Raw genomic sequence first — 121,896 nt, forward strand, 5'->3', positions numbered from 1 at the left:
AAAGATAGTAAGGGAACTAAACTCCCTGTGAAATTATTCTTTCTGGGAAGCTGTCATTTTGAAGTAATCAACGAAAGAAGGCATTTCCAACGGTGATTCTTAAGAAGCACCGTAGGAAAATTTAAATTAGTAGTTCGTTTTGTTATTCAGCGCAGCGCGCACAAGTATTGGAACGACACACACGCGCGCGCGGTTGTTGTAATTCGTCGGACCAGTGCGCGACGTCGCGTATAGCTGCAATTCAAAACAATTCGAAACGTGATTCAGTAACTTTTGATTTGAAATTGAGATCTTAGAATGCTGTTTTTCTCGGAATGTACAGCTGAAGCTTAGCTGAAACTTCATCAGGTTAGTTGCTCAGTATCCTTCATTGGATTTTGAACACTTTTGTTGCTTCAAACGAACAAAATGCACTAATTACAAATGATGGACTATAGCTTTAATAAACAGACCGATCCATTACGCCCCGCCCACAACGCACACGAACCTCTTCAATGCCTTTTACTGCATGATCAAGACGTATACGTGCGCGTCTTACGCACGCGCACGCGCACGAGCACGCATGTCGAGCGTTAATCGTGGTTGTCATTGGTCAGAATATCGCAGGGCGGGGCTTACTGGATCTGATTATTGGTTCCAGGTAATAGCTACTAGTCATTTCATTCTCACCGATAACACGATCCACCTGTTCGTATACGACGTTGTTTAAATCTTCTGAACCTCTGCTCCCTGCGATGTCATCGTCCTGAAACGTCGGCGTCATCGTCTCCTTTGGAATTGTCGTTACCAAGTACGGAACGACTGCAAGCTCCATGTCTGGTGGTTGATTTCCCGCGACTGGTGTGACTGTTTCCCTCTTTGGATCGTTCCCTCGCCTCTTGACTGTCTGTTGACGCTTCCTTATGCACGCCAGGGAAACCAGAAAGCCGACAACAAACGATGCAGGGATTCCCACTGCAGCCACAAAATATCCCGTCTGGGTTTCATCGGTGCCTGCGCGAGTAGGAGGGAAGTCTGATGAGTGACAAATTCCACCGATGAAAATGCCTGATGTCGGGTGCGCTGCATCGGAGGAGGCTCTCGTGGTGATATCCGAAGCAGAGGAAGTCACAGCTGTTGCAGAAATCGAACAGGTCTGGCTCCGGCCCGGAAATGCAGGACTCTTGACCGTACAAACCAGGACCTGCTTCTGCAGCTCTCGGCTGACTTGGTACGAACTCCGGACCCATTTCCGTCCGCTGGTATCCGTGCTCATTTCAGCGATGGTGACCGAGACTACTTGGCCAGTCTGCTCATCCGTCCAGGTGATGTTCACGCCGGGGAAAGCATGCTCAGTCTTGTACAACACCAAAGTCTGATTAGTGCAATTGCCCGTTGACCAGCAATTAGGGATATCATTTTGGAAACCTTTCACAGACACTTTCAACGCACCGTCAACGTATGGCATTGCGTTGTTAAATGGACTTAGCTTCCATATAGCCCGGCAAAAGTAATGTCTGGCGTCCGTCACTGCTACTGGACTTATTCGAATAGTTTAATTACGGTAATAAATGTTATTCCTGGTGAAGTTTGCGCTCCTTGATACAGAAACACGAGAATCATCCGTCAGTGTACCTTTGTTTTCGGTCAGATACACATAACCGCTCTCACTTTCTATTCCCCACCAGACTTCCCGCAACATGTTCGTTGGAACAGAGCAACGTAGAAGTAATGTTCCACCTTCTACGGTCGTAACAGATCCAGTTGGTGGTTCCTGCGAGCCTCGTGTCAGTATCATAACGCCGTCTCCCAAGCCTTCATTGAAACCAAACAATGTCGCAAAAAGAAAGCATCCTAAAACAACTTGCACGTGAGACGGAATGATCACAGATGATTGATTCCGTGCCATATTCACCGCTAGGTTCCCCGATTAAGATGTTGCAAATCTCAACCAAAATAATGTCTCGGTCCGAGCTGAAAACTGCTGGAAAGAAGCGGACTGTCCAGGAAGAAATTGGCTCCCTGCTCTCTTAGTATTTATTTTTGTGATGTACTGTCGTACGTTCGTATGTACAGGTTTTGGACTGTGTTCACGTCTTGCCTTTGCTTTTTCTCTATGGACAGAATGGTACAATACCTGAGGTATGAACATGGAGTGAACTGAAGCCTATATATAACGTGGGCGGGATACTTACTCATTTGAAATGATATAATCGACGTCTGTTTTTTTAATAAACATTTCCTGTGTTTGCTATGTATAGGTTTTTGTATTTCCTTATTTGCCCATCTGTTCATGTTCGTTTCCTTGTTTGCGCCAATTCGCACCAGTGTAACAGGAAATCCCGTCATGTATTTGGAATAAACACTAAACTGGGTCATTCAACCTCCACATCGTGCGTACTATGGACAAAGGCACTTTTTTTCTCAAGGAATAGTTCTTTCACATGATGTTTCCGTAAACTTTTACTCTTGTAATCACCACCTTCTCCCAATAAAAGAGACCCGAATCAAACCGAACCGACTTGAGCCATGCAGAGCCGGGCAGAAGCCGAACCAAGCCAAGCAGAGCCAAGCCCCAGCCCAACCCAACCCAGCCCAGCCCAGCCAAGCAACATCCAACCGACCCCATTCCAAGCCGAGCCCAGTCCAGCCCACTCCCAAAACCGAGTCCAGTCCATCCCACCCCAACCAAACCCAGCCATCTCAACCTTACACAGCCCAGCCCAGCCAAGCCCAACCCAGCCAAGCAAATCCAAGCCCAGTCCAGTCCAGGCCAATCCACCCCAATGTAGCCCATCTAATATCATTTTAAAACTTAGCGTTTTCTGAAAAGTCTTAATAACTATTTTCGATTTTCTCGTTTTAGGTGAAATCTATATTTTTTTGCTGGAATAGGTATTTTCTCATAATTTTGCAAATTACATGCCTCGGACAGGAAAGGAAATTGAAAAAAATTATGATTTAACGGATAAGGCCTTGCAAAGGCCACCGTTCGTAAGTGAATTGTACACGACCAGCCATGTAGTGTTTGGACATTATTACTAAGTAAAGGGTTCACGCGATGATTATTTTTCTTAGGAACACATTTGTGCGACTATCTACTCCTCTTAAATGTGCAAAAACTATTTGAAATTCGTTTTTCCAAATTTTATTGAACAATGCACTTCTTTTTTAAAACATTAACAATTTGTCGTGCTTTTCCGGACAATCGAGGGTGCTGCTGTGGTGTCATTTCTGGAAAACACTTTAGTTTAGTGGGATTTTCATTACGGACACACTCTCGCAAAATGTGGTTCTGCAGCTTTCTATACAAAAACCTCGTTGGCTCGGGGTTTTGTGCGTAAACCTTATCAGTCAGCCGATCACGCTCAATTGACTTCGGCCAAACCGCAAGTCCCATCATAAGGAATAAGTTAACCATGTTAACCGGACCATTTTTTCCAAGAGTGTGTATCTAATGTTGTTGGGGAATGGATAGGTCGATACACAATTTGGTCGAGGACTGTGTTTACCGTGACTGTTTATTCCACAACAATATTTTAATACACATTGATTGATTGATTGAACTGGTTACAAAGAGAACTGGGTGAACCGAAATAGACGAAGAATGGAAATGGAACAGAATTGGAATTGAAACAGAATTGAAATTGAAACAGAATGAGATACTGCTAGTGGAGCAGCACTTATATACTGGTGGAAACAGGAAGTCTTGAGAATAAGAAATACTTACGAATGGGGAAACTTAGTCATATCGGGGTTTCCTTGAGTCTCAGAAAAATGACTAGGAATGAGTAATATAGTTCCTCAAAACAATGATCTTGAAAATAACTTGGTTGTACTAAGAAACTGACCAAAGACTTGTGTGTGGGCAGTGAAGGTCATTTGCTTTGTATAAAAGTATAGGGACTACACATTGTATAGGTACTGTGTGGGTGTATGTGTATACAAGGAAAACAATGAGTGATGCATTCAAGAGAATTAATCATTAAAAAGTTCCAAAGGAACATTGATAATTAAAGTGTGATAATTAACTAAAAATTAATACGAATTGATAATTGAGGATTGATAATCTGAAAACGCTACAACTTCATGTAAATATCTGCTCGGTCACCATTGCGTCTGCAAAATACATCCCTATCCCCTGATGAGATTATGCATGCAGTATATTCCACCAGATACAGAACCAGAATAAAATGGCCGGTTTCGAAGAGCGCTCCAATGTTTGTAAACTTGGTACCAGCCCAGCCCCTCCCCCCCCCCCCCCCCATTTGATTTTACGGAGGCCAAGTGTCCGGTGAAAAAAACCATGTCGACATCAAGTTCAGAGCGGATGTGCCCCCCTCCCCTCCCCCCCCCCCCCAAAAAAAAAGCTTGATACGCTGCTACACCAACGGAAGATGCCTTTTATTGAGCAAGTGCCCCGGTGATGCGACTGTAACCGGTCAGTCCAAAAATTCAACCCCCAAAAGTGGGTGCAGTACATTTTGTTTCGTCCTTCACAAATTTATTTAAACAGGCAATTGTTTTCAATTCAAGTTGATCAGTATGAAACTGTGCCACCCCTCTAAGTAAGTCTCGTGACCAAAATGTAATCGCCCATCGGGATTACGTCATTAGCATTCTATCCGTTTCTCATTTCTAACCCAGGCTTGTGCTGAATGCACATTATGCAAATAACGTGTTTAGAAGATTTCCACTCAGACTCCAGCCCTATTGTTACATTCATGCCTCGCTGATCACCATGGTACAGCGACCTAGCGTGCACGGGCTTTATCTTAAGCTGTTGTTTCGGTGCTGGGCTAGGCCTTCATTACTGTCGTTGTGCTCCTCACGCTCACTGCATGCAACTCATTACACTGTTCAAAATTATCATTTTGGCTCTGTATGAAATTGTTTATTCTAATTGAACGTGCACATTGTGTCCAATTTATATTGTATTAACAAAGACATCGTTACCATTTACTCCAAGATCAACACCAAGAGGGGCAATGTCTTCAAGAGTAGAAAGAGGTACGTTACATGTCTCTGATTAATGTACATGTGTAGAGTTTTGTCACCTGAAACAGAGAACTCCTTAAATTTCATTGGATGTTAAAAAAAAGTTTACATGGAAGATAAATTACAGCAGAATTAAGGTTAACGAAAACGATTATTTTATTCAATAATAATGCAATGCCAATAGGAATTTGACACGTGCAGTGACATTGTGTTCGCACGTGTGTTAATTTGCAGTTGAAGGGTAGCATTCCAGTGGAAGATTTTTTTTTTTTCAAATTGGTGTCCCTGAATAATTAAACTCGCTAATTTACAACAGTATTTTCAATGATAAACCTGTGACAGTGTCTCCTTCATTGTCATATTGTCTTGCAGGTCTTATGTAACTCCCTTTATGGAGAAAGTTAAAAGACGTTCTCCACCTCAGTCTCAGAAACTAAACAATAAATTGAAACAATATAAAAACTAGTCAACATTCTGGGCAAAACGTTGGTACAAGTGATGCAAACAATTAATTAGGTTTTTGTAGGTCAAGTTGGGAGGAGTGCAGACGCTGCAGGCGTGCATTATGCAGCATACGCAAAGCAAAGCAGCTGCTTGATCTGTAGGAGTGTTAGGATAATGTTATAGGCATTTAGATTCGTCGAAATATTCTCATACGCGTTTAGAAACCTCCGCACCGCGTTCTATTGCTTTTCCGTTCGACAGTAAGGCATATTCATACGTAATGTTCGGCAAACACGTGTGGTTTTTTGTGGCTAGACCGGAGACGGTAGGGTACGAAGACCATGAAGGGACATGGGAGTTATTTAGGGTTTTTTTTTCATAATACTATTACGTATGTGTTATTGTCACTTGAATATTATCACGTACGTAGGTAATATTATCACGTAGGGCCCACGTGATAATTATTACGTACGTAGGGCCCACGTGATAATGATTAAGTACGTATACACAACGTATACTCGTTTAAGGATACACGTATTATCACTTACATATGCAATACATGTACGTACGTAATATGTACTTATTTATCAGGTATGTACGCAACAATAATTTATTGCGTTAGTACGTAATATTATATTATCACGTACGTATGTGATAAATTAAATGAATCACGTACGTACGTTATGATTGTCATATGTATAGAAGTAGGTCCTAAATAATAACAATATGTTCATCTCCTCTTGGTCTTCGTACCCACGTATCCGCATATCTGCATAACCGCATATCCGCGTACCTGCGTAATCGCGCGATTTCGTGTACCATACTTCGAAGTGATAAAATCTAGGGAACTGTTTTAGCAAAGTGCAATGAACAGTGTTAGGGAAAATGAAGCAAACGAAAATTAGGGAGCAAGCATAGCCCGCTGCGAGCATGCGCACATTGAGCCTGCAGGCACTGCGATGGGGAGTTTAGAAGTTTTCTTTAAAAAAAAAATTAAAAAGGATAAAAATAACACTAACTTAATGCAAACGAAAATCAGTCTAATGATTAACACTGTCCCCCTAAACTTGAAAGTACTGTTGTATTTTATTTTATATTCGCTATTAAGAAACTTCACTCGCAAATTTATAGTCGATTTTGTAATTGATTGAGAGTCATTTTGTGATGTTTTATCGAACAACTGGAATGCTGCCCTCTATACGGACATTGGCTGGTACTTTGCCCAACTCAAAACAATAATTAAACAAAGTTAGTAAAACAACTACAGAAAGTGGCAATGCCTGGTGTGTTGTCCACCAACGACGATATAATTTCTTTATAATTGTATAAAATGTTTAAGAACAAACAAGATTCATAAAATCTAGGCCATCGGCAATTGACAGTCACCATGCCTGGTGCAGTGTCACTTGTAAGGGATACCCTCTTCGGTGTATATTAGTAGCGCCGATTTTCAAGAGGCCCCTTCCTTCAGAAGAACTTGAACATTAAAACTTAAACCATTTAAAAAAAAACACGGAAGGACGTTACCACAGAGAAAATGTTGGTTAATAATTAACACTAATTCCTAAATGAGCTCTCTGTTTAGGTGACATATACGCTCTTATAGTAACACTAAAAGGTCAAAAAATGTGGGATTAACAGCGTCTGTAAAAGCGCCGCGTTGTCTATACTTTGCTAGTCTGTGAGCAGTGAGGGCATAGTTGACAGTTGACCATATTTTAATGATCGTAGTAAAATCAAAAGTCATAACTTTGGTTAATTATACTTTGCATAAATTTATATAAAAGACATTTTTATTATGTGAAGAGCTTTTAAGCTCGGTTCATTATTAAGTATTTAAAGATAAAATTATCTGTGAGTAAAAGAATGCTTACAGAGAGAATGACTTTTGGCGGAAAAAACTCAAAAGTAGATTGTATTTTGTTTCATTGTAAATGTTGCATGTTTGATTTGTTGCCTCTGTGTGCATTGCTCTCTGTGTGGTGTGATTTTTTTAATGGTATCCGTCTGTTGTCTCTGACAATAGACACAATTAAAAAATTTTAAATCAAATTAATCGTTGCGGCTACAAAAATGTCAAATCGTTAAGCAACTTTAAAATGTTAGGCAGTATTGGAATAAATAATACCCACCCGGATATTTACTTGACTACGCGTATGACGAAAACTGAAAACAAACTTCAAATCGGTCCAAAATAAATTGTAGCGAAAATCACATCGTAAGCGAATTATTTTTCCGAAAAAAAAAAATCACTCCGCTTTCTACGTGTAGGCCTACACGCTAGGAAAATGATGAAAATAACGCGAGGAAAACATCACAGCGTTAGTGAGAGTAAAATTACCCGAAATCAGTATTATTTTTCTTGCCACAAAGTAAACAAAATGGGTTATGGAAATAACAATCAAAATGACGAAAATAACGGCATAAAAATTAATCATCCGCAACGAGAGAAGTAAATACATGTACATGTACTTGCCTCAAAAAGTCGGAAAGCGAATTTTGGCAAACGGTGGGAAAATGACGGCAGCAAAAGAAAATGAAATTGACGAAATTACGAGAAAAACAATCACACCATAATGAACAAAATATCTGTTTAGAAAATGACTGAATTTCAGTTATATACAGCGGCATTTCAAAAACATCAAAATTGTTGGCATTGTCGAGAAGTGCCTTCAAAAAGACTTAATTCACCCCCCCTCTCCCCCCCCCCCACCAAAAAAAGAGTACATTGTGAAAGGGTACAACTTCTTGGCAACCTGCCGTTATCGGTGTCGGCACATGTTCGTGTGCATTATGACAAAAAAAGATCATGTCTGTTTTTAAAAATAAATAGTGGAAACATGGGTAGAATCGTTTAGTTTCTATTTGGTAACAAGTGGCCTTATTACGAGTAGGCTTAGACATACTGCTTTGGAATGTTTCACTTCAGTAACAAATTGGGCTAGGCCCAGCGTTTTCGTAACCCTGTTCACTTAGGAAAGAGTTGCAGCTTTCTTCAAAGAAACTGATGATCTAAAAGTTGAGACTGCATGGATGAGCTAGGCTGCTTTGTCTGGACGAAAATCAACCCTCCAAGGCTCCAACAGCCTCATCACACAGAAACTCGAGGAACCGGAAGCAGGGAGGAGGACCGACAGATGAACGGATGACCTGCTTGCTGGGCTACCCATTACTATTTCTTGAGGTTAGTTTACATGTTGGCCTCCTCTTCGCGGAATCAATCAAGTCACAGAACTCATCAAAATGGGCGATCTGACTCTGTTATAATGTTCTTCCACAAACAACGAGTTCTGGTAGCAGGCTTTGCTTTGTGGGGTTAATTCAATGTTTCCTTTCCCCTTTCTAGCCCTGGCACGAATACAGCTCAATAATTCAAATGTTTTCTTTTGTATCCTTTCAGAAAAATGAGGACCACTTACTGATGAGGGAATTGCTTTACTGAGATTGATGAGCCTGCCTGAAGACATCGTCAGGGCTCCAACAGCCTTATGACACAAACTCGAGGAACCGGAAGCGGGGAGGAGGACCGACAGATGAACGGATGACCTGCTTGCTGGGCTTCCCATTACTGACTATCAGGTTTGTGTACATGTAGCCTACTTAAACAGAAACAATCAAGAACTAATCAAAATGGGCGATCTGGCGCTCTTCTATGTTCGTCCACAAACAACGAGTCTTGGTAGCGGGGCTTTGCTTTGTGGGGTTATTCAATGCTGTCTTTCCCCTTTCTAGCCCAGGCACAATTACAGCTCAATAAATCAAATGTTTTTTTTTGTTATTTGAATCCTTTCAGAAAAATGAGGACCACTGACTGATGAGGGAATTGCTCTACTGGGATTGATGAGCCTGCCTCAAGACATCGTCAGGGCTCCAACAGCCTTATTAAACAGAAACATGAGGAACCGGAAGCAGGGAGGAGGACCGACAGATGAACGGATGACCTGCTTGCTGGGCTTCCCATTCCTGATTATTAGGTTAGTTTACATGTATGCCTCCCCTTAACAGGAACAATCAAGTCACAGAACTAATTTAAATGGGCGATCTGACTCTGTTATTATGTTCGTCCACAAACGAGTTCTGGTAGCAGGGTTTTGCTTTGTGGGGTTAATTCAATGTTTTCTTTCCCCTTTCGAGCCCTGGCACGAATACAGCTCAATAATTCAAATGTTTCCTTTTGTTATTTGAATCCTTTCAGCAAAGTGAGGACCACTGACTGATGAGGGAATTGTTTTACTGAGATGAGGATGAGCCTGCCTCAAGACATTGTCGGGGCTCCGACAGCCTCATTAAACAGAATCCCGAGGAACCGGAAGCAGGGAGAAGGACCGACAGATGAACGAATGACCTGCTTGCTGGGCTTCCCATTACTGATTCTTGAAGTTAGTTTACATGTAGGCTTCCTCTTAGTCACAGAACTCAAAATTGGTGATTGGCGCTTTTCTGTGTTCCTTTCACAACGAGTGCTGGTATAGCGTTGTGTTGCTTTGTGGGGTAAAAATCGAAGTTTTCTTTCTCCTTGCACATATTTCTTAATAATATTTCAGATATATTTTTTTGCGTCATTTGAATCCTTGTAGAGAAATGAGGACCACTGACTGATGAGAGAATTGTCTTACTGAGATCGTAATCTGGGAGGACCGACGATGGACTGAAACCGCCTGCTGGCCTGGCTATTACTGATTCTTGAGGTGAGTTTACTTTGACAACGAAGAAAGACCAGGGTATGAGGATTATAATTTGTTATTCCTCTGATTGTAGTTTGTCCCTCCTACAAAATCCACAGTGCTTGATTTCCTAATATATGTATTTTTCTTTTAAATTTCCTTGGTTATTTTGTCATGTTTAGGACATGACCACCAAGCTTGGACGAGACTGGACAATGACGAAGCTGCTCTACTGAGCAAGGATGCCCTCATCGGAAACTTGAGTTAAAAAAACTAGCTTGCACAATATGAAATGATAAATCAGACTGCATAATGCAACGTCATTAATGTTATACATTAAGGCAACAACACTAAAATAAAATGAAAAGTAATTTTGATTTCATTAAATTATTTATGCCTCTAAAATAATCTTAAACCGGATACTGCAACAGACAGTTAACAATGGACAATAATGGAAACTTGCTGAAGAATTATTGTAAGGTTAATAATTTGTCACTGGCTTTTGAGCAGTGACATGTCTGGGAGAAGGGATGTTCCTTTGATCTGTCCTGGGTCATCCAAAATTATTGCATCTTTAAGTTAATAATTTCATACTCCTTACCTTTAATGCATCCAATTGGATCTTCTCGATAAATTATAAACGAGGTCTCGCCTAGGGCTTTCTATTAGCTTTTTGTTCAGTTGACAATGGAGAATTTTGCTCTATAAATTTAATTTGATATTGAAAGTGCATTTTTAAGAAAACCAATTTAAGTCATAAGTGTTTTGAAAGATTTCAAAAAAGATTAATTTATTGTTTAAAAACTGAAGAAATGTAACAAACTTTATTTAAATTTAACGTTTTTAACAAGACGTCGGTTTAACTAAAACGTGACTTTCTTTCCATTGCATATTTATTAGAAAACACAAGAACGTTTAATTTTTAGGAAAATTTAAAGATAAACTGTTCAGGAACTTCTATCCATCAAAATGCATTGCAACAGGTATAAGTGACACTCAAATTACATTTGTGTTTGTCCTTTTGTGATTTATTTCATTGCACTTTGTTTTACTTGTTGTAGTTTTTACTTCGTATGCACAATTGTTTTTCTTGGTGGTTTTGCATGTCTTTTCATTTTCTTATTAATAATTAACTAACCTCACAAAAGGATAAACGCAATTATATCGAGTGTTGAACTTGCCTCGCATGAACTATTTTTTACACATAATAGCTAAATTAAACGAAATATAGTCCTGAAATGTTTCAAAATAATCTTCTTCTTTTTTTTGGAGGGGGGCATTCCCCAGTTTTATCTTCCCTTTTTTAAAATCTTATTCACAAAATGGCGAAATACAAAAACCTGGCTTTTACCGTGTACAGTCATGTAGTCGTTGCTTATGTAATAATCATCTATGATATTATAAAGTGATTATTAATTTCTCAAATTTATTGGCCTTCTGCCAAACTTTTTTCCTCATTTGGAATCTTTTGTATTTGTTTGTATGAATTGGTTAAAACATTTGTATGTCAATAAGACTAAGGAATTAAACAAAATAAATAAAACTTGAAAGATGTGAGACACTTGATATCCTTGGAAGGTTGTCAGTATTTTGCCTATTTTTGTTTTAGTTGTTGGCGGGGGAGGTCAAGCTACTACAAAAGTAAGGGGTGATTGGGGGCGGGGTGCGCACATAAAGGCACGTCAGGGAATATAAAATAATTAGGTGTTTTTGTAAGGGAAATCTTTACTCTTAAACGGAAATAAAAAAAAATATCCTAGGCTCCTATGTTCTACCTTTTAAGATTGTCCAACAAAAATACCCAAATTTGCATACGCCGGACAAATCACAATTTGCATGCCCCCATGGGCTTTTAAAAAGAACTTTTGCAAATGGGAAAGACACTTTGGAAACATCCAATCAGTTTGAATATGCTTCATGAATGTCTGAATAAACGAGCACATTTTTAAACGAGGAACTAATAAACAAGACTACAGGCAAGCCTGTCGCAAACCAACTTGGTATTAGTGGTCAAGTCATCGGACTTACTTTGGGGGGCCAAGGAGAGGCTTAAACAAGTCTATTGAAGGATGAACATCTTGACCGTAACAATACAGTGTTTTAAGTGCGACAAATGCAATTCAAATGAAAATCAATGTGTATTTTTCGCGTGTGAAACACTACATTGTTACGATCACATTATTTTTTATTATGGGACTGTTTCTCATGATATTCAATACCCCTCTGTTACACATAGTGGGAAATAATTGCACGAAATTTCAGTTGAATACATCTTGTATTTCTTGAGTTATTGATCGGAAACCGAGTTGTTAATTTTCGTCTAGTGATTTGTCATTATGTTTTACATTACGAAATTTAATTTCATCAGAAACCGTCAAACAATGAAGCAATATTGACCGTAACAATACAGTGTTTTAAGCGCGACAAATGCAATCCGAAGGAAATCAATGTGTATTGTTACGATCATATTATTTTTATTATGGGACTGTTTCTCATGATATTCAATACTCGGTTGAATAAATACCCAACAATTCCTTGAAGCTACTGCGCGAGCCCGTCTGCAATACGAATATAACGGCGGTACACGCCCGACTGCCAACGGCCCATGCGTTGGATGTCAGGTTCTGAAATTCCTGCCATAGCAGCAGCAGTAGCCGCCCCAATGCGGAAGGAATGGGATGTATAACGGGCATCATTTAAACCCACAAAGTGCAGGGCGCGTTTCAAAACCGCAGTGAATTGAAAACGGGTTACTGGATTCCCGTCAAAATGTAACAGGAAATGGGCTGTCTGTGAAGGACAAACACCCAAATATTGCTGTGTTGCTGTAACGGGACATAGCAAAGAATTACCTCTAGAAATGGCAGGTATTGCAATAGTACAACCATGACCATACTGGTCAGTTTTGGAAAAGCGAATGTGAAGTTCAACCACGGCACCGCCAGCATCAATCCTAAGGGTGACATCGGAACGACGCAAAGGGGAACTCCCGACCCACCCACCCGCAAGAAACCAAAAAAGGTCAAGAAATGCAACACGGAAAAGATTGGCTTCGAACTGACTTGAACATATTGAATTAAGGGCTGGGAGAATGCGCCGTAAAATGTCGATAGTATTGGGAAGACGTTGGTCTTGACCTGCATTACGGCGACGGCAGCCATCTAACAAACGCCTAACTATGAAATGATTCGTCACGTCAGGCAAGCTATGCAGGCGCAATGTATGTTACAACTGATAATGTAGTAACCAACGGATAACGTATCACCAACCGATAATGTATCACAAATTGACCGATATTGTATCACTAACCGATAATGTAGCAAAAATTGACTGATAGTGTAGTAAAATTTGTATCCGATAATGTATCACGTGTCGACGGATAATGTAACTACAAAATAACTGTGTCCGATAATGTATCACCACGGAACGGATACTGTATCAACCGATAAAGTATCAAAAATCAACCGATAATGTATCAGTATATTTGGAAAAGGTGGAAATATTGCAAATTAATTAAAGTCTAATAAGTGTCTTTGCTATGATAAGTCCCCACTCTGACACTAAACCGATTGGAGAACAACGAAAATTGGAAAAGGGGGGAGTTGAAAACGGGCCAGCAATCCGACCCAGTTGCCTAGTTGTCTAGTTTATCTTGCAAGACAATCTGGTGTTCGCGCGCAGACGCAAGATTACGGGCAGAAGCACTAATTCTGGGTCCCTCGTACCCAAGTCAAAAACCACGCGAAAAACCATCTAAAATTATGCTAATTATGGGCAGTTGCTGAGAGAGGGTTCGTGTTACGGGCTGCGGCGCGGTTGGAGGCACGATAGAAGCTGGCTGAATGGGCAGTGGACATGCAAGACGAGCATTTGTGGGCAAAACAAGAACCGGCTCTGAAACAGTTACCGCGGCTAAAGTCGAAGCAGATTCCGGCATTTCGATCGCGCTGGAGCATTTGACTGGTGCCGAAGTTCGGATTTGCCAAGCTGGCGACTCGTGCGATCCTATCATAAACACGCAGTCGCTGGCCGAGGAAACGCTACTACGGGAAGGCCGCAAAAGCGAGCCGAACTCAACAAATTCCCCATTCCAGATCTTTTCTTGTACGTTTTTGGGAACCCCCGACCCTAGATCGTCACAAATACTGGTAAGGGGCGAACCGCTTGTTTCGCTCGGTGGCAAAGCAGAAATAGACAAAACTGATGGACATGATTGAGTAGCAGGGGTTGTGGTCTGAGACACATTTTGGGCCAAATCTACACAAGTAGTCACTACTGGTGCGGGGCTAAACTAAGGGTGTTAGGATTGTTACCCGGCTCACCAGCCATTGCAAAACTAGCGGACTTACCAAGCCCAGAATCCCCAGCACCAGGCGCAGGCATAGGCATAACCACCGGAGCGGCAGGTCCGGCCATCCTCCATGGTCCGGCGGACGTCGGCAGGTTTGACGGCGGTGTCTCCTCCATCGTGGGCACAGGCCGCGATGGTGCAGCATTGGCGGCCCCTCGGCCCCGGCGCGGCCGAGCCGAACGAGGCCTCCCTCGTGGCCTCCGTCCCTCCGATTCCTGGTTAGGTGTTGCAGCCTGCTTTTTTGACTTAGGCATTATCGAAGTAGGAAATTGCGATTAAACTTAATGTACAAGCAAAGAACCCAATAATAATCCGATCGGCTCAACTGCTCTGACGAAAGTGAAATATCTCAAGCCCGTAAGTCTCCTTTCTTCAATACCTGTGGCCAGGCCCACATTACCAAATCTACTTGGGAGATGCCAGGATGGAATGCAAGTTTCCGGCCACTCCAGCCATACTGTCTAGCGGCAATAAATCATTTGAAGCCGTAAGGGCCTACAATGTATTAAGTGCGACAAATGCAATTCAAATGAAAATCAATCTGTATTTTTCGCGTGTGAAACACTACATTGTTACCATCATATTATTTTCATTATGGGACTGTTTCTCATGATATTCAATACCCCTCTGTTACACATCGTGGGAAATAATTGCACGAAATTTCAGTTTAATACATCTTGTATTTCTTGAGTTATTGATCGGAAACTGAGTTGTTATTCTTGCTCAATAGTGCAGCATCCGCACTTATAATCTTTTATTTAATAGAGGGCGCGCCACATAAATAGTGGTCTCTAATAATCCACCACCAAACTCGTTTGGGGACAACAACTCCAGAAATACAAGATGTTTTACATTGAATTCTCGTCTAGTGATTTTTCATTATGTTTAACAGTACAACATTTAATTTCATAAGAAACCGTAAAACAATGAAGCAATATTGACTGTAACAATACAGTGTTTTAAGTGTGACAAATGCAATCCGAAGGAAATCAATGTGTATTTTTTTCGCGTGTAAAACACTACATTGTTACGATCATATTATTTTTAATATGGGACTGTTTCTCATGATATTCAATACCGCTATGTTACACATCGTGGGAAATAAATGCACAAAATTTCAGTTTAATACATCTTGTATTTCTTGAGATATTGATCGGAAACTGAGTTGTTATTTTTGTTCAATAGTGCAGCATCCGCACCGATATTCTTTTATTTAATAGAGGGCGCGCCACGTAAATAGTGGGCTCGATAATAATCCACCACCAAACTCGTTTCGGGGGCAACAACTCCAGAAATACAAAATGTTTTAAATTGAATTTTCGTCTGGTGATTTGTCATTATGTTTTACATTACGAAATTTAATTTCATAAGAAACCGTCAAACATTGAAGCAATATTGACCATAACAATACAGTGTTTTAAGTGTGACAAATGCAATCCGAATGAAAATCAATGTGTATTTTTCGCGTGTTAAACACTACATTGTTACGATCATATTATTTTTATCGTTGGACTGCTTCTCATGATATTCAATACCCCTCTGTTACACATCGTGGAAATTAATTGCACGAAATTTCAGTTTAATACATCTCGTTTTCCTTGATTTATCGATCGGATAGGCTGAGTGGTTATTTCTGTTCAATAGTGCAGCATCCGCACCAATATTCTTTTGTTTCAAAGACGGCGCGCCACATAACATAAAAAAGCGCCACTTTCGAGCTCCATTGCATCCAAAATGCTCAAAATTGGAAGTCCCAAGTCTAGGCCAGAGGTTCATTGCCATATTTTTTCGAATTCCCCAATTTTATGGCTCTCAGAACTCTCTGATATAAAATATTTTGAGGGTATAACTTTAATTCATGAGCTCGGCGGATCGGTTTAGGCCTATTTACAGGTGTGCACCCTTACACGTCAATTTCCTTCAATATATTATATTTATTTATGGCGGTTCCCGTCAATTTTCAATAACTGTGTTTACATCTCGAACGGCCAGACGTAGGTAGGCTCAGCGCGGTGAGCAATGTTTGTGTAGCGCGCCCTCTTTGTAAGAAATTGTTGCATGACGGGAAAATACGGAGTGTCCTTCATACTGCGATTTCCTTAAATTATATTTTATTCATTTTCGGCGGTTCCTGTCAAATTTCTAGAGTTTCGTGTCAAATACCAAGACAAAATATTACAGGAATTTTCAATGCAATACAATGTGTTTATCTTGAGTTCCAAATCTCACAATAACTGTGTTGACATGACGAGAAAATAAGGAGTGTCCTTCATACTGCAATTTCCTTAAATTATATTACATACATTCTTCGACGGTTCCTGTCAAGTTTCTAGATTTTCTTGTCAAATACCATGACAAAATATTACAGGAAATCTCATTGCAATACAATGTGTTTATCTTGAGTTCCCAATTTCACAATAACTGTGTTGACATGACGAGAAAATACGGAGTGTCCTTCACACTGCAATTTCCTGAAATTATGTTACATACATTCTTCGACGGTTCCTGTCAAGTTTCTAGATTTTCTTGTCAAATATCATGACAAAATATTACAGCAAATCTCATTGCAATACAATGTGTTTATCTTGAGTTCCCAATTTCAAAATAACTGGGGCAAAAATCGTCAATTTTTAATGTAAAAAAAAATTATTTGAGCGATTTTACCTTAATTCTTCGACAGAATTTCCCCTTCAATAGCACATCTGTCCAGCAATCGATTTGAAATGCGTTTTAGGGCCCTTAAGGCATCTTTTTAGCAACTTTCAAGAGATTTCATTTTTTTTTGCCAAAATGAAAAGAAAATGCAAGGGGTTAGCCTTACATTTTTAGTCAAAATCGGCCCAAATTTGACTTTTTTCAAACAAGGCAGATATTCATCTGGATGCAAGAGGAACATCAATCAATACTCTAACACACATAATTTTGGAGATTTTGGCAAAAATCGTCAATTTTTATAGAAAAAAAAAATTCTTTGAGCGATTTTACCTTCATTTTTCGACAGAATTTCCCCTTCAATGGCACATCTGTCCAGCAACCGATTTGAAATGCGTTCTGGGGCCCTGAGAGCATCTTTCTAGCAAATTTCAAGAAATTTCATTTTTTGGCCAAAATTGAAAAAAATGCAAGGGGTTAGCCTTACATTTTAAGTCAAAATCGGCCAAAAATTGACTTTTCTAACAACTAGGCAGAAATTCATCTGGATGCAAAAGGAACATCAATCAATACTCTAACACACATAATTTTGAAGATTTGGGCAAAAATCGTAAATTTTTGGAGAAAAAAAGTTATATTTGATCGATTTTATCTTAATTTTTCGACAGAACTTCCCCTAAAATAGCACATCTGTCCAGCAATCGATTTGAAATGCGGGCCTTACATTTTTAGTCAAAGTCGGCAAAAAATTGACTTTGCTCAGAACAAGGCAGCAGTCCAAACCGACCATTTGCCTCACTTTTGCACACAAACGATAGCCCTGGAGGACAAAATATCTAAAAACTTAAGTAACGTACCAAATTGAATTCTTGCCAGATGATTTATCATGATAAATAGACAAAAAATACAGAAGATTGCGAAAACAATATTGTTTTTCTCTACCTCAACAGTGTCTTGTGCGAAAACCGGAGAAACACTTGGCAATAGGCTGCAGTTGCAGTCCAAACCGACCATTTGCCTCACTTTTGCACAGAAACGATAGCCCTGAACGACAAAATATCTAAAAACTAACGTAACGTACCAAGTTGAATTCTTGCCAGATGATTTATCATGATAAATAGCCAAAAAATACAGAAGATTGCGAAAAAATATTGTTTTTCTCTGCCTCAACAGTGTCTTGTGCGAAAAACGGAGAAACACTTCGCGATAGGCTGCAGTTGCAGTCCAAACCGACCATTTGCCTCACTTTTGCACAGAAACGATAGCCCTAGAGGACTTAAGTTACGCACCAAATTGAATTCTTGCCATATGATTTATTATGATCAATAGACAAAAAAATACAGAAGATTTAGACGAAATATTGTTTTTCTCTCCCTCATCAGTATCTTGTGCAAAACTGGAGAAACACTTGGCGATAGGCTGCAGTTGCAGTCCAAACCGACCATTTGCCTCACTTTTGCACAGAAACGATAGCCATGGAGGACAAAATATCTAAAAACTTAAAGGAAACATGCAGTCCAAAATTTTCATAACGTATTTTATTTTATATATACATTCATTTATGTGTATTAAATGTGAAATAAAAGCAGAACTGGTTCTGGTGTACGTTTAGTGTGGTAATTTGCCGTCCAAAATTGAACCCCCCCCCCCCCTTTTTGATTTTCGCGGCAACTCCAAATGAGGGCGCTGTTCATGACATAAACAAAGGCAGAGAAATCCAGGGCCCGTAAATGACGTCTGGGTACGAGACGGATTAGCGAAGCTACTGTGCTGTGTGTATGTGCAGCCGCCGCGTACCCGTACGTGGCATTATATGCACACGTACGAATGTGTCTACATGGGATATGTACAGTACACGTGGACGTGCCACGGTGCCACCGTTGTCGAATGAACACGACGACCGTCATGACCGTAAAAGTTCCGAAGACCGTCCTCTTCTTTCCTTAGCGAATCCGATGAAAATGGTACAGATTCGTCCGATTCGAATCTGAGTTCTAATGATTCAGACACTGACTCGATGTTTTTTTAGGGGCATGCCCAAGTTGCTGTACAGACCAGCATCAAAGCACGACGGCTCAAAGTGCAGCGCAGAGGGCAGCGAACTCACTGGGCCCGGACCACTTTGCTCTGGTATTTACCTTCACTTTGGCTCTCCAAATACTCCGATATTTCGGATTTACTGGAAATGAAGGCTTACTCCATCCTTGGTAGTTTTGCTACACCCAGCAGCCACACACCTTGTCGGCATGGCCGAAAATCGGGTGTTATTTCTCCTCGATTCCGAACGAAACACCAGAAAAAACTGTCAGTGCCGCAATGTATATGTACATGTATTATGATGCACGCCGCAATGCCGGTGCCCCCGCAGCGCGGCAAGTCTCTGCCTTCGATTGCGTCATACCCCTCGCGAAGTTTTATGTTAATGAAGCTTCCCTTTGTGGGGCGGAGTAGTTTGACCAAACATGTTCACAAATTATTTTCCCCCATTTATCTTAGAAAATAAACACCGCCATACACAAAATATTGTTAAGAACATCATCCTTTATTGATTTAAGCAAAAAAAATGCAATCAAAATTTTATTTCATGTTCCCTTTAAGTAACGCACCAAATTGAATTCTTGCCAGATGATTTATTATGATAAATAGACAAAAAATACAGAAGATTGAGAAAAAATATTGTTTTTCTCTCCCTCAACAGTGTCTTCTGTGAAAACCGGAGAAATACTTGGCGATAGGCTGCAGTTGCAGTCCAAACCGACCATTTGCCTCACTTTTGCACAGAAACGATAGCCCTAGAGGACAAAATATCTAAAAAGTTAAGTTACGCACCAAATTGAATTCTTGCAATATGATTTATTATGATAAATAGACAAAAAATACAGAAGATTTAGACGAAATATTGTTTTTCTCTCCCTCATCAGTATCTTGTGCAAAACTGGAGAAACACTTGGCGATAGGCTGCACTTGCAGTCCAAACCGACCATTTGCCTCACTTTTGCACAGAAACGATAGCCCTGGACGACAAAATATCTAAAAACTTAAGTAACGTACCAAATTGAATTCTTGCTAGATGATTTATCATGATAAATAGACAAAAAATACAGAAGATTGAGAAAAAATATTGTTTTTCTTTCCCTCAACAGTGTCTTGTGCGAAAACCGGAGAAACACTTGGCGATAGGCTGCAGTTGCAGTCCAAACCGACCATTTGCCTCACTTTTGCACAGAAACGATAGCCCTGGACGACAAAATATCTAAAAATTTATGTAACGCACCAAATTGAATTCTTGCCAGATGATTAATCATGATAAATAGACAAAAAATACAGAAGATTTGGACGAAATATTGTTTTTCTCTCCCTCAACAGTGTCTTGTGTGAAAAACGGAGAAACACTTGGCGATGGGCTGCAGTTGCAGTCCAAACCGACCATTTGCCTCACTTTTGCACAGAAACGATAGCCCTAGAGGACAAAATATCTAAAAACTTAAGTTACGCACCAAATTGAATTCTTGCAATATGATTTATTATGATAAATAGACAAAAAATACAGAAGATTTAGACGAAATATTGTTTTTCTCTCCCTCATCAGTATCTTGTGCAAAACTGGAGAAACACTTGGCGATAGGCTGCACTTGCAGTCCAAACCGACCATTTGCCTCACTTTTGCACAGAAACGATAGCTCTGGAGGACAAAATATCTAAAAACTTAAGTAACGCACCAAATTGAATTCTTGCCATATGATTTATCATGATAAATAGACAAAAAATACAGAAGATTGAGAAAAAATATTGTCTTTCTCTCCCTCAACAGTGTATTCTGTGAAAACCGGGGAAAAACACTTGGCGATAGGCTGCAGTTGCAGTCCAAACCGACCATTTGCCTCACTTTTGCACAGAAACGATAGCCCTGGACGACAAAATATCTAAAAACTTAAGTAACGCACCAAATTGAATTCTCGCCATATAATTTAATATGATAAAGAAACAAAAAATACAGAAGATTTAGACGAAATATTGTTTTTCTCTCCCTCATCAGTATCTTGTGCAAAACTGGAGAAACACTTGGCGATAGCTGCACTTGCAGTCCAAACCGACCATTTGCCTCACTTTTGCACAGAAACGATAGCCCTGGAGGACAAAATATCTAAAAACTTAAGTAACGTACCAAATTGAATTCTTGCTAGATGATTTATCATGATAAATAGACAAAAAATACAGAAGATTGAGAAAAAATATTGTTTTTCTTTCCCTCAACAGTGTCTTGTGCGAAAACCGGAGAAACACTTGGCGATAGGCTGCAGTTGCAGTCCAAACCGACCATTTGCCTCACTTTTGCACAGAAACGATAGCCCTGGACGACAAAATATCTAAAAACTTAAGTAACGCACCAAATTGAATTCTTGCCAGATGATTAATCATGATAAATAGACAAAAAATACAGAAGATTTGGACGAAATATTGTTTTTCTCTCCCTCAACAGTGTCTTGTGTGAAAAACGGAGAAACACTTGGCGATGGGCTGCAGTTGCAGTCCAAACCGACCATTTGCCTCACTTTTGCACGGAAACGATAGCCCTAGAGGACAAAATATCTAAAAACTTAAGTTACGCACCAAATTGAATTCTTGCAATATGATTTATTATGATAAATAGACAAAAAATACAGAAGATTTAGACGAAATATTGTTTTTCTCTCCCTCATCAGTATCTTGTGCAAAACTGGAGAAACACTTGGCGATAGGCTGCACTTGCAGTCCAAACCGACCATTTGCCTCACTTTTGCACAGAAACGATAGCTCTGGAGGACAAAATATCTAAAAACTTAAGTAACGCACCAAATTGAATTCTTGCCATATGATTTATCATGATAAATAGACAAAAAATACAGAAGATTGAGAAAAAATATTGTCTTTCTCTCCCTCAACAGTGTATTCTGTGAAAACCGGAGAAACACTTGGCGATAGGCTGCAGTTGCAGTCCAAACCGACCATTTGCCTCACTTTTGCACAGAAACGATAGCCCTGGACGACAAAATATCTAAAAACTTAAGTAACGCACCAAATTGAATTCTCGCCATATAATTTAATATGATAAAGAGACAAAAAATACAGAAGATTTGGACGAAATATTGTTTTTCTCTCCCTCATCAGTATCTTGTGCAAAACTGGAGAAACACTTGGCGATAGGCTGCACTTGCAGTCCAAACCGACCATTTGCCTCACTTTTGCACAGAAACGATAGCCCTGGAGGACAAAATATCTAAAAACTTAAGTAACGTACCAAATTGAATTCTTGCTAGATGATTTATCATGATAAATAGACAAAAAATACAGAAGATTGAGAAAAAATATTGTTTTTCTTTCCCTCAACAGTGTCTTGTGCGAAAACCGGAGAAACACTTGGCGATAGGCTGCAGTTGCAGTCCAAACCGACCATTTGCCTCACTTTTGCACAGAAACGATAGCCCTGGACGACAAAATATCTAAAAACTTAAGTAACGCACCAAATTGAATTTTTGCCAGATGATTAATCATGATAAATAGACAAAAAATACAGAAGATTTGGACGAAATATTGTTTTTCTCTCCCTCAACAGTGTCTTGTGTGAAAAACGGAGAAACACTTGGCGATGGGCTGCAGTTGCAGTCCAAACCGACCATTTGCCTCACTTTTGCACAGAAACGATAGCCCTAGAGGACAAAATATCTAAAAACTTAAGTAACGCACCAAATTGAATTCTTGCCATATGATTTATCATGATAAATAGACAAAAAATACAGAAGATTGAGAAAAAATATTGTCTTTCTCTCCCTCAACAGTGTATTCTGTGAAAACCGGAGAAACACTTGGCGATAGGCTGCAGTTGCAGTCCAAACCGACCATTTGCCTCACTTTTGCACAGAAACGATAGCCCTGGACGACAAAATATCTAAAAACTTAAGTAACGCACCAAATTGAATTCTCGCCATATAATTTAATATGATAAAGAAACAAAAAATACAGAAGATTTAGACGAAATATTGTTTTTCTCTCCCTCATCAGTATCTTGTGCAAAACTGGAGAAACACTTGGCGATAGGCTGCACTTGCAGTCCAAACCGACCATTTGCCTCACTTTTGCACAGAAACGATAGCTCTGGAGGACAAAATATCTAAAAACTTAAGTAACGCACCAAATTGAATTCTTGCCATATGATTTATCATGATAAATAGACAAAAAATACAGAAGATTGAGAAAAAATATTGTCTTTCTCTCCCTCAACAGTGTATTCTGTGAAAACCGGAGAAACACTTGGCGATAGGCTGCAGTTGCAGTCCAAACCGACCATTTGCCTCACTTTTGCACAGAAACGATAGCCCTGGACGACAAAATATCTAAAAACTTAAGTAACGCACCAAATTGAATTCTCGCCATATAATTTAATATGATAAAGAAACAAAAAATACAGAAGATTTAGACGAAATATTGTTTTTCTCTCCCTCATCAGTATCTTGTGCAAAACTGGAGAAACACTTGGCGATAGCTGCACTTGCAGTCCAAACCGACCATTTGCCTCACTTTTGCACAGAAACGATAGCCCTGGAGGACAAAATATCTAAAAACTTAAGTAACGTACCAAATTGAATTCTTGCTAGATGATTTATCATGATAAATAGACAAAAAATACAGAAGATTGAGAAAAAATATTGTTTTTCTTTCCCTCAACAGTGTCTTGTGCGAAAACCGGAGAAACACTTGGCGATAGGCTGCAGTTGCAGTCCAAACCGACCATTTGCCTCACTTTTGCACAGAAACGATAGCCCTGGACGACAAAATATCTAAAAACTTAAGTAACGCACCAAATTGAATTCTTGCCAGATGATTAATCATGATAAATAGACAAAAAATACAGAAGATTTGGACGAAATATTGTTTTTCTCTCCCTCAACAGTGTCTTGTGTGAAAAACGGAGAAACACTTGGCGATGGGCTGCAGTTGCAGTCCAAACCGACCATTTGCCTCACTTTTGCACGGAAACGATAGCCCTAGAGGACAAAATATCTAAAAACTTAAGTTACGCACCAAATTGAATTCTTGCAATATGATTTATTATGATAAATAGACAAAAAATACAGAAGATTTAGACGAAATATTGTTTTTCTCTCCCTCATCAGTATCTTGTGCAAAACTGGAGAAACACTTGGCGATAGGCTGCACTTGCAGTCCAAACCGACCATTTGCCTCACTTTTGCACAGAAACGATAGCTCTGGAGGACAAAATATCTAAAAACTTAAGTAACGCACCAAATTGAATTCTTGCCATATGATTTATCATGATAAATAGACAAAAAATACAGAAGATTGAGAAAAAATATTGTCTTTCTCTCCCTCAACAGTGTATTCTGTGAAAACCGGAGAAACACTTGGCGATAGGCTGCAGTTGCAGTCCAAACCGACCATTTGCCTCACTTTTGCACAGAAACGATAGCCCTGGACGACAAAATATCTAAAAACTTAAGTAACGCACCAAATTGAATTCTCGCCATATAATTTAATATGATAAAGAGACAAAAAATACAGAAGATTTGGACGAAATATTGTTTTTCTCTCCCTCATCAGTATCTTGTGCAAAACTGGAGAAACACTTGGCGATAGGCTGCACTTGCAGTCCAAACCGACCATTTGCCTCACTTTTGCACAGAAACGATAGCCCTGGAGGACAAAATATCTAAAAACTTAAGTAACGTACCAAATTGAATTCTTGCTAGATGATTTATCATGATAAATAGACAAAAAATACAGAAGATTGAGAAAAAATATTGTTTTTCTTTCCCTCAACAGTGTCTTGTGCGAAAACCGCAGAAACACTTGGCGATAGGCTGCAGTTGCAGTCCAAACCGACCATTTGCCTCACTTTTGCACAGAAACGATAGCCCTGGACGACAAAATATCTAAAAACTTAAGTAACGCACCAAATTGAATTTTTGCCAGATGATTAATCATGATAAATAGACAAAAAATACAGAAGATTTGGACGAAATATTGTTTTTCTCTCCCTCAACAGTGTCTTGTGTGAAAAACGGAGAAACACTTGGCGATGGGCTGCAGTTGCAGTCCAAACCGACCATTTGCCTCACTTTTGCACAGAAACGATAGCCCTAGAGGACAAAATATCTAAAAACTTAAGTTACGCACCAAATTGAATTCTTGCAATATGATTTATTATGATAAATAGACAAAAAATACAGAAGATTTAGACGAAATATTGTTTTTCTCTCCCTCATCAGTATCTTGTGCAAAACTGGAGAAACACTTGGCGATAGGCTGCACTTGCAGTCCAAACCGACCATTTGCCTCACTTTTGCACAGAAACGATAGCTCTGGAGGACAAAATATCTAAAAACTTAAGTAACGCACCAAATTGAATTCTTGCCATATGATTTATCATGATAAATAGACAAAAAATACAGAAGATTGAGAAAAAATATTGTCTTTCTCTCCCTCAACAGTGTCTTCTGTGAAAACCGGAGAAACACTTGGCGATAGGCTGCAGTTGCAGTCCAAACCGACCATTTGCCTCACTTTTGCACAGAAACGATAGCCCTGGACGACAAAATATCTAAAAACTTAAGTTACGCACCAAATTGAATTCTCGCCATATAATTTAATATGATAAAGAGACAAAAAATACAGAAGATTTAGACGAAATATTGTTTTTCTCTCCCTCATCAGTATCTTGTGCAAAACTGGAGAAACACTTGGCGATAGGCTGCACTTGCAGTCCAAACCGACCATTTGCCTCACTTTTGCACAGAAACGATAGCCCTGGAGGACAAAATATCTAAAAACTTAAGTAACGTACCAAATTGAATTCTTGCTAGATGATTTATCATGATAAATAGACAAAAAATACAGAAGATTGAGAAAAAATATTGTTTTTCTTTCCCTCAACAGTGTCTTGTGCGAAAACCGGAGAAACACTTGGCGATAGGCTGCAGTTGCAGTCCAAACCGACCATTTGCCTCACTTTTGCACAGAAACGATAGCCCTGGACGACAAAATATCTAAAAACTTAAGTAACGCACCAAATTGAATTCTTGCCAGATGATTAATCATGATAAATAGACAAAAAATACAGAAGATTTGGACGAAATATTGTTTTTCTCTCCCTCAACAGTGTCTTGTGTGAAAAACGGAGAAACACTTGGCGATGGGCTGCAGTTGCAGTCCAAACCGACCATTTGCCTCACTTTTGCACGGAAACGATAGCCCTAGAGGACAAAATATCTAAAAACTTAAGTTACGCACCAAATTGAATTCTTGCAATATGATTTATTATGATAAATAGACAAAAAATACAGAAGATTTAGACGAAATATTGTTTTTCTCTCCCTCATCAGTATCTTGTGCAAAACTGGAGAAACACTTGGCGATAGGCTGCACTTGCAGTCCAAACCGACCATTTGCCTCACTTTTGCACAGAAACGATAGCTCTGGAGGACAAAATATCTAAAAACTTAAGTAACGCACCAAATTGAATTCTTGCCATATGATTTATCATGATAAATAGACAAAAAATACAGAAGATTGAGAAAAAATATTGTCTTTCTCTCCCTCAACAGTGTATTCTGTGAAAACCGGAGAAACACTTGGCGATAGGCTGCAGTTGCAGTCCAAACCGACCATTTGCCTCACTTTTGCACAGAAACGATAGCCCTGGACGACAAAATATCTAAAAACTTAAGTAACGCACCAAATTGAATTCTCGCCATATAATTTAATATGATAAAGAGACAAAAAATACAGAAGATTTAGACGAAATATTGTTTTTCTCTCCCTCATCAGTATCTTGTGCAAAACTGGAGAAACACTTGGCGATAGGCTGCACTTGCAGTCCAAACCGACCATTTGCCTCACTTTTGCACAGAAACGATAGCCCTGGAGGACAAAATATCTAAAAACTTAAGTAACGTACCAAATTGAATTCTTGCTAGATGATTTATCATGATAAATAGACAAAAAATACAGAAGATTGAGAAAAAATATTGTTTTTCTTTCCCTCAACAGTGTCTTGTGCGAAAACCGGAGAAACACTTGGCGATAGGCTGCAGTTGCAGTCCAAACCGACCATTTGCCTCACTTTTGCACAGAAACGATAGCCCTGGACGACAAAATATCTAAAAACTTAAGTAACGCACCAAATTGAATTCTCGCCATATGATTTAATATGATAAAGAGACAAAAAATACAGAAGATTTAAAAGAAATATCGTTTTTCTCTCCCTCATCAGTATCTTGTGCAAAACTGGAGAAACACTTGGCGATAGCTGCACTTGCAGTCCAAACCGACCATTTGCCTCACTTTTGCACAGAAACGATAGCCCTGGAGGACAAAATATCTAAAAACTTAAGTAACGTACCCAATTGAATTCTTGCTAGATGATTTATCATGATAAATAGACAAAAAATACAGAAGATTGAGAAAAAATATTGTTTTTCTTTCCCTCAACAGTGTCTTGTGCGAAAACCGGAGAAACACTTGGCGATAGGCTGCAGTTGCAGTCCAAACCGACCATTTGCCTCACTTTTGCACAGAAACGATAGCCCTGGACGACAAAATATCTAAAAACTTAAGTAACGCACCAAATTGAATTCTTGCCAGATGATTAATCATGATAAATAGACAAAAAATACAGAAGATTTGGACGAAATATTGTTTTTCTCTCCCTCAACAGTGTCTTGTGTGAAAAACGGAGAAACACTTGGCGATGGGCTGCAGTTGCAGTCCAAACCGACCATTTGCCTCACTTTTGCACAGAAACGATAGCCCTAGAGGACAAAATATCTAAAAACTTAAGTTACGCACCAAATTGAATTCTTGCAATATGATTTATTATGATAAATAGACAAAAAATACAGAAGATTTAGACGAAATATTGTTTTTCTCTCCCTCATCAGTATCTTGTGCAAAACTGGAGAAACACTTGGCGATAGGCTGCACTTGCAGTCCAAACCGACCATTTGCCTCACTTTTGCACAGAAACGATAGCTCTGGAGGACAAAATATCTAAAAACTTAAGTAACGCACCAAATTGAATTCTTGCCATATGATTTATCATGATAAATAGACAAAAAATACAGAAGATTGAGAAAAAATATTGTCTTTCTCTCCCTCAACAGTGTCTTCTGTGAAAACCGGAGAAACACTTGGCGATAGGCTGCAGTTGCAGTCCAAACCGACCATTTGCCTCACTTTTGCACAGAAACGATAGCCCTGGACGACAAAATATCTAAAAACTTAAGTAACGCACCAAATTGAATTCTCGCCATATAATTTAATATGATAAAGAGACAAAAAATACAGAAGATTTAGACGAAATATTGTTTTTCTCTCCCTCATCAGTATCTTGTGCAAAACTGGAGAAACACTTGGCGATAGGCTGCACTTGCAGTCCAAACCGACCATTTGCCTCACTTTTGCACAGAAACGATAGCCCTGGAGGACAAAATATCTAAAAACTTAAGTAACGTACCAAATTGAATTCTTGCTAGATGATTTATCATGATAAATAGACAAAAAATACAGAAGATTGAGAAAAAATATTGTTTTTCTTTCCCTCAACAGTGTCTTGTGCGAAAACCGGAGAAACACTTGGCGATAGGCTGCAGTTGCAGTCCAAACCGACCATTTGCCTCACTTTTGCACAGAAACGATAGCCCTGGACGACAAAATATCTAAAAACTTAAGTAACGCACCAAATTGAATTCTTGCCAGATGATTAATCATGATAAATAGACAAAAAATACAGAAGATTTGGACGAAATATTGTTTTTCTCTCCCTCAACAGTGTCTTGTGTGAAAAACGGAGAAACACTTGGCGATGGGCTGCAGTTGCAGTCCAAACCGACCATTTGCCTCACTTTTGCACGGAAACGATAGCCCTAGAGGACAAAATATCTAAAAACTTAAGTTACGCACCAAATTGAATTCTTGCAATATGATTTATTATGATAAATAGACAAAAAATACAGAAGATTTAGACGAAATATTGTTTTTCTCTCCCTCATCAGTATCTTGTGCAAAACTGGAGAAACACTTGGCGATAGGCTGCACTTGCAGTCCAAACCGACCATTTGCCTCACTTTTGCACAGAAACGATAGCCCTGGAGGACAAAATATCTAAAAACTTAAGTAACGTACCAAATTGAATTCTTGCTAGATGATTTATCATGATAAATAGACAAAAAATACAGAAGATTGAGAAAAAATATTGTTTTTCTTTCCCTCAACAGTGTCTTGTGCGAAAACCGGAGAAACACTTGGCGATAGGCTGCAGTTGCAGTCCAAACCGACCATTTGCCTCACTTTTGCACAGAAACGATAGCCCTGGACGACAAAATATCTAAAAACTTAAGTAACGCACCAAATTGAATTCTCGCCATATGATTTAATATGATAAAGAGACAAAAAATACAGAAGATTTAAAAGAAATATTGTTTTTCTCTCCCTCATCAGTATCTTGTGCAAAACTGGAGAAACACTTGGCGATAGGCTGCACTTGCAGTCCAAACCGACCATTTGCCTCACTTTTGCACAGAAACGATAGCCCTGGAGGACGAAATATCTAAAAACTTAAGTAACGCACCAAATTGAATTCTTGCCATATGATTTATCATGATAAATAGACAAAAAATACAGTAGATTGAGAAAAAATATTGTCTTTCTCTCCCTCAACAGTGTCTTCTGTGAAAACCGGAGAAATACTTGGCGATAGGCTGCAGTTGCAGTCCAAACCGACCATTTGTCTCACTTTTGCACAGAAACGATAGCCCTGGACGACAAAATATCTAAAAACTTAAGTAACGCACCAAATTGAATTCTCGCCATATAATTTAATATGATAAAGAGACAAAAAATACAGAAGATTTAGACGAAATATTGTTTTTCTCTCCCTCATCAGTATCTTGTGCAAAACTGGAGAAACACTTGGCGATAGGCTGCACTTGCAGTCCAAACCGACCATTTGCCTCACTTTTGCACAGAAACGATAGCCCTGGAGGACAAAATATCTAAAAACTTAAGTAACGTACCAAATTGAATTCTTGCTACATGATTTATCATGATAAATAGACAAAAAATACAGAAGATTGAGAAAAAATATTGTTTTTCTTTCCCTCAACAGTGTCTTGTGCGAAAACCGGAGAAACACTTGGCGATAGGCTGCAGTTGCAGTCCAAACCGACCATTTGCCTCACTTTTGCACAGAAACGATAGCCCTGGACGACAAAATATCTAAAAACTTAAGTAACGCACCAAATTGAATTCTTGCCAGATGATTAATCATGATAAATAGACAAAAAATACAGAAGATTTGGACGAAATATTGTTTTTCTCTCCCTCAACAGTGTCTTGTGTGAAAAACGGAGAAACACTTGGCGATGGGCTGCAGTTGCAGTCCAAACCGACCATTTGCCTCACTTTTGCACGGAAACGATAGCCCTAGAGGACAAAATATCTAAAAACTTAAGTTACGCACCAAATTGAATTCTTGCAATATGATTTATTATGATAAATAGACAAAAAATACAGAAGATTTAGACGAAATATTGTTTTTCTCTCCCTCATCAGTATCTTGTGCAAAACTGGAGAAACACTTGGCGATAGGCTGCACTTGCAGTCCAAACCGACCATTTGCCTCACTTTTGCACAGAAACGATAGCCCTGGAGGACAAAATATCTAAAAACTTAAGTAACGTACCAAATTGAATTCTTGCTAGATGATTTATCATGATAAATAGACAAAAAATACAGAAGATTGAGAAAAAATATTGTTTTTCTTTCCCTCAACAGTGTCTTGTGCGAAAACCGGAGAAACACTTGGCGATAGGCTGCAGTTGCAGTCCAAACCGACCATTTGCCTCACTTTTGCACAGAAACGATAGCCCTGGACGACAAAATATCTAAAAACTTAAGTAACGCACCAAATTGAATTCTCGCCATATGATTTAATATGATAAAGAGACAAAAAATACAGAAGATTTAAAAGAAATATTGTTTTTCTCTCCCTCATCAGTATCTTGTGCAAAACTGGAGAAACACTTGGCGATAGGCTGCACTTGCAGTCCAAACCGACCATTTGCCTCACTTTTGCACAGAAACGATAGCCCTGGAGGACGAAATATCTAAAAACTTAAGTAACGCACCAAATTGAATTCTTGCCATATGATTTATCATGATAAATAGACAAAAAATACAGTAGATTGAGAAAAAATATTGTCTTTCTCTCCCTCAACAGTGTCTTCTGTGAAAACCGGAGAAATACTTGGCGATAGGCTGCAGTTGCAGTCCAAACCGACCATTTGTCTCACTTTTGCACAGAAACGATAGCCCTGGACGACAAAATATCTAAAAACTTAAGTAACGCACCAAATTGAATTCTCGCCATATAATTTAATATGATAAAGAGACAAAAAATACAGAAGATTTAGACGAAATATTGTTTTTCTCTCCCTCATCAGTATCTTGTGCAAAACTGGAGAAACACTTGGCGATAGGCTGCACTTGCAGTCCAAACCGACCATTTGCCTCACTTTTGCACAGAAACGATAGCCCTGGAGGACAAAATATCTAAAAACTTAAGTAACGTACCAAATTGAATTCTTGCTACATGATTTATCATGATAAATAGACAAAAAATACAGAAGATTGAGAAAAAATATTGTTTTTCTTTCCCTCAACAGTGTCTTGTGCGAAAACCGGAGAAACACTTGGCGATAGGCTGCAGTTGCAGTCCAAACCGACCATTTGCCTCACTTTTGCACAGAAACGATAGCCCTGGACGACAAAATATCTAAAAACTTATGTAACGCACCAAATTGAATTCTCGCCAGTTGATTAATCATGATAAATAGACAAAAAATACAGAAGATTTGGACGAAATATTGTTTTTCTCTCCATCAACAGTGTATTGTGTGAAAACCGGAGAAACACTTGGCGATAGGCTGCAGTTGCAGTCCAAACCGACCATTTGCCTCACTTTTGAACAGAAACGATAGCCATGGAGGACAAAATATCTAAAAAACTTAAGTAACGTACCAAATTAAATTCTTGCCAGATGATTTATCGTGATAAATAGACAAAAAATACAGAAGTTTTAGACGAAAAATATTGTTTTTCTCTCCCTCAACAGTGTCTTGTGTGAAAACCCGAGAAATACTTGGCGATAGGCTGCAGTTGCAGTCCAAACAGACCATTTGCCTCACTTTTGCACACAAACGATAGCCCTGGACGACAAAATATCTAAAAACTTAAGTAACGCACCAAATTGAATTCTTGCCAGATGATTTATCGTGATAAATAAACAAAAAATACAGAAGATTTAGACAAAATATTGTTTTTTTCTTGCTCAACAGGGTCTTGTTTGAAAACTGGAGAAATAATTGGCGATAGGGTGCAGTTGCAGTCCGAACAAACCATTTGTCTCACTTTTGCACAGAAACGATAGCCCTCGACAACAAAATATTAATTTCATAAGAAACCGTAAAACGAACAAGCAATATTGACCGTAACAATACAGTGTTATAAGTGCGACAAATGCAATTCGAATGAAAATCAATGAGTATTTTTCGCGTGTAAAACACTACATTGTTACGATCATATTATTTTCATTATGGGACTGTTTCTCATGATATTCAATACCCCTCTAGTACACATCGTTGGAAAATAATTGCACGAAATTTCAGTTGAATACATCTTGTATTTCTTGAGTTATTGATTGGAAACTGAGTTGTTATTCTTGTTCAATAGTGCAGCATCCGTACTAATATTCTTTCAACAGAGGGCGCGCCACATAATAATTATCCACCACCAAACTCGTTTGGGGGGCAACAACTCCAGCAATACAAGATGTTTTAAATTGAATTTTCGTCTGGTGGTTTGTCATCATGTTTAACATTAAGATATTTTATTTCATAAGAACCGTCAAACAATGAAGCAATATTGACCATAACAATACAGTGTTTTAAGCGAAACAATTGCAATCTGAATGAAAATCAATATGTATTTTCGCGTGTAAAACACAACATTGTTACGATCATATTATTTTTATTATCAGACTGTTTCTAATGATATTCAATACCCCTCTCTTACACATCGTGGGATATAATTGCACGAAATTTCACCTGAAAACATCTTGTATTTCTGAAGTTATTGATCGGAAAACGAGTTGTTATTTTTGTTCAATAGTGCAGCATCCGCACCAATATCTTTTATTTAATAGAGGGCGCGCCACATAAATAGTGGTCCGTCGATAATTATCCTCCACCAAACTTGTTTGAGGGGCAACAACTCCAGACATACAAGATGTTTAAATTGAGTTTTGTCTAGTGATTTGTCATCTTGTTTAAACATTACGAGATTTAATTTCATAAGAAACCGTCAAAAAATAAAGCAATATTAATCATAACAATACAGTGTTTTGAGCACAACAAATCATTACTAACACATTGTCGTAAAAATTGTAATCTGAAAATTTCTATGCAAAACCCCCTGCACCGGGGGTTTGTGTAGAAAATATCTGACGGTTATTGATTAATCCCCATCACGTTCAATTAACTTCAGCAGCGACTGCAAGCCCCATTTGAAAGAAAAAGTTAAGACCGGATCAAGGCACCAATTTTTACGACAACGTGTTGGTAATGATAGTTAGGTGTTCATCTATGATTACGCCAAGATTCCGTGCACCTTGAATTGGTTGAAGAGAAGAATTGTTGATGGTGATGGATGGAATTGTTTTTGCCTCTGTAAAGGGAGGACATGTGGAGTACCTCCGTCTTTTCCTCGTTCAGTTTCATACCATTTATGGAAGAACAAGCTTTGATGTCATTCAAGCAGGCTTCAAGATTTGGAATGGCCTCAGTCTGATCAGTATGTTCTATAATCGTATATAACTGGGTGTCATCTGCGTACATCATGTGTAGTTAATACCATGTGACTTGATCACGTCTTCCAGCGTTGAAGAGTATAAGTTGAACACAGTGGGCCCAATTACTGAACCCTTGGGGACACCTCGTTGCACGGGATACTTGCTAGATGCATATTTATAAATGTAATGTGTAAATTATCTCGTATTGTTATGTCTTATTACCTGCATGCCCACTCATTTGCTGTTGTAGTCCTTTGTCCTGTCTGTCCCATTGTCTGTCCCTAGGTTAGGGTACAAAGGCATTTTCGCTTCACCAAAACCTAAATGTTGTTCTTTGTGTAATAATGTGATATTAAACTTAACCTGTAATATTGTATTTCAACTCATTGTAAACACTGTACATCCAAGGACAGCATTGAAATAAATGTCTTATTGATAATTCACAGGTGCCTGCAGGCTTGCACTCACAATATGAATAATAGATTACTTTTTTTTTTACATGCCCCGCTTGATATTAAAGGCAAATTCTGGGCGTACATGTATATATTTGTTTATCTCAGAAATGGGTAAATAATAGCCTCTTTTACAGGGTGACCAAAATGCAACTCTGAAACAATTGCCTTTTTTCAAAAATGCGATCTGTAATGTTAAATATTTTGATATCGTATTAAAGCTGAGGGTTTTTCCTTTCCATTAGTGAAAAAAAATCATAAAAGCAGCACATTGGTTTGCTGAGAAAATGCCAATTATGTAAGACAAGTGATTTAAAATCCTTTTCCATGGTGCTTCAAACAGTGAAACACGATACTGTAAGCCAATTGTGCAATTGTCTTTCATTTGTGTTATTTCTTTAATATTTTGACATATTTATGATGCTGAAAAGGTGGAAAATTGAGCTAAAAAGATAAGTTACTCTTCAGGTGGAAAATACGAAGTAATTCCATGAAATTCATTTGTACTCTTGTTTTATATAGGGGTTTTCCATTCAAATGGTCAGCGCAAAAATATACTCACTAAAAACATCTTTAAGAAAAATGTGTTCACTGTCTTACTACCATGCACGGACACAACATGCGACGAATCACCAAAGAAAAGAAGTTTACGACAGCAAATATCCGAAATTCTTGACAGTTTGGTGTTGAAATAACTGTAACACTGAGGTTTCTGCCTTAAGTGACATCACACTTTTGCTCATGAATATGGAAATTGGCATTTGCGTAAAAACCAAAGAGGCAGCCAAATACCCTTCAGATTGTCAAAACAAATTGCAAATAAAGTCAAATACGATACAACGCTACATTTCAAGGATTGCATGCATCAAACAAATTACATTGCATGGACTCTTATCAAGTAATATCTGCTGTGTATTGGTTCAATATCAAATCGTTAACTTAGCTTTGGTGAGATGTGTACTCATCATCATAAGATTGATAGATCGCATTGTCGACCATCCTTCCATCAGATTCGTCACTCGCCTCTGGAGATGCTTCGCACTTGTCACTGTCACCGCCAGTCACGACATTGTCATTGTAGCTGTTGACGCGCTCTTGATGCAGGCTGTCACTTTCCCAGCTGGACGTGTCGCAGTCGCTGTCGTCTGCTGGGTGGACTGTCTGGTAAATCACAAACAGGTGTTCTGACCCAAACCGTCTTTACCCGGTTCTTCCGCACTTGCGGCAGATCGAGCAACGGGATGGTCTAATTCGACTTCTTCATACGGGGAGTCAAAGGCGTCTCCCCCGGCTTCCATGGTTCTTCCGCTACCGTGTTGAGGCATTCGCGTGACCAGGGTTGCGATGACCCCACAAGGCCTCCCTCCTTCACAGTTGCTCCTGATTCCCTCTGTCGTTGTTCCACTGATCTTCCCTCTTCCGTTAGCTCCTGGTCGACGCCTCCTCCGTCTCAGAATACACAGCAGCAAAGCAACGAGGAGAAGGGTGAACGAAGGAATCGCCACAGCGGCGGAAACGATGACAACATCGGACGGAGACTCGGGAAGGGCCCTAGCTGTCGTGGAGGTTAACGGTCCGGTTGTGGGTGCATAGTCATTTGGTGGAGTTAGACTTGACCCTAAAATTGCCGCTGAGGAAACCTTTGTGCTATCAGGTCTTCCCAGGTGCATCGTGGTGGCATCTGTGGCTGTTACAGGTATTGTTTCTGAAGACTCGCTCGTCGATTCCGTTTGGGCAATCGTCGCGTCGGGTTTTAACGTGGTAGAGGCAGCTTTCGGGGGTAGAGTGACGGAACAGGTCTGGTTCCGGCCCAAAAATGCAGAACTTTCGATCGTACAAACCAGGACCTGATTCTGCAGCCCCCGGCTGGCTTGGTACGAACTCCGGACCCAACTTCGTCCGCTGACATCTGTGCTCACGTCAGCTATGGTGACCGAGACTATTTGGCCAGTCGCTTGAACCGTCCATGTGATGTTCACGCTGGAGTAAGCATGCTCAGTCTTGCACACCAAAGTCTGATTAGTGCAATTGCCCGTTGACCAGCAGTTAGGGATATCATTTTGGAAACTTTTCACAGACACTGTCAACGCACCGTTAGCGTTCGTTAATGCGTTGTTATATGTACTTAGCCTCCATCTAGCCAGGCAAAAGTAATTTGTAGCATCCGTCACTGCTACTGGACTTATTCGAATAGTGTGTGTACGATAGTCAATTTTATCTCGTGTGAAGTTGGCGATCCTTGATACAGAAACACGAGAATCGTTAGTACGTGTGAGCTCTTTATCCGTCAGGTAAACATCACCGCTCACGCTCGTTTTTCCCCACCAGACTTCCTGCAACATGTACGTTGAGGCAGAGCAATGCAGAAGTAATGTTCCGCCTTCCACAACCGTTACCGATTCAGTTGGTGGTTCCTGCGAGCCTCGTGTCAGTATCACAACGCCGTCGCCCAAGCCTTTACCTTGGCTGACAATACTCATCAACAGAAAACACATCAAAACCAGTTCGACAAAAGATACAATAACCATACATCGCTGTTTTGGCTGCATATTGTCAGCTGATTTTGCACCAACGCAGATACGGAGAAGTTTGCGCGGTTTCTTATCACCGTTAACTGTTTGTGCATAGCCGACTGTTCAGGTTGAAAAGGCTGTCTGCTCTCTTGGTTTTTCTCTCTTTTATGTAATATCTTTTGTGCAGATGTACAGGTATCGGACTAAGTTCACGTCTGGCTTTTGCCTTCCTTTGTATAGGCAGAGTGTTACAATGCTTGAGGTGCGAGAATAAAGTGAACTGAAGCTAGAGCTTTCTTATTTTTCCTCCCATAGCGTGGCCACATAAAAAGATTTCATGTTGTTGAGGCTCGTATACTGGTATGTCACTATACAGACCTCCGAAAACCAGAAGGCTATACCTAAATCTCTCCGCCAATGGTTTGGTGTATTCTTCCACCGTCTCCAGGTGTTAAAATCCCTCCTTGTCGGCGTGTTGGTTGAAACGAGCGTCCGATAAGCTTCCAGTTCTCGCCAACATAACGGTAAAATGAAAGCAATATTCACATTTGCTTTCCCTTAGGCCTACACAAGTTCTGTATTGGGAATACCATTAGCGTGCTATACTTCTGCAATACATTCATCCATTGTTTGTTTCTTTCTTTATTTATTTCCTGCTTGCAGTAGGATATGGCAACAAATGCCAACAAAGTCGTATCCTGTTTTGACGAGTGCAATGTTTTGTAATTGTACTGGTGTTCTTCCCGATAGATTTAAATGCGATGACACGTAAACATTGTGCAACCATAGAGGCAGTGACGTACCAAGGTCATTTTCATTAGTCTGAAGATCACCCGTTATCCACGGAGCCAATTAGTCTCCTGTATAACGTGTGATACATGTATGTGAAGACATGCAGATATATGCAAGCCGCGAGACAGCCAATCGGAGTCGACTTTACTAAATCGTGACGTCATTTCAATCCCAATTCAGGACTAGATGGTTTGATTGGTCAATTCGAATGCAGTGTTTTGTAACACAACAACAGCCGGGTGCATTATACAGTAACATGATACAGAGCGCGTGACACATTTTTTTTTTATCCATTGTCTACGGGTGAGTGACCGAAGACCCGATATAGGAAGCGCTCGCTGATTGGTCAAAATCTAGGAGGTCAAGAGGCGGGGTCTTGCCTCAATTAATAAGCGAATCTGCTCACAAAATTGGGGGTGGGGCCGGGGGGTTAAACATTTCTTGATTAGGGCACTTGCACATCCGTTCTCAAATGTAGAAACTTTTTTCTCCGGACACATGGCCTCCGTAAAATCATATAATGGGGGGGGGGGGGGGGGGAGGAGCTGGTACCATCTGTTGATGGGGGCGCTGTTCAAAACCGACGATTTCATTTGTCGATGGGGGCGCTGTTCAAACCCGACGGTTATGCACGACTATAACGGACAATAATATGGTGCTTTTAAGGACGTTACATGCGCGAAACAAAAGACGCCCATAACGGCCGATGGCACCCAAAAGGGCAATATTACTGTTCAGAATAAAAGCAATTGGGGAACTCTTTACAAATGCGGGGGGGGGGGGTAAGCGGTGGTGAAAAAAAGGTCATTTGAATGGAAAAGGGCAGGCTATACCTAAATCTCTCCGCCAATGGTTTGGTGTATTCTTCCACCGTCTCCAGGTGTTAAAATCCCTCCTTGTCGGCGTGTTGGTTGAAACGAGCGTCCGATAAGCTTCCAGTTCTCGCCAACATAACGGTAAAATGAAAGCAATATTCACATTTGCTTTCCCTTAGGCCTACACAAGTTCTGTATTGGGAATACCATTAGCGTGCTATACTTCTGCAATACATTCATCCATTGTTTGTTTCTTTCTTTATTTATTTCCTGCTTGCAGTAGGATATGGCAACAAATGCCAACAAAGTCGTATCCTGTTTTGACGAGTGCAATGTTTTGTAATTGTACTGGTGTTCTTCCCGATAGATTTAAATGCGATGACACGTAAACATTGTGCAACCAAAGAGGCAGTGGCGTACCAAGGTCATTTTCATTAGTCTGAAGATCACCCGTTATCCACGGAGCCAATTAGTCTCCTGTATAACGTGTGATACATGTATGTGAAGACATGCAGATATATGCAAGCCGCGAGACAGCCAATCGGAGTCGACTTTACTAAATCGTGACGTCATTTCAATCCCAATTCAGGACTAGATGGTTTGATTGGTCAATTCGAATGCAGTGTTTTGTAACACAACAACAGCCGGGTGCATTATACAGTAACATGATACAGAGCGCGTGACACATTTTTTTTTTATCCATTGTCTACGGGTGAGTGACCGAAGACCCGATATAGGAAGCGCTCGCTGATTGGTCAAAATCTAGGAGGTCAAGAGGCGGGGTCTTGCCTCAATTAATAAGCGAATCTGCTCACAAAATTGGGGGTGGGGCCGGGGGGTTAAACATTTCTTGATTAGGGCACTTGCACATCCGTTCTCAAATGTAGAAACTTTTTTCTCCGGACACATGGCCTCCGTAAAATCATATAATGGGGGGGGGGGAGGAGCTGGTACCATCTGTTGATGGGGGCGCTGTTCAAAACCGACGATTTCATTTGTCGATGGGGGCGCTGTTCAAACCCGACGGTTATGCACGACTATAACGGACAATAATATGGTGCTTTTAAGGGCGTTACATGCGCGAAACAAAAGACGCCCATAACGGCCGATGGCACCCAAAAGGGCAATATTACTGTTCAGAATAAAAGCAATTGGGGAACTCTTTACAAATGCGGGGGGGGGGGGTAAGCGGTGGTGAAAAAAAGGTCATTTGAATGGAAAAGGGCAGTCTTTACAAAAAATTGGGGGGGGGGGAGTAAATACCCCTATAACTCCCCCCCCCCCCAACCCCGCTGGTTACGCCTATGAAAGGGGTTCCGACGCATGCATGTTACCTTATACAGCAAAAGGTGTATTAAGAGTTTGTGCATATTCTCTAAATCACCATTTTTTCCACGCATTTAATAACACGACTTGTTTAGGTTTATGGATGTGGCATGTTTAGGTACACGAGAAAAACCTATAAAGAACCACCAAGCATGAATAACAAAAGCAAAAGAAATAACCCTTATACCACTTTTGCACTTTTTTTTCTTTTTTCATAAGTTATTAATGATGTTACTGTGGCGATCCGTCTCGAAACAAGACAACACTCGGCCTTGAGACCAGTCTATTGTTTACTGTTTACAGTGTCTTAGGTAAAATAAGCCCATAAATGTAATTGATCTATCTCCATACACATTATTAGACATAATCAATATTTGTAATGAATCACGATCATTGCATGATTTGAATATTCCTGTCATAATAATAGCGAAACAATGTTGGTAAATTGTTATATTATGCCGGATATGTAGGCCCAGTACTGCAATCTTACGCGACGTGCTTCGGCACACTGCACGAAACCGTCCTTCCTATTGCTGGAGTTCCCTTCGTAAAGAAGTAAGCTCCACTTTATCTGCAAATCTCACTTATTTTGCACATTTCATTCATCGAAATACCTTATTTTGAGCTAACCATGTTATGAATGCAGGTTCATAGAACATGTGGACCGAGTGTGGACTCAAACCAAAATCAGAATCTGTCATTTTGGACAAGCACTTTTGGGAAACTGTGTGTGAAGTTTTGTGTGAAGTTTTGTGTGACTTTCACGTGAAGCATACGGCTGTTTCATGTGTGGTCTCGACGACTTTTTATGTATTTGCTCTGTGTGTTTACACAGGTTGACTTTTATAAGTGGAGAGAGCGGGTCTGCACAGTGCTCATAACTCGGATTACTATTTGCTCATAACTCGAATTATTATTTGCTCATAACTCAGATTACTATTTGCTCATAATTCTGATTACTATTTGCTCATAACTCAGATTACTATTTGCTCATAATTCTGAATACTATTTGCTCATAACTCAGATTACTATTTACACATGATTAACTCAGACTACATTTTGCTCATGAGTGCACCTTACTCAGAGTATATTTTACTCCTGTCATAATTAAGCCCATAACTCATAATTGAGATTTAACTCATAAATAGCTCATATCCTAAACTGTATTACACCATAATTATTTTGGATACATACATCTGGGCTATATATGGACGTGCTGGATAGTTGGACGTGTTGATACTTGTTCAAAGCAAGACAGTGAGATAACCATATTTCAATATTTGACAATATTCTTGTAAGCTGATGTGAAATACATTTACTATAGTTCATCATCGCAGATTTAGTTGAATATTTGTACTGATATAGCGATACAGTGCTTACACGTAGAACATTTACACTGTGATAGCTGAGCATATCTTTGGCATACTACACATATTGCCAAACATTCTTGATATTTTTGTCGCTGGCACGTAGCCCACCACTGGTATTCGTTGGCATAAGCTGTGGTATAGGCTTTTCTATTATAGCTTTTGTGTCTTAGCATAATACTTGTTAACATCCTTTAACTGATTTGACGTGACAGATATTTTACTCAAACTTAGAATATTTTAACCGGCTGATTTCCGGATAGTATTAATTTCTTTTACTAATTATCTACAATTTACTCAAATAAGATTAAGTTTTATTAAATCATTGGGAAACATCTTGACAGTAAATAGTGCCTTCAATTCGTGCTCATTTGATTGTTTTCCCCTTTAATTGCCAAGGAGATCTGTTTCTTGATTAATCATTAAGCGGACTTACCACGTTAGGCAGCAATTACCCTACGCGTAACCGTGACATTACTAACAGGCTTTCATACTGTGCAAAAACAAATTACACATGCCTTGTACATGTGAAGTAAAAAAGTAAGTACCCCAAAAATGTTTAAAGTCACCATTTTTACCGTGTACATATGTGGCCGGGGTTACTGTTTTCAAACTTGTGTTAAAATCGAAGTATGCCTCAAAAATGGCTGAGTGGTTATGTCTCCCAACTGCTGTCACCATTAAGATAAGTCAAGACAATCACTCATTTAAAATGTGGATGAAAGATTTATTTGAAATGAAATTCTCGGTATTTTTCATTTAATTTCCTGGTTTGCTTGTTGGTATCGATTATTTGTATTCGATTATGAATTCGGTTTTATGATCAGTCTTACTGGGCCATCTTTGAGTGACTAATCGTGCAGACTGTAATTTTGGGTCTGCATGATTTTTTTCACGGGAAACAATCAGCCCTGCACCTTTTGCTCTAATTCAGGGCTGAATGATGATAGATAGGATTATCCACCATCAATTCATCAAATCCTCCAGTCGTCGATGGAGTGCCTCCAGGCTTTGAAGTGACATTGTCACTTACCGGTACGACATCGGAGTCACCTCCCTTAGTCCCCATGACACCGCTGCTGCTGCTGCTATAGTTGACATGTTCGTACACGTTGACATGTTCGTCATCGTCCTGTGTCCCCTGAGTGACGAAGTGGAAGACAGTGTCGTCCGGGACGACACTAAGACCGTGTTCCACATTCCCATCCATTTGTGGTACGTCTGCGTAAGTGACCAATCCGCAAGAAGTGTCCAACTGAACTTTGACCCGGGAGTTTTGCGATTTCCGCCCTTGCTTCAAACTCACTGCGGTAGTTTCCCCCTTGGCCCCATGCACCAATTCCGTAACTGTGTTAGGGATTAAAGAAGCGGCAACGGTCGTCGCATCGTCGCTCCTATCTCCGAAGATTCCTACATTCGTGTTCTCACTCTCGAGTTCTCGATGCCTCTTCCGTTTCAGGATGCACATCACCAGAACACAGCCGACAATCATAAAGAAAGGGGTGAGTAGTGCCGCTGCAATTAGGCCTATGCAAGCGTTGCAATTAACAGCTGTTGGAACTCGACCAGGGGCGGTTGGGGTATTTAGAAAGATGGGACCGATAGAGCAACTCCGATTCTGTCCTGGAAATGCAGAACTTGTCATCGTGCATACCAACACTTGATTCTGCAGGTGCTGCCCGAGCTTAACAACACTCCTTACTCGTTCGTTCTGCGGTAGTTCTGTGCTGTAGACGCTACCTGTGACTTCCTTGTCAGAATGGTCCACTCTCCAAGTGATGGTTACCTCAGGGTTGCCGATCGCAGTGTCGCACCACACGGCGATGCTTTCGGTCGAAATCCGATCGCTTTCATTCGTGGCACAGATCGGGTTTTCTGCCGGAAAGTACTGCACCGATACGAAGATGTATCCAAACAAAAGAGCGCCTCCCCACGCAGCGTGACAAGTGTACCTTCCAGCATCCGATTCGGTGATGTCGGTTATTTGCAAAGAATATGCATTGTGCTCGCCAAACGAGCGAGTTCCAATGGAAACTCGGGGATCATTTGTCTTAACGATGGAATTCTGGGTGAGCCAATTAGCGTCTTCGGATCCAATTGACTTACCCCACCAAACTCTATATAAATTTTTGCTCGAGGCAGAGCAGTTCATAGAGAGTGTCTTGCCTTCTGTGATATTAATAAACTCGCTGGCTGGACTATCTGAACCTTTAGTCAGAAACAGTGGAGTCACTTCTCGAGGAATGCAACTCAGCAAAACCACACTCATCAGAAGGAAGTACACGTACCTCCAAGACGCTGGTTGAGATTGTACCTGTTGTTGCTTGAGTAGCATCATGATGTGTCGCGTGGTTCGCTGCACGCTCGTGACTAATATTATCTGCTGTGGCGCGAATAAGTAACACTATACACATGTATACCTATTCGAATTTGATATTGAGTCTCCCAGTTATTCATCGTTTCCTCTTTATAACTTGTAACTTGCGGCTGACATGTTGTGATAATGTCACAGGTTTCCTTTTGCCTCTCAGTCATATAAATAAATGTAGAAAAGAAATGTGTGCACGCGAATGAAAAACAAAATTTGTCATAACAGAACAATGCATTTCGGCATTTCTTTCGTTTTGTTTCCTTATTTTATTTATTCAACTGTAGGCTTCTTTGTAAACACACACTTTCAGTGTTGAATTTCATATTCGATTCATGTCGACGTTTTTAAGGCAAATTGAGGGCGTACATGAATATATTGTTTACTCAGTCGGTCCTTTACTGTCTCCCCTCCCAGTCAAAAACAAATAGCCTCCTATAGTGGGCAACCCCAAAAATGCAACCCTGATACATTGCGGGTTTTTTTTTTTTTAAATCGGGATCTGTGTGTTTTAAGTTTTACATATCAGATTTAGCTGAGAGTTTTTTCTTTCAAATACATGTTCAACAAAAAACATAAATACAGCACATTGGGTTGCTGAGAAAATGCCAATAACATGTACGTAAAAGAAGTGATTTTGACTCCTTTCCAATGGTGCTTCAAAACAGTTAAACATGATACTGTTCGCCCATTGTGCAATTGTCTTTTATTTTGCGCAATTTCTTTAATATTTTGAGATATTTATGATGCCTGAAAGGTTGATAAATAAGCTAAAATATAAGGTATTTCCATCAAATTTGTTTGCACTCTTGTCATATTATGAGCCGTGTTTTAGTATTTTGGGGTGAGAATTAGGACACAATGCGCTACATACATTTCATGCACAAATAGGTATAGTGTTAGTCCCTTAACTGTGGTAATGTCATTAGAATGGAGGTGTGTTAAATAATTGGCATATTCTCAACAACAGAATGAGTAGTAGGTGAGGGGAAAATTGGGCATTGTTTTGAGGATTTTGTGAGGAGGAGGAGAAGGAGTGAGTTAAGAAGCGAGTTGTGAGGAGGGAGTTTGTGATGAGGAGGAGCGAGTTGTGGATCTGTGAGGAGGAGGAGGATTAAGTTGAGGAGGGAGTTTGTGAATCAAGTTGTGGATCTGTGTGGATCAAGTTGTGGATCAAGTTCTATTTATAGATAGAATAAACGCTGAAAAGATGGGAAAAAAGACGGCGGCGGCGGTGGCGGTGTCTGCGCATGTCAGAGGAGTTCCATGTTGCGCGCGAGCGTGTTCTCCTACTCCTCGCCGTCGAGGAACATCTGCGTTCTTGTTAGCAATTTATTTGTAATGATCTCATCATTGTCCATTTAATAATGTTGATTTCCTGGTTCTGCTCTGTATATCTGTCGATCGTATACGTATCCGGTTTTCTTTCTCAATAGACATGACTGAGCAAATAAAATGTGCATGGTTCAAAAACTTTCCATTGAGACAGGCTTACTTTTCATGTTTAATTCCTTGTTTTCCATTGTTGATATCGATCCCACGTGTTCGAGGTTTGTATAGTCTTTATTATCTATGTGCTTCATAAACTGCCTTGGTTGTTGCAGCGCAGCGTTGTGATGACGAGGCTCAGGCTTGATTCTGTGCCAGTTCGCACCCGTGTAGCAGGAATCCCAGCATTACATTACATTGCTCTGGTTATCAATGTCAGATTATTCCTGTTGACACCTGCAGGTCTTACGACGCGATCAGTACGGGAATTGAGTGGCCCACGCTTTGCACCTTTGCACCCACTTTTACGTTTGGGCAATCGAAGGGCTTTTAAATTATCATAACAAGGCTTGTCGATGAAGCATTTAGTGCGAAGTGACAATAATTGTGCAACAAAAGCATGAACTTTAATGAAGATTTTTTTCCAAATCGCAAAAGGCGCCATTTTGTTATTATTTAGAATCCCACCCTCCCCTCCCCTACTTAAAAGTAATAAAGCGAAAACTGAAGTTGAGAAACGGATGCACGACGGTGTACGCATACGTTTTTCCTGTCGAACGCCAATGTGGTTTCTCATACGTCCGCAAAAGGCGAACACTTTACTTAACTATATAGCTTGGGTTGTTGTCTTTTGGGGGTGGGGTCGCAAATTCGTTCTTGCACGAAATAACACAAAACGCCCAGATTTAAACGATAGTTGTGTTATACAATGCTCTTTCCGATAAACATCATTCGAGAAGCATTGCTCAATCGGGCACTGTCCATGCCGTAGTGTCCCTTTAAAAACCAACGTTTTTGTTATGGCTATAATGACGCTTTTTAAACCACTGAATCCATTCCTTATTGTACGCGCATCTGTAGACTTAAAGATATAGAGCCTAACCGATAAATTAGCCTTCATGGATAAAGCGCCATCTGATCGGACGAGTGTAATGTATACAGAAGAATGTCACAGGTGCAAGTGTACTAGCATTCGCTCTGGCTGACGCCAAAACCTTCCATTTCTACGATCACCGCGCACAGATATATATTTTACTTGGATGATTCTGGTGGCAGTGTAGAATAGTGCCATTGGTATTGTATCGAATAACAAAAGGAATATAGGTGCACGGAGATAATTAATTGCGTATCATCATGGAACGACGACCAATTTCCGTACATACTTATGGATTATTAGCTATCTTGGACCTTCGATTTATCAAACACTATGCCTCACACCACGGCCTACGGTGGCCCCTTTCGAGAAATATCGATCGTTTTATAGAACCGCACGGAGTGATCAATAATTACTTCCGGTCGCTTAAAGTCCTATTGTCCGACAGATTACACACTCGCCACACGAGAGCGCACGTGCGTCAACAGTCCATTGTCCGAAAAGATTATCTGGGATTGCTGCTCACTTCCGGCCACCTACGTGTACGTCAACAGTCTATTGATCCGAGAGGATTAACTACTGCGGCCACAGGTGGCCGTGTTAGGGTTGCGTAACCGCATGTAATGTACGTGTAGATACATAACTACATGTATACTGTATTGTTAGGGCTAAGGTCAAATTGTACTATAACTTTTTATATTTTCCCCCATACATATATGCAATCTTTAACATAGAACAGGTCAAACTTTACCCAATTCCTTACCCTCATCAATTCCTTATTTATCCCATCCATACAAAAGGTCAAACTGTGCCAGAATTTCCTAACCCCATTAATTCATATTTATATCTGTATCTACATATTTACATATTTATGTGACCTTTACATATTTCTATGCCAAAGGTCAAAGTGTTCCAGGGAGTCTACCTCCACTACTTGCTGCTGCTGCTATAGTTGACATATTCGTACACGGCGTCATCGTCCTGTGTCCCCTGAGGGACGAAGTCGTAGACAGTGTCGTCCGGGACGACACTAAGACCGTGTTCCACTCTCCCATCCATTTGTGGTACGTCTGCGTAAGTGACCAATCCGCAAGAAGTGTCCAACTGAACTGTGACCCGGGAGTTTTGCGATTTCCGCCCTTGCTTCAAACTCACTGCGGTAGTTTCCCCCTTGGCCCCATGCACCAATTCCGTGACTGTGTTAGGGATTAAAGAAGCAGCACCGGTCGTCGGATCGTCGCTCCTATCTTCAGAGATTCCTGCATTTGTGTTCTCACTCTCGAGTTCTCGGTGCCTCTTCCGTTTCAGGATGCACATCACCAGAACACAGCTGACAATCATAAAGAAAGGGGTGAGTAGTGCCGCTGCAATTATGCCAGCGTTGGAATGTGGGACGTTTGAAGTCTCTGCATCTACAGTAACAGCTGTTGGAACTCGACCAGGGGCGGTTGGGGTATTTAGAAAGATGGGACCGATAGAGCAACTCCTATTCTGTCCTGGAAATGCAGAACTAGTCACCGTGCATACCAAGACTTGATTCTGCAGGTGCTGCCCGAGCTTAACGACACTCCTCACGCGTTCGTTCTGCGGTAGTTCTGTGCTGTTGACGCTACCTGTGCCTTCCTTGTCAGAATGGTCCACTCTCCAAGTGATGGTCACCTCAGGTTTGCCGATCGCAGTGTCGCACCACACGGCGATGCTTTCGGTCGAAATCCGATCGCTTTCATTCGTGGCACAGATTGGGTTTTCTGCCGGAAAGTACTGCACCGATACGAAGATGTATCCAAACAAAATAGCACCTCCCCACTCAGCCCGACAAGTGTACCTTCCAGCATCCGATTCGGTGATGTCGGTTATTTGCAAAGAATATGCATTGTGCTCGCCAAACGAGCGAGTTCCAATGGAAACTCGGGGATCATTTGTCTGAAGGATGGAATTCTGGGTGAGCCAATTAGTGTCTTCGGATCCATTTGACTTACCCCACCAAACTCGATATAAAGCTTTGCCTGAGGCAGAGCAGTTAATAGACAGTGTCTTGCCTTCTGTGATATTAATGAACTCGCTGGCTGGACTAGCTGAGCCTTTAGTCAGAAACAGAGGAGTCACTCCTCGAGGAATGCAACTCAGCAAAACCACACTCATCAGAAGGAAGTACACGTACCTCCAAGACGCTGGCTGAAATTGCACCTGTTGTTGCTTGAGTAGCATCATGATGTGTCGTATAGTTCGCTGCACGCTCGTGACTAAGATTATCTGCTGTGGCGGGAATGATTAACACTATACACTGTAATACACATGTATACCTATTCGAAGTTGATATCAAATCACCCAATTATTTATAATTGCCTCTTTATAACTTGTGACTTGCAGCTGGCAAGTTGCGATAGTGTCACAGGTTTTCCTTTTGCCACTTAGTCATGTAATGTAAAAAAGAAACTTGTGCACGCGAATGAAAAACAAAAAGTGTCATAACAGAACGATGCATGTCAGCATTTCTTTCGTTTTGTTTCCTTATTTAATTGATTATATTTATTTAACTACAGGCTTCTTTGTAAACACTTTTTCAGTGTTGGATTTCATATTCGATTGATGGCGACGTTTTTAATAATAAATGCAAATTCAGGGCGTATATGTATATATTGTGTTAATCTCAGTCTGTCCTTTACGGTCTTACTTCCCCCCCCCCCTGCCCCGGTCAAAGAAATGGGTAAATAGCCTCTTATACAGGGTGACCAAAAATGCAACTCTGAAACAATTGCCATTTTTTTTCAAAAATGCAATCTTTAATGTTCTTATGTTTTACATATCGGCTTAAAACTGAGAGGTTTTTAGTTCAAATACTGAAAACACAAGATGTGTGATAACAGAACAATGCATTTCTTTCGTTTTGTATCCTGATTTTTTTTATTCTATTTATTTAATTATAGGCTGCTTTGTGAACACACACTTTCAGTGTTGAATTTCATATTTGATTGATGGCGACGTTTTTAAAGTAAATTTAGCGCGTACATGAATATTTTATGTTAAACTCAGTCGGTCCTTTACGGTCCCCGGTCAAAAAATGGGTAAATAGCTTCCTATACAGGGTGAACCCCCCCCCCCCCCCCGGAACTCTGATACATTTGTGGGTTTTTTTTCTTCAAAAACGCTAACTGCGTGTTTTAAGTTTTGATTATCATATAAAGCTAAGGTTTTTTCTCTCAAATACATGTTCTGAAAAAAAATTATGAAAACAGCACATTGGGTTGCTGAGAAAATGCCAATTATGTAAAAGAAGTGATTTCGACTCCTTTCCAATGGTGCTTCAAACAGTTAAACATGATACTGTTCGCCCATTATGCAATTTTCTTTAATTTGTGCAATTTCTTTAATGAATTGAGATATTTATGATGGCTGAAAGGTTGACAATTGAGCTACAATATGAGGTATTTCCATGAAATTCGTTATTATGCACAAATAGGTACAGTGTAAATCCCTTAACTGTGGTTATGCCATTGGAATGGACCAACAAAGAGGTGTGTTTAAAAAAAATGGCATACTCTCAACAACAGGATGTGTTGTTTTCAAGATATTTTTGAGTATTTGAAACACAAATTTATCTTTAATTTGATATCCAAAACATAACAATTCAGATATCACGTTTTTGAGGAAGACACTGTTCAGTTTATTTAGCGTTTTTCCGTTTTAATTTAATGTGAATGCAGAATGTTCCTCATTGAAAATATCTTTTCAGATTCTGTGCCAATTCGCGCCCGTGTAGCAGGAAATCCCACCATTATATTTAGAATACCAAACTGGTTTGTTAGACCTTCTCATTCAATTTTCCCTACGAAACTCCCTGTGGCATGTATGTTGAGACAGAGCAATGCAGAATTAATCTCTACGTAAACCTTACCACTAAAAAACCTAGTATCGGATTGAACCAAGCCGATCCTGCACAAGCCAAGCTGAACGGAGCCCAAGCCCAGCCCAGCCACGACGAGAATTGCCAAGCCTAGCCATACTAGATCAGCCCAGCCCAACCCCACCAAGCCCAGCCAAACCAAGCCAAGCCCAGCCCAACCCAGCCCAGCCCAACCCAACCAAACCAAGCCCAACCCACTGCCCATCCCAATCCAACCCAACCAAACCCAGCCAATCGAAGTCCAGGCAGCCCAGCCCATCCCATCCCATCAAGCCACACCCAACCCACATCCAACCAAGCCAACGACCAGCACAGCCCAGCAACAAGTCCAGCCCAACCCAACCCAAGACTCAATCATTAAACCCTGCTCTGACCCATCAAGCTGAAACTACAGGCTTTCATAAAACCAAAGAAGCCGGGTTAGGAAATTAAAAGGGATGGCCATACTTAAAACAATATTGTCTTTTCAATGTACTACTACATCTAATTATGTCCATGTACAAATCAACAAAACACAAAAACCAATGAGATCCAAATAATTACACTTTTTTCAAGAAAAAAATATTTTTAGTCGGCAATCAGCGAATCTGCGAAACCACATGATTATTGGCTAAACATGAAGAAATGTTATTTTTTGATTAAACTCTTTTAAGTAAGGTAATAAGTTGACGAAATCGGTGCAACAAAAGCATGAACATTAATGAAGATTTTTTTTCCAAATCGCAAAAGACGCCATTTTGTCATTAATTAGAATCCCACCCTCCCCCTCCCCTATTTAAAAGTAATAAAGCGAAAACTCTAGTTGAGAAACAGAATGTAATACTAGTTTTATTCTGTACAGTTTCATAATCGTGAAGTTTCTCACATTGTTCAAATAGCGTGCTTTGGAAAAAACTCTTCAAATCATTAAAATACTTAGGGCTTTATGAAAGGTCTGCAAATAGACAAGAATAAGTATTTTAAGGCCCAAAAAAAAGTCTCCGGTTTCTGGTATGGAGCTTGCCCAAAAAGTGGTGCGGCGACGCGGCTTTTTTTTTTTTTTACCTGATTTTTTTTGCTTCAAATGTGTGCTGATGACTGCAAAATGGTGCCCGACTAAACTTAGTGCAAATATATGGGAGTCCAGAGAGGCCACATAAAGCTTATTCTCGACCATAACCCAATCTAAAAACACGTTAAAATTGTGCAGCAGCAGGATTTCAGTCAAATCAGTGAGTTTGGCGGTTTTGAGACATCATCTTTTATTGAAAACTTCTTTTTTTTTCATTTTGCCGACGCGCATGGCTACGGCGACGCGCACGCATACAGAAACCAGAGACTTTTTTTGTTGGCCTAAACTTTTGCTTTTTTTGATGAGACGTATACGATACATGTTTTGCTTGAATAGATAGTTTCATAATTTTATAAACTACATGCCAAACAGGGAAGAAATTTGAAAAAGAAACATGATTTTTTCGTGTATGTCCTTGCAAAGTCCACCGTTCATGCGTACATTGTACACGAACAGCTGCTACATGCTTCGACACTAATACTTTTATCTCATTCTATTGAATTGTATTGTATTGTATTCGTAATGTATTTTATTTGTATATATACATGTTTGTAGTCATTTTTTATTGTATGCAGGGCCCGAATGGAAACCAGTTTTAAACGTTTGGACAAACCGTGGGTAAAGAAATGTAATAAATAAATAAATACCTATTAAGTACATAAAACTGAACATGAATTCAGTTCGTCCTTGCCCAATCTGGCAGAATTATTCTACAACTGTTTCGAAATCCTCTTATCCCACTGGTTAAGAAAGTTACTTACCACACAGTTATATTTACAGCTCTTTTTTACTATAATATTAAATGTTAAGACGAGGAAATAATAAACAAGACAACTGGCAAGCCCCCTTTAGCTCGTCTCTTAAAACTTGGTAGAAGTATTCAAAGTAGTCATCTGAGTGATATTTGGGGGCCAAGGTGAGGCTTTAACAAATCGTATTCACAGGTGCCAGTCCGTCAGTGAGTCAGTGAGGTTTGTACCAAGAAGACTGTAGGTTGGCCCTCTGGGACCAGCACAAAGGTAATCTCATTGGTTTGATTACAAACAGAACCAATCTGACAGTCTGCAGTGCATAGTGGTTACTTTTTGACACGTCCTGTTTTATTTTATTATGACTGTGTATGAATTCAGGGTTTTTACTTTATTTTTTACATTTTCCGACATATCTCATGGAAAACTTTTTTTTAACAAAGAACCGATAGTGGCGCGGCATAGCCCCGATATGCTAAAGGATTGTGCAAATTGTGATAAAAGCATGAAACTTCGCACGTTGGTTCTTCATGCCATGAAGAAAAATTTCAGATATACAGGCATTTCATATTTGACCTCTGGTGATCTTTGAGAGGTCAATGAACTTTACACTCTATTCATAACGTTTGTTCTTCAAAACTTCACTTTCCTATGACCTAAGTCTATGTCATAAGCCTGCAACATATACATCACATAACGGGAGATAGCTTGCAGTATTGATCCAGGTCCAGAAGTCTTCATACAATGAAAATAATGATCAGATGTGGGAACATTTCATATCTGACCTCTGGTGACCTTTGAGAGGTAAATGACCTTTGTAAACCTGTTTATAGATATTTGTAAGATTTATTCTTAAAACCCCAACTTTTTCACGATTCAAGTCTAAATGAAAGACATTCATGTTATAAAGGGAATTTTCATATATAGGACATTTTATATTTAACCACAGGTGACCTTACGAGAGGTAATGACCTTTGTAAAACCAAAGCCTACCTATGGATATTAACACGATTTACACAATTGTATGACCCAAGTCCAACATTTGTGCCATGAAAAGAATGTTCAGATGCGGGGACATCATATTTGAGGTAGTGATACCCTCGAAGAGGTCAATGAACTTTGTATTTCCTTGTTGCCGTGATTTATCATATTTATTCGTCAAAACGCCATTTCTCGGTGACCCGAGCCTCAATTGTGCCAAAGAACGGTATTGCACCTATAAGTTTAATGTCATGTTATGAATTTAGACCACACAAACAATTTTGAGGTGACCTCTGACCTCGTTTCTCCTTGTTTTATTGGCAGACGCAACATGATGAGATTGCAATAGACATTTTGTGGGTCCGCCTGTAATGGAAAATGTACATGCTTCAAGCAATATTCCATCTTGTGTATTTATTACACCCTGCTTTATCAAGATGGACTGTGATAACTACGTGTTTAACCTTTTTACAAAGCCAAATGGTCACTATTAGAGAGTGATGCTTGTCCGTTGTGCCGCTTATATGCTTTCGCGTCTGCGTCTGCCCTTATTAAAGGAAAATTTAGATCACAGGTCATAGGTTGTATGATAATTCTTCAAATACACGCCTTTTGCTCTAATTAGACTTGGGTCATGAAAAAGTGTCATTTTGGAAGATTAAACATGATAAATAACGGCAATCAGAGTGTACATGCATGCAAAGTTTGTTGGCCTCGCAAAGGGCATCAGAGTTCAAATATGAAATGTGTGGATATCTGAAAATTCATATCGCGGCAAGAATACCTACAATTTAGATATGGGTAATAAAAAGTGGTGTTTTGAATAGTTACTCCTCTTAATATTATCCTTAAATAGGATACGCAATTAAAGTTCATTGACCCCTTGAAGGTCATCAGAGGTCAGATAGGAGATTCCCTACATATTAAAATATGGATTTTACTCAAGGAGTGCTTATATGTCACAAATTGAAGAATTTTATGTAAGGGATATTTGGTCCGAATTTCAGCCCAGGAAATTAATTCTGGTTCATATAGGAGCAGTTTGAAAGTAGATTTTCACACTCTAAAATGTTAGTACACGAGAACAAAGAAATGACTTCACAAGGATACAAATTCCAGTATTCAAGGGCTTGCATAAAAAGTCTATTGGTTTTTCCCCCCTCTTTCACATTAATCATCGTTTTACCATGTTTCATAAATCACAGTGACCTTGGTCAATTTTTATGTTACGCCAAACATCAATCTAACTCCATTTTGATCACATATTTAACTGTGACCTTTCGGTCAGCTTGACTTGGGTCTTATGACGGAGAAAACCATATTTCACAAGGCATATGTGGGTCATTCAATAAATTTGGGGTCCATTTTTTCCTATCTCTAATTACATCCAACACCCATGATAATAACATTCTAAAGTATTCCTTAGTGCAGTCGTTCTTCAAGAGTGATTACAAACTTACCTACCCAACAAAATTACCTACCAAATAAAAAAATCATTGAAGTCAATCTAAATGATGCTTGATGTTAAATTACAAAGTACCATGGTAACGGGGACAGGAAAACTGTCACACTTTTGACCCCAAATTTACAGCATGATCCCTGTACCAAAACTTCACATCCTATAAACTGTTACTGACCTACTTGAACACTGAAGTACACAAGTGATCTTGGAACAAAAATCGTATAAGGTACAGTCCATCATTTGCAGCTATCTAAAAAGTAACTGACGTAATTATTGTTGAAAAGGATACTTGGTTTAGAGATAGAAGTGGGACTAAACTCCCTGTGAAATTATTCTTTCCGTGTCTCAGATGCTGAATTCAGGCCAAATTCAAAACATGACTCAGCAACTTTTGATTTGAAATCGAGATCCTAGAATATTGTATTCTTGGAATATACAGCATTCACTGAGCTGAAAATTCATCAGGTTAGTTGTTCAGCACCCTTCTTTAGATTTTGAGAACTTTTGTTGCTTCAAACAAACATAATGCACAAATGACAAATGATGGACGCTACCCTTCAGTTATCTGGACTGCTAAAAATGTATGCCAGATTTTCAAATAAAACACAAACGGAAATGTGTGAAATATTCAGGGACACGTGAGTTTCTAAACATGAAAGCCAAAATGTCTGGGTATATTTTAATGCTATCTGAGTATTAAGGCACTCTTTAAAAATACATTATTTCAGTCTCAAACCTGTTATGCTGTAAATTATCTACACACTGATGATCTTAGTGACTGTCTGTGACAAGCCGGCTGCGTTGATGGCCGTCAACGTCAAGTGGTAGTCAGTGATGGGAGCCAGCGGTGAGACACGCATACCAGTCTCCATGGTCTCCACCCACTGCATGATATCACTACCTCCTGGGATGGTACCCAGAGATACCTCATAGACCAAGGAGGAGGAAGGAGAGGCAGAGAACAAGCCTTCCCAGGTAAGATTAACCCTTCCATCTCCAAGCCAGGAATGACTGAGCAGGCTTAGCGCTATAAAGACACAATCATATACGAAACCTGTGAGATGGAGGAAACTCTCAAAACGTGGATTGCTGGATTAGTGTTCAGGTGATTTGTAGTGATTAAGTATGGAACTCTCGAGGGACACAACAGAAACAATGACCATTACATATCTGGTGATTATTTGAGAATATGCAATTAAAACTTTTTTGAAAAGAAGTTAACTAGCCATTGCAAGTCCCTAGTTAATCCCAAATTTGAGTTTTAGTGGGTGGATGGCATGCATAGTTTGTTTGGTTCCCCTCTTTTATGTGTATACAGGCTGGTTCTGAAAAAAGTGTAAAGCAGCATTTTCAAAATTTGGGAGACATGTTGAAATTGTTTTACGATATTTCAAAAGTAATAAGAATAATAATAATTACACATTTATACCGCGCAACATATCTGTTCAGAAACAGGACACCCAAGGCGCACATCAGGAAAAAAAAAATTGGAGGAAAAAAGGTTCGAATCAATGAATGAAGTATTAATCAAATCACGAGAAAGTTTTGGTGTATAAGAAAGTCTTCAAATTTGACTTAAAACACTGTAGGGATGAAGATTCGTGGATGTCTCTTGGTAGAGTGTTCCAGACTCATGGTGCAGCTATTACGAGTGACCTGTCTCCCCACGACCGTCTTGATCTGATCTCCGACAACCTGTGGATGTTGCTGGAGCAAAGACCTGAACGGTGGGGAACATTAGTTTGAAAAAGCTCCGAGATGTACAGTGGCGATTGACCGGTAATTGCCTTAAAGGTTGTCATGGCAAGTTTGTATTGAAGTCGCTGTTTGATGGGGAGCCAGTGTAGTTGCTTGAGGATTGGTGTGATATGTGATGAAGACCAGGAACCGGAGATAAGACGTGCAGCTGTATTCTGCACCTTTTGCAGTCTCTTGATCTGTCGTTGAGGTAACCCAAATAATGTGGAATTGTACAAGTCTAGACGTGAGGATACTAGTGCATGAATGAGCAGCTTTGTTGCTTGTGGATTCAGGTACTCTCTGATTCTGCGAATGTTTCGCAGGTGGTAGACCGAAGACCTAACACAAGATGCAATTTGAGGTTCCATAGTCATGTTGGCGTCGAGTATCAGACCAAGATCACGAACTTTGACGGCAGGGCGTATTTGGGAATCCCCGACTTTGATGTATGGGATGGTGACTTTCTTTCGGTACAAGATTTTGATGGTATATAGTGAAACGGCGTTAAAATAAAGCTTAACTAAGAAATTGCAGCCATTTACAAAAACCAGTTTGTCCAAACGTGTGTATGGAGCTTTTGTTTTGACTATGTCTCATAGACTTGCTTGTAGACCATTTTTCTGTGAATGGCTGCCACTTCTTAATTTAGACATTATTCTCAACGCCGTTTTCACCATCTACATTTACCACCAAGATCTTGTATTTTAGAAATACCTTAAAACAATTTCAACATGTCTCCAAAAGTTTGAGTAATCTGCATCCGGAAAATTGTATTTTTTTTTAAGCACACTCTAGAATACATTTGACCATGATTATGGCAACTTCCATAAAAATGCAAACAATACAAACAGACCTTTATGAGCTCTGGTTGAAATTGGAATACATCTTTCGGACATGATTGAGATATGTATACGAACCTCCACCAGCAGGCTTGGTAGACTCTATGGTGATGTTGCCAGTGATAGCTTGGCTGATCAGACCAGCATGATTGATGGCTCTGACTGACAGGCTATAGGTCGCATCATCAACCAGGCTAAGACCTGACCAATCTAGGTGGGTCTCTGATGTGGATCCACAAGGTGACCAGAAGGTGAAGGCGTTGGGTCCACTCAGATGACACTGAGAGGAGGAAAAGGATTCAATAAGGGATAACACTACAAACAAGGTGTCCAGGAGGTGAAGGCGTTGGGTCCACTCAGATGACACTGAGAGGAGGAAAAGGATTCAATTAGGGATTAAACTACAAATTAGGTGTCCAGGAGGTGAAGGCGTTGGGTCCACTCAGGTGGCACTGAGAGGAGGAAAAGGGTTCAATAAGGGATAACACTACAAACAAGGTGTCCAGGAGGTGTATGCGTTGGGTCCACTCAGGTGGCACTGAGAGGAGGAAAAGGGTTCAATTAGGGATTAAACTACAAATTAGGTGTCCAGGAGGTAAAGGCGTTGGGTCCACTCAGATGACACTGAGAGGAGGAAAAGGATTCAATAAGGGATAACACTACAAACAAGGTGTCCAGGAGGTGTATGCGTTGGGTCCACTCAGACGGCACTGAGAGGAGGAAAAGGATTCAATTAGGGATTATACTACAAATAAGGTGTCCAGGAGATGAAGGCGTTGGGTCCACTCAGACGGCACTGAGAGGAGGAAAAGGGTTCAATTAGGGATAACACTACAAACAAGGTGTCAAGGTGGTGAAGGTGTTGGGTCCACTCAGATGGCACTGAGAGGAGGAAAAGGGTTCAATCAGGGATAACGCTACAAACTGCAGCTAATCAACTACTGGGGCCAGCATCATCCTGCTTCTGTACTCATCCTGCTTCTGTACTCAAATGTCTACAGTATATCAGATCACCAGATCTCTAGCACAATCACAATTCAAGGAGGACAAACAGAAATGGTCAGAATTTGATTTGAGACAACATTTTGAACCTTAATTACTATTGTATGTATTTCTATATACAGCTGGTCTGAAAAACAAGTTAAATGTGTGCGAAATGCACTGTCCAGATTAATTTACTCAAATGCGAAGTATAGCTGCAAATATAGTGGAACAGGCGACCAGAATTAGAAGCTTTTACTGCATTGGTGTGACGCTACAGAAGAGGCACACATGCATTTTGGTTTTCCTATTGGTCGAAGGAGCCCGGAGTGCGTATACAATACTTGAGCGCAACTCGCACAAGCCTGGTGCCACCACAGAAAAAAGTTGCCGCCAGATTTGTCTATAAAATGAGGCAGTTGTTCAAGTAGCATAAGCCTACTGTGTTTACTTTGACTTGATATACTATGTATACTCTGGCAGCATCAGGTAAGATGGGTTTTATGAGCAGTGGTATACCTAATATTGTTATACCTCTGTCTTGAATATTGCATTTCTATTGGCCCAGAACGATCACTCATTTTCGTGGGATATCACGTACATGTATGTACGTGCGGTGTGAAATGCTTGTATCGTTGGTACCCACTTTATTTGCACCATGTTTTCACACGAGTGGGAGCAGCGAACTAGCAGACGATGTAAGTTGCCGTTCGATTGTCATGATTGTTGTGTTTACTTCTGTTTGTTTTGGGGGATTTTTAAATCTAAATCCAAAAAAATTCCAACACAGAGGTATAACAAACAATTGTTGACTGCTATGATGTGGGATATGACGTTTTGAACACCCTCTGGCTGAGATGTGCTGTGAACAAACTTAGTCTTGATATTTGACATATTGGACACTGCCCATCACAGTACGACACTGACCTCATAGGACTGAATTCCAAATGGGTCCATGAATCCATCCCAGGATGCTTTGACAGAGTCTCTCTGTGACTGGTACCTATCGCGTGTGTCATATTGAGTCTCTGACATGGTCTTCAGATTGACGACTGCTGCTGATGAGCTAGGAGGCACTGTAACTATGGTAACACCATCTGATGATTTCCATGAGGACTTTTCAGCAACATTGTAGCATGTGATGGTTACGTATAGGCGCTGACCCTCAACCATAGCCTGGGACAGACTGGTGGTGATGCTGGACTCGGCATCAGGCGATGGTGAGCTTGGTAGGATGTCATCAAGGCCAGGCTCTGATCCTGGGAAGAAAGGGAAGAAACACACTGATGGTCTAGTTTTCAGGGTTTCATGCACGGTTTCTCTGAGCGAGGTGGCCAGTATTTTACTCAGACTCAGATTCAAAACAAGTCATGTTAAGGTGGTCATACAAATCCAATAATAGTCAGAAAGTATACAAATATAAAATGATTTGAGGGTGGACAGTCGATATTAGCTCCCTGAGGTATTGGAAGTAGACAGACTAGTTTCCAAATTGACAAACTAGTTCCCGAGGCAAATCCGAGGGAACTAGTTTGTCAACTTCCAATACCGAGGGGAGCTAAAATGGGCTGTCCATGCGAAATAAGCCATGTTATATTTGTTTTACTATACCTCATACATATTCAGTTGCTGAAGTTTCCCATTGCAGTATGCACCTTGTGGCCAAAAAAACTTGTCCAGCTCACCAGAAGAATATTATTGCTCAACCTCTGAAAAGTTCAGTTCGTTTGCAATAGAGAAACTACGGTTGTAAATACAGTTGTTTGTGGACAACTTTTTTTAGTATAAAAGGAGGCATCTTTATTGCGCGCGCTCGGTAAACAGCAAAAATAACATCTGGCACGTGATGTTAAATGGACAAGTGAGAATTCGGCTCATGAATATATATGAGCTATAGTAACAGGAGATATCAAACTTACCAACTGCCCATTCACAGTGGTCGATTCCACTCTCAGGATCAGATGCTGACCAAGTAAATGTGAGAGATGAATCATCTGCACTGAAGTCAATATCTGTTGAGAAGAAACGAATTCTCGATGAGATGTTCTTGCTAAGCTGTGCTTGAATAGTAAATTTCGCTTTGTGACCAGTCGCAAGACGTCCTACTGCAAGGAACACTACATGCAAGGACTAATTCTCATGCGTTTGTCATGCCCATGTTATGGAGAACATGCCTGTGTTACGCACAACAATGCTAGTCTTATCTGAAAGTTTACGATCCCATACTGCGTGTGCATGCAATACAAAGGAAGGTCTAACTCTCCATCTATAACACTTCAAAGGGTATTTCTGCACAGGCTAAAGTCCATGACTATTTTCCTCATACTGTTTTGGACTAATAGTGGTCTAGAACGGCTACATCTCCAGTCTATAAATATAGCTGTTAACTTCATATAAACTGTGTTACATATAAAGTACTTCATATTGTACCTAAATTACCTTGTACATGAGCACCTGTAAGATGCATGTAACGCATTGCAGTGACTTAAGCTACACTCCACCATTTGCAGCTATCAAATTGACTGACATAATCATTGTTGAAAAACATACTTGGTTTTGAAGATAGTAAGGGGACTGAACTCCCTGTGAAATTATTCATTCTGGCATGCTTCATTTTGAAGAAATAAACAGTGCGTCTTAAGACGCACCGTTGGACATTTCCGTTAGTAGTTCCTTTTTTTTTATACGGCGAAGCGCGCGCAAGCGTTGACACGACGTACACGTGCACGCGCCCTCTATAATTTGTCGGATCAGTGCGCGACATCGCGTAACTGCATTCGGCTCAGTAAGAACGTGTCTCGGACGCTGAATTCAGGCCCAATTCAAAACATGATATAGCAACTCTTGATTTAAAATCGAGATCCTAGAATGTTGTTTTTCTCGAAAAATACTGCTGAAGCTGAGCTGAAACTATATCAGGTTAGTTGTTCAGTACCCTTCTTTAGATTTTGAGAACGTTTGATGCTTCAAACGAACAAAATGCACAAATTACAAATGATGGATTATACCTTTAATGCATTTCTAGGATGCATATAGCATTCTCAGATTTGCCTCGGGTGCCATGTTTGCTTGCTTACTTGGGCATAACAAGTCAACTTTGTTAAATGTCAGGTTAGAAAAGAAAAGTTGGAATTTCACATACCGTGGCCATCGCCACCATCTTTGACAAAATGAATCATGGGTGGCGTAAGGTCAACCAGAATGGGGTCAGAGGTTGCTATGGTGATGAGATCAGCTGCATTTCTTGCCATCACGGTGACGTAGACGTAGAAGCCATGTGCCATCATGACGTCAGTATTGATAGCGTCTGTCTGCGTACCCACTGATGTGAAGCTTTGTAGCTGGGTGCCACCTTTGGTTGTACCTAATAAATGATTAAAAATAAGAGGTGATTCAGCAATACTCAAAACAACAAACCATGTTGTAAGTAGTATACAAATATAACATGGTATGAGGGTGGATAGTCGATATTCGCTCCCCGAGGTATTGGAAGTTGACAAACTAGTTCCCGAGGCGAAGCTTCAACTTCCAATACCGAGGGGAGCTAATATCGACGGTCCACCCAAAAAAAAAACATGATATATCTGTTTTTTATATATGTATCTAAAATAAAAGTTTCGGAAAAAATTGTACAGCACACCAAAAGAACATTGTTGCTCAATTTTACTAGTTCGGTTCGTTTGCAATGCAGTTGTAAATACAGTAGTTTGTGTACAACTTTCTTTTGTACAGGAGGCATCTTAATTGTCCATGAATTTGCTCCAGTACGACATCATTGAGCTCGGGAAAATTAACATTTACGTGAACCGTGCAACCATGCATCCCTCTTTTGGGCGTTGTTCAGGCCTGCGTACTACACCAGTGCGACAGTTCCTCGATTGGTTTGCAAAGTGCATGCGTAATAGACTGTGGCAAGGGCAACCCGTGCGACAGTCTACTACGCATGCGTATTTACCCTGTGCATGAGTCCTCTCGCGCGCGTTTGGTAAACAGCAAGAATAATGAGGTAAAGTAATAAAGTCTGTCACAGGCCAATGTGCCCCATCAGGCCAGCGTTTATCTCTGGTTTAAGTAGCATGGAACGACTGAGATATATTATATTCCCCTAAGATGGTATGCTAGTTCATCGCAGGTTACTTCCCAGCTAATGCTGGTACCCATTTATACTTCTCGTGGGTGAGAGGCAAGTGGGGGTGAAGTGACTTGCCCAAGGACACAACATACGCCCAGCAGCTGGCTTTGCACCCCTTACCCTCTGATCATGAGTCACAAACCCTAACCACTAGGCCACACTCCCAATGTCCTTGGTCATAAATAGAAGGCCCTTGATAGTGGATTCACGAGATTACTAAGAAACCCTGGTTTCCCGGGCATCAGAAATGTCAACACCACAGCCATTTCATGGCACAATGACTTTCTCCTTAAGAAAAAAGAAGTCTAAGACTCAACCTACCTATGGCCCAGGTGTAGTCGACTATAGGACTCTCAGGGTCAATGAAATGCCACTTGGCCTGGATGGACGACCAGCTGTGAATGAACTGGGTATGTACCTCTACTGACCCTTCACCGGTACTGGGCCAAGTGGTAATCTGCCTGACCTGTGTTAAACAAGAAATGGGATGGGCAGATGAAATGGTGAAATCAAATAGAATGTATGAGCAGGTTATAAGGAAAATGGATTGAGATCCCACACCTATATTAGGACAAGTTGATGATAGTAAACAGTAGTAGAATGTACGATCAGTGGGTACTTGGTTTATCTTGATCTATGCGGTTATTAAACTAATAGTTTATTTTATGAGTCAGCAACATTTATGTTCAGAAATTTTGATACTGATCTGTCCATTCAAGGTGTAAGTGATAAATTTGGAAATTTAGCTATGACTTTATGGTTTAATCATGAAGTTTCAAAGATTTTTTTTAAACAGCTTAAAACAATGTAGGGGATGTGTTTACACCTACAAAATTAACTATACTGGGCCTATAGGAGATTCTTTTCACCTGAACACTATCCAATAAGATTCCATTTGATCTTCCTACAGATGAGATTTTCAGTGTTGCTACGTCTCCACTGGCTGTGAAGTAAAATCTGTGCTGATGCCATTGGATGGACCTGAGACTCTGGTCTGAGTGACTGTGTGCCGGCCGGTCATACAACCTGAAGATGCGATCCAATCCTGGGGCCTCGATACGACCCTCCTGATTCAGCAAAGGGTTGTGGGATGGCACCGGGTGACTCGCAAAGACCACAACTTGGTAGTGGCTTCCCTGGTTGTGTTGAAGGTTTGGGAGATGGAGCCATGAAGAGACAAGAAGGAATGACCATCTTGAGCAATCTTCTTCCCTGATGTGACCACAGCAAATTGGCTGTCAGATCCTACATCCCACTGAACTAGTACCTCACCTTGTTTGCCATCGGTAACGTGCACACTGGTTGTGGATGACATTTCTTCAGTTGACAAATTGGTGGCAGAAGTGGGATAAGTATCAGAGACATTGCCGTGATTTGGGTCAGATGTACCCGAGGCTTCATTTAATGTCTCATTCTCAGCAATCACTGTTGTATATTCATATTCCATATCTAAAGAGATCAACAAGATGGTTTCAAACATTTGCTTAATTGGATCAGAAGAACCTTTTATGGAAGTTAGGTTTGAAATAGCAAAACTTCTTTTCTCTCAATTTTGTTCTAATGAAAACTGTTTAAACAAGTAATATGAAGATATGAATGAACCTAATGATGTTATACTCTCAATGGCTTTTTGATTCACCTGTTATGTCTGGTTCCTGAATCCTTTCAAATGATGGATTCTTGATCAAGTTATCCCCTAGATTTATCTGTACTAGTGGCTCAGGGGGTGTAGTGTCCGACACAAACCCGTCTGAAGAGACAGATGCAGACTGCAAGCCAGCTGCGTCGATGGCTGAAATCTTGGAGTAATATCGGATGCCTGATAAAAATAGGAATCAAATTCATAGTTATTGGTCACCCGTAGACAAGTATTTGGTCCATATCTTTAGGCTTAGGGATTCAGATGGTTTGCACACACCATCTCCCCTAATTTTTCACAAGAGTATTAGGCCTGTTTTTGTATAATTTGCATACAAATATTTTCCCTAAATCCTTGAGGATTTTTGAAGAATTTAGGAAAGTCGGTCTGAGCATCTTCTAAATTCCTTTACCATGCCGGCACATTATGTGTACTCTAAATGAAGGAGCATCATGCCCAATGTTATAATAGCAGCTGGGATCTACAATAACAAATGTTGTAATGATGAATCCTTCAAAGCTTTCTTGTAGATTAAGAATGATTTCTTTTAGATTAAATCTGCTAAGGGGGAAAGCTCCATCTTTCCACAGAAAGCCAATGAGTTTGCCTGGTATAAGCAATTAAAATTTTCACACAGACTTGCTGATATTCAGAGTCAAAGAATTTATATCTTTCAGTCAGGTCAATATATGAACATCTTCATCCCTTAAAAATTCGATTAAGAGCCATTTTCCCTTAAAAATTACAGATAACTAAATTTTCATGGATTTTTCAACATATTAAGCCAGAGAAAGAGTCCGTGAAAACACCCTTAAGAAAGTCCTTTGTTTACCCATGGAGATAGACATAGTGTACCGTTATGTATAACCAATGATAATCCTCAGTGGCCAGGATCATTAAAAAAAACGTGAAAATACCCTTACAGGATTAGTCCTATATAAGCCCCATGTAAATGTCCGTGAAACATCTCTTAAAGATTGTTTTCACGGAGAAATGGACTTTTAATGAAAATTTAAGGGATCAGATGTTCATAATCATTCAGGACATCGAGTATCCAAGATGCTTGACAGACAAAACCTTACCATCTGTGAGAGGCACAGCTAGAGTCTTGGAGGCAGACAGGTGGATTCCAACATTGGTGCAGGGCAGAATGCCATCATCTGCTGGGCTAGAGGTCTGTCCAACGCACCACTCATAATGGTCTATGTAGGATTCCAGATCCACAAAGCCATGCCAGGAGGCTGAGATCAATGTGCTAGAGTTCTGGTATTCCACGTCGTGAAGATCTGCAACAAAGAAGTAAAGTTCAGAAAACCTCAGTTCAGGTTTGTTCTGCTTTTAGCTATGGAAAAATTACTCTTTGGATATCGGCATCAGATTCTATAGACCTTTATCATGCTGCCACCATTTCAGTCATGTTCCCTGTATCCAATTATAGTCCTGAATGATAATGTTTTTGTGCAAAAAGGAACCAGACTAATGTTCCTTCCAACCTTGCTTCGGTTACGTTCATTTGAATGGGGAAAAATGAAGATGGCCGCAACAATTCAATGGTCTATATTCAAATTTATACATTAAAGCCTTCCTACGCAAACATTCATTCTGTGCCAAGACGTAAATTCAATCAAAATTAGTCAAGTGAGCTAAGAGCTCCCAGCCTACATAAAGCAGGATTGACTGGCTGTGACTGTCTATGGAACTTGGTACACTATGCTTAAGTGGATGGACCTTTTGACTGTCTGTGCCTGTTCAAACAGGAGGAGGGTTTACATTGTCAGTGTTACATATTTTGCTTGAGTGTAGAAATGTATAGTAGAGATGATGTATACAGATATTTTAAAATGTGTGGACCATCAGGGTAGAGGTCTTTCAATCTTACCACAACTGCAATCCTATGTGTGTTGCTTTTTACCAAGAGTCATGATGCTTATGTCCAAGAGCAAGACACTTTACTGCAATTACATACTGGGGATATGATTGTTTCCTGATGAGTGAAGGGACTATTGTGTCAGTGTGGTTACAGAAGTGATTATGGAAGTGATGCATAAGGCACTGACAAGGAATTGTGCAAAGAAATACAAAGCACAAGAGCTGTTCAGAGATGCTTTTGAGTCACCATTATCCATGAAGCATTGACTGTACATTATGAAGGAGAAACAAGGTGACTATTCACCTATGCCATCAAACACAAGGCCTGCATCTGGCCTCCTTGTGTCCACTACAAAGCCATCACTGCTTTTCAGCGTGTGCAGACCAGCTTTGTTGAATGCTCGTACGTTGCTGTAGTATCGCAGTCCACTCTTCAGATTCAGATTGGTGAACTGTGTGGAGGACACACTGGCCGGGAAGGTGTGGTCAGCAAACTGACGAATATCTTCACCTGAGAAACAAGATAGTTTACATCTTTTACATTCTGAAGTCGGGCAAAACATGACAAGTTTTAAAGAGCAAGGGTGACTCATATAGGAAACAAGATGGTTCTCGAACCATGCGTCGCCTGCTTTCGCGAATATCTTTAAAGAGTGACTAATCAGTATGAAGGTTGCCATGTTGCAGGTATATGACCCAAGTTTGGTTCCAATTGGACTTCAACTTTTGAAATGAGACCAATACATTCTGCCTATTTTACAACTTGACCTCAGATGACCTTTAACCTTGGTACGTGACCTTTGACTTCATTATCACATATCACAGAAGGTTGCCATGTTGCACCTATGACCCAAGTTTGGTTCCAATTGGACTTCAACTGTTGAAATGAAAGCAATTTAACATGTTCAGCCTAATTTACAACTTGACCCCAGATGACCTTTGACCTTGGTATGTGACCTTTGACATCAATGTCAGAAGAAGATTCCTATGTTGTATTTATGATTCAAGTTTGGTTCCAATTGGACTTCAACTTTTGAAATGAGACCAATTTGATGAAACTTTAACCAAAATACCACATACATGTACACACCATACACGACTTGTGCAGACTTAGTCATTGCATAGTCTCTTTCCTGAACTTCATTCAGGCGAGACAAAAAGTGAGTTTATGAGTTGATTGGGTGATATTTGAGTGTACTTACCTCCTGGGCAGGTACTCAGAGACACCTGGTAGTGGGACATTGCGTCGTCTAAAAACACTCTCTCCCAGGAGATAAAGAGGACGTTGGGATCCGTCAAGTAATCAGTGTCTTTCCTGGCCTCAGATCTGGCAAGATCTTTTATCTGGAACAAAAACGTATTTCATTCAGGTACTTTGACAATATTGAAGGAATGATTGGCTGAAGAGGTTTGATAAATCTGCAATTATGGCTTGTGTATTTTCAATGATCTCACATTATTAGAAGAAAGAGCACTGTTCAAGAACCAAAGAAAGGATATATTGCCAGGTTTTGTCAGATTCCATTTGTACATCTGACTCTCTAATTCTCATACCTTTGCACCTCTGACTGTTGATATTTTTGGTGGTGTGATATCCGGGGTGATGCCATCTGATCTGAACACTGCGTATGTAGTAGGATTATACCAGACCCTGATGAACACATGATACGTGACTCCCTTCTCCATCTTGTGATCTATAACAGACATTAACATTAGTTTCTTTGCTTCTTGTACACAACAAAAAAAAGGGGGAAAAAGCAAGGTCAGGGTGACATTCTGCTCATTTTATAAGAAACTTTAATAACCAATCAGTCCCTGTTGTGCCCTAAACCGCCCGAGCAATCTATGGATTATGGATCGATTCATCAGGGAACAGATACAATGCAATACAGGGTGAGTAAAAAAAAAAAAACCAAATAGCAGGACACATTTTTGAATGAAGTTTTGCCTGTAACACTTTCAAAATCTAGGATATCAAAGCCATGTAATTAAGCTTTCTTTTAGTACAAGAATAGTTCAAATCACTCATGTACTTTTCAAGTCACGGGATGTTTAACACAAACACAGTTTTAAAGTTCTGTCCAAGGATCGCAAACACGTATATTCCTACAGCAAGACGAAAACGATTCTCATAGGGTTGTACATGAATTGTTTTCGTTTTACTAAAAGAACACTTTTTTGTGATCTGTGGATCAATTTAAAATGGTGTTTGTGTTCAAAATTCCGTAACTTGATAAGTACATGAGTGATTTGAATGATTTTTTTGTACTAAAAGAAAGTTCAGAGATTCGGATTTCATATCCTAGATTTTGAAAGTGCTACAGGCAAAACTTCATTCAAAAAATGGTCCTGCTATTTGGGTTTCGTTTTTTTACTCACCCTGTACAATTTAGTACATTATGTACAACATTTATTAAAAAACTTTTTTTTCTTCATTATTTATAACGTTGACTTATAAATTGGACGGATTTCATTACCTTCATCCAGTGTGATGATAGTTTGGTTGTTTTGTCCGATATCATACCATAACCTATCCTGAACTGGATCAAAGATTCCCACAGGATCTGACGAAGAGTCATCACCAATGCTCCATTCGAACCTGCAAATATTATAAATTCATAAATTTCTACGACAGTCTACCCAATCCTGTTGGTAGAGAGCAAGTCATGTGGCCGGCTTTAAACGGTTGATAAAGACCGGCTGAAATTTCACATGAAATTTGGACTCCTCTAAAATCTGGTGCCAGTACAGTTTTATTGGTTGAACGTTCACAATCCTCATGCAGGCATGCGCAATACCACAAGTGAGTCAGTATTTCATAGTCCTAAATTCACACTACACAAGCACAGCTGCATTCTGCGTCACATCACGCAGTACACGCGCGCCACATCACGCAGTACACGCGCGCCAATCTCCATATAAGGAGGTTTTTTTTTACTTCTCGCGAGAGGGCCATACCATAGCATAGCTAGAGGGGTGTTTCGAAAAACATGAAGTAAAGTTGTTGGAAAGATCTTACAGACCTGAGTAAATTAGTTTCAAAATTCAATCCTGCAATTATATCATAAACGTCAATCATAGAACGACATATCAAAAACCCCTTTAAGGAGCAGTGGCCACCACTATTAAACTGGGTAAAAGTTTACCAAGTATCAATTTCTAAAGATGTATAGTCACTCAAGAATTATATAGTAAATGGTTCACAGATATCAATTCCATAATCGATATAAATCACATGTCTCACCACTTAATATCCAGTCCTTTCTGCTCAGTGACTCGCCATACTGCAGCAGCCATAGACTGAGTGGCGGTATCATCAATATCAATCACATTATTGATATCATCATTCATCAGATCCAATACATCCAAAACTTCTATCTCAGTGTTGGGGTTACCTTCAAGTCATCGTAAAAGAATGGGTCAAGACCATCAAAATAACATAACAGTTTAACAGCACTGGTTTGAATCCTGCTTAAATAGTTATCAAGCTGCATGTCATCATTTCCTTACTATCACAACTGATGTTTATCACTTTTCTGCTTAAAGATGTTTGCTCACATCTCTAAAACCCACGCCTTTATCATCATCATCTCACAAAATTGTCATACTTTGTCATCAGTTGGCATGTTACTTTTCAGCTTTGGTTCATGGAAATACATGTACACTGCGAAAAAAAGCGTCTCTGCGAACTATAAAGCTTGACTATGGGCTCCGTGCACGAACAAAAGAGGGCGCGTTTTTGCCACTTTTCAGAGCACCGTGGACAGGACATACAGCGTGTGCATACTGTACTGTACTCTACTGGTTAGCGCACAAAGTACGCACGACTTCCTGAACGTGCCAAAGCTATTACTCACAGTGTCTTCACGTTAGCGTCAGGCGTAGTCAGCGCGCAAATACATTCAAATTTAATTTGCGATGGTCTTCCAGACTAATCCCGTCCCCAATATCTTTGGATCATTCGAAATACGCAGTGGATGGACTGGGAACCAGTCTAGGTCTCCCGAACTCTCCTTTCTGTCTGTTGAAAGGGTACTTGTGCAGGGAGCCCATATGACAGACTGAGGGTAACTGAGAACCTTGTTCTTGGATCTCCCTCTAGTTCTAAGGATTAACCCATTTGTCTCTGTACCGCCCAAAAGTGCCCGGCTTGTCAATTCTTATACATGTTATACACCCCTCAACCACCCAGTGGCGTAGCCAGGAATTTTTCAGTGGGGGGGGGGGGGGGGGGGGGGCGCTGGAACATTTCATGGGGGGCGTCATGTAGATCAATGAAAATTTTTTTAGAAACTCAAAATCTCAGTGGGGGCGGGGGGGGGGGGTGACTGGGGGGGCGACAAGGTTTCATGGGGGGGCTGTCGCCACTGCAACCACCCCAACAATCTATGGTGTCACAGATTCATCAATGAGTAAATACGGCGTATAAGTTAAACAAATGATTTAAGATTTTAAACTCATATGATGATTTGTGCTGATAATTGCTACCCTTGGTAGCAATTTTCAGCACAAATCCTCGATTCATTTCCGAGATAATGGCCTCCAAAAAAACCAACAAATTTACGAATGTGCGAAAGTGGGCGTGGCACATCATTATGTCATCATGTCGCCCGCAGGCGGGATCCCCCTCGGCATCTCCAATCTTCCCTATCCTTTATGCAGGCAGCCAACAAAGATGGGGTTTGGAAGGCCATATCTCAGAAACCCTAAGGAGTTGAGGCCTAAATTGTGCTTGTGTTAGGTTCTTCTAGATTTTTTAAAGCAAAATCTGAGTCGATCGCCATAGGACCTCTGGTTGGAGTGAATATGGAATGGCCTATACACCTAAACTTACTGTGAGTGACATCAGTGCAATACTGGTATGGATTACATGTTCTATCAATGGGTGCACACGCACAATGGCCCTTGCATGTTGTAGGGAAGCAGCGTCGCAGCAGGACAAGGGAGCCCTCGTCTGGTAGAGTAGGAGAGGCTTCAAAAGTGGAATGATGACGGCTGCTTGGTATCCCAACCTACAGAGATATTAAAAACAATATGAATTCAAAAAGTAGTTTATCTTTTTATACTTTCATTGATCACGTTACAACCAAACCTCTTTCTAGAATGAGACAAAGTTTTTGTGACCAGTAACATCTTTTCACGAGATGAATCTGCGTCAGGGTGATGTAAATGAATATTAGGTTTTGCCCATTTAACATCTTAAAGGTATAGTAGATCATTTGTCATGTGTGCATATTTTTCGTTTGAAGCAACAAAAGTGCTCAAAATCTAAAGACAGGTGCTTAACAACTAACCTGATGGAAGTTTTAGCTCTATGAATGCTGTGCACTCAGAGAAAACAATATTCTAGAATCTCGGTTTCAATTCTAAAGTTGCTGAGTCATGTTTTCAATTGCGCCCGTAATCAGCATCTGGGACACGTTTTCATTCAGCTGGTTGCAGTTACACGATGTCGCGCACTGAACCGACGAATGATAGTAACCATTTGCGTGTGTGCGTCGTGTCAACACTTACTAAATGTGACATTTGGCTCATCCTTGGAAAGGACCTTCTTTTATTATTTTCTTCATATTGACAGCATGCCAGAAGGAATCATTTCACAGGGAGTTTATTGCCATTACTATCTTTCAACCAAGTCAGCTTTTCAACAATAATTAGGTCAGTTACTTTTTGGATAGCTGCAAATGATCTACTGTACCATTAAATGAAGGTCATAAACCTCAGCTTTCACCATTTGGTAAATATTGTTTCATGTTGAATGGAAATCAATGTTAATCATAAGTGTGCTTTGTTTCACTTTTTTAAAATATGAACAAAATATTGAAATCCACAAGTTTCTCCTCAGCTCATACATGAATTTCTTTACTAGAGACCTTAAAGAAATGTATCCTTTCATTATATCAGATATTTTGCCGAGAATAGCTGATCTCCAATTGGAACAGAATAAAAAAAAATTGACGGTGGCTCCAGATGAAGAGATTAATTAGGAGTAAAATTTCAAATAAATGTTGCACTTGTAAATCAGAGGTTTTACACTTTTCCCAACCAAATGTGATCTACATTTGTACAGATTCATAACAACAATTACAACTCATTACCCCGTTAACAGCCCAGATGGAGATGTAGAGATACGGATGAGATGGGTCTGTTATACTGCCCTCTAGTGGTATGATGGCTGTCTGTGCGATGCCTTCGTCCAATGACATGCCGTCATTGCGGTGGTTTACACGGACCGGTCCATTCTTAGGAAAAACAAAATTGTCATATACTTCACTTGTGACACACAAGAGTTCTGAATATAACATTCTCGAAAACCACACAAAACCAGAATTGTATTGTTCAAAAGAGTCATCTAAAGCAAAGTGCGCTTCAGATTCTTGCAATTAGTACAACAGAAAACTTGACATAGAAAACTGAATCAAAGGGCAAGTTCGTGCAAGAACTATTGTTAACCATAGTTCGAATAAGTTAAGCCAAACTCTGACTAGTCGACGATGGTTGGACTACGTTAGTCGACTATTTGGAACCACCCTACTGGGGCTGGTCGCATCACTGGTTATCAGTAGCCTCGTTTCATTACTTAAGTGCAGAGGGAACCATTGACAAAAGGTTAAACGTAGCGAGTTGTACTACCCGCTGGTGGGCCTCGGAGATATCTACCAGTTCATTCAACAGGTCAAAGAACGTAAACAATCCATACATACTCGTGACCGCCATATGTTGACGATGGTTCGACTACAGTCGTTGGCACTTTAATGTCACAGCGCATGTGTCCTTTTTGATACCAACCAACCATTGGTTGACCGATGGTTAATGTGCGAACTTGCCCAGAGATGCAACAAACAGAACACATCAATGAAAGATCAAATACAATGGAATAAAATGGTCAACAAATGAATGACACTTTTTTAGGGGCAGATGTTGAACTATTTATGCAATTATCTGAAAATTGTCTTTGTTAATAACAGCTATATGCTGGACTTGAATAACCAAAGAAAGCACACATGTACCGGAGTGAGTTCAGAGCCGCTGTACGTGCGTCCGGCAGAGACCAAGTAGTGACTGATACCAGAGTGTACATCAGCAAATCCCAGCCAGGCAAGGGCTAAGGAACCCAGGGATGTACGGGGGTCTTCAAGCCACGTCATCCAGCCAGAGTAGTCTGTTCCATCAGGCTGTTTTGGAGGTTAACATATGAATCATACCAGAATAACTCAAAAATGTTCACATTCACAAACATTTTAGCAGGATTTAAGAGACAGTTGCGTTTGTTTTGTGATTTTGGTAGTCCCTGAAGGGTAAAAGACAGCATCAAGAGGAACTTGAGTTTCCAATTGAAAATTGAAGATAACAGCAAACTGAAACTGGTACTTTATACACATTAAGATGGTACAACAAAAGGTGTCCTTTCAAATGTTCTCCTTTATACAAACTTCCTTATTAGTTTTTTAGTTTCAAATTCCTCTCTATCTTCTCTTTTACACATAACAGATGAACTTTCTGAAGTAAGATTTTTCTTGAGAAACAATCAATAAACACTGGCAACAAAAACAATGCTTCAAAAGGGGAATTTTTGGTATAAAAATTGCACAAAACAATGAACACATTAAATGTTCATACAACAAAAGCTGGAATAATTTCATAAACTCACAGTTGTACTAGGTTCAGTTGGATCAATCCAGATGATGTGATGACGCTCCAAGTTTGCAGCACTCTCTGTGCTCACAGCAAACGTCCCAACAGAAGGTGGGCTGCCATCAACCTGAGGAAGAGAAATGATTCAAGAAATGATGGTACAGTGCCATCTTACTAATGAGAGAACTAGTTAAAAAGGATTATGGGTGGGGATACATTAAGACAATAACACTGATGGCAATTATGATGACAGATGACAACAGAGACACACACTATGGCATGTGTGTATGACAACTCAAAGAACTGAATCGATGACTTTGATTCGACCGCCAAAGATAATGTCAAAGTAACAAAAACTTTCATGAGAGGCCAGAATTGTGGAGGTACATGTGTGGTTACCATAAGAGATTGTGAAGTGGATGCCACATACTAAGACTGTCCTGAATATACCGAACATTCGAGTATTCAATCACCAACTGAATGATGGAATAGATTTTTGCCGGCTTGAATATTCGTTACCCCCCCCCCAAAAAAACCCACCAAAACAGAAAGAAAAGAAACCACTTGCACATAACTGTGGTGTTATTTTTTAATTGTAGAGTTACGGCGCTAATTCCACGGTCTACCGTGTCACAAATACCGCAGTATCAGCTACTACTGGGTTCTTTTGTAGGCAAGCTCTTATTGTCAATAAAATAACAAGAACATTATATGGTAAGAAGCCTGCGGTAGCCTACGGCTGAGCAGATTTTTTTTTTATTGGCCACTTGCAAAACGAATTGTTTTCCTCCGCTTTTTTGAATCAACATCATTATATTCGCAAGAATGCCAAATGTAAAAGAAAAAGCTGACTTTGATTTCCTCCATCATTACAACTGATGATCGATCATGATCAGAGCACGTGTTTATCAAGCATATCGACGATTTTTTCGATTTTGAGTTTTGCCGGCCAATTTATTGCATTTGACAAAAGGAAGAATTTGGCCGAGTTTCAAAGCAAAATATAGTTTACTTTTGTAATTATCGTAAACAAACATTTGACAAAATGTCTAAAATCCGTGTGTTTCCGTTTTCACGAAGTGACACAAACTTACCTCGTTAGCAGGGCCAGAGGAATAAAGCATTTCTCTACACACACTTTAGGATGGGATTGGACGGGATTGGATGCAGACGCCGTGAACGATGTCGATAAAGAACAGACGTGCGCGCGCTGCAGTGACGTCAGACGCGCGAATGTAACAATTTCTTAGAACGTTTTATGTTTGCACAAAGTGACAAAGAGTGTGTACAACTTAATGGGACAAAATAGTGAGGCCTCTGTGTTTTGCTGTTTTCACGAAGTGAACAAAATTTGTATTGATCTTTATTAATGAATTACAGCTTAATTAAGAGAGACTTCTAATAAACAACTTTGAATTAGCAAAGAACAAAGCATACGTTACTTGACAATGCAAGAATTTCTCAAATCCATAACTAAAAACTAGTCGAAAAGGTGTTTTGAAATAATGATTAACTTCAAAAGCGATTATCTCGGAATGACCTTTGTGCATGATATTGAGGTTTTTGTCACTTCGTGAAAACACCGTCGACATGTTCGCCGTCCGTCTTCTCTATGCCCGATGGGTACACCCAATACTTGCATGAATCTAAATATGCATTTATAAGCACTTATAAAACATAATTTTAGTATTTATCCCAATAAACGTCGTAGGAATTTTTTCCTGAAATTTTGGTTGTTGATAAAAGTTATTTGAAATGATATAAAACTACTTGTTAAAATCATGTTTTTAAACAATTATTGTTTTAATTTGAACACTGTGAGTAAAAAGTGCACTATTATTAATATAGATGTCACGAAGCGTTAAAATCATGTTTTTAACCAATTATTGTTTTAATTAGAATACTGTGGGTAAAAACTGCACTATTATTATAGATGTCACAAAGAGTCGTATGGAACTTATCCTTGATTCCTTTTGCGAGTTCAGGGTCAGAGAGTCACATTGGTTGATGCCACCTGCCATGTTTATGGCTTTATACGTCCTCTGTGCAAACAAGGAATCCACCTCTCTTTCCCATGATTCCACTTTTTCAAATAAATAACCCAAACCTCCCCTACAACTAACCCAAGTGAATTCCATACCGTTTCGTCGGTATTTCGGTATTGTGGCATGATCACTTGATATGTTTGTTTGTTTTTTAAATAAAATTCCCTGACTAAACCGTAATACTGAAATACTGCACTATCAGATGCCACTTTTTGTCAATGGCAACTTTTTTTTCTGTCATCAGCGGTTCATTGTTCCCATCCTTCTAGCGGGTAAGAGCCTTTTACAATTATAAAATAATTACTGCAAAACACGCCAGTGATCCATAGTATCGATCCCTGCATACAAACTGTAACTGGCATGCGTTGCGTTCAATGTTAGATCGAAGTGGCGTGTAGCTGCAGCTGGCTTGTGCAGAACTTGACCTGGGAGTTTTGAAGGTTCAGTCAAATGCAGTTTCGAATTATAATCAAATACTAAATTATTCGAAAATGAACAGCCCTAATACATACCAATAAGGGTTCCGTCTTGGCCTGTGTGCAGAGACCAGCCATGTTACAAGCCACTACGGTAACGATGTAACGACTGCCTTCATGTAATGTCAGATTGGTGAAGGTGTAGTCCAACTCACTCCCCGCAATCTTCAAATGATACCAGAATCAGATCCATTAATTTGCTAAATTTACCAACAACAAGTGCAAGTGCACAATAAGCTCTGGCCGTCTTGCACGGAAGTCTTGCATGAAGAAAAAGAACTTGTCTGCTATAAAATTAGTATCCAACTGAAAAATTAACAGTTCTAGGTAAAAAATCGAAATCCTGTTGGGAAAAAAAGTGGACATCTTGATGGGAATCGATCCACGAACCTTCGAACTGCAAGCCCTATGCTTTACCACTGCACTATTGGGTGTTGTATGGTTAACCCGGTGAATTTGTGTACTATATAGAGTAAACATACACAGAGGGTATACGTACGTGAGTAAAAGGATCGTTTGAAGTTGCTTCAACAGTGATTACCCCCAGACAGTTGTGAAGGATAATAACATAAGCTGTGGCCGTCTTGCATGGAATGATTGTGCGTACGTACAAGCCGGGGCCGCGGCCGCAGAACACCATACTTTTGGCCAATTTTCATTTCCTTCTTCTGGATACTGCATGTCCAACCACTACATAAAATACCACGTGACTATAACATACTGCACATATCTTGCCTCCGTTTACGACATTTTCATAAACAACTTTACGAATTGTTACAAATAATTTTTATAGTGTATTTACTGACGACGGCATGGCATCTACTCAATTTTGGTTAAAACATTTTGGTAAATGTTTGGAGACCGACCGACCAACCAGCCACGAAGTGATTATGAAGAAGCTCCTGCAAGAGCTTAAAAACACACTGCAATCCAATCCTGACAATGAAATGCATTTGTGACTGATGGTTTACTTTCGACTGTCAAAAAGGTGGAACAGCTGTACGCACATTTGTTGCTGATGGCATATGTTGATTTATTTGGTTAACTACTTTCATTTTCACCCTTCCCATCTCAACCCATAAACATTTTTGTACCGATAAGAACTTTACCTTTATTGATGGAATATTCACATCTCCATTGTGATGTGTGCTGACTGATACAAACTGGTCTTTGATACCGCTTTCGGGGTCACTGAATTTCCAGGAAAAGTGAATCAGATCCCGCAGAACCTGAACAAGAAGAAATGCAGATTACCTTTTAAACAGAGATTGAAATTGAATAAAAAGACAAGAGCCCAGAATTAACCATCACTGAAAATGTGCAACAATAAACCTAGTTAGTTTTCCTTTTGTGGTTTATTGAAAATTGTATTAAATCTTCTCTGATTGATTCCCAGTTGCCATTTCCTGCGTTGCCAGCATTGCTAATGTTGCTAGCATTGTGACATTGGCAATGAGACTCCGCTACATGGAATACATGGGTTTACGGCTTCTGAGCAACGCCCCTTGGACAAAGGCATGGACAAAATGGGGAACTGCCAACAGAGGGTACAAGATATCTCAATATTGGTAGAGCATCAGAATAGCAATCAGGCAGGTGCAGAATCAAGGCCTGCTGCAGTTTATTTCTTTGTTCAAATTGTGAAAAAAATGGAAAAAAATTCAAAAGGAAGGATAATTTATGTACATTCTTGTGTGCTGGGGAATGGTATTCAGTTTCTATTGCTAAATGTTGTCATAGGGATAAGAATTGTCAAGAATGGAGAGCAAATGCCTCTTCCCCTGATACATATGCTCCTTCTGCTTATTTTCTACTTAATAGTATATTCAGTGTGATGCAAGCACAGGGTTGTCCAAGATGAAGAATAAAACAAAATGGCCGTTTTTAATTGTGAATCATTTTGGTTTCTTACTTGAGTGTTTCTGACAGCCATCCCCCGAGTCACATCCACAGCCGGTGCATGCACTACATCAGGAGGGCTAGAGTCCACACGGAACCCATTAGATGTAGCCTGACTCCACGTACCAAGCCGGTTATAGGCACGGACTGTGATGTAGATATCAGTGCCAACTGGCATCTGGTCAGCTGCTGACAGGAATATCAGAGCATCTTCTGACAGCTCAATGCGTGTAGAGGGGAGAATGTCTGCAGCTCCTGGTGTCGTGCCAGCGTGCCATTCGTAGTGGGAGAGGCCCGAGTGAGGATCATGGAAGCCCCACCAATGGGCTTGCAACTGACGCCTAATGAATCATGCAATACAAGAACACGGAAGACATCATAACAACGCCTCAAGTAATGAAATGTTGACAATTAATGCAAAATTATCTTAATTTGCTCCTTTAGATCCCAAACAGCACACTTCAATTTCAAAAGCTATCACAAAGGGTAGCAAACAACCAGTACAGAATTCTGTTGGTCATAGGTTCAAATCCAACACTTGTCAAAATTCTTTTAAAAAATTCAAATGAACCACTAACCACCTATCCCTGTCCAGAACTGATGGACTTGCAAGGAGACTGCTAACATGGGACTTGATCAATTTCAGTTTAATGAGCCTAAATTAAAGTGGAGCTATCTGGATTAACACGTTTCAATCGTGAATCTTCATTCAACCAAACAACCAGCTGCCGCCCGTCTTGTGGCCTGCATCAGTATCATATCTTGCTTTAAGCACTGTGACTTTCAATGATTTGGGCGGTTTAGAAAGATTTTTGTATTGGTGACTCACCTTGACGATTGGTAGCTGATATCGCCACCCCCAGGACCACCATCATAGACACGCCCTGGCACTGGGGGAGAGTCATCCACCGTGACCCCATCAGAGGTCACTGAGGTACAAAGGTCAGCAGCATTACAGGCCGTCACTGTCACGTAGTAGGTCAGACCTGGCACTAGGTTCAGGTTTTCAGCAAGGACATCTGCGAAGGAATATATGAACATCAATGTTTGGATGGGTTATCATTATTTTCTAGACTACAAAATTCCAAGTCCACTGGAAATTGATATATTGTATAGATGAAATATAATTGAATAGGATGACATTCAAAGGTAGCATAGTGTATGTTTTTATAAGTGCCCTTATTGGGTACTTGCACTAAAGGGTCGAACGGTGCTCTACAAGGTAAAGTCTAAAGAGGGATAAACAATGCAAGTGTCCCATAAACCCTTTCCGTATGTGTGGGTGTACATGTAGACACATTTAAATCGTGGACCTTGAACAATAGAGGACAATAGGGTCCATGATTGACTAAAGGTTCACTTTTGATGTGCAAGTACAAAACATATGGGAGATCTTTCTAAAAATTTAAAGTACAAACAAAAGAGGGGAAGCAGGGGGTCCATGATTGAAGACAAAGAATGTGTGTTTGTGTGCGCAGGTTGTTTACAGTCACGGTTGATCCCCTGCAACATTGCTGACAAGTGGCAAAGCCGAGACAAAGCCTCATCAATCTTAATTTAACAAATATTCTTTGAAACTTACCAGTGTCCAATCCCACATGCTGCTCAGTCACAACATCGCTACACCCTGGACACATCCCAGTTCTCCAGGAATAACCAACAATAGCGCTGTGCGGGTCATGAAACCCTTCCCAGAATGCCCTGATCACTCTGCGATCCTCCTGGAAGTCTCGGTCTCTGTGATTGGCCGGGGCATCCGTTGGATTCCCATCAAAGACGTGGCCAGCCAGTGGGGGCTTGCATCAACTGTGAATGCTCCGTAACTCTTCAGTGTGATCAGGCCTACAGTATTGATGGCCTAAAAAAGGAACAATCATGTAAACCACGGTCTTCGAAAAACCACATTAGTTGTGATCATGAATATACGTTGTAAATCTGTTATCACCCTGGTATTATATCAACACAAACAACACAATTTGTGACAGCTTACCTTCATAGAAATAAAGTATGAGTGACCTTCATGAAGGTGCAAAGGTCGTGAAGGGTCACTGACTCCTATCTCTGTATTCTCTCTGGTAAATGGCATGATGTCTGCATGACCTGGATGTGAACCCACAGCCCACTCATAATATGCTACACCACTCTCCTTGTCTGAGAAGACATTCTTCCAACTAAAAGAGATGACAGTGAAATGGTGTGAAATAATTTCACTGACATCCAAAGTTAGCAGATTAATTTTGGAGTTTTAGAATACCCTGTGAGGGCATTGTTTTCTGTTGATAAGATGGATGAGAGTCTAAAAGCTAAGATTCACTCTACAAATCGTCATCATTTTCAAAAGGGGATGTCATATCAATGTTCAATGTTGAACTTGTTCAATATGTTCAAACACTGTGGCCCACAGCCTCAAGCAAAACCTACATAATTTCTGAATGTTACTATAATGATGCAAGGGGCAGACATCTCAGAAACTGTCTTTTGCATTGCCACAAATAGACGTTAAGAATGTATTGCACACACAGAAAGTCATAAAAGTAGGTTATCTGAGATTGATCAATACCTTTACAAAGGGATAGACATCTTTGATTGTTGCTTCCAGTTGCGTGCACACTTTAATGAACCACATAAAATAAGGAGACAAACAGTCAAGCTGTTTTGGGTACATTAATGGATAACCATTTATTCTAAGGCTACTAGGCCAGACCAAATTGAATTAAGAAATTCTACAAGGCCAAACCACATACACTATAGAGTCTATATTGTAACTACATCTAAGAAATAAAAGAGAAATCCTCATCAATTTAATGCAAAATTATACAGTAAAAGGAAAAAGGCAAACTATTACAGAATTTAATTAAAGGGGAGGGAGGGTGGGAAGAGAATTGTTGAAGTCAGTGCTGCTGCGGCTTGAATCAGAATGAAGCTGATCGCACTTGCCTTTACAATATAAACCCATTTCATGACACATAGGGACAATACTAATTATTTAACTGGTTGCTATGCAAAACCATCTGTTTCCATTACTGATGAGGGAGAGTACTTGGAAACAGGATGTGGGGGACCTCCCATGTGGGGGCCATTGACCAACACTGACCATGAGTTGTGGTATGTGTTGTTTGTGCATCAAATGTATACTGTCTCCTGTAGTTCAATAAAACAAAAATCATTCTTGATTTTTTTCCCAAAAAAATGTGTGCCACTTCCTTGTGGCAAAACACAAGGCACATAAGGGGATTGAAGTATGTCAACTTGAGAAGTATGACAAAATGAGAATGTGTTACTCTACCTTGCTGAGATCGAAGTTGTAGACCGGATGAAGCTGCCTCCAATGTCCAGTGAGTGATCAGCACTGAAGACAGGAGGCGACATATCAATGGTGACTGAGTCTGACATGGCTTGTGATGACAGACCAACAAAGTCAGTCGCTGATTGGAAAATTAAACATCAGTCAAAAGAAACGTATAAAGGAAAGAAACACTGGCCAAAAGAAATGATGTGACGTGCCAGTGTATAAAAACCTCATCAGACAGATTTCAATTTTGATTGGTTGTGACCATGATTATGTGACCACAAATATCTAACACTTTCCCAGAAAGACATAAAATCTTATTGACGTCTGTCCTGAAAGACTTGAAACTGACTTGAATCACAAATAAAACACATTAAAATCAAAGCACCTATACCCATCTTTCCTTCTTTGGAGAAGATGTGTATTGAATGTTTACCTCTAACAGTGGCAAAGTATGTGTGTCCATTCTGCAATCTCAAGTTGTGTACGATAACGCTGTTAGTGATTCCAACACGAGTGAATTCTATCACATCACTGCCACCTCGCATCGAACCTGCGACATATCAATAATATAACGTAACAAAGAAAGAATAAACAAGTTATTTTTACACGGGTAAACAAAAGCCAAGATGAAAGCGGCTTTTGGAAATAATCTGAAAACAGGACGGAGGGTCAAGAGCTACCATGAAAATATCACAATTGGCCTAGGTGGATTTACCGCAGTCTATCTCCACAGCCAGGTGCAACAACCACGCAGCTCTAGTATGTAGTTTCACGTTATTTCATCATTATCCCCAGTCATAAAATACTTCAGTAAGAGCTTATGTGTTTCGTACCATTTTTATCACTTTCATTGGATTTTAAAGGAGGCAAAACTGTTTAAAAAATCGGAGTACTGAATTTTTATCAAAGGTCAAAAGGACAGAAGCACTAGCAGATCTGCACAATGGTACGTAAGATTTACAGTTTCTCAAAAATACAGAAATGAAACGATTGTGGATGTATGCTCCTACCGATGGCATATTCATAGTACTTGACCCCTGAGTGATGACTAGCCAAACCATGTTCCTCAATGTCAGTGAAGGACTCCCACTGTAGGACCAACTCTGAGCTGCAACTCTGCCGAAAATACACAACATGGAAAAGTAAGGTTCAAAATAAAGGAATGACAACCACATCTTCCTCAACAATCTATTTCAAAATAACGGACAGTGCTAAAAAATACCCTTAAAAAAAATACATTTATAAGTAGGACTTTGTCAAATATTTGATGATAATGTCAGCAGTGAGAAAACTTTAGTTTTCTAAAAGGTAACCCAGTCAAAAAGTTGGATTTCTCCGACATATACTGGTCGGAAGGTGGATTTCCTTGATTGTGAACACACAAAAAGGAGGAGAAAAATGTTAATTGTAAACACACAAAAAGGAGGGGAAAAATGTTAACTGAAATTACTTGATAGGTTTGATGCTGGTTCCATCCAATCCACACAGCGCCAGGGGTCGGTGGGGTCGTATCTATGACAACACCATCGCTACAGCTAGACACAGCAGGCAACAGTTCATTCCAAAGCTCATGCTCTAATGTCACTTCATCAGCATGGATGCAAATGCGATAACGCTTGCCATGATGCAGGACCAAACCAGGAACGTTAACAAACTCTTTATCTAAAAGATATATACAAGAATAACAGAACTTTCACTTTTCTCATCAAAGAAAATAGTCATACCGCAGTTAAGATAACTTTGCTTTTCTATTTGACAATATGTCTTGTTTTTCCCAACCGTTTACTTTAAAACCCGATGTTTTCTTGCTCAATAAATCCTGGGTGCACTTTTTATATGAATTCAAGGTTTCACTGATTTCATTTTCAATCTTTCCTACCTGTACTCCCACAGGTGATGCTCCTCGGGTGATCACAAGGAAACTGCAGACCATCATCCAAGTTTCCAAACGATCCAGTGTCTTCAATGGCTGCCCAGACGTAGTCCCTGTGGCGTAATGTGGGCCAGACTGCGGATAATGAGGACGTAGATGAGATGTAGTTCTTGTCTGGTTCCGGCCACATAGCATTCTGCTCCATGTTGACTTCGTCTGTTTAAAAGTTACAAAGCAAGAAGTTGTTATCAGGTAACAATAGTCTTCAGGTCTTCCTTTTGGGATATCTACACTTAAGTCTAGTGTTATTGCTAGGTGAAATCGGTGGATTTGTGCTGTCACTCTATCACCCAGGACTGCATTTGAACATCAACCCCATAGAAAATCTCAGACTTTACTTCTCTTTCTAAAAACAATCTTTCATAAATAAGAAACAGTGATCGACCGATGGCACAATTGACTGATAACACAAATCCACTGATTGTGCCTAAATTGTTATCAAACCTGGATAACTTTTGTGATAAATTATATTGTTATACCTCTGTCATGAATACTGTATTTGCATTGGCCCAGAACGATCACGTGTTAAGTTTATAAAAAGTCATGGCACACTCCCTGTGGGATATCACGTACTAAGACTCTGTACGTTCAGTGTGAAACGCTTGTATCGTTGGTACCCACGCTATTTTCACCATGTTTCACACATGAGTGGGAGCAGCTAACTAGCAGACGATCAGCTGTTTCGAGCACGCGACATGCAAGTGAGTTGACGTTCAATTGTCATGATTGTTGTGTTTACTACTGTTTGTTTTCGTGACTTTTACATCAAAATCCAAAGAATCCAAGACAGAGTTATAACAGAACAATTGTTTACTGCTTTGATGTGGGATATGACGTTTCGAACACCCGACGGGTGCCTAACACCCGAGGCGCGGCCGTGGAAAAAAGTCCAGTGGGAACACGGCTTAAGAGGTTTGACAACACTGCATGAGGAAAGTCGGGGGAAACCGCCAAAGTGCGACACGTTAATTAGGGGACTCCACTATACTGTGGATTTCATGTACGTTCAAATTTCCTAATCATTTTCAGCAGTAAATTAGTTATTTATTAACTGCTGCAAGTCTGTACTTTTATAGCATTTCTTCAAAAAAATTGGTTTTGCCCACCCAATCTCTTCTTTTCAGACCAACAGAAATCCCTGGGGGAAGTCAACATGTACTTACGATCAGCATCAATGACGGTATGGGGGACAATCAGCTTCACGTTATCACAGTCCACAATCTCAGTGCTAGCGATGGATGACAGACCAGCCTTATTGTAGCCTCTCACTGATAACTGCAGACAGACATCTAGGTCTAAGGATCCACTGAGAGATGCTGTAAAGCGTGCCTGTTCAGCAAGACATGCAAGACTTAAGGTTAGGCGGTGAAACATTTTGTCATCACATTTACAAAAATCAATTATCTTTGAACCTTCCTGTCATAAAATAGGGGCCCTTTAAAAACAAAAACAAAACACCTAATCGCCTAAAATGAGGCAAGCTGGTTAGTCTTAAGTCCTAAAAGAAAAACCAGATTTCATCTAAGTACTATTAAAATAATTCCATTTTGTGCACCATGATCTCCTGTGAAAAGATTAATCTAGGATTGCTGCATCAGCTATTATATTCTTTGTCTTCGGGTTCAGTAACTCTCTACCACTCCCTTCTGCTACAAGAACTTACCACGTCCCCAGTAACCACCAAATCTTGGATTCTTGTCCACTGACTCAGCAAGGCTCCATCGCTACCATCCTCAGCAATGCTCCACTCATAGAAATCCATCAGTTCCCGCGGGTCGTCATGACGGACGTAACCGTGGGCAAAAGGCTGGAAGACCACACGGATCTCCGTCCCGCCTGGCGTAGCTTCAACGTCGCTGACTGTGACCTGACCGACCTCAGGAGGTTGGGATAATACCCAGAATCCATCAGTGACGACGGGTTTGAAGCAAACGTTAACGTGGCAAAACTGAACCTGCCAAATAAATTACCAGAATAAAACCAAATGTATTACAATATTTATATTTTTTTCCAACTAAATTTCACACTTCACCTAAATAAAGTTTGTCTTGTCCAACCATATTGTGAAATTTTAAACAACCCCACATATTGCAATGATGTTGCACCAAGGGGGCGTAATATCCCCTATTTTTTTGCAAAGGGGGTGGTGGGCCATTGGATCATCGCCCCATATCTTAGTGGTGAAACCGGCACCCCCTAGTGTCATGTGGTGTCTAGCACCACCCCCCCCCCTTCTTCAAATTTCCACGGCTGGCAATTGTAGATTTATACTCATCGTGTACTTATCTCCCATCCCCCTATCACCGACACGGATTTAAGCCAGTGTGTTTCATCATGACAATTTTTAATTCTTACCTTTGATCTGTAATGACCTCCACCATGCAACCCAACCCCAGCTCCAACATGTTGGAATGACATGCCAAGATCTTGATCATCAATCACTGGGATCCATTCCATCGTAGTGTTCTCATCATCTGTGGGAAATGAAATATACTTCATTCTGAAAAGGTAACATATTAATACAAAATCAGTGATTATACGTGAAGACACCAAGTAAAAACAGTAGCTTGTAGTGGTTCCTTTGCCTAAATAATAGCTATAAGATTTTTTTTGTTACAATTTGATTCTTTTAAAACATTACAAACTAAATTATCAATACTATCAAATTAAAGCAGTAAGGATTACACATCTGTAGTTAAACTCAGAGGCATATGATTTCAGGTTTACCAAAGTATATTTCGATTTCTTGTTCAACTGCCCAGAAGACGCCAGTCACAAAGGGTTGCAGCATCTCAGGGATGGTCCAACGAGCTGAAATGTCTGAGGTAGAGGACTGGTAAGTGATGTCATCCTCACAGGGTTGATGAGCAGCAGATGAGAGATGGGATAATCCTGGTGGCGTAGATGCTGCAAGAAAGAGACCAAAAAAACTGGTAATTAAGTGATGTCATCCTGACAGGGTGATCAGCAACAGATGAGTGATGAAATATGCTGACGGCACAGACACTGCAAGGAGGAGGCAAGAAACTGTGAGCAAAGAGGGATGTTGGAGGATGGTATAATGAGCTGAGATGAGTGAGGTAAGAATGGCAAGTGACGTCATCCTGAGAGGATGGCTCAGCAACAGATGAGTGATGGGACAATCCTGATGGCACAGACACTGCAAGAAGGAGGCAAGAATCTGTGAGTAAAGAGGGATGTTGGAGGATGGTATAATGAGCTGAGATGAGTGAGGTAAGACTGGCAAATGACATCATCCTGACGTAGAAGATTTGTAGGTGCTTTCATTCTGACAGAATGGATCAGCAACTGATGAGTGATGGCATAATCCTGGTGGCACAGACACTGCAAGAAAGAGGCAAGAATCTGTGAAAGAGGGATGTTGAGTGATAATCTAACGAGCTGAGATAAGTGACATAGAAGACTAGTAGGCCTAGGTGATGTTATCGTCATCCTGACAGAATCAATCAGCAACAGATGAGTGATGGGATAATCTTGGTGGCACATACACTGCAAGGAGGCAAGAAACCGTGAGTAAAGAGAGATGTTGAACAATGGTCTAATGAGCTGAGATGTCTGAGGAAGAAAACTGGTAGGTGATGTCATCCTGACAGGGTTGAACAGCAACAGATGAGTGATAGATAATCCTTGAGGCAAAGACACTGGAAGAAGGAGGCAAGACACTGTCTACAGAGGGTTTTATCACATTTAGATGGTTAATTAACATCAGGGACGTTTAGCAATGGGAAAGGATCAGGGAAAGATGTCCTATCAAGATAAAAGGCCTGAGTAAATATTAGCCAATGCAAGATACTTGATTCCCTTCAGCGAGAATGTCACACCACAGAAATATAAGCCATGGGTCTTACTTTCATCTTGATCGCAGCCCAGTCCATCTTTGACCCCAGCTCCCTCCAGAACCTGACCCTCCTGAATGACTTTGACACCGTCTGAGGTAACATTGACACTACCAGCTTCAGAGTTAGCACGGATGGTCACATAATAGGTCTAGCAGTAATACAAAACAAATTTCCTCAATTAATACGGAAAACAGAAACAAACACAAAAGGCATAAGGAGATGTCGGTGGCTCTTGCGAAGGTAAATAAACAGAGAGCCCGAAATTTCAAGCTCCATTGTTTCATGAAAATACAATTTAACATTTTCCACTATTTTGAATTCATGTCCCAATTACCATAAGTGGAATGAGATCTAGTCCATCCAGTTGATAGAAGGTTGCATTGCCAACATCAATGAAACCAACGCTGACATCAGAAGCACCTCCTTCTGATCCGATGGCAATCTCATAGTTGATATCAAGATGAGGATGCTCAAAACCAAACCAACGAGCTGAGATGCTTGCGGTGCTCATCTGAACATCAATGTCTTTGGCCACCTGTTAGGGAGACATTTGTGTAACTGAGACAATAGGCTGGCAGTCAGTAACAGGAAATTAATTTAAAATTCTTAACTTTTTTTCTTTTCAGGTTGCTATTCATCAATGTGAAATCATTTCACTTGATGCTTTAACTCCATTAATTGGTTTTCAACAACTATTCATTGGAAATTAATTTAAAATTCCTAACTTTTTTCTTTTCAGGTTGCTTTTCATCAATACGAAATCATTTTATTTGATGCCTTAACTCCACTAACTGGTTTTCAGCAATTATTACAAAAACACACCAGACATATTTTTCAATGGACCCCACCATTTTTCTTACAAAAACCATTTTGGCTTATTTGTTGTTGCTCAACTAATGCTTAATAATTTTCAAAGTACGGAGGAACATATACTTTTTATATCCATTCTTTGAAGATATGATCCAATTACTCAACATAAAATTATTGAAGTGGCTGTAAGCATTCTTTCAGCATTTACTAATGGCAGTTACAAAAGATTTCAAACTAATGGAACAAAAAAGTGAAAACAATATTTACTGTGAATTTGTCATAATTACCCCCAAATCCACATGCACCTCTTCGCCCGGGGGTGCAACATCCAATACAACGCCCAGAGATGGCAACTGCACGATGTGTCTATAAACGGATGAGGTCCCCACTGTAGCTAACCCAGCACCATTCTGTGCTCTGACTGACACGTAGTACTCATGATCACCATGGAGATGCCAGTCTAGGTCAGCCAATGAGAATGCAGCACATGATGTTCGGGACAAACAAGGACCAATTTTGTAGGCTTTCTCCTTCTTGAAATCAAGAGTTTCAGTGCCACCTGGGCTACTCCCTAGAAGAAAAAACAAAACAAAAAGAATTTATCAAAGAATGTTTTTGAAAAATTCTGAACACAATTCTTTTTTTTAATGAAAATGAATAAAACTGCAGTAAACTGCTTAACATGCTTAATGAAAGGCAAAATTACAGTACAGAAAAACCTTCCGTTAATAGGCAATATTCTGTTAAGGTGGTGACCACTGGTCGGCAAGCATCATAGTGTAATGCCATAGAGTGTGCAATGTTCAGGTGTCATCAGCAATGCGTTCGAATGTCCCTTCCAATGATCTCCCACATGTCAATTTTGTTAACCTATACACAAAATATAACCTGGGTACCAGACAAAACCGACCAATTGACAAATAGTCGCTGCCCGGAGGTGGCGTTTTGGTTTAGCCTGGCAACTTGGAGGTCAACGATTGGAGGTCAACTATTCCATCTTACACAAATCAGATGACGCGACGAAAAAGATTTTGTGCACTCCAGGAGTTGCAATATAAAAAAAAAACGTTTTTGGGTTCAGCTTGATCAAATTGTCATTTTGAGAGGATCTTTTGTTCCATAAAGGATTATAGGCTGTGATAGGTGAGTTGTTGCTTGTAATTTTAACGGAAATGGAAAATATCAGCACAAAAAAAACGTGACAATAATCACCTAATCTGCATTATAAGTCATGTAAGTATGGTTATTATTTCCAACTTTCCTGGCAAATCTTCCCATACGTCATGAGCCTAGAAAGCTGGAAATTTCAAGGTAGGGCTGAGTCAATTCCAATAATTGAATATTCGAATATTCGACCTTCCAATCGATCGAATATTCGGTTATTTGGCCATTCCAAATTCCCTCAAAAGCAAAAATATGCCACACATGTACATTGTACATGTAGTCAACGTACGTGAGCACGTCAGCATGCCATGTGTGATTTCTTCACAGGTAAGTCAAGTATTTGACAACAATCAGTTGTTCTTCAGTCGTCAGTAATTTAAAGATTAATAATCACCAGAGAAGCTACAGTGAAGGATTCCTTGTTTGCATGGGGGACGTATTAAGCCGTGAACCCCAAACAAGGCGGGTGGCGTCAGCTATTGTGACTCTCCGACCCTTAACTCGCAAACAGGAACCGGGCATATCTATTACTGGAAGCTTCTTGAAGTCTACAAAACGGTGTACTTCCTAGTCACAGTATTGAAGATAAAAAAATCACTTTTATAGTAATAACTCGCACTTTTGTCACCAAGAATTGAGGAAATGATTTTATATCATTTTAAATAAACTTACTCTCAACAACCAAAAACTCCAAGAAAAAAACCTATGATATGTAATGTCTTTATTCAATGAAATATGGGTCTTTGAATTGTAAATGCATATTTAAGTTAATGCAAATAATGGGCGTGGGCGCGGCATACACACGCCCCAGCTTGACACGTGCAAAGCAGTATTTCCTTGTTTGCCCACAGGGGATGTATTATAAGCCGAGCTCCGGCGGGCGCATTGTTGGCGGGCGCATTGTTGGCGGGCGCATTGTTGGCGGGCGCATTGTTGGCGGGCGCATTGTTGGCGGGCGCATTGTTGGCGGGCGCATTGTTGGCGGGCGCATTGTTGGCGGGCGCATTGTTGGCGGGCGCATTGTTGGCGGGCGCATTGTTGGCGGGCGCATTGTTGGCGGGCGCATTGTTGGCGGGCGCATTGTTGGCGGGCGCATTGTTGGCGGGCGCATTGTTGGCGGGCGCATTGTTGGCGGGCGCATTGTTGGCGGGCGCATTGTTGGCGGGCGCATTAGGGCACAGGTGCGCTGACCCGGTTCTTTTGTCTGGCTAAGTGCGTGCTCTGGAGATAACTTTCTAATAGATAGAAATCAAGTTCTTTGCATGAGATTGCAGAGGTCTTCTACATCGATGTTGGCATGCCATTTTCGCGATGTCAATAGCCGACCCAGTAAGCCCCTCCCAGCGCACGTGGGCAAATTAACACGTGCTCCTCTCCAATGCCACGCTGCATTTTCCTATGCTGCACACATGCACATGTAACACCAACGCGCGGGGAAACTTGCCAGGACCGCATCGGGGAAAACAGCGGCGGTTTTCTTTTGAAAATAGGGATTGTAAATAGGACAACAAACAAAAATATGGACAACGGAAATGTTACTACTCATGCTAGAAGTTTGATATGAAAAGGTGTCAGGAAGTGTTTTGTGAAGACATGAAAGACAAAATGTCTTGTTTATCTTGTCGGAAGCATCAGCGATTGGTGTTGCAGTCCGGCGTTAAAAAAATGGGTTGGCTTTACTGCAAGCACTCCCAAAGCAGAAGTAATATATGTATGGCATTATTGCTTGGCATATATACAAGCTACTTTTATGGGTTTTTTTGGCATTTTTTCCACCTTTTTATTTCATTGCATATCACCACCGAATATTCTTATTCGAAAATAAATATTAGAATATTTGATTATCGATCGAATATTCGAATATTCGGCACAGCCCTATTTCAAGGTAGGTCAGAAAATTTGTATATTTGAAGTATATTTGGGAACTTTTGGGATTTTTAGGAACTTTGCGTAAAGTTTTCGAAATTTTTATCCATTCCCTTCAGATTTGGCTGATCGAGATTTCACTGTATACATGTATATGAAAGTTGCTCGTGACTCAGACTCCGACTTGACCTTTGTGTCTCATGACTCGGATTCGACCTGCATGACTCGGGACTCGGACTCGGGAGAGGTCACTCGGACTCGGACTCGATGTTTCGTGACTCAAATACAAGTCTGGAAATGCATGGGTGGGGTACTTTGGGCCAATTACCAACACTATCTTAGGTTTAAGTTACTCACCGATGGTAACTTGGTATCTCAGGCTGGTGTGCTCATCATCAATGAAAACAAGTACATCTTCCCATTCAGCGATAAAATATTCATCTTCCACATGGACAAAGACACACCTAACAAACATGAGTAGGGCACTATGGACACCATCTATGTTTGACTGACTCACCAATGGCAACTTGGTATCTCAGGCTGGTATCCTCATCATCAATGAAGCCATCATCTCCCCATGCAGCAATCAAGTAATCATCCTCCACATGGACAGAGACACGCCCAACAAACATGGGCGGAGTGGTATCCACTACTATTGGACCAACCACCTGCAACAGGCAAAATAACCAAATGTGACAAAGTTTATGTTAATGCATACTTTCAAATGCTTCTTTTAAAACTGTTAAAAACTGTTCCTTGCTGTTTCTTTGGCGAGCCAATATGTTGCTCCTTCCCTCTCAACACTCAATTGGGTTCCGAGTCACACATAGCCATGGTACATTAAACAATTAGGCATTTACAGTGCATGCTGTCCAAGTCTAGAAGCTTTTGGGGGTTTTATTTAGACAAGGATAATTCTTTACACTTCATCTACCTTCCATATGTGTGTACTTGCCATCCACAGCCGAGTAATTCAGCCTATGGCTAATTCTCATCAACAGTCAGTCCATTACATACCTTGAAGGTAGATAGCTGAGCCTTGTTGATGGCCTTCAGAACCAGAAAGAACACAGCTCCCTGGCTGATATGTGGATGGTACATCACAAAGTGATCATGACCTGATGTTGACATGAAGGTCACCAGGTCAGGGGTCGGGTTTGAGGGGTCACTGCTCAGACCTATCTCATAGTCATAGATGGAGCTCTCTGTATCGATTCCTCCAGTCCATGAGATGGTCAACTGTCATTGACAACATGACATTAATACCATCCACAATTACTACATCTAATAATGGTTTTTGTTTTCAAGTCTCTTTCACAGTACTACAGTATACTGCTTTTATGGAGTATATTTACATAAGCCGCATCCTCATGTATGTAAAATGCTACAAGAGAGAGCGTCAACACCACCTTCATTGTAAACTGTCTTCATCCAGATATCTGAGAATTGCTTTCCACCTTGGGACAATGGGTCGAATACATAAAAGCTGGCAATGGCTTATGAGAAGAAGTACCGAGCAAAAGCAAAAGCTTATCAGGCAGAAGCAAAAGTAAAAGCAATTGCTTAAAAACATATACATAACCTTTTGCTTTGACTAACAGCTTTTTCTTAAGCTTGCCTAGCAAATGCATAAGTTCTGAACAATAGCGCTCTTCGTCCAGATGTGCGCATAAGGCGTGAATAATGTAAAAGCTTTTTATGGACACATGTTTTGCTTTTTATCCCCACACACCAAGTAGCAAAGAAAAGAAAGTGAGGGCACTTCTTGATGTTCAAGCATCAATTGCTACAAATACTGGAGGAAAACATGGATGAGAAAAAAATATTGAAGAGAAGGTAGCCAACATGAAAACACAGGTCAAAGAAAACAGATGCAAAAAATGATGATAACAGTTGATCTTGTCTGATAAGCAAGAGCAAAACCTACCGTGTGGGAAACTTGAAACACTACAAGCAAATGCTTAATAGCAAAAGCAAAAGCTTGTTTTTATGTATCTATTTTTAAGCAATTGCTAATCTAGGAAGCATTTGCTTGCAAGAAACAAGCTGTCACTTTTGCTTAACAGTAGAAGCATTTACTTGTCAGCAATTGCTTATTTTTATGTATAAAAATGTAAGCAAAAGCCTAGAAAAAGCAATTGCTAGTTTTTATGTATTCGGCCCATTGTCTCTGATTAATTCGGGCCCTGCTGAGCAGATCATATATACGTACATGTTTGTCTATCGGAAGGAAGAACTTCTGCTCAATGGGCGAAATCCAGACACAGTCTAGGTCTCCTTGTAGTATTGCTGAAGAGTCATTGCTACCAGCTATCTCAGGATAAACTGACAAATCATCTACCAGAGCGGCCATGGAACTGTGCGCAAGAAAATCCAAACTCACGTGAATACACAAGGCTTTCAAGTATACTTATCAAATATAAGATTTCATCACCAAACTTTGCATAGGTACAAATCAGAAGGTTGGATAGGGGAAAAATGCATTAAAATGTAGTGCCTAAGGACATAAGCATCATTATCTTGAACCCGATTTGGTAGATGACTTAGTAAAGGTCAGTGTCAAGAAGCATGAGTCTTATCAGAATGCTCAACTGCTCCAGTCTCATGTGCCTACCTGCAGTCTCTGGACGCATTCATTAGCTCCATCTTCCTGCGATGCTCATTGATGAACCACACCCGACCCTCAGCATCCTTGGCCAGACCAGGCCACATCCGAGCATAGCTGATAGCAATCTGGGTCAGCTCTGGAGGGCTGGTATCGATGACAACACCGTCAGAACAGACGGCCTTCGAGGGGTCCAGGGCACGGTTGTAAGCGATGACAGTGATGTAATACTGGCCAGGCGAGGGGGCTGTCCAACTGGCATATGTGGAGGTTGTCCTTGTCATCTTAAAAAATGATGAAATCCTAATAATTGGTAAAACTCACGGTCTCCTGGTCAGTCTCCTGACGATGACTAGAGCAGGCTAGTCGAAACGTTGATACCAAAGACAAGTTCGTTTAGAACTTACAGCAGGACTGTTCTTGTCAGAACAAAAACTACTTAGCGTAGTTGATAATAAGCAGGACAAGTTCTTTTCAGAACTAAATATCTTCTAAGCAGTAGTTATTACCACATGGTGTTAACGCAAACCAAAACGATACTTAAATTGGTATAACTGTTTTCTAAAAAAACTTTTCCCCAATTTAAAAGTGTTTGTTGCTGAAGTGGAGGACTGACTTGTAAAGTTATGTCAAAGCAGTGTGAAGGATTACAATTTGGAAGTCACAGCAATGTGAATCACAATGGGATACTAAAGATTTGAGTATTGCTTATATCAAGGACAAACCACCAATCCACATCCAACTTACATCATTGCTGGCACTGCCGACTGTTGTATTGCCGGTCCTGCAGGAGTCATCAAACAGATACTGATAGAACTTGACCCCACTCTCCTTGTCAAAGAAGCCCTCCCAATGAGCCGAGAGGTCACTGCCCTCCTGAAAGTCTACCTCATTGGACCCAGGTATCCCATCATGCACCACACCAGCTTGAGGAGCAGAGGCATCCACCGTTATCTGTGATTCATCAGCAATAAGGATTCTTGGTCAAGTTGATTGTTTGGATTGCAAACTAAAGCGGACGAAACCTTTGTTAACTGGAACGGAGTGCCTATATGTCTCTTTGTTAGTGATTGGGCAAGACTCAAATGCTGCTGTGGGGGATCGCCACACTTGCTCCACAGCGAGTCTGTTACCTTCTCAGCATTGAATAATGCCGGTACTCAATTAACACCTGGGTTGAGAGGAGTAATATAGGTAAAGTGCCTTACTCAAGGGCACAACACGCATGGCCACGGTGGGGCTCAAACCCACAACCTCACGATCATGAATCCTGTGCTCAACCGCTAGACCACACGTGCCCATGATGTTTGGATTGCATTATTGGATGAGATCTCTCACTTTCAATTTTCTTTAACATTTTAAAGATCTTTCAATTTAATCATTCTGAGTGTCATTTTTAAATCATTGTAGGGGCAATTCAATGTTTTAAATACAAGTCCTAGTGATTTCATCCAATGTTAGAATGTATTACAGCATTTTAATGTTTAACCGGACAAGCAAACAACAGATGTCCATATTAACCAGGTTTCAGATACGTTGTGTGGATGTGCCCACGTCCACACCCACGTCCATACATGCCCACGTCCACACAGTGTTTCCTCCTCTCTGGAAAACAGCTTTAGAGGCATTTGGGGTTAGGTTTACCATCGCAAAATGAAGAAAAACATTTAAGGGAATCATAGAAAAATATTTGGTTTGAGACAGTTTTCACAATTAGAGTAAAAAGTTTTTCTTAACTACACGAAAACAAAGGAATATCCACACTAGGTATGTAAGGTTAACATGTCTGAACCACAGCAATTTCTGTTTGTATATACATTGTATATAAATAGCAATAATAAAAAATAATAATAATTAATTACAATAATCTTTTGGAATTTCTGGATTTAAAAAAAAAATATTCATACCTTGATTGTCCGAGTAGTAACTAGTCTTGCTTGGTTGGTCACCGTCAGGGTGATGTAGTAATCATAGTCATGGGTACCAATGTGCATTGTTGGGTGGAAACCATAGTCTATTGCATAACAATCACCGATTGGGACACACATACAGCTGACGGGATCACAATCCTCAGTGTCCTGTGTAAAAAAGCAAATAATAACAGCAAACTTTCCTGCGCCAAGTCATCATTTTACAGTGTTGTAGTACTCGTACTCAGTATTCATATTCGAGTACTACTGGAGTACTTTTTCAGTAGTACTCGTACTCGAATGTCGAAGTACTCGTACTCGCAATGACCGTATTCGTACTCGGGCAGCAAAGTACTCGCACTCGAAATTTCAAAATTGTACTTGACCGTCAAAGTACTCATACTCGAATAAAAGTACTCGGGGGGGGGGGGGGGAAATGGTACAGCTCGACTTATCACTGGCTTATTTTATCAGTTTGAAATGGTTGATTGGCTTGTGGAGAAATCGAAGTTCATGATTTTTCTCTGTGCATGTCCGGACAAACACATTCAACAGCTAGCCATGAGTGGGTCTGTATATTGGTCTGACTGGGCCTGGGCCAATTATCAGAAATACAAGTACTCATACTCGTACTCGTACTCGGAAGTACAAGTACTCGTACTCGGAGACATGTCCTTGTACTCGGAGGTACAAGTACTCGTACTCGTTCTTGTACTCGGCAACCTAAGTACTTGGCAGTACTCGGTACTCGGAAAAAAGTACTCGACTACAACATTGTCATTTTACAATTGCAAATGGAATATGAGCCTTACACAAAATACAACACTATAATGTTAACCAACTGTAAAGTTTTACGTTTAAAAAATACCGTGTTGATTTTCTTGGCCTTCAAATTCTGGCTGCCATGTGTCATATCTGTGCCAGTGTGGTTGTCAAAGAGAAGCCACTCGATGGTTCGTATACCACTGTGAATGTCATATGTCCTGAATTCAACACTGTGGAAAAATGAAAAGAAAATAGCCCTCAGAAAAAAATGAGGTTCTGGTTTATTTTTAATAAGGTGCTTTTCTATGCAACCTATATAGGTAACTAGGGTCCCTCATACCTACATGGCTCCTATCAGAAGGTTCACATGTGAAAAAAGGGTCCAATCATTTCAACTCAGGAATATTAGAAAACGTATTGCTTCATTTGCATCGGCTCATCAAGGAAAATTTGAAAGCTTGTAAATCTAAGCAGAGCTGTGCATATATTTTTAAACATTTTTCGGGCGTAATTTTTTTCCGTATGTTGTTAGGTATAGCTTTATCAATCACAGATCATCTTAGCATCACCTAATGAATAACATAGAATTCCTACCTCATCTTATCCAGATCCTCTGAATTATGAACGGCTAGATTCACCTCCCCGTCCCGTACCAGCCAGAAGTCTTCAATCACAGGCGGGGATGAATCAGCATGAACCAACACACTGTCCCTCACAAAGTGACCAGCCAAATCCCTGGCCTCCACCCAGAACCGAATGGAATCACCATCCACTAGGGTCAGGTCATAGGTCGCCTGTGTGTCTGTGCCTTCACTACTCCAGTGGTCCGAGTTGTTGTCACTCACTTTGACAGTGGTTCTGCCACCGCTGTGGTCGATGTCATGTACGACGCGGAATTCTGTCACACCGAGGGAGTTAGGGATGGCTGCACGGCCACGTTTCCCAAAGTTCTGGTCATAATCTAGGAAAATGTAGTCAGGTGTAGCATTTTTTACTGCATAAGCTAGAAGCCCTCGAATACTATAAGCAGGAACACCACCCCCACTCAACCTCCTCAAGTGCAACAGGAGGTGACAAAAAAAAACAGACAAGGGCAAGATTTGAACCAGCAACTTCTAGAAAACCTCAGCATCACATTATATGATGATGAGCTACTGTACTGTGTCATGTATGTTTCTCAATTTGGGCAATTCACAATGCAGTGCGCCACCAAGAGTTTGCCATGGAGAGTCCTTTTTTTCAAATTTATGGTCAACAAAACACATCTCATTAGAATAAATGCCAGCAGACAACTTGAATTAAATTGTTATAGATTGGGGTATGGCAATCTGCCGTCTAACAAACAAACATCACATTGATATAAAAAGAAAAGAAAATAACAAACAGATACTCGAATCATACGCTTACGAAAATACAGACCGGAAAAACAAACAATTTCAAATGTCCCGTGCTGCGAATTTTCGAGCATCTCCCACAATGCACGGGGAAAAATAAACTCTCCATGAAAAACTCTTGGTGGCACACTGCATTAATTGTGAATCGCCCGAATTGGCAAACAACTTGGTTCAATTAAATAAACAAAATTACTAAATTACCTTGTCATCATCAGTTTCCCTCACCATTTCAATGATTAATATTTCAAAAATGTCAAGTACAATTTCTACGTTTACCAACTACCATCGAAGCTAAATGTGATAAACTCACTAGAATCGATGGTACCAGCATCATAGGAGCCAATTGGTTTCAACAATCCTTGGTTGAGATGATATAGATTAATAAATCGGTTCGTCCAATCAAGCTGCACGGATGTCATCCCTCCGCTTGAGTCTAGACTGGTCATCCACTCGTAGTTGGTTTCTGCAGTCGCGGAGACAACGCGCAGAGAGGAATCATCCTGAAGGGTGACATCTTGTGGATCGTCATCAAAGAACACAAAGCGTCTGCTGAGTCCGACATTGCCCGTATTGTCAACAACACTCAGGACGATGGAGTACACACCTGTACAGATGTAGAGGAAAAGATACAGCTCGTCTTATATTCTTCTTTACAAGGTGTATTGAAAGTGTTGGAAATTGAACAGAACAAATTTATAAATTTGGACTTGTTTTGACTTTTGGATTGAAAAGTTTTTATTTTTTGACCTAAAAGGTATTTATGAATGAATGGTTCGTTTCGGGTAATTATCAGCATCCAAACTCCAAGCTATCTTAAACATAGTGTTTTAAACTGGCCAGGCACACAATATTCTGTTAACACATTTTTTGAAAGAGGCTTAATACAAAATAACCCTTCCAAATGCAATTCGTTGTGAAAAAAAGTACAAGGTACATTTTGAAAGGTACAAGGTACATTCTTGGGGAGTGTGTGGCCTAGTGGTTAGGGTTCGTGACTCATGATCAGAGGGTCAGGGATTCGAATCCAGCCGCTGGTCATATATTGTGTCCTTGGGCAAGGCACTTCACCCCAACTTGCCCCTCTCCACCCAGGAGTATAAATGGGTACCGGCATTAGCTGGGGAGTAACCTGCGATGGACTAGCATCCCATCCAGGGGGAGTAGAAATATTCTCAGTCGTTTCATGCTACTGAAACCGGAGATAAACGCCGGCCTGATGAGCCACATTGGCTCGGGACAGACTTTACTTTACATTTTGAAACATAAAAATTTACAAGATTTGCTCAAATGAACTTGAATTTTATTATTTGTCAAGGATTTGAAAATATGGTAACAAGGTATGATATGATAACAAATTTAACGCTCGATTTGCAAAAAGACTTAACGTACCAACATGGGGCAAAGTGATGCTCTGACTAGAGTCGGTCACTCCACTATAAACGGCTGGACTGTCAAAGACTTCCGTCATCTTAATGCCATGACTACCAGATAGCTGGCGTACTTGCAGCTCGTACTCCTTGATGCCAGCGAGACTGTCTGCCCAGCCTTGCCAGGTGACAATTATCTCTGCCTGTGAAGAACATGAAACCAAACAATTATTCATTAATGCCTAAGACAGTTTACCCATTCCCATTGGTCAAGAGCCTGTCACGTGGCCGGTCTTAAAGATAGTTGGGTGGGAAGACGGGGGTATCGTGCACTCTTGGAAATCAACTTCTAATCAACGTCTCTCTAGATCGGAAAAACATTCTTGGTTTTTCCAGCATCTTCAAGCCCAAAACATGAAACAAGTCAGTTTAACAATATCTGCTATAACATTCTAACCCCCAAAATCCACTTACTACTGAAAATTGCAGCAAGAGCAAATGTTGTACATTCCCTTTCAGTGTCTTGCCCAAGGGCATAAACACCATGTTCCTAGCTGGCAGGCTTTGAACCCACGTACCATTGTACAAAAACACCGTAACCACTGGAACTTAGCATTCTACATTTGAATGGTAACTTACAAAGTAACGTGCTAATAGAGATTATAACACCTCACCCACAGATTCTGTGTCTTGATTGGCCGAGAGCGAGTCACATGATACTTTTTATTTTTTCTATCTTTCTGTGCACGGCCAAAAGTACTATACCCGTAGCAACCAAAGTACTTTACCATTAGCAACCAAAGTACTATTTCCACGGCACGGTATTTGTGTGCAAATACATGCTGGTCTGCGCGTTGCGCGTTTTGTTCCAAAGAGAGCGCGCCAAAGAGTTGGGTTCAAACATTTCGCGAAGGGGAGGTTTGGAAGAGAGAAATACATTTTCCACCTATTTTGTATTGAAATTGAAGTTTATTTCAACTGTGTTCAGATTTAAATAATTTAAAATATTAAAACCAAGCAGAATCTGTGGGTGAAGTGTTATAAAACAAATATTGAATGCTTTATCGCGTGGTGAAGTAAAACTAGCCTGCCTCGGTGATCCATGGAGCATTCTATTTTCCCTCAGCTTCGCCTCGGGAAAATAGAATGTCCATGGATCACCTCGGGAGGCTAGTTTTACTACACCACTCGAAGCATTCAATATTTGTATACTGGAAAAGAGCACTCTTTGGAAACTAAAGTTATAGAATGACCCATATACATCAATATATATCCAATTGTATTTTCCTATTTTCAAGAGCAATTTTATGTTTACAATAAAAACCATGATCAAAATTCATAAGGCATATGCTTAGTGGATTGTGGGTTTGTGTGGTCTAGCGGTGGAGCACAGGATTCATAATCGTGAGGTTGTTGGTTCGAGCCACGCCGTGGCCATGCGTGTTGTGCCCTTGATGAGTATAAGGCGCTTTACCTCAATTACTCCTCTCAACCCAGGTGTTAATTGGTACCGGCATTATTTAATGCTGGGAAGGCAACAAACTCGCTGTGGAGGTGTGGCAATCCCCCCCCCCCCCCCCAACAGCGGCATACGAGTCTGGCCCAATCGCTAACGAAAGAGAGATGGGCACTCCGTTCCTCTTAACACAGGTTCGTCCACTTTACTTTAGTGGATTATGTACTTGAGCGAAGACATTGAAGCTGGATTTGACCCCTGATCTGCTGAACACCATATGTGGCTGGCGCTCGACCAAAATAGGCCTTAGACCTAATGACGTCACGCTTTGTTTACGTCGTGCGCTTTCCTATGAGAACGAGGTGGTGACAATTGGCTGGCGTCCCCACCTGGCTCCCATAGAATAGCGCACATGTAAACAAAGCGTGATGTCATTAGGTCTCAAGACTATTGAGCTATCAGCCCTAGGGTGGCAGTCTCCCAGTTCAAATCTTTGAGTCTTTGATCAAAGGTGCTTAGTTTAGATAAGGTGTGGAGCGCTGTGGTTTAATGGTTATGGTGGTCGACTCACGTGCCGTTGTACGTGGGTTCGAACCCTGGCTGGGAACATGGTGCTTGTGTTCTTGGTAAAGACACTTTACTACAATTGCCTCACTCCACCCATGATATTTGTGGTACCTGTCAAGGTAGAGACCAGAATGTGTTGATCTCAAGCTGCTGCACAAAGTGGTCTCATGGCCTGATGAACAGTGGTAATAATTAGTGTGAAGCACACTTTGAGACCTTTGGTATTAGGCGCTATAAACACCACATTAGTATTACATTATTATTATGCCATAAACCCATCATGCCTGATAGCCATTCAGGATTTAGATTATGTTTGGTCCACACTAACCTGTGATGTAACATCATTCCCTGCATACAGCATGGTGGTTCTACATCCACTGCCAACATCCACACAGTGGTAGGGGTCAACAAAGTCAAAGGTGAAAGTTGAATAGCCGGAGGTTGTCCTTCTAGTGTAGTACCGTGTGATGATGCTGTTTGAATTGTCCCTGTTGTAGAGTTTCATGTACCCGCCACTTGTGGAATATACATCATACCTCAGGCTGTAATATACAAATGAAGAAATATAAACAAACACACATACTACAGACATGAAAATATAACAATCTGAAGAAAACAGCTGCCACCATGCTGCCACCATTTCAGTCATGTTCCCTGTATCCAATAACAGTACTGAATGATAATGTTTTTGTGCAAAAAGGAATGTTTCCTTCCAGCCTCGCTTTGGTTACATTGATCTGAATGGGAAAAATCAAATGGCTGCAACATGATAATGGTCTATTGAAACTGATTCTATATACCACTGCAATGTTGTCATTTGAACCACGGAGCAAGGAACTGAAGGAGTCAGAACTCGATCCCCTACTTCAAAGTGATTATGATCGTCAACGCGCTTGAAAGCAACAATAGAAAGCACCTGGCGGCCAGCTGACTCAGTTGCTCACTACCCTATTGAGATCCGTGCTCACTAAAGCTAGAAGAAAGAGTTTGCATTGCGTTGTGGATAGCACTATCATATTATACACAGGTGCAGTTGTCATACATCGCCAAAAATGAATGATTTTGAAAGTGTCTGTTCAGAGTTGGCTAATACTGGCCCACAATGTGGTCAATATAACTGAAACAATCATTTCATGACAAACAAAATATGCTCTATATCCCTTCCGTCGGAAACCTTAGGAAATTTCCCAAAATGTCATATTTCATGAATGATGTATTGCCAATAAAAAAATCAAAAAGACATGATAACTTATCGGGAAATAACAGGAACAGAACAGCGCATTCAAGGGCCAACAACTGCACATCGAGAACTTGATTTCATTACTCACATCTAACAACTGCGCAGTTGTGAAAATCTAAAAACGTGATTATAGGGAGGTTGTTGGTTACTAAATGAAAAGGCGGTGACGATCATCGTGTTCAAAGGCCGCTTGCAGTCTCGCAATGAATGGTCCAGGATTGCGGTCACAGTGCTGTAGCTATGGACATTCCCGAGGGATTGGAATGTTAATGGTCAAAAATGTAAATCGCGGAAGAGTTCTAACTCCTATTCCTTGCTCCATGTTTGAACAAAGTAATTCTTGTATATTCTGAAACAATCTAAACTGTCCTAATCATGTATAATATCTTTCTGAACAAAATTATTTCTACAGGCTGGAGAATTTGATAATAATTAATGCAACTGATAAACCTGTATGTATTAAAGCATTACAAAAATGTGTTTCAAATTTTGCAGCTAACGAAATTTGCTGAGTCCTTACACTCAAATTATCAAAAAAAATTGGATTTTTCAAGATACATTGTATTCTCTTACCCCAACGATTTGTCCTAAACCTCTTTACTTCAAAGGTTATTTTCATGCAACTTTTTATCTAAAACATGTGAATGTTGCTATAAACATCACAGCACAGGCAAAAATGTGTTATTAAGTAAAATGTTTGGCATTCTGATCACACTACGTGTTTCTAATGGGCTTACACATCTCCTGTAGCTGGTGTCCAGGAGTTGTAGTTCAAGTTGAATGTCACTTGACAGGATACCAGGTATGTTGCCGGATTGTTTCGATTGAAAGAATTCCCAGTTGTCGACGTTGTACAAGCCTGAGAGCCCACTGAATATATCACACGGTTACCCCCTAATGCATGAAAAAAATCACAAAGGTCAAAAAACTAATATTTACATCACCCTGAAGCAAATTCATCTATGAATAGGTTAACTGTGGCACCCCTGCTAAATGCATCAGATTCAAACCAGCCAACCGATCCCATCAGCTCGGTGGTCGAGTGGTAAGACATCTGCACTACAAAGCAGGAGGTCGTGGGTTCGAGTCCCATCCGAGTGATTTTTTCCAACTTTCACTCGGGAGGTAACACATTTGAATATACAGTGTTTATACGTAGGTGAATGGCAAAAACCTAATATTGATTTTTATACAACACCTGAATAAATCCCCGTCATCTGATTGGTGGATCATTGATGACATGTTTTTGAATTATTCGTCCCAATGCACAGCGCGTGCGGCGCGCAGCGCAGCGCACAGTGCAATGGAAGTTTCATTGCATGTTGAATAGAACTTCCATTGCACGGTGTCACCGCTGCTGGCAGTGGCGCTGTTTTAAATCGAGATTACTTGAATATGATGGTTCTCAACCTGTTGAACAGTTTGCATAAATTAAATATGATGAACTTCCTTGTCAAACTTTCAAACAGTTTTTAACCTGAATAAATTGGCTATTAAAAGTCAACCAATCAGATGACAAGGATTTATTCAGGTGTTATATAAAAAAAATAATGAATATTTCACGTTCGTGCAATAGAAAGGATAATTTCATTCGGTGACAGATGAAATGTTCCATTCCACTCGGCTTCGCCTCGTGGAATGGAACATTTCATCTGTCACCTCATGAAATTATTCTTACCATTGCACTCACAAACATTCATTATTTGTATAAAATCACAATATTATTTTCTGGTATTGATTAAAGATAAAATATTAACCTTATTAAAATGTGAAGGTTGTACAAAATATGATTTCCGTGTGGCCTAAACAATAGCTTGTAAATTTATTCATATACATGTAGGAATGTTTGGTTCAAAAACATAACTAAAGAAAGACTGAAGGGAATACGAAGAGTACATGCCTGCCCTGCCCCCCCCCCCCCCCCCCCCCCCGATTAAGAGAAGAAAACCTTTATTGTCTATTTGAAGCTGACCATGATCAGTACCCATTCATTCCACCCCCTCCAACAAATACCCTACTGCAAAACTGGACCCTAGATATGCCACTTTGTTGACTCTGCAAATATGGGGAGTAATGAGTCAAAAGAAGGCACATGTACTTAATGGGTGTCTCTGGGTGTGTCGCTTTCGATCTGAATCGGATTTTTAAGCTCTGGCAACAGAGCTTCTACCAGTCACTCGGGTTTCGGTTGGTCGGTCCCCCCAAAAAGTGACCAAAAACGAACCCCCAAACTCACCCACAAACCTGTAAGTACCAAACTGTAACTGTCCAAAACAGCAAACAAAAGACATTAAATACTTGCCGAAACTTTTGGTAACAATTTGTTACATTATATTGTTTATGAACTTTTCTGATTAGAGGCAAGATACTTGTGGTAATGTTATAGTCACATGGTTTTTTTGTGCGCTTCGAACTTCGAAAATTTTAAAGGGGGCTTCTACCTGTGACTATACATCACCCCTGCCTCTGGCCCTGTGTCAGTTTAATGAGTCTCCAGGGGATATAGACCTTTGCATTATGAAGGTTACTATTATTTTGCATTGTGACTTTCAACAAAATGGGAATTAAATCCTCATTTCAAAAAGCGCAATCAGGACCAAGTGAGTAATTGTATCAATTCATGCAAGACTTTCATGCAAGAGGGCCAGAGCTTATTGTGCTGTCGCACTTGTTTGATGGAGAATTGTAACTTGACTTACGATTCACAGCAGCGGTCACTCTAGCCCATACAACACCAAACCGAATGCTTTGAATGTATGGATGTCCACCGCCACTATAGGCTGGTAGTCCCGTAGGCTGGTAAGAACTTTTCCAGTTGGCTCTGATGCTTGTGAAGTCTCGTACGTTGGTGTAGACAGTGTCTGTACTGCCCTGGACAGAGGGAGATTCCCTAGTTGTTGTCCCGTTGACCAAAGTGGCACGGTGCTCTGATAAGACTGGTGCTTGACTGCTGCCCACTGCAAGACAAGAGTTAGGCTGTGGCTATGGCTATATGTAGCAATAATGCAGGGGTCTAGGGGAAGTGGATTCAGCTGCTTGACATAGGCACCTGTATGATTGATAAGACTGGTGCTTGACTACTGCCCATTGCAGGGAAAGATTAAGGCTGTGGCTATGGCTACATGTAGCAAGAATGCAGGGGTCTTGGGAAGTGATTTCAGCTGCTTGCCATAGGCACCTGTATGATTGATAATAGACTGGTGCTTGACTGCTGCCCACTGCAAGACAAGAGTTAGGCTGTGGCTATGGCTATATGTAGCAATAATTCAAGGGTCTAGGGGAAGTGGATTCAGCTGCTTGCCATAGGCACCTGTATGATTGATAGGTCCGGTGCTTGACTACTGCCCAATGCAAGACAAGAGTTTAATAGGCTGTGGCTATGGCTACATGTAGCAAGAATGCAGGGGTCTAGGGGAAGTGGATTCAGCTGCTCGCCATAGGCACCTGAATGATTGATAGGTCTGGTGCTTGACCAGTGCAAGTATTCAACGCAGATGATAATGCAATGGGATCCGTTCACATTGCCCCTCAACCACAAGAATGGGAGAGTGCCAAAACTGGTAGAGAACTCAATGCCGATGATAAACTGATGCTCACACGAAGCCCTGCCTTTGTGTACATTTGGAATACAATCAATCATGCGTGCTTTGCAATATACACACAAACCAGCGTGTTCTATGTGGTGTGTCCACAGACACAAACACATAGCCTGATTGCCAGGTCCTATTCGAAACTACACGCACATACCGTGATCTGCGCAGTGCCCAACTAAAATCCAAACTATGGGCAAATTAATTCACCTCTTGGTATAGGGATCTTACACACAGTTGAACTATTTCAGTAAAAAAAATCCATGAAGTTATTTTTCAATTGTAAAAAAAATCCCTTGTGTACTAAGTATGATTGAGATAGATTAAAATACAATAAGCTGCACAACTTTTTAATGCACACTGTGAGTAAAACAACCCTTTTTTAACTCAACAATTTATTATGTTCCGTATGTAAATGTACATGTATGTATTGTACTAAATGTGTATTAGCATTGAACGTGCGTTGCATCAACAAACGTTTTGCCCATACTTTGTCAAATCACAGTTTTACGCGCACGACTGGCGGTCTTTGCGTTTATATGTCTGTGGGTGTGTCCCATCAAAAGTGGCAACAAAGAATCTTCATGATCTTCTATTTTTGTCCATAAAATAACAGCAAAGTGTTCTTCACTTTCTGCTGCACAGTACATTCTTGGGTCTCTTGTATGACAGTTACATATTTCCTTGGCCCAGATATAAAGAAATGACTTCAAGACTGTCTTTGAAAGGAAATTGAAGGAGATTGAACTTGGGGAGTCAGGTTGTTTCAAGAGTGTTACTTTCCTCACCTTCCACCGCTGTGACCCGGGTTCGAATCCCGCCCGGGCCAATATGTAGATTGGGTTTTCAGTCCTACATGATTCCGTGGGTTTTCCCCAGAATATTCTTCTGGGCTTTTCTTCCTACCTCTAAAACTGTAATTTCTTCTCATTCACTTCTCTCTACAGGTTTCTTCAGGCCTTCGAGCCTACAGTGCCTAGGGCGCTATTTGGGGAATCCTTGGTTTCAGTACCAGAAGTAGTAAATACAAAATAAATCAAACAAATAAATAAAAGTGAGACAGGATTTTATTGCTAGACACGATCTCACCTCCATACCAGTTATTATTAACCTCTACTGATTTCTCACTCACATGTTCTGCAGTCAGTTCCTGAGAAGCCACTGCTGCATCTGCACTGGCCGTTTGTGCAGGATCCTGGGAAGCAGGCATTGCTGTTACTCCTCCATGAACATTGCTCTGACAAATAGTCATTAAGACAAGAGAAATAATTGATATACAGGCTCTAAAAATTATGCACACACCATGTTCTTAATATTGTAACGAAAATAACAGTCATGATTAATTTCCAGTAATCACGCTTTATTCGTCACTCTGATAAAATGCAGGTTCTTTTCTCATACCTTAATTGATAGGACTTGTGTAAGATAAGAAATAAGTTCCCAGTCAACAACTAGTATTTCATTGAGAAGAATTGCCAATACAGTTGGCCACGTATTGATAATAGGGCCTATGATAAACTAATGGTAGAGTAACTGTTAAATGAAATGACTTACCAGTACACAAGTTTAAAAAGCTCTCTAGGTCAAGACGTTAGGGTTATCGTGATTAATGGGTTATGACCAATCAAGCATTGCAAGAGACATTTATATTGATGCGCTGGCTCCTTGCACTATGTACGCGCCCAAACGCTGCAAAAGACAAGCCCAGTCAGGGCTCGGTGTTCACATCGTGACTGGTTCTGGCCCGGTGAGGAACTTCCCCTAGAATAAGGAGCGCGTCTTACTCAACGTTCGATTGCAATGCACACTGGTGCTCTACCTCATCGTTAGAGAGGCATTCGATTGTAAGCATCAGGCACAGCCTGTGCTGACAACCATTATTGTTCTTTGAAGAACGGCACGATCTCTCCATGAAGTCAGAATTCTTGTCTAGTCTCTAGTCATTTAGTACTTGAACCAGTAATTTCACACCCATTACAATATTCAAAAGCTCATTAATTGTTCGTGCAAATCTCATTCAGTGGACCAGCTTTATTCCCGATCAAGCTTTAGTCCCAGTTTCCAACTGGCTAGTACATGTAATGCTTGTCTGGTTTGTTTCGAATATTCTATATTCAACTGAATCCAAGTTCAACTGTATAAAAATACACAGCCCTTAGAGAAGCAAATAATGTCCCCCATACCCCAATCCCCTCTCTACTACAGCCACCTATGGTTGACATACATACTTATGCATTGTCTCATGTCATCACTCTTCTTATAGGCTGATCCACGCGCTGAGCCATAGTCACCATCACATCGGTAACATTTCTGGTTTGAAGATGTGCTGCAGAACACTTCAAGGCAATTTGCGATAGCTGTACATCCTATGAACACCAAAAAAAGAATTGTGATCCTGAATCATCCAGACATGCACCCAAGTCTGATGCAATAATAATAATAATAATAATACAGGCTCTAAAAATGATGCACACACCATGTTCTTAATATTGTAACGAAAATAACAGTCATGATTAATTTCCAGTAATCACGCTTTATTCTTCACTCTGATAAAATGCAGGTTCTTTTCTCATACCTTAATTGATAGGACTTGTGTAAGATAAGAAATAAGTTCCCAGTCAACAACTAGTATTCCATTGAGAAGAATTGCCAATACAGTTGGGCATGTATTGATAATGGGGCCTATGAATAACTGTTTTAAACTGAAATGACTTACACAACTTTAATAAGCTTTCTAGGTCAAGACGCTAGGATTATTGTGATTAAGATTAATATTTGGCGCAGTGGTTTATGACTAATCAGAGCACTGCAAGAGACATTTTGTTATGATGCGCTAGCTCCTTGCACCGATAGCAGGTTATTTCCCTGTACGCGCCCGAACGATACAAAAAATGAGCCCATGCAGTCAGGGATCGCTGTTCACATCGTGACTGGTTCTGGCCCGGTCTAGAATAAGGAGCGCGTCTTACTCAACGTTCGATTGCAATGCACACTGGTGCTCTACCTCATTGTTAGAGAGGCATTCGATTGTAAGCATCAGGCACAGCGTGTGCCGACAACCATTATTGTTCTTTGAAGAACGGCACGATCTCTCCATGAAGTCAGAATTCTTGTCTAGTCTCTAGTCATTTAGTACTTGAACCAGTAATTTCACGCCCATTACAATATTCAAAAGCTCATTGTTTGTGCAAATCTCATTCAGTGGACCAGCTTTATTCTCGATCAAGCTTTATTCCCAGTTTCTGGTCTGTTTCAAATATTCTATATTCAACTGAATCCAAGTTCAACTGTATAAAAATGCACAGCCCTTAGAGGAGCAAATAATGTTCCCCATACCCCAATTCTCTCTCTACTACAGCCACCTATGGTTGACATACATACTTATGCATTGTCTCTTGTCATCACTCATGCCATAGTCACCATCACATCGGTCACATTTCTGGTCAGAAGACGTGCTGCAGAACACTTCAAGGCAATTTGAAATAGCTGTACATCCTATGAACACCAAAAATAAGAATTGTGTTCCTGAATCATCGAGACGTGCACCCAAGTCTGATGCAATGGGTGAGATTTTATTCAAGATGGAGTGATTAAACAGGGTAAGGCCAGCGGCGTAGCCAGAGAGGGAGGGGCATATAGAATGCCCCCCCCCCCACCAAAACATGTTGCCCCCTCCCAGTCCGCCCACCCACTGACAACTTGTTAGCCTACATTAGTGACCATGGTTACGGGTTTATTCCGGATGCCGTGACTCAGGAAAAGGTCATCAGCGTAGCCAAGGGGGAGGGGGCCCGTAGGGGTCGTGCAACCCCACCCCCTCGCAGTCCACAAATTTTCTTTTCCCAAACTACATATCCACAAACATGGTTGTTTAGCGCCCTCTACAATACTTTTATGATACGTACGCAGGTATATAATTTTTTTCCAGGGTTTGGAGAGCAGTGCGATAGGGTCATGATGTTGCACCGCGAGATTGTGGGTTCGAGTCGCACATCAAGGCCCCAATTCACCCCCATTCGCTGCGATCGCACGCGAAGGGTTTTTGTACTTGATTTCAATTTACTGTCCAGTTAAGAGTGCCTTTACTGTCCAGTTAAGAGTGGCTTACCCAATGACGCAACTAAGGCCGGTAGCTGGACCCGAACCCCTTACCCTCTGATCATGAGTCACGAACCCTAACCGCTAGGCCGCACTTCCCCTCTTTAGGCACTCTTTAAACTTGACAGTAACTTGAAATCGACTTGATTTCAATTTACAATCAAGTACACATTTTTCAGATATTAAAAAAACACACTTTGTTTTCAAATCTTGAATCCATTTATGGCTTATTTGGCTAGAGGAGATTTGTATGCCCTTGAGTTGAGAGACTAAAGCTCAAAACTGGTACTTGTTCTGCCTCAAGGATATCGAATCTTACAGTTACGAGGCTAATTTTCATTGGGTTTGAACAAGGGGGTTCTAATTTAAATGATACTGAAGCTAGATATAAAACCAAACCCTGAGTAGGAGTAAGCTAAGGTTTGGGAAATATTAAGCTATGGTTTTAGTGATCAACACACCACATATTGCGGAGTGCTGTGGCCTTGTGGTTATTAAAGGGCATTGGATTTGTGGTCTGCGGGTACAGCTGGCTGTGGGTTCGAGTCCAGCCTGGGGTCATGGTGCGTGTTCCCTTGAGCAAGCCACTTTGCCACTCATTGCTTCTCTCCACCCAGGAGTAAATGGGTGCCTGTGAGGGCAGAGATGGTTATTGTGATTGAATTAGCTTCCTTGCGCCTAACAGGCTGCACTGAGCTGTATACTCCCCAGGGAGCTGAGATGGTATTTGGAATGTTTCATGGGCCCAATGAGCAGGGGTAATAATGACGTAGCACCTTGAGCACAAGTCCTGGTGGAAACGTGCACCTTATATATATATATATATACCCACTCATTTTATTATTATTAAGGGAATAAATGTGTGCTCCTGAGGTTTTTATCACTCTGTTTAAGACCGCTTAGAGTCTGGGTGCTGATAATTACCCGAGCCGTGTGCTGATAATTACCCGAGCCGGAGGCGAGGGTAATTATCAGCGCCCAGACTCTAAGCGGTCTTAAACAGAGTGATAAATACCGACCGAGCACATATTTATTCCCATTCATAAATACCTTTTCGGTAAAAAAATGTCAAATAATTCGTTCAAAAAATCCCAATTTTGTTCAACAAGTTTACTTCATGCTTTTTGAAACGTCCCTCTAGCAAAATAATGGAGTGTTCAGCTGGCGAGTAAGATGTAAGCAACCCTTTTATGGAGATTGACGCGCGCGTAGCATGTTCTGCCCGATGTTTTACAGAACGCACCTGGGGCGTTGCGTTTTGAATTTAGAACTATAAAATTCTGACTCGCTGGTAGTGTTGCGCATGCCTACGTGAGGATTGTGAACGTTCAACCAATGAAACGGTAAGAGGCACTGGATTTTTAGGAGTCCACATTTTATTGTGACACTGGAAAAGTGTTTAAGACCAGCTGGCCATGTCTTTATCATCCGTTTAAGACCGGCCACGTGACGGGCTCTCGACCAATAGGAGTAGCTACACTGTCTGAGGTATTTATGAATACATATTTAAACTGACTTAACCAAAGTGAGATAGTTGGCTGGCTACTTCAATTCCCTGAATGATCATGTTGAATCCTCTCAGCATGGCTGTCAGAGATTTGCTGTTCATTAGGCCTATCCGTTGAGAAAAAGAGTCTGATGTCAGTAGTCTATGATCAAAATATTCAAGTTATATCAAGAAGTCTTTCTGTCATAACAACTTACGATTACATCGTGGAGAGTAGAAGCCTCGGTTACAGTTGCTGCAGTAGTCAGGACGTGTGCAATCCCCTCCATTGGGACACGAATCAGTATGGCCAAAACAAATGGCTTGGTAAGAAATGAGAAAACAAATCAATGAATGCATGATACTTACAGGCATAATTGATTTGATGAACATTTGTGTGTGAGCTTGGTTGGTTACTTGGAAGGACTTCCACAAGGGAGCATAACTAGGAGGCCAGAAACACAAACCCCCTTCTCTTAGCGATAAGTGTTACTGGATTCTTTTACGTGTGTTAGGCTTACAACACACGGGACCTCCGGCTTAACATCCCATCTGAAGGACGAAGCAATAATGGTTAAGTGCCTTGCTTAAGGGCAAAAGTGTCCGGGCCCGGGCTCGAACCCGCCTCACTGTTGCCTAGCTGAAACACCAGAACATGAGTCCAGTGCTCTTAACCACTAGGCCATATGACACTCCAGAGCTGTTTAAAGCTAAAGCATATAATATAACACTAGTCCGATAATTTTGGACTCTCAATTCTGTGTAATGAGAGTCCCAAAACTTAAGGTATTGAAAACATGCAATACCAGAAAACAGACTGGCACCTGAAACAACCAGACCAACAGCGCTGCATCAATCAACCATGCCAACAGAATTTAAGAAACATTTGGCATGAACCGAGAACAAGTCTCAATTTACTACACATTTCTCCTCAGTCAGCCACCAGACTAATGTCACTGAATGAAGAAGTTGGTCTTTTCAAACAATTGGACCATGGTCGGACCTGTACCAGTCTAGTCTTTAGCCTCATTTTGAAATCACTTGACTTCCCTCTCATGTGCAAAATATTGAAGAAAAATCTCCTTAATTCAAACATTGAATTGAGTCTGCAAACTTGGTTGGTGAAATACTGAGGACCTTTCCTTTGCCCAGTGGAATTTTTTGGAGAAATTTGCTGGCTAATGTGAGTAAAGTTGGCCTAATTTAGTTTTGCACATTTCAGAGCACTCCAGAGCCCTGTCTGTAATAACACCTGAGGCAATTAAATTAGAAAAAAACCCAAAATTTTCTAAAAAACTTGGTCAAAACAGTCAACTTACGGGTTGTGCAGCCACTTGATGTACTTCCAGTCCATCCTGTGCAACACCGATAGCAGGTTCTATCCCTGTATGATAGGAATAATCCTGAATATGATTTTGACCATTACATGTATTTGAATTCAAAGCTACTGCGTTTGACCAGGCACTTTCAGTGCACTGCCCTTTATCAGATCAGATCAGTTGTACAAGGAAGGCCCACTGGTTGCCCTAGCAACAACCACCACTGAGGGTCTTAGGCCCTACATTGTGGTCAGTGTGGTCAGCATGAGCTACTACACATGTAGTAGTTCATTCCATTCTAAACTATCGTCCTAATAATTAAATTAATAACAGAAGATATTCTCTGAAGCAAAGCTCAGCAATCCTTTCCCATCCTTGATCAATATGTACTTACCCATCTACCCTTTTCTTGCTGTAAAAATAAACTTGTAGAAGAAACGAATATCCGGGTCATACACATACAATTAAGGATATCTGATGGGTATAGGGTAGCCCCATGCACTAACTGGGTCACTAGAACTCCTTTTTTTGACATTTGGGATGTTGGTCTGTCGTACAGACAGACCAACATCCCAAATGTCAAAAAAGGAGTTCTAGCGACCCAGTTACTGGGACTAGGTATAGGGATGATCTGTACAAATTAAGTTGTGTTCTCCATTTCCCTTATAGATAGTGCCATTTTCAAGTTTCAACCTGACACATGCATCCTTTTTTAATTTTTTTTTTCTAGCAATAGTTGTTCACTTTTTGAATGAAACATCCAACAACAAAATCACTTCACGTCCATGTCAAGCTATGGAATGTCATCTTTAAGCCCGGTTCAAGTACGGCGCAAAAGCAAAAGCGAATGTGAATTTGTGACATCATGGCATCAACCCCATACTCCTAGAACTATGGGGTCCCCTCATAAGTCCAATAAGGTCCGCCGCCTCATAGGTCCGACAAAATCGCATCCCCCCAACCAAATAAAGGCCCATTTAATAGTCCGACATCTCACAGGTCCGGTGCCTCATAAGTGTGATGCCTCATACATGTAGGTCTGACACCTCATACGCTTCGTTTTTCCGACGTCGGACTTATGACGTGTCGGACTTACATGTATGAGGTGTCGGACCCATGAGGCTGAATAAATAAATGTACATTGTTATGCCTCATTATAGTCCGAGTAACTTGGACCCAACTTATCGCCTTTTTTAACATTTGGACATGGTCTGGCGATACTGCCAGACCATGTCCAAATGTTAAAAAAGGCGATAAGTTGGGTCCAAGTTACTCGGACTAGCCTCATTACTAGTCCGACGCCTTATGCGTCGGACCTATGAGGCGTCAGACTTATGATACGGCCCCGAACAATGATGCTCCGCTCTGCGGAGCAGTCGTGGCAAGTATTCGCGCTGCAAATTCATGAAATTAGTAAAAGTTGCTTCGCAGGCCAACACTAAACAGCAGCCCAAAACAGGGTGGATCTGTTTTGTGAAAAAAAGCTACTCCTAGAACTATGTAGCCCCATAAATGTGGCCTATTTACTGGACTGCCTCCGTAAACATAGGCCACACACCCACATGAACAAAAAACGTGTCGACTTTGCCAAATTTTGATTTTCACATTTAGGCTTACTTTGTAGATTTTTTTGCTTTAGAAGCATTCTCACCCTCTATATAGGCTAATCAGAAAGTGCTGCCTTTTTCAGATGTCCATTTTTCGTGAAATTTCCAGATACATTTGCACACGTTTGCGTATCAAAATTTCAACATGAAATTTCACAAAAATTAAACATCTGAAAAAGACAGCACTTTCTGATTAGCCTTTATAGAGGGTGAGAATGCTTCTAAAGCAAAAACAATCTACAAAGTAAGCCTAAATGTGAAAATCAAAATTTGGCAAAGTCGACACGTTTTTTGTACATGTGGATGTGTGGCCTATGTTTACGGAGGCAGTCCAGTAAATAGGCCACATTTATGGGGCTAAGAACTATGAGGCTCCACAGTGGAGCCTTATAGTTCTAGGAGTAAAAAAAAAGCAACAAAGGTTACAGAGATGTCCAAGGTAAATACAAGTACGCTTTTTATTAAAATAAAATAGAACCATACAAATTTCAATTTATACATTTATTTCAGAAACAAGTAAAAAAGCATTTGATTCGTTGACGAAAACTGGCAGTAGGCCTAGGTTATTTTGTTTTGGGTTGTTTGTTTTCATTAAATGCGGAAACAGGTCAACTCGTACGCGAGTCAACTCGTACGCGAGTCAACTCGTACGCGAGTCAACTCGTACGCGAGTCAACTCGTACGCGAGTCAACTCGTACGCGAGTCAACTCGTACGCGAGTCAACTCGTACGCGAGTCAACTCGTACGCGAGTCAACTCGTACGCGAGTCAACTCGTACGCGAGTCAACTCGTACGCGAGTCAACTCGTACGCGAGTCAACTCGTACGCGAGTCAACTCGTACGCGAGTCAACTCGTACGCGAGTCAACTCGTACGCGAGTCAACTCGTACGCGAGTCAACTCGTACGCGAGTCAACTCGTACGCGAGTCAACTCGTACGCGAGTCAACTCGTACGCGAGTCAACTCGTACGCGAGTCAACTCGTACGCGAGTCAACTCGTACGCGAGTCAACTCGTACGCGAGTCAACTCGTACGCGAGTCAACTCGTACGCGAGTCAACTCGTACGCGAGTCAACTCGTACGCGAGTCAACTCGTACGCGAGTCAACTCGTACGCGAGTCAACTCGTACGCGAGTCAACTCGTACGCGAGTCAACTCGTACGCGAGTCAACTCGTACGCGAGTCAACTCGTACGCGAGTCAACTCGTACGCGAGTCAACTCGTACGCGAGTCAACTCGTACGCGAGTCAACTCGTACGCGAGTCAACTCGTACGCGAGTCAACTCGTACGCGAGTCAACTCGTACGCGAGTCAACTCGTACGCGAGTCAACTCGTACGCGAGTCAACTCGTACGCGAGTCAACTCGTACGCGAGTCAACTCGTACGCGAGTCAACTCGTACGCGAGTCAACTCGTACGCGAGTCAACTCGTACGCGAGTCAACTCGTACGCGAGTCAACTCGTACGCGAGTCAACTCGTACGCGAGTCAACTCGTACGCGAGTCAACTCGTACGCGAGTCAACTCGTACGCGAGTCAACTCGTACGCGAGTCAACTTCTGTAATTATACAAGACCTGGTTTTAATTGAGTTCTTGAGAATAAAATAATTTCTCCATCATTATAGCTGAGCTCCGTGTGTCTTGTATTCTTCATAGTCATCGTTCATTCCGTTCTTAGCCACAGCTACCGTATCCTAACATATAGTTTATAGTCAAACCTTCCAAAGACTATAGCCAAATCTATATGTTACACTATCGTTAAACCACACTTTTTTATATTTTACGTGCATAACTTTGTTCACAACTAAACCTTATGGCGTGATAGCTATTTTACATAAATGAATGTAATTATGTCATGAGTTTTAACATTAAGAAGCCTTATTGCAAACAATACATAATTTCAAGCTTCAATTTATAACTTATCAACGAGCAACACGATTTAACCATTGCATGAATGATACGAAGATCGACAAAGCAAAAATAATGTTCTGGTTTGAACAACGCTTGGATTTAAGCAGCTCTTAATCATAGTGCTTGTAGGCCTATACATCGAAGAGTACAAACACCAAAGATTGTCTCATGCGGAACAATACAAATTAATACATTCAAAATATTTATTTGATATTATAGTGGTCAGCAAACTAGGGAGTAAAATTCTAAAATCTGAACTTGTGATGACTCTGAACTTTTCAGATGTGGTATATAAAAGAAAAAGCAAGCTGATCTAAGAAGCATATTCAGCTCGAGGGCGGATGGAACACAAGGTTTTTTTGGGGGGGGGGCAAAAAAATTTCCCCCCCCCCCCGAAAAAAGTGGGTAAAAAATTACGGCGAGGGGTTCGGAGCCCGCATAAGGGCCCTGATTTTTTTTTTTTTTTTTTTTTTTTTGATTCTAGATGCTCTGTGGTGCGATCTGAGGCAATTTCTGACCACTTTAACCAATTTTGTTTAAGGAAAAGATGGTGGTCCAGTGTATGCAGTGCCTGCCTTTATTGCGACGTCACTTGAAAAAAAATGGGTTCGAGGGTTTTTTTTGGGGGGGGGGGGATGGCCCCCGTTGCCCCCCCCCCCCCCCCGGATCCGCCGGGTAGCAAAACAAGAAAAGAAAGAAGTTATTCTCCAACAACTTGACATATAACGCTGCTTTCACCCATAGGGACACACCGCGGCCCTGAAAAAAACAGGATAAGTAAGATGACATTCAACAACACATGGATGAAATCCAGGAATCATGGAAAACTACGCCTGTAAATTAACACATTCAAAAAAAATTGTTCCCGTTGAGGACCTACTCGCGTTTTTGTCTAGAACGCTAATTTACTAGTATGAGTGGTATACAGGGGCGTATATAGCAAGGTCATTTTTGTTGGGGGCGGATTACTTGAAAAGGGCACTTGTACATCCGTGCTGAAATGTAGACACGTATTTTCTTTAAAAAGGGCACTTGTTCAGAAAAAAGGGCACTTGTCAACAAAAGAAGGGCACTCTTTACAATTTTTTTGTTGGGGGGGGGGGTTAAACGCTGGTGAAAAAGGGCATTTGAATGGAAAAGGGCAATCTTTACAAAATATGGGGGGGGGGGTAAATACACCCCTACCCCTAGGGGTTTGGTGCAAATTCAGTGTACTTTCACAAGGTTAAAAATGCTCTTTCCGTGTTTTGTTTTAAATTTCACCCGATATAGATTTCGATTTTAAAGTGCTGAAGTTAGAATAAGACATTGAACTAAACTAATTACAAAATTCCACATTAATACATTGTAACTTCACATATTTCGAAATATTTGCGGTTTGAAATTAAATGACGGGCGTATTATTTTGGTCCCGATGCAAAAGCGACCCAAAAATAAAACGTGCTGTAACAGACCTTTGCTGTCATCCGAGCGCTTTATCATTTACATACAATTATATCCCCTTGGAATCAGCACCAGTCTGTCAATGGGTAGCGTGGCGACAGTGCCGGTGTAGCATGAATTTAGGTTTTATGAAATACGGACTCATTGGTGGTATTGCGCATGCTCATGCATAGATAATTAGGAGAGGGACTGGTCACGTGAGAGGGTTTAACCAATAAAAGGGAAAAAGATTCCGATTTTCATACAAGTCCGATTTTCATATGACACCGGATTCCAATCTCCCTCAGTGCTGATACTATTTGAAAACAGAGAGAGAGAGAGAGAGAGAGAGGGGGGGGGGGATACGCGGAACACGTCTGTATTGTTTCAATTCCAAACCAGTTCTCTCCTTTATTTAACTCAGCAAATACTTTTATATCATTTACAATTGGTTGTCCTAAACCCCGCCCCTTTAACTGTGATTTGATTGTTCGACCCTACCCTTATCCCTGATTGGCTGCAAGTTTCGTGGAGCGTGGTCACTGCAGTGTCGGGTCACAAGAGGGCGCACTCATTTTCCACCGGTGGAAAATGGGAAGTGACTCTCGTAGAGAAAATACTTACGCAGGAGCCGTCCACGGCGCTTAATGCCAAGACTTATAATAAACAATGACATCATCGACAAGGGACAAATGCAGGTCGTCACAGGGTCATGTTTACAAGTATTCACTAAGGGTTAAAACCGCCCCTTTTTAAGTAGCTTTTCCCGTGAGGGTTGAGATAAACCACACAAATTGAAAGTTTTTTATGAGGGGAAAAAGTGAACACAATAATAAGAACAAGGGTGGAATAAAATTGAACATGCAGCTATGTGGACAACTATATCATATGCCTACCTTGACGCAAATGGTCGTAAAGCGCCTTGAGACTGTTGATACGATGGAAAGCGCTATTTTCATAAGCATTACAATTTATTTTATTTTTATATTTTTAAATTTAAAGTCAGACAGACGATCATAAAGCAACTGATGATAAGCATTGTGTCCATTCAGACCTGAAAAGGAAAGCTACGGAAACTGAAAGTGTTCCACAACTTCAACTTCTGCGATGGTTTTACCAATAATATAATGGCTAGGCCTACAATAATTTAACGCCTCCACTCGTTTATGCACTAACTAAACCCATCATAGAAACCCCAACATTCAGGAAAATAACATTTTTTTCTTTCTTGCAAATCTTATAAATAGAAAATTGCATTGTGCCAGACACAATCACTAGACTACGATAGATTGGCTGGGTTTGGTGGCCTGTCGTGCGTTCTGTCCACACCGGCGCGCCGGTGTGGACAGAACGCATACCGCACCGTACACGTACGGCATGCGTAATTAGCGCAGCCTTAGGAGATTGACCAAGTTTGGGTTGCTGAATTCACATGAAAATGACATGTACGTTTTTAACATGGTGGTCTGGATTCGACGCTTAAGGGGGACGTGATGAAGGCTTACGGGGCGGGCACAGACCGAGCGCAACCCAGACTTGGGCCAAGTCTAACGGGGCTCTCAAAAGTGGTTTAAAAAAACCTCCTTTCTTGTTGGCACACGAAGCCCATAAAGCCTGAAGGTTCACCCCTGGCGACGTGCTATAATTATTTTTAAAAACATATAATTTTTTTAAAAGGTCATATTTTTCCTTCTCTTACTTCGACGCTTTACACCTTTCAAAGTTATGTTATAACATTTTCCCGATTTCATTGAGCATATAGAGTTGCTTTCGTAAAATTTAAATCAAATTTCAATGCGATTTTTTGTAAAAAGCTTTGCATAACCGACTGAGCAAGGTATGAAACTGGACAGGAAAACCTAAAGTTAAGTTGGTCGGAAAAAAAAATCTGCAAAATATATCAACACGTATATTATACTGCATATAATTTAGTCCTAAACAATACTAGCAATAATTCTTACAATAAAAATACGCACGAAAAAGAAGGGAATACTTGAGGATTTTTTACCTGTAGTGGGTCAGGCAGGCTCGTTGTCCGGCAACTTTTGATGGTGTTTATCCTTATATGAGAACAGGCGTCAGTATAGCCCGATAGGGCTTGCAGTCATATGCCCAGCGAGACTTAGACTTGGCCAAGTCTGGGTTGCGCTCGGTCTGTGCCTATAGTAAATCCACTCACAGCGCTTACCGCATACGTCCTAACAGTACATAACGCGCGCCCTCATGCGTCGAATCCGGACCATCATGTTAAAAACGTACATGTACATGTTATTTTCAAGTGATGCAGCTAACTTTTGCACCACAAGTATGCACATGCTCTGCAATACATGCACACACATGTGTACAATGTACGTGAAATACGCGTGTTGTACTGTACAATGTACATACAGTGTGTGCGCATTGTTATACGGCACTGAAGTGGAACGCGCGCTGAAGTGTACCTTGTCGGGCATCTGGGAAGGCGTAAACTAAGTGATTTTCGCTACTTTTTTTTTCTTTTAAGATTCCGACTTAAAGCAATTCCGACTTGAGTCAAGTCTAAGCGAGACTGCACTCTGTACTGGTCTCTTTTTGTCTGTGCATTCTAATTGTTCCATTCGCTGAAGCAACATGCGCAGTACGGTCAAAGGTGATGCATAGATGGAATGTGGGGATTCCCCTTTTCCGTGACCGGTCGCGCGTTGGCACTGCTGGTATATCACGTGACCCTCTCGTACAACTTGTAAGAGTGAACCGTGTTCAAACATGTAGTGTGTCACTAACTCGTCATCACAACGGACTTCAATTTTTGACATTAGTATTTTAGGCAAAATTCAAATAATGGTTGTGTCCAAAAAAATAGGGTTTTTTTACATATGGAATTTGGATCAGGAAGATTTTGTCCTCCACCTTTTTGTAGACCTTTATGCCCTGCGAAGAAAAATATAAATTTTCGTCCAATTTCGCAAATTCAAACGTTGGTTTACGAACTTCAATTTTTCAGATATTGAAGGACACGCCACGCTATCATAAATAACTTTGTTTTTCAAGGATGTTCAACATCAAGTGTAATTGTTGACATGCGTCTAATTTTTGAATTATGAAAGCGTGTGAAGCGTATTGCTGTCACGTCCTATTAAAAGAAAAATCACGCAATTGTATGAAACGTTGTTCCGTCATAATGACGCGGGTTTTTCATTACGGGTGCACACCGGTAAATCGATCCGCCAAGCTCATGAATACAAGTTATACCCACAAAATATTCTATATTAGAGAGTTCTGAGCGCCGTAAAATTGGAGAATTGAAGAGATATGGTTATGAACCTCTGGCCCGGACTTGGGGCTTCCAATTCTGAGCATTTTGGATGCTCTTGGGCTCGAAAGTCGTGCTATTTTGCCGTGTTGTGGAGGTATCGTTTTTCAAGATTGCTACTTTTCCGCTTTGGGGAAACTAGGGGTCGTCTTCTTTGGGTGAAAATATCTCGAAAAGTCAATGGTCAACCCACCAAAAATTGAAAAGAAAACGAAAGATGACATGTTGATTATCATTTTTCTGTGCAGCTTGACTACCTGTGAGAGTTTTGGGTATTTTTAAAAGAATTTTGAAGTATGGGCATTTAGCACTAGTGTCTATGGGAATGTATTTGCAGGTATGCATCCTATACAGCATGCATGTGCGCCATGTTGCGTTTAATCAGCGCACACCCCTTAATCGGTCACAATCCAGAGATCAAGAGACGGGTTTTCTTGCTTTACAAGTATCACATAATCAGCACGCGTGACAACTGTTACTTGCTCACCTGTATTTGGTACAGCGCTTCCAGCCGAAGCCAAGAAATCCACACTTCGTTGTGTAGCGCTGAGGGCATCCGTATCTACAGACTGTTCCCCTTGTGTACAATTTATAATGTCATTTTCAGTCAAAATGGTTTTCACATTTTTATCATAAATATAATACCTTTGAATTTTTGTATAGATAGAAGTTTCCAGAAAGCATGTCAAAACACTGGCTTAAAATGTGGTCTAACAACACTGGTGAAGAGGAAATACGACAACAAAACTTTATTTATCCATATTTTCAGAAATACTGAGATTTGCGTACAGCAAAATGAAAAAAAAATAGGGAGGATATTATTTTGGGTAAATCCATTTGTAATCTTGTAACTTCAGTACTCATCTTCTGACCGACAATGTAACAATACGAATTTCCTCTTTTGCAACTTTGAGCCGACGCAACTCTGTTCATTTACGATTTGTAATTTGGTAGGCCTACAGTATTTTACGGTATTCGTCAAGAATTTCTGAAAATATGGGGAGTCAGGGTGGCGTAGCGGTACTTTCCTCGCCTTCCACTGCTGTGACCCGGGTTCTAATCCCGCCTGGGCCAATATGTGGATTGGGTTTTCAGTCCCTGCCTGATTCCGTGGGTTTTGCCCAGAATATTCTTCTGGGGTTTTCCTCCCACCTCTAAAACTGTAACTTCTTCTCATTGTCTTCTCTCCACAGGTTTCTTCAGGCTTCCGGGCTACAGTGCTTATGGTACTTTTGAGGAATCCTTGGTTTCATTACCAGAAAGAAATAAAATAAATAAATAAAACAATGTCTCACTTTAAATTCTCCTTGCTTGTCACCATTTCTATAATTCCGCTGAAACAAAATGGAATCATTCTGATATTTAAGAAAATATCACCGCATAATGACCACCCATTTAATCATGTATACAGCCGCTGTGGAAGTGGGGTTGACAATAATTCCAGAGTCTTACATTTCATCAAGAAAAAATATCAGAGTTTTTTCGCACTTGGGACGGAACGACTTACTGTGATTGTGGTAAATGGGCAGCCAAGATGATGACGATAACACAGCCGA

The 121,896-nt window shown here is 40.5% G+C and overlaps 2 protein-coding genes and 2 long non-coding RNA genes across 5 annotated transcripts; 3 read left to right on the forward strand and 1 right to left on the reverse strand.

Annotated features, from left to right (window-relative positions):
• The first annotated feature begins 4,616 nt into the window (after window positions 1-4,616).
• Window positions 4,617-8,542, forward strand: LOC119729010. Of its 2 annotated transcripts, none has more exons than XR_005271177.1 (2): window positions 4,617-4,989; window positions 8,367-8,542. It is a non-coding gene; the product is annotated as an uncharacterized LOC119729010 (long non-coding RNA). The 2 variants fall into 2 exon arrangements; XR_005271178.1 differs by having other exon boundaries at window positions 8,373-8,542.
• Window positions 8,543-9,754: 1,212 nt separating this feature from the next.
• On the forward strand, window positions 9,755-11,251 carry LOC119729019. The gene is made up of 3 exons (XR_005271180.1): window positions 9,755-9,800; window positions 9,999-10,109; window positions 10,268-11,251. It is a non-coding gene; the product is annotated as an uncharacterized LOC119729019 (long non-coding RNA).
• Window positions 11,252-49,372: 38,121 nt separating this feature from the next.
• LOC119733101 (vegetative cell wall protein gp1-like) lies at window positions 49,373-50,319 on the forward strand. Its single transcript, XM_038206681.1, has 2 exons — window positions 49,373-49,408; window positions 49,894-50,319. Exons 1-2 carry the CDS (start codon window positions 49,373-49,375, stop codon window positions 50,317-50,319), a joined length of 462 nt encoding a protein of 153 aa, XP_038062609.1.
• A 4,292-nt stretch (window positions 50,320-54,611) lies between these two features.
• LOC119729025 lies at window positions 54,612-112,196 on the reverse strand. Its single transcript, XM_038201514.1, is given in 55 exon segments — window positions 54,612-55,157; window positions 56,788-56,989; window positions 58,618-58,949; window positions 59,610-59,702; window positions 60,833-61,054; window positions 62,144-62,288; window positions 62,692-62,960; window positions 62,963-63,271; window positions 63,462-63,641; window positions 64,544-64,747; window positions 65,635-65,841; window positions 66,533-66,674; window positions 66,885-67,024; window positions 67,808-67,929; window positions 68,575-68,725; window positions 70,165-70,342; window positions 71,429-71,572; window positions 72,341-72,505; window positions 72,982-73,092; window positions 75,523-75,651; window positions 76,596-76,715; window positions 77,399-77,726; window positions 78,215-78,404; window positions 78,968-79,183; window positions 79,186-79,243; window positions 79,376-79,556; window positions 80,672-80,810; window positions 81,111-81,227; window positions 81,688-81,793; window positions 82,128-82,339; window positions 82,557-82,766; window positions 83,774-83,939; window positions 84,274-84,564; window positions 84,966-85,084; window positions 85,338-85,517; window positions 86,480-86,618; window positions 86,805-87,005; window positions 87,568-87,851; window positions 90,828-90,978; window positions 91,328-91,549; window positions 92,523-92,667; window positions 92,925-93,199; window positions 93,663-93,869; window positions 94,823-94,993; window positions 95,694-95,820; window positions 96,185-96,551; window positions 97,295-97,588; window positions 98,374-98,554; window positions 100,703-100,916; window positions 102,352-102,508; window positions 104,314-104,571; window positions 106,337-106,441; window positions 107,433-107,570; window positions 111,007-111,111; window positions 112,108-112,196. Coding segments are annotated over 53 exon segments (9,864 nt in total). The 5' UTR covers window positions 107,449-107,570; window positions 111,007-111,111; window positions 112,108-112,196; the 3' UTR covers window positions 54,612-54,885.
• Window positions 112,197-121,896: the final 9,700 nt, after the last annotated feature.

The sequence above is a fragment of the Patiria miniata genome, unplaced genomic scaffold (assembly GCF_015706575.1).
Source record: "Patiria miniata isolate m_02_andy unplaced genomic scaffold, ASM1570657v1 HiC_scaffold_1, whole genome shotgun sequence".
Classification (NCBI taxonomy): domain Eukaryota; kingdom Metazoa; phylum Echinodermata; class Asteroidea; order Valvatida; family Asterinidae; genus Patiria; species Patiria miniata.

Excerpts from the sequence above, each read along its gene's own strand:
- LOC119733101 (XM_038206681.1), top strand. The coding sequence starts at position 49,373 with ATGGCTGAAAGGTTGACAATTGAGCTACAATATGAG. Across the intron at positions 49,409-49,893 it reads CAATTGAGCTACAATATGAG|TATCGGATTGAACCAAGCCG; the intron begins GTATTTCCATGA and ends TAAAAAACCTAG.